Here is a 144,179-nt window from a genome sequence, read left to right as displayed (position 1 = left end):
TTCCAGAGGGACTAATGAATGGAGGGACGCAACAATTTTGGGATGTGCCAGCAAAGCTACTGGTAGGTTTAAATTTTGGTTGAATGATCAGGATGATGGCCATGAATCGAGGTTCATGGGCTGGCAGAATGGGGTAAAAGAGTGGAGAGTACGAAAGTGGAGTACAAGTAGTGATAGGGAGTCCGGAAGTGAATCTCACCTGAGAAAACAATTGCGAACAAGAAATGAAAGAGGGAGATCTCTTAGTAGTTGTCCCTACAGACATAGAAATGGAAGTAGAATATGTAGCTTGACCAGGTCAGACAATGAAACAAAGACTACAGAACAGTCACGTAACAGAACTAGAAGAAGAAGTCTTCATGATCGTGAAGTTTTGGGTGCTGCCAATAAACTTGAGGATGAACGAGTATGAGAGGCAAAATGAAGGGAGTGAGACAGTTGGAACAAATTTGGAGTTTATTCTGAGGTAACATAAGGGTCAACCAGCTTTGTCGCATTGGTGGGTTTGTACTGCAAAAGTCCTTGCAGATGGGACTTTTCAGCTAAAGTGAGGTTGGTAGCGAGGGGTTTTGAAGAGAAACTGGGTGATACAGATGTCCAAGTGGATTCTCACACTGCTGGAAAAGTAATCTTAAAAATCTTTTTGGCTCTATTGGCAACATGTTCATGAGAGTGCTACTCCCGTCCCGGTGAATCGTACTAGGTCATCTCAGAATGGTGATGTTATATCGAAAGAAGAGACGGAGCTATTACGAAGCTTGATTGGTCAGTTGAACTGTTTGTGCACTCAGACTAGACCAGATGCCAGTTTTGATGTATTGGAGTTAAGTGCTTCAACAAAACACCCCATAGCCGAGAATGCTTTACGGGCTAATAAAACATTACAAAAAATTAAATATAGACAAATGGGTACTTAAGTTTCCATCCTTAGGTGAGGCAAAGAAAATGAAGTTCGTTATTTTTAGTGATGCTTCACATGCTAATCTTCCTGATGGGTATTCTAGTGCAGCTGGTATCAGAGTGTTTCTTATGGGGAAGAATGGGAAATGTTGTCCTCCAGCTTGGGAAGCCAGGAAAATAAAAAGGGTTGTTAAAAGTACTCTGGCTGCTGAAACACTGGCTCTTGTCGACGCACTGGATATAGGATTCTATTTGGCAAATATCTTGAGTGACATCCTGTACAATGGGAGTACTGAAGATACTATACCCATTGAATGTTATGTAGAAATCATTCATTGTGGGTTAATGTACACTCTACAAAAAATGTGAGTGAAAAAGATTACGGATTGATCTTGCTGGCTTGAAACAAATGCTGGAGAGAAAGGAAATCTCTCAAATTAAATGGGTGGATTCAAGCTATCAACTGTTGGATTGTTTTACTAAAAGAAGTAGATGTATGAAGAAATTATTACGGGTCCTGGAGAAGGGTCGCCTCACAATGTAATGCTTTGAATAGTATAAGTTATACAGAGAATGGAAGTTTTTGAATTTTCAAATTTTTGTTTGTATTGTGTATATAAAGTTTATTTTTTTTATTTAAAGAGGGAGAAGAGAATCTGTTAATTGTATTCATGTGATTTATATCAACTGGAGTTAACTGTATTCAGGTACTGCATATGAATTGGGAACTCTCGTATCCATTTATAAGCGAGCTGATCTAGTGTTTGCTGTGGGTGTAATGTGGAGCTTTGTGAATAAAGGCGTGGAAGCAATGGAAGACTCAGCTCTAGTATTCTATCCTTCAACACCTGGCTATCCGATTTATAACACAGGACACCAGGTGAAGGGCCCTGAATGTTGAACAGAATGGTCTCCATGCTCTGTGTGAAGCCTTGACATAAGTTGGAACTGGACTCCTCCTTGCTCACTAGCAGGCTGCTTGATGTACTTAGTATTTCCCGGTATATGCCCATCAGCCTACTTTGGTAGCCTGGGCCCTTGAAGTCAACATCTGAGTCCTCTGCAGCAGAGCTAGAATGTTACTCAACCTCCGGTGAGCTGGCACCTGTGACATTCTATCCCCCTGTCCAAGCTCCTGCACACTTGTGCCTGGCCATTCACCGAGTGAAGACGCAACCCCTTCCTGAAGTGACGGAGGCATCACCACATTGTCAGCACCTGAAACGATAGACAGGGACCAGGGTTATACTTTAGTGTAAAGCGAGAGCAAAATAGTTGAGTGGTTGATAAAAGCAGCAGCAGTTTGTCTTGCAGAGTGGGTAGATCGAAATAGAAGTAAGAAGGGAATAAGGTGTGAGGAAACCCTGCACCATTGTCAGTCACCACGTCCATAACTCTCCCCCTGCCTGCGATGGCCAGCACATTTTGATCGACCAGGGACAGGGTGTGCACGCGGGCTCAGCCTCCTCAGGTGGCAGCGTCCTGTTTGGAGTTGTGCACAACCTTCTGCTGCAAGGAAGAAGGGAGTGTGTTAGTGAGAGTCTTGTGATGTGTTTAGAGAATGTATGTGTCGTGGTTGAATATTTCTTCTGCAGTATGTCAGATGTGAGGTGTTGGGAACTGAGGATTGGAATAGTGGTGAGTGTAGAAAGTGCAGAGTGAGTAGGAGGAGAAGGAAGTGAAGTGAAGTGTGGTGCAGTGGTTGTAGGAGAGTGAAGGGAAGTGGGAGATGGGAGTATTGTGAGTAGTGAGGCTGGAGATGGTGGAGGTGTGAGCAAAGAGTAAGAGAGCAGTATTTTTACTTTGACAACTCTGGTGAGGTCATTCAACTATTTCCGGCATTGCAACCATGTCCTGGGAGCTAAGCTCCTGACGTGAACCTCCTCTGCAACCTCTTCCCACTGGCGGCGGAGGTGTTTCCTGGAGAGCTTTCTGCCCCCTGGGTGGAGCAGGATCTCCCTGCGCCTGCCCACCATCTGGACCAGAGCCTCCAGAGCAGCATCGGAGAACCTGGAGGCCCAATGTGCAGGTCTTACAGCCATTTCTCTCCTTACAGCAGGCGCTTCCTGCTGTCTGCTGCCAGAGTGCACCTCCCCTTTAAGAGTTGCTGGCTGCCTTGAAGTGGTGTCAGAGACATCCGATATCCGGACCTGCCAAAGAGACATGCAGTGAATGAATAGCATGGGTCGCACTACCCGCACACCTGCATCAATTTAACGTGCAGCCTGGTATAACTTGAAAAGGCGCGTGCAGTGCACACCACTGTGTGCCCGTTTTTAGACGTGATTGAATTTCTTGGCCTGTTTGTGTGGCAACTGGGTGAGGACAGATTTGGGTTTGTCTGCTGGTACCCTGCCATCCAACACCATATAATACCCTGCCAGCACTTAATGTGGGATTCAAATTTGAAGAATGAATCCGTACCCTATCACGATTCACTACCATCAGGAGAGTACTGGATGCATTAATACAAGTGCAGCAAAGTCAGTTCATCACAGTGCTGTCACTACCGACAACACACTACTGATTTTGGAAAAATTCACAGTGTTATACTGCGAGTGTGTAAAAATCACACTGCCCAATTGCCGAACGCACTGTCCAGTTGAGCAACATTACCAACCCATGTTTCAGAAGCGTTAAACCACATGAAGCCATCTTGTTACCATTCTATGATTTCTGAAGGAAAAGCAAAATTAGCAAAGGATGTTGTGGTGGAAAGAGGACAGAAGAGCCACTTACCTCCTGTGAATGTGTGGCAGGAAGTTACCAACACTTTTTTTTGCAAGGCTTCAGAACTGTTGCAAATTAAGGAACAGACACAAATCCACTAAAATTAGCTTCTACAAAATAAAATTAATTCTCATCAGCAGGTTATATAGAGGTAGATAACCATCTCTGCTGAATAGTTTTTTGATTTCGGTAATGAAAACTTGACAGTGAGCATGGATTGCAAAATGTCCAACAAGTCAGATAAAAGGAACATTGCAGCATTTCCTCTTTGGGTGAATCCAGGAAGGCAAAATGAGTAGGACCATACAGTTTTATGTTATCATAAAATCTCCAGCCAAATTCAAAGGCTGATATATTTGCATAGGTTTGGTGTATAGTTTGAATGATTTATCTGTAAATGCATATTGAAGGTATTCTAGTAGAATTGCTGGCAGGTTTACGATATAACTCGATAAATAGTCTGTCTTTATTATAGCCCCACCCATGATCTATGATGTAAAGTGGAAGAATTCTATATAACGTTGTGCATCATTCAGTTAATTAACTCATTCCTGTGCCTGTGACTGAGTTTACTGTAATATTGCCTACAATGGCCAACGAGACCCAGCAATGTACTTCTGTTGAAGACATTAATTCGTCCTATAATCCACCAGTAATTATTATAACATTTATCCTTGGATTCATCGGAAATGTAATTGCTTTATGGATCTTTTGTTTTCATACAAAGTCCTTTAAACCAAATACTGTTTATTCACTGAATCTGGCGATTGCAGACACTCTGCTAATCTGCTGTTTACCATTTCGAGCAGATTACTTTGTACGGGAGAAGAACTGGATTTTTGGTGATGTTGCATGTCGTCTGAATCTATTCTTTATTTCCCTAAACCGGATGGGGAGCATCGTTTTCCTTACAGCTACGGCGATCGATCGTTATTTTAAGGTGGTCCACCCTCACCATCAAATGAACAAGATACCTGCAAGATGTGCAGTGAAGGTAGCAGGTGCTCTGTGGATTCTAGCAGTGACAATTTCTTTGCACATTTTAACAGAACCTCACGACTTCAAGCACAACAATCTGACATACTGTGAGCCCTTCAACATGTACAAGCCTCTAAATCCTCTGACAATTTGGACCGATATTGTTTTCATTCTTTTCAATTTTATTTTACCGGCTTCGATTATCCTGTACTCCACGTCCTTTATCATCTGGAAGTTAAAACAGATGGAAACTGAAATGAGGGGTAAATATAAACGAGCAGTAAAGCTTGTGATAGCTGTGGCAGCAGTTTTTATATTTTGTTTCTTGCCCACAAACATTGCTGTACTCGCTGTGGTAATTACAAAGCAAAGACGCAGAGAAGACTGCAAGTCATATGAAACAGCTGTTCAGGTATTTTATAATACACTATTTATGACATATCTGAACAGTGTGCTCGACCCAGTTATTTATCACTTTTCAAGTTCGACATTTAATGTTACTTTGAAGAAAGCTCTTGTTCCTCTTAATTTAAACCTTTTCACATCAGCAACGAGTGAAGGAATTCAACCAAGAGAGCCCAAAAGAGAACTAGTTGTGGATCAACATCTAAAAAACGTACCGGTCTGTAATACCTGTGATCAATACCAGACTGAGTCAACAATGAATGTATGAGCTATCTGCTAAATATCAGCTTGTTTAATTAAAGTATAGTCTGTGAATAAGTGGAAAGCCTTGGAATGATTTGAAGTTGAAACATTTTTTAATCAGGTAATGTGTTTCAAATGAATGTGTGCTGAAATAAACTGCAACTTTCAAAGTCAAGTGTTATGCACCTGCAAAATATTTATTTAAATTCTATAAAGTAAAGGAACAATTTCTACAGGGTTTTGAGATTGTGATGAGTCCTGGTGTATGTAAAATTCTCCCTTGCCAGCCGCATCCCACTCCACCCAACCACAATATATTTCTCTCGTACCATTGCTGGAAGTACTGAACCATTGTGGTATAATCTTGAGGTGGTTTACTGAGAAAATGTATTGCAAAACACCAACAAAGGCCACGAAAAATACAGCTAAATAGAAACAAGGAAGGTAATTTAAGGAGAAAAAGTTTGAAGTAGAATAATTACTTAATAATTAATAATTACTTTGTAAACATTTACATGGCATAGAGAAATAATGTTCTCCTCTGGCTGTTAATTATTATTTAGATCTTCCAATATTTTATTATTATGTAATTGCAATTGACCAATCAATGCTGAGACTTTTACTGTTTTGCAACTTGTGCCTCATTCTTGAGTGGAATCCAAAAACTACCCGAGGAATAAATGAACTACTGCCCTGGAGATGTTGCCTGGTTGCCATCATAGGAGTTGGATAATAGCTGATGTAAATATGAATTACATTAGAAATACTTGCTGTATCTTGATTCATCATTATGGAGGAGGGAAGAGAGGGAGCAGAGAGGAGGGGGTGAGAGGTCAAGGAGGAGGGGTAAAGGGAAATGGGGGATTGGGCTGGAGAAACAGAGGAGAGGGGTTATGATTGTGTGTCTGGAATGGTTATCCTGCTCTCTATGGGAGGGGGATATGTGCAAAGAGGAGATTCGTTGCAGGATGTTAATTATTTGTCAGTGGACAGTGATTATACTCTAGTAATCTAGTACGGCATTGTTAATCAGGATTGGTCTTGGGGAAGTAAAGTGGCAGAATTCGGAGGAGCACAGCTTACAGCACATAGCTGACTGGTCGATGAACAATGCGTTTGGTATCGCCAAGAGGACTTTTCAAGAGAACCAAAGGATTGGGCCACTGATGGGACAGGCCACAAGCTGGTTCATTAAAAGCAACTAATACAAGGAGATCAGAGGTTCACACACAGCTGGCAGAAGTGTGTTGTCCAAAACTTAACACTGTAATCCAGATTGGGACTGTCCAAGGCTCTGAACAACTGAAGCATAACTTCCTTTGCTTTGTATTCCAGCCCTGTTGCGATAAAGACCAACATTCCATTAGCCTTTTTGATTTCTTATGTCCTAGTTTTTAGTGATTTGTGTACCTGGACATCTAAATCCCTTTGCGCCTCCACAGTTCCAAGTTTCTCGCCATTTTGAAAATATTCTGATGTCTTTCTTGGTTCCGAAGTGGATGATCTCACACTTCCCACTTCCCCACAGTTTTGCCTACTCAGTGGACTCAAAGTATTACATCTAAAGGTGGTGCTATGGCATAACGTTACATGACAGGGCCACCTAAAGGGGGAAAATCACATCTTTAGAATGAGAAGGGACCAGAAAAAGATTGTCAAAAAATACAGGAGTTCTCCTCCCGGCTCCACAAAAGACATTTGGGCTGCTCCAGGGTGTCCACTTCTGTATGTGGAGAGAGGCCAGGTTGATCAGGCACCTTAGTGGCCCCAACCTGCTGATACCCACACCTAAAGATCCAGGCAGGTGTACTTCACCCTGAGCTCTCCACAATTTTTGAGAAGGCTACATTTAGCTCAGCTTCTTCCTTTTCACCGTCTATGCCTGGAAGGTGCAATCCCCTTGTAATGGCCACATTATGGAGGTTGCAGCAAGTCACTACAGTTCTACAAACCCTTGCTGGATGTTACTGCATGATTCTCCATGATCTGGAAATTGGACTTGAGAATACGATGGGTCTCGTTTACAATGATCCTGGTAGTGCCCAAGATTTGTCCTCAGATGCCAAAAATGTGGCATGAGCCAAGGCTGGGTCATGTACCCCAGTCTCCTATGAGCCACCCTGTCACATAGCTGAAGATGATCAGTCCAAGTATCCTGGATTGACTGAGAGTTAACTAATCAGGGCTACACCTTAGGTCGCATGAATTGACATGCATAATGAGATGGCTAGCATCACTCACTATTTGCACATTGAGAGAATGAGATCCCTTCCTGTTGATGAGGTTGGTGGGGTTTCCAGACAGGGCCTTCATTTCCACTGGGTGGTATCAATAACACCCTGCATTTTGTGGAATTCCAGCCAGTTGGAAGATGTTGATGGCTCTCTTTCTCTCTGCGTTGCTGGGTGCATGTGGGTCTGAATGAACTTAGAGTCTTGTCTGAAGCACCCATGACCTGTGTAATGCAGTGATGAACATCTGACTGACTGATATGATTAATGTTACCAGAGGCTGCGTGGAAGCATCTGGATGCATAAAAGTTAACTCCTGTGGTCACCTTCACAGCCACAGAGAAGGCAGTGCCCCCGGAGCTACAGAGGGTGGAAGATGCTCGACGATCTGAATGGCCCACTTCTGTTCTTATGTTCCGATGTGGAAGGAGGCGGCATGTCAAGTTCCAACACATATGACGGTCACAGTCTCAGCAGCTTCTCAAATACTTCCCATTGGAAAAATCCAGATCGGTCTTCTCTGGTCTGTAGACCCTGTGGTGTGGATACATGTGGGTCAGGTGTTGCCTGCAAAGATGCTGCTGCACTCTCCTGGCTTCCACCCTTTCCTCCTCCATGTCCTCATTATTGTTGTTAATGAAGGTGGTAGTCTTCCATGTTAACAAATACTTGTTGTAAGCAGAATATGGTAGGCTTAGAATCATAGAAAGTTACGGCACAGAAGGAGGCCATTCGACCCATCGTGTCTGTGCCGGCCGAAAAAGAGCTGTCTAGCTTAATCTCACTTTCCAGCACTTGGTCCGCAGCCCTGTAGGTTACAACACTTCAAATGCACATCCAAGTACTTTTTAAATGAGGTGAGAGTTTCTGCCTCTACCGCCCATTTTAGACAGTGAGTTCCAGACCCTCACCACACTCTGGGTGAGAAGAATTTTCTTCAGCTCCCGTCTAATCCTTCTACCAATTACTTTAAATCTATGCCCCCTGGTCACTGACCCCTCTGCTAAGGGAAATAGGTCCTAGAATCATAGAAAGGTTACAGCAGAGAAGAAGGTTATTCAGCCCATTGAGTCTGCGCCGGCTCTATGCAAGAGCAATCCAGCTGGTGCCACTCCCCTGCCTTATCCCCGTAGTCCTTCAAATTTTTTCCTTTCAAGTACTTACTCAGTTCCCTTTTGAAGTCCTCCCTATCCACTCTATCAAGTCCCGTCATAATTTTATATACCTCAATTAAATCTCCCCTCAGCATCCTTTGTTCCAAAGAAAACAACCCAGCCCATCCAATCATTTCTCATAGCTAAAATTCTCCAGCCCTGGCAACATCCTTGTAAATCCCTAAATGATGAAGGTTTTACCTTTCTAATAGAATTTCTGGATCAAATCTACCAGAAAGATGACCTGTTAAGTGCCAATGAAGCCTGGTCAGCATTTGATAGATTTCGGAAAACAGACGGTCATTCAATGGAAGTGTATATCATGGACTTTAACAAATTGTAGAAAAGGTTGACAAAGATCCAATTGGGAATTCCTGGATCGATATTACCATTTAAAGATTGTGCTAACGTGTCTTATATGGACAGACAACTGGTCCTAACTGGCGTCCAGTTCTTCGAAAAAGAGACTCTGTGGGATCAAATGTCTGCTGCCTTAAAAAAATTCCTGAGGAAACAGTCATTTCCATCAGCCTCCGTCGAACAAATGGGATCTTCCGCTGTGACACAAAGAATGGAAGATTCGATGGTTACCAGGTTTTGAAATGTTCCAGATACTAAACGCAGGCGCCAGACCAGGTTTCAAAATTTTCCGTCGATCTGACGGAAGGTTTAAAGACAGCCCAATTGGTGATGAAAGTAGGTACAACAAATCCAGTTATATCAACAGAAGACAAAATTGGGACAGTAATAATGAATGAATCTCAGGAATGCCTGAGGAAAAATTAATAGATGCTTTAGATGTGACTCCAAGTATCATTATGAGGCGAATTGCCCAGAGCAAAGACACAGTGTCTTTGAAATGATGCATGAAGAAAGTAGTTCTGAGGAAGAGGATAAAGAAAATGAGGAAGAGGTTGAAGATAATGAGGAATCTGAACAGATTATACTGGTCACAAGGACTTCTAATCCTGTGATGAATGTATTAGTCGCGGATTCCTTTAATTGTGCGGTGTTAGATAGTACATGTACTTCAACTGTATGTGGGGTAGATTGGTTAAAAATGTTATCTTGATTCACTAAGGAGTGAGGATCAATGCAAGGTTAAGGAATATAAAAGGTCTACATGTTTTATGTTTTGAGATGAGAACACTTTGAGGTCACCCAAGCGAGTGGTAATTCCATGTAAGATAGAATCACAGATAGAATCATAGAAGTTACAACATGGAAACAGGTTCTTCGGCCCAACATGTCCATGTCGCCCAGTTTATACCACTAAGCTAGTCCCAATTGCCTGCACTTGGCCCATATCCCTCTATACCCATCTTACCCATGTAACTGTCCAAATGCTTTTTAAAGACAAAATTGTACCCGCCTCTACTCCTGCCTCTGGCAGCTCGTTCCAGACACTCACCACCCTTTGAGTGAAAAAATTCCCCCTCTGGACCCTTTTGTATCTCTCCCCTCTCACCTTAAATCTATGCCCCCTCGTTATAGACTCCCCTACCTTTGGGAAAAGATTTTGACTATCTACCTTATCTATGCCCCTCATTATTTTATAGACTTCTATAAGATCACCCCTTAACCTCCTACTCTCCAGGGAAAAAAGTCCCAGTCTGTCTAACCCCTCCATATAAGTCAAACCATCAAGTCCCGGTAGCATCCTAGTAAATCTTTTCTGCACTCTTTCTAGTTTAATAATATCCTTTCTATAATAGGGTGACCAGAACTGTACACAGTACTCCAAGTGTAGCCTCACCAATGCCCTGTACAACTTCAACAAGACATCTCAACTCCTGCATTCAATGTTCTGACCAATGAAACCAAGCATGCCGAATGACTTCTTCACCACCCTATCCACCTGTGACTCCACTTTCAAGGAGCTATGAACCTGTACTCCTAGATCTCTTTGTTCTATAACTCTCCCCAACGCCCTACCATTAACGGAGTAGGTCCTGGCCCGATTCGATCTACCAAAATGCATCACCTCACATTTATCTAAATTAAACTCCATCTGCCATTCATCGGCCCACTGGCCCAATTTATCAAGATCCCGTTGCAATCCTAGATAACCTTCTTCACTGTCCACAATGCCACCAATCTTGGTGTCATCTGCAAACTTACTAACCATGCCTCCTAAATTCTCATCCAAATCATTAATATAAATAACAAATAACAGCGGACCCAGCACCGATCCCTGAGACACACTGCTGGATACAGGCATCCAGTTTGAAAAACAACCCTCTACAACCACCCTCTGTCTTCTGTCGTCAAGCTAATTTTGTATCCAATTGGCTACCTCACCTTGGATCCCATGAGATTTAACCTTATGTAACAACCTACCATGCGGTACCTTGTCAAAGGCTTTGCTGAAGTCTATGTCGACCACATCTACTGCACAGCCCTCATCTATCTTCTTGGTTACCCCTTCAAAAAAGCTCAATCAAATTCGTGAGACATGATTTTCCTCTCACAAAACCATGCTGACTGTTCCAAATCAGTCCCTGCCTCTCCAAATGCCTGTAGATCCTGTCCCTCAGAATACCCTCCAACAACTTACCCACTACAGATGTCAGGCTCACCGGTCTGTAGTTCCCAGGCTTTTCCCTGCCGCCCTTCTTAAACAAAGGCACAACATTTGCTACCCTCCAATCTTCAGGCACCTCACCTGTAGCGGTGGATGATTCAAATATCTCTGCTAGGGGACCCGCAATTTCCTCCCATAACGTCCTGGGATACATTTCATCAGGTCCCGGAGATTTATCTACCTTGATGCACGTTAAGACTTCCAGCACCTCCCTCTCTGTAATATGTACACTCCTCAAGACATCACTATTTATTTCCCCAAGTTCCCTAACATCCATGCCTTTCTCAACCGTAAATACCGATGTGAAATATTCATTCAGGATCTCACCCATCTCTTGTGGTTCCGCACATCGATGACCTTGTTGATCCTTAAGCTGGAGTAAGCCATTTTATAAATACGGGTGTAGTCTCTAGTGAGATACCAATGCTTTTGGGTGAACCTTCCATGAAAAAGGCAAAAATGAAACTTTACATGGAGCACGATGAGGCTATCATTTTTGGGAAACCGATTGATTTGCAGTTTACCCAGTCAGGGCATTATTGTAACCCCTTAATAAAATGTGATGTTTCTCATCATCGTGTTAGGCAACAACACTCGAAGCTCGATGCCATCCAGGACAAAGCAGCCTGATTGATTGGCACCCCATCCACCACCCTAAACATTCACTCCCTTCACCACTGGTGCACCGTGGCTGCAGTGTGTACCATCCACAGGATGCACTGCAGCAACTCACCAAGGCTTCTTCGACAGCATCTCCCAAACCTGCGAACTTTACCACCTAGAAGGACAAGGGCAGCAGGCACATGGGAACAACACCAACTGCACATTCCCGTCCAAGTCACACACCATCCCACTTGGAAATATATCACCGTTCCTTCATCGTCGCTGGGTCAAAATCCTGGAACTCCCTTCCTAACAGCACTGTGGGAGAACCTTCACCACACGGACTGCAACGGTTCAAGAAGGCGGCTCACCACCACCTTCTCAAGGGCAATTAGGGATGGGCAATAAATGCTGGCCTCACCAGCGATGCCCACATCCCATGAACGAATAAAAAAAAAGTATTAATAGCATCAGGCGATAAGGTTAAGAGTAGTTGCCATGGATCTAAAGGTATGGGGCAAAGACAGAAATGTTTTCATCTTACATTTCATTGAACTGGCTATGAGATTTAGTATTTCTACACTAATATATAGTAAGGAGAAGAAGGTTATTCTCGATAAAATTATGCAAAAATGGATAAGGACTGGGCTTGGGACACCAGCAAAGTTTTTGACCAATAATGGAAGTGAATTCGCTAAAGCGGAGTTCAGAGATATGTGCGAAAATATGAATATAATTGTCATGAATACAGCAGCTGACTGCCCTTTTAGCAATGGTCTATGTGAAAGGAATCATGCTGTGATTGATAGCATGGTGCATAAAATTTTGGCTGATCGCACAATGTGTAAATTGACAACTGTCTTGCATGGTCAGTTCATGCAAAGAATTCTCTTCAGTTGGTTGGAGGATATAATGCTTACCAACTAGTCTGTGGGCGCAATCCCAAATTACCTTGTGTTCTTTGTGATAATGCTCTTGCTCTAGAAGATACTACAATTAGTGCCATTTTTTTTGAGCATTTAAATGTTATGCATGCAGATAGACAGGCTTTTATCAAGGCAGAGGTATCAGAGGAAATTTGTAGAGCGCTGAGGCATCTTATTAGACCATCTGAAACAGAGTTCAATTCAGGAGATTTGGTATACTGTAGAAGAGAGGGCCATAGGGAATGGAAAGACCCTGGTGAGGTAATAGGTTGTGATGGTAAGACAGTAATTGTCCAACAAGGCAATCAAACTGTTAAAGTTCATTCCTCACGATGAATTGGAATTAATTATAAAATCTCAGACTCTGAGCAGATGTTTATGATTTTACTGATGAGGTTCCTGATGTACAAACTGAGGTCGATCAAGGACTGGACAGTGGGTAATGTCAGTGATGAAGCAACATCTGACACAGCTATCACATCCACAGAACAATTACCCAAAGTGGGTACACAGGTGACATATGTTCCAGAAGGGACTAATGAATGGAGGGACGCAAAAATTTTGGGATGTGCCAGCAAAGCTACTGGTAGGTTTAAATTTTGGTTGAATGATCAGGATGATGGCCATGAATCGAGGTTCATGGGCTGGCAGAATGGGGTAAAAGAGTGGAGAGTACGAAAGTGGAGTACAAGTAGTGATAGGGAGTCCGGAAGTGAATCTCACCTGAGAAAACAATTGCGAACAAGAAATGAAAGAGGGAGATCTCTTAGTAGTTGTCCCTACAGACATAGAAATGGAAGTAGAATATGTAGCTTGACCAGGTCAGACAATGAAACAAAGACTACAGAACAGTCACGTAACAGAACTAGAAGAAGAAATCTTCATGATCGTGAAGTTTTGGGTGCTGCCAATAAAGTTGAGGATAAACGAGTATGAGAGGCAAAATGAAGGGAGTGAGACAGTTGGAACAAATTTGGAGTTTATTCTGAGGTAACATAAGGGTCAACCAGCTTTGTCGCATTGGTGGGTTTGTACTGAAAAAGTCCTTATAAGCTAAAGCGAGGTTGGTAGCGAGGGGTTTTGAAGAGAAACTGGGTGATACAAATGTTCAAGTAGATTCTCCCACTGCTGGAAAGGTAATCTTAAAAATCTTTTTGGCTCTTTTTGCAACATGTTCATGAGAGTGCGACTCCCGTCCGGTTGAATCGTACTAGGTCATCACAGAATGGTGATGTTATATCTAAAGAAGAGACAGCTATTACGAAGCTTGATTGGTCAGTTGAACTGGTTGTGCACTCAGACTAGACCAGATGCCAGTTTTGATGTATTGGAGTTAAGTGCTTCAACGAAACACGCCATAGTCGAGAATGCTTTACGGGCTAATAAAACATTACAAAAAATTAAATATAGACAAATGGGTACTTAAGTTTCCATCCTTAGGTGAGGCAAAGAAAATGAAGTTCGTTATTTTTAGTGATGCTTCACATGCTAATCTTCCTGATGGGTATTCTAGTGCAGCTGGTATCAGAGTGTTTCTTATGGGGAAGAATGGGAAATGTTGTCCTCCAGCTTGGGAAGCTAGGAAAATAAAAAGGATTGTTAAAAGTACTCTGGCTGCTGAAACACTGGCTCTTATCGACACACTGGATACGGGATTCTATTTGGCAAATATTTTGAGTGACATCCTGTACAATGGGAGTACTGAAGATACTATACCCATTGAATGTTATGTAGAAATCATTCATTGTGGGTTAATGTACACTCTACGAAAAATATGAGTGAGAAAAGATTACGGATTGATCTTGCTGGCTTGAAACAAATGCTGGAGAGAAAGGAAATCTCTCAAATTAAATGGGTGGATTCAAGCTATCAACTGTTGGATTGTTTTACTAAAAGAAGTAGATGTATGAAGAAATTATTACAGGTCCTGGAGAAGGGTCGCCTCACAATGTAACGCTTTGAATAGTATAAGTTATACAGAGAATGGAAATTTTTGAATTTTCAAAATTTTGTTTGTATTGTATGTATAAAGTTTATTTTTTTTATTTAAAGAGGGAGAAGGGAATCTGTTAATTGTATTCATGTGATTTATATCAACTGGTGTTAACTGTATTCAGGTGCTGCATATCAATTGGGAACTCTCTTGTATCCATTTATAAGCGAGCTGATCTCTGGTTTGCTGTGGGTGTAATGTGGAGCTTTGTGAATAAAGGCGTGGAAGCAACGGAAGACTCGGCTCTAGTATTCTATCCTTCAACACCTGGCTATCCGATTTATAAACACAGGACACCAGGTGAAGGGCCCTGCATGTTGAACAGAACGGTCTCCATGCTCTGCATGAAGCCTTGACACAAGTTGGAACTGGACTCCTCCTTGCTCACTAGCAGGCTGCTTGATGTACTTAGTATTTCCTGGTATATGCCCATCAGCCTACTTTGGTAGCCTGGGCCCTCGAAGTCAACATCTGAGTCCTCTGCAGCAGAGCTAGAATGTTATTCAATCTCCGGTGAGCTGGCACCTGTGACATCCTATCCCCCTGTCCAAGCTCCTGCACACTTGTGCCTGGCCATTCACCGAGTGAAGACGTGACCTCTTCCTGAAGTGACGGAGGCATCACCACATTGTCAGCACCTGAAACGATAGAGAGGGACAAGGGTTATATTTTAGTGTAAATGGAGAGCAAAGAGAGATGAGTGGTTGATAAAAGCAGCAGCAGTTTGTCATGCAGAGTGGGTAGAGCGAAATAGAAGTAAGAAGGGAATAAGGTGTGAGGAAACCCTGCACCATTGTCAGTCACCACGGCTATAACTCTCCCCCTGCCTGTGATGGCCAGCACATTTCTTTCGACCAGGGACAGGGTGTGCAGGCGGGCTCAGCCTCCTCAGGTGGCAGCGTCCTGTTTGGAGTTGTGCACAACCTTCTGCTGCAAGGAAGAAGGGAGTGTGTTAGGGAGAGTCTTGTGATGTGTTTAGAGAATGTATGTGTCGTGGTTGAATATTTCTTCTGCAGTATGTCAGATGTGAGGTGTTGGGAACTGAGGATTGGAATAGTGGTGAGTGTAGAAAGTGCAGAGTTTGAGTAGGAGGAGAAGGAAGTGAAGTGAAGTGTGGTGCAGTGGTTGTAGGAGAGTGAAGGGAAGTGGGAGATGGGAGTATTGTGAGTAGTGAGGCTGGAGATGGTGGAGGTGTGAGCAAAGAGTAAGAGAGCAGTATTTTTACCTTGACAACTCTGGTGAGGTCATTCAACTATTTCCGGCATTGCAACCATGTCCTGGGAGCTAAGCTCCTAACATTGACCTCCTCTGCAATCTCTTCCCACTGGCGGCGGAGGTGTTTCCTGGAGAACTTTCTGCCCACTGGGTGGAGCAGGATCTCCCTGCGCCTGCCCACCACCTGGACCAGAGCCTCCAAAGCAGCATCGGAGAACCTGGAGGCCCAATGTGTAGGTCTTACAGCCATTTCTCTCCTTACAGCAGGCGCTTCCTGCTGTCTGCTGCCAGAGTGCACCTCCCCTTTAAGAGTTGCTGGCTGCCTTTAAGTGGTGTCAGAGACATCCGATATCCAGACCTGCCAAAGAGGCGTGCAGCAAATGAATAGCATAGGTCGCACTACCCGCACACCTGCATCAATTTAACGTGCAGCCTGGTATAACTTGAAAAGGCGCGTGCAGTGCACAACACTGTGTGCCCGTTTTTGGACGTGATTGAATTTCTAGGCCTGTTTGTGTGGCAACTGGGTGAGGACAGATTTGGGTTTGTCTGCTGGTACCCTGCCATCCAACACCATATAATATCCTGCCAGCACTTAATGTGGGATTCAAATTTGAAGAATGAATCCGTACCCTATCACGATTCACTACCATCAGGAGAGTACTGGATGCATTAATACAAGTGCAGCAAAGTCAGTTCATCACGGAGCTGTCACTACCGACAACACACCACTGATTTTGCAAAAATTCACAGTGTTATATTGCAAGTGTGCTAAAATCACACTGCCCAATTGCCGAACGCACTGTACAGTTGAGGCAACAGTACCAACCCATAGTCCTTTTCACTTATTTCAGAAGCGTTAAACCTCATGAAGCCATCTTGTTACCATTCTATGATTTCTGAAGGAAAAGAAAAATTAGCAAAAGATGTTGTGGTGGAGAGAGGACAGAAGAGCCACTTATCTCCTGTGAATGTGTGGCAGGAAGTTACCAACACTTTTTCTTGCAAGGCTTCAGAACTGTTGCAAATTAAGGACCAGACACAAATCCACTAAAAAGAGCTTCTACAAAATAAAATTCATTCTCATCAGCAGGTTATATCGAGGTAGATAACCATCTCAGCTGAATATTTTTTTGATTTCAGTAATGAAAACTTGACAGTGAGCATGGATTGCAAAATTTCTAAAAAGGCAGATAAAAGGAATATTACAGCATTTCCTCTTTGGGTGAATCTATGAAGGCAAAATGAGTAGGACCATACAGTTTTATGTTATCATAACGTCTCCAGCCAAATTCAAAGCCTGATATATTTGCATAGGTTTGGTGTATAGTTTGAATGATTTATCTGTAAATGCATATTGAAGGTATTCTAGTAGAATTGCTGGCAGGTTTACGATATAACTCGATAAATAGTCTGACTTTATTATAGCCCCACCCATGATCTATGATGTAAAGTGGAAGAATTCTATATAACGTTGTGCATCATTCAGTTAATTAACTCATTTCTGTGCCTGTGACTGAGTTTACTGTAATATTGCCGACAATGTCCAACGAGACCCAGCTATGTACTTCTGTTGAAGACATTAATTCGTCCTATAATCCACCAGTAATTATTATAACATTTATCCTTGGATTCATCGGAAATGTAATTGCTTTATGGATCTTTTGTTTTCATACAAAGTCCTTTAAACCAAATACTGTTTATTCACTGAATCTGGCGATTGCAGACACTCTGTTCATCTGCTGTTTACCATTTCGAGCAGATTACTTTGTACGGGAGAAGAACTGGATTTTTGGTGATGTTGCATGTCGTCTGAATGTATTCTTTATTTCCCTAAACCGGATGGGGAGCATTGTTTTCCTGACAGCTACCGCGATCGATCGTTATTTTAAGGTGGTCCACCCTCACCATCAAATGAACAAGATACCTGCAAGATGTGCAGTGAAGGTAGCAGGTGCTCTGTGGATTCTAGCAGTGACAATTTCTTTGCACATTTTAACAGAACCTCACGACTTCAAGCACAACAATCTGACATACTGTGAGCCCTTCAACATGTACAAGCCTCTAAATCCTCTGACAATTTGGACCGATATTGTTTTTATTCTTTTCAATTTTATTTTACCAGCTTCGATTATCCTGTACTCCACGTCCTGTATCATCTGGAAGTTAAAACAGATGGAAACTGAAATGAGGGGTAAATATAAACGAGCAGTAAAGCTTGTGATAGCTGTGGCAGCAGTTTTTATATTTTGTTTCTTGCCCACAAACATTGCTGTACTCGCTGTGGTAATTACAAAGCAAAGACGCAGAGAAGACTGCAAGTCATATGTAACAGCTGTTCAGGTATTTTATAATACACTATTTATGACATATCTGAACAGTGTGCTCGACCCAGTTATTTATCACTTTTCAAGTTCGACATTTAATGTTACTTTGAAGAAAGCTCTTGTTCCTCTTAATTTAAACCTTTTCACATCAGCAACGAGTGAAGGAATTCAACCAAGAGAGCAGAAAAGAGAACTAGTTGTGGATCAACATCTAAAAAACGTAAAAAACGTAATACCTGTGATCAATGCCAGACTGAGTCAACAATGAATGTATGAGCTTGTTTAATTAAAGTATAGTCTGTGAATAAGTGGAAAGCCTTGGAATGATTTGAAGTTGAAACATTTTTTAATCAGGTAATGTGTTTCGAAAGAATGTGTGCTGAAATATACTGCAACTTTCAAAGTCAAGTGTTATGCACCTGCAAAATATTTCTTTAAATTCTTTAAAGTGAAGGAACAATTTCTACAGGGTTTTGAGATTGTGATGAGTCCTGGTGTATGTAAAATTCTCCCTTGCCAGCCGCATCCCACTCCACCCAACCACAATATATTTCTCTCGTACCATTGCTGGAAGTACTGAACCATTGTGGTATAATCTTGAGGTGGTTTACTGAGAAAATGTATTGCAAAACACCAACAAAGGCCACGAAAAATACAGCTAAATAGAAACAAGGATGATAATTAAAAGAGAAAAAATTTGAAGTAGAATAATTACTTAATAATTAATAATTCCTTTGTATGCTTTTACATGGTATAGAGAAATAATGTTCTCCTCTGGCTGTTAATTATTATTTAGATCTTCCAATATTTTATTATTATGTAATTGCAATTGACCAATCAATGCTGAGACTTTTACTGTTTTGCAACTTGTGTCTCATTCTTGAGTAGAATCCAAAAACTACCCGAAGAATAAATGAACTACTGCCCTGGAGATGTTGCTCGGTTGCCATCATAGGGTTGGATAATAGCTGATGTAAATATGAATTACATTAGAAATACTTGCTGTATCTTGATTCATCATTATGGGGGAGGGAAGAGGGCGAGCGGAGAGGAGGGGGAGAGAGGTCCAGGAAGAGGGGTAAAGGGAAATGGGGGATTAGGCTAGAGAAACAGAGGAGAGGGGTTATGATTGTATGTCTGGAATGGTTATTCTGCTCTGTGTGGAAGTGGGATATGTGCAAAGAGGAGATTCGTTGCAGGATGTTAATTATTTGTCAGTGGACAGTGATTATACTCTAGTAATCTAGTACGGCATTGTTAATCAGGATTGGTCTTGGGGAAGTAAAGTGGCAGAATTCGGAGGAGCACAGCTTGCAGCACATAGCTGACTGGTCGATGAACAATGCGTTTGGTATCGCCAAGAGGACTTTTCAAGAGAACCAAAGGATTGGGCCACTAATGGGACAGGCCACAAGCTGGTGCATTAAAAGCAACTAATACAAGGAGATCAGAGGTTCACACACAGCTGGCAGACGTGCGTTGTCCAAAACTTAACACTGTAATTCAGATTGGGATTGACCAAGGCTCTGAACAACTGAAGCAAAACTTCCTTCGCTTTGTATTCCAGCCCTGTTGCGATAAAGACCAACATTCCATTAGCCTTTTTGATTTCCTATGTACTAGTTTTTAGTGATTTGTGTACCTGGACATCTAAATCCCTTTGCGCCTCCACAGTTCCTAGTTTCTCGCCATTTCGAAAATAATCTGATGTCTTTCTTGGTTCCGAAATGGATGACCTCACACTTCCCCACATTCAACTCCATCTTTCACAGTTTTGCCTACTCAGTGGTCTCAAAGTATTACACCTAAAGGTGGTGCTATGGCATAACGTTACATGACAGGGCCACCTAAAGGGGGAAAATCACATCTTTAGAATGAGAAGGGACCAGAAAAAGACTGTCAAAAAAGGATATTTGGGCTGCTCCAGGGGGTCCACTTCTATATGTGGAGAGAGGCCAGGTTGATCAGGCATCTTAGGCAGTTACTGGCCCCGACCTGCTGATACCCACACCTAAAGATCCAGGCAGGTGTACTTCACCCTGAGCTCTCCACAATTTTTGAGAAGGCTACATTTAGCTCAGCTTCTTCCTTTTCACCGTCCATGCCTGGAAGGTGCAATCCCCTTGTAATGGCCACATTATGGAGGTTGCAGCAAGTCACTACAGTTCTACAAACCCTTGCTAGATGTTACTGCATGATTCTCAATGATCTGGAAATTGGACTTGAGAATACGATGGGTCTCGTTTACAATGATCCTGGTAGTGCCCAAGTTTTGTCCTCAGATGCCAAAAATGTGGCATGAGCCAAGGCTGGGTCATGTACCCCAGTCTCCTATGAGCCACCCTGTCACATAGCTGAAGATGATCAGTCCAAGTATCCTAGTATCCTGGATTGACTGAGAGTAAACTAATCAGGGCTACACCCTAGGTCGCATGCATTGACATGCATAATGAGATGGCTAGCATCACTCACTATTTGCACATTGAGGGAATGAGATCCCTTCCTGTTGATGAGGTTGGTGGGGTTTCCAGACAGGGCCTTCATTTCCACTGGGTGGTATCAATAACACCCTGCATTTTGTGGAATTCCAGCCACTTGGAAGATGTTGATGGCTCTCTTTCTCTCTGCGTTGCTGGGTGCATGTGGGTCTGAATGAAGTTGGAGACATGTCTGAAGCACCCATGACCTGTGTAATGCAGTGATGAACATCTGACTGACTGATATGATTAATGTTACCAGAGGCTGCGTGGAAGCATCTGGATGCATAAAAGTTAACTCCTGTGGTCACCTTCACAGCCACAGAGAAGGCAGTGCCCCCGGAGCTACAGAGGGTGGAAGATGCTCGACGGGCTGAATGGCCCACTTCTGTTCTTATGTTCCGATGTGGAAGGAGGCTGCATGTCAAGTTCCAACACATATGACGGTCACAGTCTCAGCAGCTTCTCAGATACTTCCCATTGGAAAAATCCAGATCAGTCTTCTCTGGTCTGTAGACCCTGTGGTGTGGATACACGTGGGTCAGGTGTTGCCTGCAAAGATGCTGCTGCACTCTCCTGGCTTCCACCCTTTCCTCCTCCATGTCCTCATTATTGTTGTTAATGAAGGTGGTAGTCTTCTCTGTTAACAAATACTTGTCGTAAGCAGAATATGGTAGGCTTAGAATCATAGAAAGTTACGGCACAGAAGGAGGCCATTCGACCCATCGTGTCTGTGCTGGCCGAAAAAGAGCTATCTAGCTTAATCTCACTTTCCAGCACTTGGTCCGTAGCCCTGTTGGTTACGACACTTCAAGTGCACATCCAAGTACTTTTTAAATGAGGTGAGAGCTTCTGCCTCTACCGCCCATTTTAGACAGTGAGTTCCAGACCCTCACCACACTCTGGGTGAAAAGAATTTTCTTCAGCTCCCGTCTAATCCTTCTACCAATTACTTTAAATCTATGCCCCCTGGTCACTGACCCCTCTGCTAAGGGATATAGGTCCTAGAATCATAGAAAGGTTACAGCAGAGAAGAAGGTTATTCAGCCCATTGAGTCTGCGCCGGCTCTATGCAAGAGCAATCCAGCTGGTGCCACTCCCCTGCCTTATCCCCGTAGCCCTTCAAATATTTTCCTTTCAAGTACTTACTCAGTTCCCTTTTGAAGTCCTCCCTATCCACTCTATCAAGTCCCGTCATAATTTTATATACCTCAATTAAATCTCCCCTCAGCATCCTTTGTTCCAAAGAAAACAACCCAGCCTATCCAATCTTTTCTCATAGCTAAAATTCTCCAGCCCTGGCAACATCCTTGTAAATCCCTAAATGATGAAGGTTTTACCTTTCTAATAGAATTTCTGGATCAAATCTACCAGAAAGATGACCTGTTAAGTGCCAATGAAGCCTGGTCAGCATTTGATAGATTTCGGAAAACAGACAGTCATTCAATGGAAGTGTATATCATGGACTTTAACAAATTGTAGAAAAGGTTGACAAAGATCCAATTGGGAATTCTTGGATTGATATTACCATTTAAAGATTGTGCTAACGTGTCTTATATGGACAGACAACTGGTCCTAACTGGCGTCCAGTTCTTCGAAAAAGAGACTCTGTGGGATCAAATGTCTGCTGCCTTAAAAAAATTCCTGAGGAAACAGTCATTTCCATCAGCCTCCGTCGAACAAATGGGATCTTCCGCTGTGACACAAAGAATGGAAGATTCGATGGTTACCAGGTTTTGAAATGTTCCAGATACTAAACGCAGGCGCCAGACCAGGTTTCAAAATTTTCCGTCGATCTGACGGAAGGTTTAAAGACAGCCAGATTGGTGACGAAAGTAGGTACAACAAATCCAGTTATATCAACAGAAGACAAAATTGGGACAGTAATAATGAATGAATCTCAGGAATGCCCGAGGAAAAATTAATAGATGCTTTAGATGTGACTCTAAGTATCATTATTAGGCGAATTGCCCAGAGCAAAGTCACAGTGTCTTTGAAATGATGCATGAAGAAAGTAGTTCTGAGGAAGAGGATAAAGAAAATGAGGAAGAGGTTGAAGATAATGAGGAATCTGAACAGATTATACTGGTCACAAGGAGTTCTGATCCTGTGATGAATGTATTAGTCGCGGATTCCTTTAACTGTGCGGTGTTAGATAGTAAATATACTTCAACTGTATGTGGGGTAGATTGGTTAAAAATGTTATCTTGATTCAGGAAGCAGTGAGGATCAATGCAAGGTTAAGGAATATAAAAGGTCTACATGTTTTACGTTTTGAGATGAGAACACTTTGAGGTCACCCAAGCGAGTGGTAATTCCATGTAAGATAGCTGGAGTAAGCCATTTTATAAATATGGGTGTAGTCTCTAGTGAGATACCAATGCTTTTGGGTAAACCTTCCATGAAAAAGGCAAAAATGAAACTTGACATGGAACACGATGAGGCTATCATTTTTGGGAAACCGGTTGATTTGCAGTTTACCCAGTCAGGGCATTATTGTAACCCCTTAATAAAATGTGATGTTTCTCATCATCGTGTTAGGCAACAACACTCGAAGCTCGATGCCATCCAGGACAAAGCAGCCTGCTTGATTGGCACCCCATCCACCACCCTAAACATTCACTCCCTTCACCACTGGTGCACCGTGGCTGCAGTGTGTACCATCCTCAGGATGCACTGCAGCAACTCACCAAGGCTTCTTCGACAGCATCTCCCAAACCTGCGAACTTTACCACCTAGAAGGACAAGGGCAGCAGGCACATGGGAACAACACCAACTGCACATTCCCCTCCAAGTCACACACCATCCCACTTGGAAATATATCACCGTTCCTTCATCGTCGCTTGGTCAAAATCCTGGAACTCCCTTCCTAACAGCACTGTGGGAGAACCTTCACCACACGGACTGCAACGGTTCAAGAAGGCGGCTCACCACCACCTTCTCAAGGGCAATTAGGGATGGGCAATAAATGCTGGCCTCACCACTGATGTCCACATCCCATGAACGAATAAAAAAAAAGTATTAATAGCATCAGGCGATAAGGTTAAGAGTAGCTGCCATGGATCTAAAGGTATGGGGCAAAGACAGAAATGTTTTCATCTTACATTTCATTGAACTGGCTATGAGATTTAGTATTTCTACACTAATATATAGTAAGGAGAAGAAGGTTATTCTCGATAAAATTATGGAAAAATAGATAAGGACTGGACTTGGGACACCAGCAAAGTTTTTGACCAATAATGGAGGTGAATTTGCTAAAGCGGAGTTCAGAGATATGTGTGAAAATATGAATATAATTGTCATGAATACAGCAACTGACTGCCCTTTTAGCATTGGTCTATGTGAAAGGAATCATGCTGTGATTGATAGCATGGTGCATAAAATTTTGGCTGATCGCACAATGTGTAAATTGACAACTGTCCTCGCATGGTCAGTTCATGCAAAGAATTCTCTTCAGTTGGTTGGAGGATATAATGCTTACCAACTAGTCTGTGGGCGCAATCCCAAATTACCTTGTGTTCTTTGTGATAATGCTCTTGCTCTAGAAGATACTACAATTAGTGCCATTTTTTTTGAGCATTTAAATGTTATGCATGCAGAGAGACAGGCTTTTATCAAGGCAGAGGTATCAGAGGAAATTTGTAGAGCGCTGAGGCATCTTATTAGACCATCTGAAACAGAGTTCAATTCAGGAGATTTGGTATACTGTAGAAGAGAGGGCCATAGGGAATGGAAAGACCCTGGTGAGGTAATAGGTTGTGATGGTAAGACAGTAATTGTCCAACAAGGCAATCAAACTGTTAAAGTTCATTCCTCACGATGAATTGGAATTAATTATAAAATCTCAGACTCTGAGCAGATGTTTATGATTTTACTGATGAGGTTCCTGATGTACAGACTGAGGTCGATCAAGGACTGGACAATGGGTAATGTCAGTGATGAAGCAACATCTGACACAGCTATCACATCCACAGAACAATTACCCAAAGTGGGTACACAGGTGACATATGTTCCAGAAGGGACTAATGAATGGAGGGACGCAACAATTTTGGGATGTGCCAGCAAAGCTACTGGTAGGTTTAAATTTTGGTTGAATGATCAGGATGATGGCCATGAATCGAGGTTCATGGGCTGGCAGAATGGGGTAAAAGAGTGGAGAGTACGAAAGTGGAGTACAAGTAGTGATATGGAGTCCGGAAGTGAATCTCACCTGAGAAAACGATTGCGAACAAGAAATGAAAGAGGGAGATCTCTTTGTAGTTGTCCCTACAGACATAGAAATGGAAGTAGAATATGTAGCTTGACCAGGTCAGACAATGAAACAAAGACTACAGAACAGTCACGTAACAGAACTAGAAGAAGAAATCTTCATGATCGTGAAGTTTTGGGTGCTGCCAATAAAGTTGAGGATAAACGAGTATGAGAGGCAAAATGAAGGGAGTGAGACAGTTGGAACAAATTTGGAGTTTATTCTGAGGTAACATAAGGGTCAACCAGCTTTGTCGCATTGGTGGGTTTGTACTGAAAAAGTCCTTGCAGATGGGACTTTTCAGCTTAAGCGAGGTTGGTAGTGAGGGGTTTTGAAGAGAAACTGGGTGATACAAATGTTCAAGTGGATTCTCCCACTGCTGGAAAGGTAAACTTCAAAATCTTTTTGGCTCTTTTTGCAACATGTTCATGAGAGTGCTACTCCCGTCCGGTTGAATCGTACTAGGTCATCTCAGAATGGTGATGTTATATCTAAAGAAGAGACAGAGCTATTACGAAGCTTGATTGGTCAGTTGAACTGTTTGTGCACTCAGACTAGACCAGATGCCAGTTTTGATGTATTGGAGTTCAGTGCTTCAACAAAACACCCCATAGCCGAGAATGCTTTACGGGCTGATAAAACATTACAAAAAATTAAATATAGACAAATTGGTACTTAAGTTTCCATCCTTAGGTGAGGCAAAGAAAATGAAGTTCGTTATTTTTAGTGATGCTTCACATGCTAATCTTCCTGATGGGTATTCTAGTGCAGCTGGTATCAGAGTGTTTCTTATGGGGAAGAATGGGAAATGTTGTCCTCCAGCTTGGGAAGCTAGGAACATAAAAAGGATTGTTAAAAGTACTCTGGCTGCTGAAACACTGGCTCTTGTCGACGCACTGGATATGGGATTCTATTTGGCAAATATTTTGAGTGACATCCTGTACAATGGGAGTACTGAAGATACTATACCCATTGAATGTTATGTAGAAATCATTCATTGTGGGTTAATGTACACTCTACGAAAAATGTGAGTGAGAAAAGATTACGGATTGAACTTGCTGGCTTGAAACAAATGCTGGAGAGAAAGGAAATCTCTCAAATTAAATGGGTGGATTCAAGCTATCAACTGTTGGATTGTTTTACTAAAAGAAGTAGATGTATGAAGAAATTATTACGGGTCCTGGAGAAGGGTCGCCTCACAATGTAACGCTTTGAATAGTATAAGTTATACAGAGAATGGAAATTTTTGAATTTTCAAAATTTTGTTTGTATTGTATATATAACGTTTATTTTTGTAATTTAAAGAGGGAGAAGGGAATCTGTTAATTGTATTCATGTGATTTATATCAACTGGTGTTAACTGTATTCAGGTGCTGCATATCAATTGGGAACTCTCTTGTATCCATTTATAAGCGAGCTGATCTCTGGTTTGCTGTGGGTGTAATGTGGAGCTTTGTGAATAAAGGCGTGGAAGCAACGGAAGACTCGGCTCTAGTATTCTATCCTTCAACACCTGGCTATCCGATTTATAAACACAGGACACCAGGTGAAGGGCCCTGCATGTTGAACAGAACGGTCTCCATGCTCTGCATGAAGCCTTGACACAAGTTGGAACTGGACTCCTCCTTGCTCACTAGCAGGCTGCTTGATGTACTTAGTATTTCCTGGTATATGCCCATCAGCCTACTTTGGTAGCCTGGGCCCTCGAAGTCAACATCTGAGTCCTCTGCAGCAGAGCTAGAATGTTACTCAACCTCCGGTGAGCTGGCACCTGTGACATCCTGTCCCCCTGTCCAAGCTCCTGCACACTTGTGCCTGGCCATTCACTGAGTGAAGACGTGACCTCTTCCTGAAGTGACGGAGGCATCACCACATTGTCAGCACCTGAAACGATAGAGAGGGACAAGGGTTATATTTTAGTGTAAAGGGAGAGCAAGGAGAGATGAGTGGTTGATAAAAGCAGCAGCAGTTTGTCATGCAGAGTGGGTAGAGCGAAATAGAAGTAAGAAGGGAATAAGGTGTGAGGAAACCCTGCACCATTGTCAGTCACCACGTCCATAACTCTCCCCCTGCCTGTGATGGCCAGCACATTTTGTTCGACCAGGGACAGGGTGTGCAGGCGGGCTCAGCCTCCTCAGGTGGCAGCGTCCTGTTTGGAGTTGTGCACAACCTTCTGCTGCAAGGAAGAAGGGAGTGTGTTAGTGAGAGTCTTGTGATGTGTTTGGAGAATGTATGTGTCGTGGTTGAATATTTCTTCTGCAGTATGTCAGATGTGAGGTGTTGGGAACTGAGGATTGGAATAGTGGTGAGTGTAGAAAGTGCAGAGTTTGAGTAGGAGGAGAAGGAAGTGAAGTGAAGTGTGGTGCAGTGGTTGTAGGAGAGTGAAGGGAAGTGGGAGATGGGAGTTTTGTGAGTAGTGAGGCTGGAGATGGTGGAGGTGTGAGCAAAGAGTAAGAGAGCAGTATTTTTACCTTGACAACTCTGGTGAGGTCATTCAACTATTGCCGGCATTGCAACCATGTCCTGGGAATAAGCTCCTAACATTGACCTCCTCTGCAATCTCTTCCCACTGGCGGCGGAGGTGTTTCCTGGAGAGCTTTCTGCCCCCTGGGTGGAGCAGGATCTCCCTGCGCCTGCCCACCACCTGGACCAGAGCCTCCAAAGCAGCATCGCAGAACCTGGAGGCCCAATGTGCAGGTCTTACAGCCATTTCTCTCCTTTCAGCAGGCGCTTCCTGCTGTCTGCTGCCAGAGTGCACCTCCCCTTTAAGAGTTGCTGGCTGCCTTTAAGTGGTGGCAGAGACATCCGATATCCGGACCTGCCAAAGAGACATGCAGCAAATGAATAGCATAGGTCGCTCTACCCGCACACCTGCATCAATTTAACGTGCAGCCTGGTATAACTTGAAAAGGCGCGTGCAGTGCACACCACTGTGTGCCCTTTTTTGGACGTGATTGAATTTCTAGGCCTGTTTGTGTGGCAACTGGGTGAGGACAGATTTGGGTTTGTCTGCTGGTACCCTGCCATCCAACACCATATAATACCCTGCCAGCACTTAATGTGGGATTCAAATTTGAAGAATGAATCCGTACCCTATCACGATTCACTACCATCAGGAGAGTACTGGATGCATTAATACAAGTGCAGCAAAGTCAGTTCATCACGGAGCTGTCACTACCGAGAACACACTACTGATTTTGGAAAAATTCACAGTGTTATATTGCAAGTGCGCTAAAATCACACTGCCCAATTGCCGAACGCACTGTACAGTTGAGGCAACAGTACCAACCCATAGTCCTCTTCACCTATTTCAGAAGCGTTAAACCTCATGAAGCCATCTTGTTACCATTCTATGATTTCTGAAGGAAAAGAAAAATTAGCAAAGGATGTTGTGGTGGAGAGAGGACAGAAGAGCCACTTATCTCCTGTGAATGTGTGGCAGGAAGTTACCAACACTTTTTCTTGCAAGGCCACAGAACTGTTGCAAATTAAGGACCAGACACAAATCCATTAAAAAGAGCTTCTACAAAATAAAATTCATTCTCATCAGCAGGTAGCTAACCAACTCTGCTGAATAGTATTTTGATTTTGGGAATGAAAACTTGACAGTGAGCATGGATTGCAAATTTTCTAACAAGGCAGATAAAAGGAATATTACAGCATTTCCTCTTTGGGTGAATCTATGAAGGCAAAATGAGTAGAACCATACAGTTTTATGTTATCATAACGTCTCCAGCCAAATTCAAAGCCTGATATATTTGCATAGGTTTGGTGTATAGTTTGAATGATTTATCTGTAAATGCATATTGAAGGTGTTCCAGGAGAATTGCTGGCAGGTTTATGATATAACTCGATAAATAGTCTGACTTTATTATAGCCCCACCCATGATCTATGATGTAAAGTGGAAGAATTCTATATAACGTTGTGCATCATTCAGTTAATTAACTCATTTCTGTGCCTGTGACTGAGTTTACTGTAATATTGCCTACAATGGCCAACGAGACCCAGCAATGTACTTCTGTTGAAGACATTAATTCGTCCTATAATCCACCAGTAATTATTATAACATTTATCCTTGGATTCATCGGAAATGTAATTGCTTTATGGATCTTTTGTTTTCATACAAAGTCCTTTAAACCAAATACTGTTTATTCACTGAATCTGGCGATTGCAGACACTCTGCTCATCTGCTGTTTACCATTTCGAGCAGATTACTTTGTACGGGAGAAGAACTGGATTTTTGGTGATGCTGCATGTCGTGTGAATCAATTCTTTATTTCCCTAAACCGGATGGGGAGCATCGTTTTCCTTACAGCTACGGCGATCGATCGTTATTTTAAGGTGGTCCACCCTCACCATCAAATGAACAAGATACCTGCAAGATGTGCAGTGAAGGTAGCAGGTGCTCTGTGGATTCTAGCAGTGACAATTTCTTTGCACCTTTTAACAGAACATCACGACTTCAAGCACAACAATCTGACATACTGTGAGCCCTTCAACATGTACCAGCCTCTAAATCCTCTGACAATTTGGACCGATATTGTTTTTGGTCTTTTCAATTTTATTTTACCAGCTTCGATTATCCTGTACTCCACGTCCTGTATCATCTGGAAGTTAAAACAGATGGAAACTGAAATGAGGGGTAAACATAAACGAGCAGTAAAGCTTGTGATAGCTGTGGCAGCGGTTTTTATATTTTGTTTCTTGCCCACAAACATTGCTCTACTCGCTGTTGTAATTACAAAGCAAAGACGCAGAGAAGACTGCAAGTCATATGAAACAGCTGTTCAGGTATTTTATAATACACTATTTATGACATATCTGAACAGTGTGCTCGACCCAGTTATTTATCACTTCTCAAGTTCGACATTTAATGTTACTTTGAAGAAAGCTCTTGTTCCTCTTAATTTAAACCTTTTCACATCAGCAACGAGTGAAGGAATTCAACCAAGAGAGCCCAAAAGAGAACTAGTTTTGGATCAACATCTAAAAAACGTACCAGTCTGTAATACCTGTGATCAATCCCAGACTGAGTCAACAATGAATGTATGAGCTATCTGCTAAATATCAGCTTGTTTAATTAAAGTATAGCCTGTGAATAAGTGCAAAGCCTTGGAATGATTTGAAGTTGAAACATTTTTTAATCAGGTAATGTGTTTCTAATGAATGTGTGCTGAAATAAACTGCAATTTTCAAAGTCAAGTGTTATGCACCTGCAAAATATTTCTTTAAATTCTTTAAAGTAATGGAACAATTTTTTACAGGGTTTAGAGATTGTGATGTGTCCTGGTGTATGTAAAATTCTCCCTTGCCAGCCGCATCCCACTCCACCCAACCACAATATATTTCTCTCGTACCATTGCTGGAAGTACTGAACCATTGTGGTATAATCTTGAGGTGGTTTACTGAGAAAATGTGTTACAAAACACCAACAAAGGCCACGAAAAATACAGCTAAATAGAAACAAGGACGGTAACTAAAAGAGAAAAAATTTGAAGTAGAATAATTACTTAATAATTAATAATTACTTTGTAAACTTTTACATGGTATAGAGAAATAATGTTCTCCTCTGGCTGTTAATTATTATTTAGATCTTCCAATATTTTATTATTATGTAATTGCAATTGACCAATCAATGCTGAGACTTTTACTGTTTTGCAACTTGTGCCTCATTCTTGAGTGGAATCCAAAAACTACCAGAGGAATAAATGAACTACTGCCCTGGAGATGTTGCTCGGTTGCCATCATAGGAGTTGGATAATAGCTGATGTAAATATGAATTACATTAGAAATACTTGCTGTATCTTGATTCATCATTATAGGGGAGGGAAGAGGGGGCGCGGAGAGGAGGGGGAGAGAGGTCCAGGAAGAGGGGTAAAGGGAAATTGGGGATTGGGCTGGAGAAACAAGGGGTTATGATGGTGGAATGGTTATTCTGCTCTGTGTGGGAGGGGTATGTGCGCAAAGAGGAGATTCGTTGCAGGATGTTAATTATTTGTCAGTGGACAGTGATTATACTCTAGTAATCTAGTACGGCATTGTTAATCAGGATTGGACTTCGGGAAGCAAAGTGGCAAAATTCGGAGGAGCACAGCTTACAGCACATAGCTGACTGGTCGATGAACAATGCGTTTGGTATCGCCAAGAGGACTTTTCAAGAGAACCAAAGGATTGGGCCACTGATGGGACAGGCCACAAGCTGGTGCATTAAAAGCAACTAATACAAGGAGATCAGAGGTTCACACACAGCTGGCAGAAGTGCGTTGTCCAAAACTTAACGCTGTCATCCAGATTGGGACTGACCAAGGCTCTGAACAACTGAAGCAAAACTTCCTTCGCTTTGTGTTCCAGCCCTGTTGCGATAAAGACCAACATTCCATTCGCCTTTTTGATTTCCTATGTACTAGTTTTTAGTGATTTGTGTACCTGGACATCTAAATCCCTTTGCACCTCCACAGTTCCTAGTTTCTTGCCATTTAGAAAATATTCTGATGTCTCTCTTAGTTCCAAAGTGGGTGACCTCACACTTCCCCACATTCAACTCCATCTTTCACAGTTTTGCCTACTCAGTGGTCTCAAAGTATTACACCTAAAGGTGGTGCTATGGCATAACGTTACATGACAGGGCCACCTAAAGGGGGAAAATCACATCTTTAGAATGAGATGGGACCAGAAAAAGACTGTCAGAAAATACAGGAGTTCTCCTCCAGGCTCCACAAAGGACATTTGGGCTTCTCTTGGGGTCCACTTCTATTTGTGGAGAGAGGCCAGGTTGATCAGGCACCTTAGGCAGTTACTGGCCCCGACCTGCTGATACCCACACCTAAAGATCCAGGCAGGTGTACTTCACCCTGAGCTCTCCACAATTTTTGAGATGGCTTCATTTAGCTCAGCTTCTTCCTTTTCACCTTCTATGCCTGGAAGGTGCAATCCCCTTGTAATGGCCACATTATGGAGGTTGTAGCAAGTCACTACAGTTCTACAAACCCTTGCTGGATGTTACTCCATGAATCCCCAATACAGGGAAATTGGAATTGAGAATACGATGGGTGTTGTTTACAATGATCCTGGTAGTGCCCAGGTTTTGTCCTCAGATGCCAAAAATGTGGCATGAGCCAAGGCTGGGTCATGTACCCCAGTCTCCTATGAGCCACCCTGTCACATAGCTGAAGATGATCAGTCCAAGTATCCTGGATTGACTGAGAGTAAACTAATCAGGGCTACACACTAGGTCACACACATTATCATGCGTAATGAGATGGCTTGAGGGAATGAGATCCCTTCCTGTTGATGAGGTTGGTGGGGTTTCCAGACAGGACCTTCATTGCCACTGGGTGGTATCAATAACACCCTGCATCTTGTGGAATTACAGCCACTTGGGAAGAAGTTGATGGCTCTCTTTCTCTCTGCGTTGCTGTATCCACGTGGGTGTTAATGAACTCAGTGGCATATCTGGAGCACCCATGACCTGTGTAATGCAGCGATGAACATCCGACTGACTGATATGATTAATGTTACCAGAGGCTGCGTGGAAGCATCTGGATGCACAAAAGTTAAAGGCTGTTGTCACCTTCACAGCCACAGAGAAGGCAGTGCCCCCAGAGGTACAGATCAGCCATGATCTAATTGAATGGTGGAACAGGCTCGACGGGCTGAATGGCCCACTCCTGATCTTATGTTCATATGTGGAAGGAGGTTGCATGTCAAGTTCCAACACGTATGACAGTCACAGTTTCAGCCGTTTCTCAGATACTTCTCATGGCAAAAATCCAGATAGGTCTTCTCTGGTCTGTAGACCCTGTGGAGTGGACACATGTGGGTCAGGTGTTGCCTGCAAAGATGCTGCTGCACTCTCCTGGCTTCCATCCTTTCCTCCTCCATGTCCTCATTATTGTTGTTAACGAAGGTGGTAGTCTTCTATGTTAACGAATACTTGTCGTAAGCAGAATACAGTAGGCTTGGAATCATAGAAAGTTACGGCACAGAAGGAGGCCATTCAGCAGATTGTGTCCGTGCTGGCCAAGAAAGAGCTATCCAGCTTAATCCCACTTTTCAGCACTTGGTCCGTAGCTCCGTGGGTTACGGCACTTCAAGTGCACATCCAAGTACTTTTTAAATGTGTTGTGGGTTTCTGCCTCTACCGCCCTTTCAGGCAGTGAGTTCCAGACCCACACCACTCTCTGGGTGAAAAAATTTCTCCTCAGCTTCCGTCTAATCCTTCTAACAATTACTTTAAATCTATGCCCCCTGGTCACTGACCCCTCTGCTAAGGGAAATAAGTCCTTCCTTTCCACTCTATCTATTCGCATCATAATTTTATATACCTCAATTAAATTTCCCCTCAGCCTCCTTTGTTCCAAAGAAAACACCCCCAGCCTATCCGATCTTTTCTCATAGCTTAAATTCTCCAGCCCTGGCAGCATCCTTGTAAATCTCCTCTGTACCCTCTAGTGCATGCACATTTTTGCTGTAATGTGGTGACCAGAACGGTACGCAGTACTCAATCTGTGGCCTAACCTATGTTTTATGCAGTTCTAGCATAAACTCCCTGCTCTTATGCCTCGGCTTCTTCCAATTAAAGGAAAGTCTATCCTTTATTAAAAGCAGTTTGAACAAACAGGGTACAATCAAATGTAGATATACATTCTTTAATTCCAGCCTGCGTCTGGATACAGTACGGTAGAGACAGCAGCTTCAGTATTGTACACAACTAACAGCCAAAGCATGGTCCCTTTGTGCCACCTTTTCCTCATACTCTGGACACACCTACTGAAACCTATTTAATACACACTGATCGTCTCGGTCTGCCATTCAAACACCACTTAAAGACAACTGGCTTTGAAACGGCCATTTCCCCACAAAGATTGCTGTGTCTTTGTTCACTCAAACCATGTGACATTTCTCCCGTCAAAGTTTGATCTCACACAGATTACTGTGTCCTGTCTAGAGTGAAGTGTGACTTCCCTGTACTTACATAAGAACATACGAACATAAGAGATAGGAGCAGGAATGGACCATTTGAACCTTTGAGCCTGCTCCGCCATTTAATGAGATCATGGCTGATCTGATTCTGGCCTCAACTCCACTTTCTTGCCTGTTCCCCATATCCTTTTACTCCCTTGCCAATCAAAAATTTGTCTAACTCAGCCTTGAATATATTCAATGACTCAGCCTCCACTGTTCTTTGGGGCAAAGAATTCCAAAGGTTCACAGCCCTCTGAGAGAAGAAATTTCTCCTCATCTCCATCTTAAATGGGCAACCCCTTATTCTGAGAATATGCCCCCTAGTTCTAGATTCCCCTATGAGGGGAGACATCCTCTCCGCATTTACTTTGTCAAGCCCCCGCAGAATCTTATATGTTTCAATAAGATCTCTTCTCATTCTTCTAAACTCCAGTGAGTATAGGCTTAACCTGCTCCATCTTTCCTCATAAGAAAACCCTTCCATACCAGGAGTCAACCTAGTGAACCTTCTCTGAACCGTCTCCAATGCAAGTATATCCTTCCTTTAATAAGGGGACCAAAACTATACGCAGTACTCTAGGTGTGGTCTCACCAGCATCCTGTATATTTGTAGCAATGCTTCCCTGCTTTTGTATTCCATCCCTCTTGAAATAGAGGCCAATATTCCATTTGTCTTCCCAATTACCTGCTGCACCTGTATGCTAACCTTTTGTGTTTCATGTACCAGGACACCCAAATCCCTCTGTACCGCAGCATTCTGTAGTCTTTCTCCATTTATATAATATTTTGCTTTTTTATTCTTCCTGCCAAAATGGATGACTTCACATTTTCCCACATTATACTCCATCTGTCAATTTTTTGCCTATTTGCTTAACCTATCTATATCCCTTTGCAGACATTTTGTGTCCTCCTCACAACTTATACTTTACCAACTATCTTTGTATCATCAGCAAAATTGGCCACATTACACTCGCTTGCTTCATCCAAGTCATTGATATATATTGTAAATAGTTGAGGCCCCAGCACTGATCCCTGCGGCACCCCACTAGTTACAGATTGCCATCCTGAAAATGACCCCTTTATCCCGACTGTGTGTTTTCTGTTAGTTAGCCAATCCTCTATCCACGCTAATATATTACTCCCAACACCATGAGCTCTTACCTTGTGCAGTAACCTTTTATGTGGCACCTTATCGAATGCCTTTCGGAAATCCAAATACACTACATCTACTGATTCCCCTTTATCCACCCTGCTCGTTACTTCCTCAAAGGACTCTATAATAAATTTATCAAACACGATTTCCCTTTCATAAAACCATGTTGACTCTCCTTGATTTTATTTTGAGTCTCTAAATGTCCTGCTACTACTTCCTTAATAATTGATTCTAGCATTTTCCCAATGACAGATGTTAAGCTAACTGGTCTATAGTTACCTGCTTTCTGTCTCCCTCCTTTCTTGAAAAGGGGCGTTACATTTGAGGTTTTCCAATCTGCCGGGACCTTTCCAGACTCTGGTGAATTTTGGAAGATTACAACCAATTAATCTACTATCTCTGTAGCCACTTCTTTTAAAACCCTTGGGTGCAAGCCATCGGATCCAGGGGACTTGTTGGCCTGCAGACCCATTATTTTGCCTAGTACTTTTTCTCTAGTGATAGTTATTGTTTTTAGATCCTCCCTTCCCTTTGCCCCTTGATTATCTACTATTATTGGTATGCTTTTAGCATCTTCTACTGTGAAGACTGATACAAAATATCTGTTCAATGCCTCTGCCATTTCCTTGCTTTCCATTATTATTTCCCAGTCTCATCCTCTAAGGGACCTATACTTTCTTTAGCTACTGTCTTCCTTTTCATATACTTGTAACAGCTCTTACTGTCAGTTTTTATATTTCTTGCTAGTTTACTCTCATAATCTATTTTCTACCTCTTCGTTATTTTTTTAGTCCTCCTTTGCTGGTTTCTAAAGTTTTCCCAATCTTCGGGCTTACCACTAATCTTTGCCACGTTGTATGCCTTTTCTTTTAGCTTGATACCATCCTTAATTTCCTTAGTTAGCATGGTTGGTATACCTTCCCATGGAGTCTTTCCTCCTTACTGGGATATATTTTTGTTGAGAGTCATAAAATATCTTTTTAAATGTCTGCCAATCCTTCTAATCTGTTTTCCCAGTCCACTTTAGCCAACTCTGTCCTCATGCCATTGTAATTGCCCTTATTTAGGTTTATACAGTAGTTTCAGATCCAAGATCCTCATTCTCAAACTGGATGTGAAATTCTATCATATTATGATCACTGTTTCCTAAGGGCTCCTTTACCTTGAGGTCATGAATTAATTCTGTCTCATTACCCATTACCAGAACTAAAATGGCCTGTTCCCTGGTTGGTTCCACAACGTATTGTTCTAAGAAACAGTCCCGAATACACTCTATGAACTCATCCTCAGGGCTACTTTTGCCAATTTGATTTGTCCAATCCATATGAAAGTTAAAATCGCCCATGATTATTGCATTACCTTTTTTAAAAGCCCCCATTATTTCTTGATTTACATTTTACCCTACAGTGTAGCTACTCTTAGGGGGCCTATAGACTACTCCCACCAATGATTTCCTACCCTTGCTATTTCTTACCTCCACCCAAATTGATTCTACATCTTGATCTTCTGAGTCAAGATCATTTCTCACTTTTGTACCAATTTCATCCTTTATTAACAGAGCTACACCACCACCTTTTCCTTTCTTTCTATCCTTCAGAAAAGTCAGATACCCCTGAATGTTCAGTTCCCAACCTTGGTCACCTTGCAACCATGTCTCTGTAATGGCAACGAGATCATACCCATTTGTTTCTATTTGTGCCGTCAATTCATCTTATTACAAATGCTGCGTGCATTCAGATAAAGAACCTTTAATTTTGTCTTTTTACCATTTTTGTTGTTTTACTTGTTATCTTTCCCTAGATTGACTGTCTTTGTTGGTTGTTTATCAAGTAACAAGGTCAAAAGCTCCCAAAGTAATTCAAGAGTTAACGAGATTAGATGTGGCCTCGAGTGACACCATTTGCATCTACACAATAGGAAGTCAATTACTAGGCAAGGATATGTCTCAACTTGTTTGTTCCGAGGAACTTTCTATAATTTATATCAGTGTCGACTTCCCTTTAATTGTGTGGTTATTCAACCCTATCAGTCTTCACAGTGTTTCCTTTGTCCTCATCCATGTCTCAACAATTGTCCTCGTCAAAGTACAGGAAGAATGGAATCCCCAGGGAGAAATCCACTATTTCACTATGCAGGGGTCCCTTTAAACTCTCAGCAAGCTTCACAAAGTACCATTAAATGCTCAGATACTGCAGCTTCAAAGTAGCGGAAATGACTCCCAGCCAAAACAGTGTTGAAGAATCGCACGCCTGTGTGACCTTTCAGCTGCATGATCTCTTCGACCTGAGAGGTACCAAACGGACTCACCACTGCCACATTCATAGTGCTGGTGTTTTGCAGGGCAGTAAGTACGTGGAAATACAGGACAATCTCCAGGGGGTGGAGGGGGCACTTGGCCATGCACCTTGCAGTGCGATGCCTGTGGCAGCTGCAAAGGTCCATTTGACAGGTGTGGGGGGAGACCCTCACTCATTGCAGGAGGCCACTCTGTCACCTGGGACAAAGTTTGGCCTCCACCACCCTCCTCCTGATAATCAAAGTCACCAACTTGCACACTTACCCCGGGGTCCAGAGACATGTACCTACCTTGCAGACCCCCTCAGATGTACATCTTCCGGATGGGGGCCGCCGTAGCTGCAGTCATGACCTCCTTGGAGGGCGAACAGCATTACCAGCCTCACCAGCCTCGCCATCCACGCCGTCCACCTCTGACACGTGGAGCTCCACAACAGAGTGCTGTGACACATCCACCTGTACAGCAGGAGGGAAGGATACCACAGCGAGAGATGCATCGCAGAGGGCACTACCCTCGCCACAGGGTCCACAGACCGAGGCTCAGCTTCCTGGACCTCTCTGAGCAGCAGTGCACACGGAGGCTCAGAGTCACTCGACATGTAGTCGTGGACATCTGCAGCCTCCTTCATGCCAAGCTGCTCCTGGCTGGCCCGAGCATCATCTTCTTACCTGTCGCTGTCAAAGTCACCACTCCCTCAACAACTTCTCCTCCGCATCCTTCCAGGGTGCCACCGGGGACATCGCCGACGTCTCTCAGCCGTCTGCACAAAAGAGCCCTGCAAATACACCTACACCCACTCTGCAGTGACACAATGGGTGGCATCCGTTGTGGGTCTTCATAGTGATCCTCAGGAAAGGGCATTATTGCACAAACCAGACAAGATTCGCAAATACATGGCAGTAGTGGTGCCAATATAATATGTAATGTGAGTTGGTCAGAAATTCAATATAAGTAACAACCATGACAAACCCTCAAACACCCTTGTGCATCCCCTTCATGCTCACGACACGTTTGCCTTACGCTGCCTACTGCACATATGTGATGCGTGCTCTGTGGCTGCAGCACAGGTTCGGTGAGGCTGACCGTGAAAGAGATGCACGAGAGGGTGAGTATGAGATAGAGCCATGAGATTGTATGAGGATTGGGTTGAGTGGTAGTGGCGGGATGAGTACTGGCGAGGTGAGTAAGTGCAGGTAAGATGAGGATGAGGTTTGAGTGGGTATGAGGGGTGATGTGACAGAGTAGTGTTGGCAGTGCTGAAGGAGATGTGGGGTGGGGGCGGTGATGTGGCAGATGGAGTGTAGGGGAATGAATAAGTGTACTCACTTTGGCTGACCTACTGAGGTCATTGGAGCGCCTCCTGCATTGTATGCAGGTGGGCGATATGTTGGTGGTGCAGGTGACCTCCTCTGCCACCTCGAGCCAGGCCTTCCTGGTGGCAGAGGCAGGCCGCTTCCTCCCGCCTGCCGGGGGGAAGATCTCTGTCCTCCCCCTCCTCCTCAACCCATGTATTGATACCTGGAGTGAGGCATCATTAAACTGGGAGCAGCCTTCCCCCTGGGCTGCTCCATGCTGTAATTTTTTCTATTTGTTGCAGCATCTGTCAGTGGAGGACTGCCCCTTTTAACAGAGCTCCTCCAGCTGACAGATCTTACTGCGCATGCGCAGCCCGCTCGACGCACAGATCAGCAGTGGGGAACCCTGAAGACCAGGTAAGTGGATCTAATTGGGCTGCGATCGCGCGGGTGGCTGACTCATTTCACCGGGCGCGTTACCCACGCGCCCGATAGCCCCCCCGCCGCGAACCCGCAGCCCTGCTAACATCGAGCCCCAAGGATCTCCCTGGTCAAGCCCCCAGTGCCTGACTTTAATGCTCCCCTATCTATTCTGGTGCTCTTACGAGGTGCTACCCCAGTGGCTGCAGTGTGGGAGGTGGAAGGCTGCAGTGCTTCCAACGTGGGCGCTCAAGATGGCCACGGTCAGCGACCTCAAGCAGCTCATACCTGAGAAGGCCTGGCTGCAAATTGCAGCCTCTCGGCTACTGCCGGGATAGTCTGGCGCAGCTGGCTTCCTGGCACCAGGATGGACATTGGTTCAGGGGTTAGCGGGTGAATTGGCATGCTGTCATTGCCAAGAGAGGACAGAATATTCCTCTCCTCTGGTGTCATAGCCACTCGTATGGGGCTGCGCCTCTGCGTGCACACTGATTTGCGGGAGCAGACTGCAGGAGGGCTGTTACGGTACTGAAGCCTCTATCTATGCTATTAGGCAAACTTTGGACATTTTTCATTCAGCAACAGCACAGTGTGTCACCAAGGGCACTTCCCCTTTAAGAGGTACAGGCTGTCTTTAAATGTCAGGAGCCACCCCCAGTGGGCGAGCTGGCAATTACAAGCGCAAGTACCCTGCCTGGTGTGAGGGCCTCACATGCTGCATAAAATGCGCCAGTTAAAATGGCACGGGGCACGAGGTCGACAGGAAGTCGGTGAGTTGCACGCTGCTGCGATTGTAACCCCCTCACGTGAGCCGATCTCATCGGGTGATGGGGTTAAAATCAAGCATTATAATGAGAAATGCTACATAAGTTTGACTCAAACACCTTACACTACAGCCCTGAGAGTGTACCCAGATTTGTGGTCGTCTGCTACATGCTCCATAACAGAGTGCAGGAGTGATGTGACGCTCTAGAAGCCCATGACAGCACTGGCCCCCAGAGCAAAGATAGCAGCCATCTGAGCTTCCCTGTCAGCAGTGTTAGTTGCGATGGAAGCTGTCAGAGCTGTAAGCAGAGACTTCATCGTGGTTTACGCCATTGTCGTGTTCATAGGCCCAGTCCCACAGTGCAGGGCACCAGGTGAAGGGCCCAGTCCCACAGTGCAAGGCACCAGGTGAAGGGCCCAGTCCCAAAGTGCAGGATGTTAATTGTATCCATGTGATTTATATAAATTAGTGTTAATTGTATTCAGGTTGTGCGTATTAATTTGGAACTCTCTCGTATCCATTTATAAGAACGTTGATCTAGGGTGTAGTGTGGGTGTAATGTGGAGCTCCGTGAATAAAGGCATGGAAGCAACTGAAGATTAGGCTCTAGTATTTAATTCATCACCGCCTAGCTATCTAATTTATAACATGGTAGCAGAGGATGGTTGCCTAAAGGTGGGATTGGAAACTACGATTTTTTTATTGGACTTAAAACAAAACTTGAAAGTCTAGTGGCCATTGTGGAAAATGGCAGAAAGCATGTTTAAACCGTTGAGGTACGATTTCCCTCCGACGTTCTCAGAGTTTGAACCATGTGACCAGTGGAAGAATGAGGTTGATATGTGGGCAAGGGTTACTACCCCGCCAAAGAGAAAACAAGGCATGGCCTTGGCGTTGTCGCTTCTTGAACAAAGTAAAATCAGAAGTAAAGTATTTTCTGAGCTGGATGCAGATCTTTTGGAAAATGATGAAGGTTTTACCTTTCTAATAGAATTTCTGGATCAAATCTACAAGAAAGATGACCTGTTAAGTGCCTCTGAAGCCTGGTCAGTATTTGATAGATTTCGGAAAACAGACGGTCATTTAATGGAAGTGTATATCATGGACTTTAACAAATTGTAGAAAAGGTTGACAAAGATCCATTTGGGAATTCCTGGATCGATACTAGCATTTAAATTACTAGATTGTGCTAAGGTGTCTTATATGGACAGGCAACTGGTTCTAACTGGCGTCCAGTTCTCAGAAAAGGAGACTCCGTTGGATCAAATGTCTGCTGCCTTAAAAAAATTCCTGGGGCAGCATTCATTCCTGTTAGCCTCCATGGAACAAATGGGATCTTCCGCTGTGACACAAAGAATGGAAGATTTGATGGTTACCAGGTTTTGAAATGTTCCAGATACTAAACGCAGACGCCAGACCAGGTTTCAAAATTTTCCGTCGATCTGATGGAAGGTTTAAAGACAGCCAGATTGGTGATGAAAGCTGATAGAGCAAATGAAGTTATATCAACAGAACACAAAATTGGTACAGTAATAATGGGCAAAAGAATCCCAGGAATGCCCGAGAAAAAATTAATAGATGCTTTAGATGTGACTCTAAGTACCATTATGAGGCGAATTGCCCAGATCGAGACACAGTGTCTTTGAAATGATGCATGAAGAAAGTAGTTCTGAGGAAGAGGATAAAGAAAATGAGGAAGAGTTTGAAGATAATGATGAATCTGAACAGATTATACTGGTCACAAGAAGTTCTAATCCTGTGATGAATGTATTAGTCGTGGATTCCTTTAATTGTGCGGTGTTAGATAGTACATGTACTTCAACTGTATGTGGGGTAGATTGGTTAAAAATGTTATCTTGATTCACTAAGGAGTGAGGATCAATGCAAGGTTAAGGAATATAAAAGTTCTACATGTTTTACGTTTGGAGACGACAACACCTTGAAGTCACTCAAGAGAGTGGTAATTCCATGTAAGATAGCTGGAGTAAGCCATTTTATAAGTATGGATGTAGTCTCCAGTGCGATACCAATGCTTTTGGGTAAACCTTCCATGAAAAAGGCAAAAATGAAACTTGACATGGAACACGATGAGGCTATCATTTTTGGGAAACCAGTTGATTTGCAGTTTACCCAGTCAGGACATTATTGCAGCCCCTTAATAAAATCTGAAGTTTCCCATCATCGTGTTGGGCAAGTATTAATGGCATCAGGCGATAAGGATAAGAGTAGTTGCCATGGATCTAAAGGTATGGGACAAAGACAAAAATGTTTTCATCTTACATTTTATTGACCTGGTGACAAAATTTAATATTTCTACACTAATGTATAATAAGGAGAAAAAGGTTATTCTAGATAAAATTATGGAAAAATGGATAGGGACTGGACTTGGGACACCAGCAAAGTTTTGAATACAGCAGCTGACAGCCCTTTTAGCAATGGTCTTTGTGAAAGGAATCATGCTGTGATTGATAACATTATGCATAAAATTTTGACTGATCGCACAATGTGTAAATTGTCAACTGCCCTCGCATGGTCAGTTCATGCAAAGAATTCTCTTCAGATGGTTGAAGGATATAATGCTTACCAACTAGTCTATGGGCGCAATCCCAAATTACCTTGTGTTCTTTGTGATAATCCTCCTGCTCTAGAAGGTACTACAATTAGTGCCATTTTTTCTGAGCATTTAAATGCTATGCATGCAGGGAGACAGGCTTTTATCAAGTCAGAGGTATCAGAGGAAATTTGTCGAGCACTGAGGCATCGTATTAGACCATCTGAGACAGAGTTCAATTCAGGAGATTTGGTATACTACAAAAGAGAGGGCCATAGGGAATAGAAAGACCCTAGTAAGGTAATAGGTTGTGATGCTAAGACAGTAATTGTTCAACATGACAATCAAACTGTTAAAGTTCATTCCTCACGATTAATTGGAATTAATTATAAAATCTCGGACTCTGAGCAGTTGATGGAAGTAAACGAGGCACCTTGTGCCTCAGATGTTTATGATTTTTCTGATGAGGTTCCCGATGTACAGACTGAGGTAGATCAAGGGCTGCACAGTGGGTAATGTCAGTGATCAAAAAACACATGACACAGCTATCACATCCACAGAACAATTACCCCAAGTGGGTACACAGGTGACATATGTTCCAGAAGGGATTAAGGAATGGAGGGACGCAACAATTTTGTGAAGTGCTGGCAAAGCTACTGGTAGGTTTAAATTTTGGTTGAATGATCAGGATGATGGCCATGAAGCGAGGTTCATGGGCTGGCAGAATGGGGTAAAAGAGTGGAGAGTACGAAAGTGGAGTACAAGTAGTGGTAGGGAGTCCGGAAGTGAATCTCACCTCAGAAAACGATCGCGAACTAGAGATGAAAGATGTGGAGATGCCGGTGATGGACTGGGGTTGACAATTGTAAACAATTTTACAACACCAAGTTATAGTCCAGCAATTTTATTTTAAATTCACAAGCTTTCGGAGATTTTCTCCTTCCTCAGGCAAATGTTTCAAGATCTCCTTGAAGCCTACGCATTTATACATATTGAACAATAAAACATGGTGTTTACAGACTGCCCCTGCAACTGCCCGTTGCCAAGGCAATCACCGTGTTCAGACAGAGAGGTGTTACCTGCAGAACCTCCGAATACACATTCAACAAAAAAACAAACAGGGAAAAAAAACAGAGAAAAGAAAAACACAGAGAGAGGCAGAAACATCCGGAAGGCAGAGAGAGCCAGCAAATGACCCATTATATTAAAAACAGATAACATTTGTTCGCTGGTGGGGTAACGTGTAGCGTGACATGAACCCAAGATCCCGGTTGAGGCCGTCCTCATGGGTGCGGAACTTGGCTATCAATTTCTGCTCGACAATTTTGCGTTGTCGTGTGTCTCGAAGGCCGCCTTGGAGTACGCTTACCCGAAGGTCGGTGGATGAATGTCCATGACTGCTGAAGTGTTCCCCGACTGGGAGGGAACCCTCCTGTTTGGCGATTGTTGCGCGGTGTCCGTTCATCCGTTGTCGCAGCGTCTGCATGGTCTCGCCAATGTACCATGCTCTGGGGCATCCTTTCCTGCAACGTATGAGGTAGACAACGTTGGCTGAGTCACAGGAGTATGAACCATGCACCTGGTGGGTGGTGTCATCTCGTGTGATGGTGGTATCTGTGTCGATGATCTGGCATGTCTTGCAGAGGTTACCGTGGCAGGGTTGTGTGGCGTCGTGGACGCTGTTCTCTTGAAAGCTAGGTAGTTTGCTGCGAACGATGGTCTGTTTGAGGTTGGGTGGCTGTTTAAAGGCGAGTAGTGGAGGTGTGGGGATGGCCATAGCGAGGTGTTTGTCCTCATTGATGACATGTTGAAGGCTGCGGAGAACATGGCGTAGTTTCTCCGCTCCGGGGAAGTACTGGACGACAAAGGGTACTCTGTTGGTTGCGTCCCGTGTTAGTCTCCTGAGGAGGTCTATGCGATTTTTTGCTGTGGCCCGTCGGAACTGTCGATCGATGAGTCGAGCGTCATATCCCGTTCTTACTAGGGCGTCTTTCAGCGTCTGTAGGTGTCCATCGCGTTCCTCCTCGTCTGAGCAGACCCTGTGTATTCGCAGGGCCTGTCCATAGGGGATGGCCTCTTTGACGTGGTTAGGGTGGAAGCTGGAAAAGTGGAGCATCGTGAGGTTGTCCGTGGGCTTGCGGTAGAGTGAGGTGCTGAGGTGCCCGTCTTTGATGGAGATTCGTGTGTCCAAGAAAGAAACTGATTCTGAGGAGTAGTCCATGGTGAGCTTGATGGTGGGATGGAACTTGTTGATGTTATCGTGTAGTCTCTTTAGTGATTCCTTGCCGTGGGTCCATAGAAAGAAAATGTCGTCGATGTATCTGGTGTATAGTGTTGGTTGGAGGTCTTGTGCAGTGAAGAAGTCCTGCTCGAACTTGTGCATGAAAATGTTGGCGTATTGGGGTGCGAATTTGGTCCCCATGGCTGTTCCGTGTGTTTGGGTAAAGAACTGGTTATCGAAGGTGAAGACATTGTGATCCAGGATGAAGCGGATGAGTTGTAGGATGGCTTCCGGAGATTGGCTGTTGTTGGTGTTGAGTATTGATGCTGTCGCAGCGATGCCGTCATCGTGGGGGATACTGGTGTATAGTGCCGAGACAGCCAATCTCCGGAAGCCATCCTACAACTCATCCGCTTCATCCTGGATCACAATGTCTTCACCTTCGATAACCAGTTCTTTACCCAAACACACGGAACAGCCATGGGGACCAAATTCGCACCCCAATACGCCAACATTTTCATGCACAAGTTCGAGCAGGACTTCTTCACTGCACAAGACCTCCAACCAACACTATACACCAGATACATCGACGACATTTTCTTTCTATGGACCCACGGCAAGGAATCACTAAAGAGACTACACGATAACATCAACAAGTTCCATCCCACCATCAAGCTCACCATGGACTACTCCTCAGAATCAGTTTCTTTCTTGGACACACGAATCTCCATCAAAGACGGGCACCTCAGCACCTCACTCTACCGCAAGCCCACGGACAACCTCACGATGCTCCACTTTTCCAGCTTCCACCCTAACCACGTCAAAGAGGCCATCCCCTATGGACAGGCCCTGCGAATACACAGGGTCTGCTCAGACGAGGAGGAACGCGATGGACACCTACAGACGCTGAAAGACGCCCTAGTAAGAACGGGATATGACGCTCGACTCATCGATCGACAGTTCCGACGGGCCACAGCAAAAAATCGCATAGACCTCCTCAGGAGACTAACACGGGACGCAACCAACAGAGTACCCTTTGTCGTCCAGTACTTCCCCGGAGCGGAGAAACTACGCCATGTTCTCCGCAGCCTTCAACATGTCATCAATGAGGACAAACACCTCGCTATGGCCATCCCCACACCTCCACTACTCGCCTTTAAACAGCCACCCAACCTCAAACAGACCATCGTTCGCAGCAAACTACCTAGCTTTCAAGAGAACAGCGTCCACGACGCCACACAACCCTGCCACGGTAACCTCTGCAAGACATGCCAGATCATCGACACAGATACCACCATCACACGAGATGACACCACCCACCAGGTGCATGGTTCATACTCCTGTGACTCAGCCAACGTTGTCTACCTCATACGTTGCAGGAAAGGATGCCCCAGAGCATGGTACATTGGCGAGACCATGCAGACGCTGCGACAACGGATGAACGGACACCGCGCAACAATCGCCAAACAGGAGGGTTCCCTCCCAGTCGGGGAACACTTCAGCAGTCATGGACATTCATCCACCGACCTTCGGGTAAGCGTACTCCAAGGCGGCCTTCGAGACACACGACAACGCAAAATTGTCGAGCAGAAATTGATAGCCAAGTTCCGCACCCATGAGGACGGCCTCAACCGGGATCTTGGGTTCATGTCACGCTACACGTTACCCCACCAGCGAACAAATGTTATCTGTTTTTAATATAATGGGTCATTTGCTGGCTCTCTCTGCCTTCCGGATGTTTCTGCCTCTCTCTGTGTTTTTCTTTTCTCTGTTTTTTTTCCCTGTTTGTTTTTTTGTTGAATGTGTATTCGGAGGTTCTGCAGGTAACACCTCTCTGTCTGAACACGGTGATTGCCTTGGCAACGGGCAGTTGCAGGGGCAGTCTGTAAACACCATGTTTTATTGTTCAATATGTATAAATGCGTAGGCTTCAAGGAGATCTTGAAACATTTGCCTGAGGAAGGAGAAAATCTCCGAAAGCTTGTGAATTTAAAATAAAATTGCTGGACTATAACTTGGTGTTGTAAAATTGTTTACAATTAGAGATGAAAGAGGGAGACCTCTTAGTAGTTGTCCCTACAGACATAGAAGTGGAAGTAGAATATGTAGTTTGACCAGGTCAGACAATGAAACAAAGACTACAGAACAGTCACGTAACAGAACTAGAAGCAGAAGTCTTCGTGATCGTCAAGTTTTGGTGGCTGCCATTTAACTTGAGGATAAATGAGTAAGAAAGGCTAAACAAAGGGAGTTAGACAGTTAGGCTGGCGACCTCTTCCTGAAGTGACAGAGGCATCACCACATTGTCAGCACCTGAAATGATAGAGAGGGACAAGGATTACTTTTTGTGTAAAGGAAGAGCAAGGCGAGATGAGTTGTTGATAAAAGGAGCAGCAGTTTGTCATGCAGAGTGAGTAGTGCAAAATAGAAGTAAGAAGGGAATAAGGTGTGAGGAAACCCTGCACGGGGTCTCTTCCAGCGTTGTCAATCACCACGGCCATAACTCTCCCCCTGCTTGTGATGGCCAGCACATTTTTATCGACCGGGGATAGGGAGTGCAGGCTGGCTCAGCCTCCTCAGGTGGCAGCGTCCTGTTTGGAGTTGTGCACAACCTTGTCCTGCAAGAAAGAAGGGAGTGAGTCAGTGAGAGTCTTGTGACGTGTTTAGAGAATGTACGTGTCGTGGTTGAATATTTCTTCTGCAGTATGTCAGATGTGAGGTGTTGGGAACTGAGGATTGGAATAGTGGTGAGTGTAGATAGTGCTGATTGTGAGCAGGAGGAGAAGGAGATGGAGTGATGTGTGGTGCAGTGGTTGTAGGAGAGTGAAGGGAAGTGGGAAATGGGAGAATTGTGAGTAGTGAGGCTGGAGATGGTGGAGGTGTGAGCAAAGAGTAAGAGAGCAGTATTTTTACCTTGACCTCTGGTGAGGTCATTCAACTATTTCCGGCATTGCAACCATGTCCTGGGAGCTAAGCTCCTGACATTGACCTCCTCTGCAACTTCTCCCCACTGGCGGCAGAGGTGTTTCCTGGAGGACTTCCTGCCCCTGGATAGAGCAGGATTTCCCTCCTCCTTTGCATCGCCTGGACCAGAGCCTCCAAAGCAGCATTGGAGGAACTAGGGCCCGATAAGCAGGACTTACAGCCATTTCTCTCCTTACAGGCGCTTCCTCCGGTCTGTTGCCAGATTGCACCTCCCCTTTAAGAGTTGCAGGCTGCGTTTAAGTGGTGTCAGAAACACCCGATTTCCAATCCTGCCAAAGAGGTGTGCAGCGAATGAATAGCATGGGTCGCACCAGCTGCACACCTGCATCAATTTAACGTGCAGCCTGGTATAACTTGAAAAGGCGCGTGCAGTGCACACCACTGTGTGCCCGTTTTTGGACATGATTGAATTTCTAGGCCTGTTTGTGTGGCAACTGGGTGAGGACAGATTTGGGTTTGTCTGCTGGTACCCTGCCATCCAACACCATATAATACCCTGCCAGCACTTAATGTGGGATTCAAATTTGAAGAATGAATCCGTACCCTATCACGATTCACTACCATCAGGAGAGTACTGGATGCATTAATACAAGTGCAGCAAAGTCAGTTCATCACGGAGCTGTCACTACCGACAACACACTACTGATTTTGGAAAAATTCACAGTGTTATACTGCGAGTGTGCTAAAATCACACTGCCCAATTGCCGAACACACTGTCCAGTTGAGCAACATTACCAACCCATAGTCCTCTTCACCTGTTTCAGAAGCGTTAAACCTCATGAAGCCATCTTGTTACCATTCTATGATTTCTGAAGGAAAAGAAAAATTAGCAAAGGATGTTGTGGTGGAGAGAGGACAGAAGAGCCACTTATCTCCTGTGAATGTGTGGCAGGAAGTTACCAACACTTTTTCTTGCAAGGCTTCAGAACTGTTGCAAATTAAGGACCAGAAAGAAATCCACTAAAAAGAGCTTCTACAAAATAAAATTCAGTCTCATCAGCAGGTTATATGGAGGTAGATAACCAACTCTGCTGAATAGTATTTTAATTTCGGTAATGAAAACTTGACAGTGAGCATGGATTGCAAAATTTCTAACAAGGCAGATAAAAGGAATATTACAGCATTTCCTCTTGGGGTGAATCTATGAAGGCAAAATGAGTAGAACCATACAGTTTTATGATCTGCGAACAACTCCAGCCAAATTCAAAGCCTGATATATTTTAATAGGTTTGGTGTCTAGTTTGAATGATTTAGCTGTAAATACATATTTAAGGTATTTAGGAGAATATCTGGTAGGTTTATAATACAACTTGTGAAATAGTCTGACTTTATTATAACCCCACCCATGATCTATGATGTAAAGTGGAAGAGTACTACATAAGGTTGTGCATCATTCAATTAATTTCTGTGCCTGTGTGACTGAATTTACTGCAATATTGCCTATAATGGACAACAGGACCCAGCTATGTGCTTCCGTTGAAGACATTAATTCGTCTTCAATCCACCTGTAATTATTATAACATTTATCCTTGGATTCGTTGGAAATGTAGTTTGCTTTATTGGATCTTTTGTTTTCGTACAAAATCCTTTAAACCAAATGTAATGGTGGCCATGAAACTACCGGATTGTCATAAAAACCCATCTGGTTCACTAATGTCCTTTCGGGAAGGAAACCTGCTTCCTTACCTGGTCTGACCTATATGTGACTCCAGACCCACAGCCATGTGGTTGATTCTTAATCGTCCTCTGAAATGGCCTAGCAAACCACTCAGTTATAAAATCTCGCTACGAAAAGTCATAATAAGAATAAAACCGGACGGACCACCTGGCATCGGACCACTAGGCACCGGACACGACAAAGGCAAACCAATCCCAGTGGACCCTGCAAAGTCCTCCTCACTAGCATCTGGGGACTTGTGCCAAAATTGGGAGAGCTGTCCCACAGACTAGTCAAGCAACAGCCTGACATAGCCATACTCACAGAATCATACCTATCAGCCAATGTCCCAGACTCTTCCATCACCATCCGTGGGTATGTCCTGTCCCACCGGCAGGACAGATCCACCAGAGGTGGCGGTACAGTGATGTACAGTCAGGAGGGAGTGACCCTGGGAGTCCTCAACATTGACTCTGGACCCCATTAAATCTCATGGCATCAGGTCAAACATGGGCAAGGAAACCTCCTGCTGATTACCACCTACCGCCCTCTCTCAGCTGATGAATCAGTCCTCCTCCATGTAGAACACCACTTGGAGGAAGCACTGAGGGTAGCAAGGGCACAGAATGTACTCTGGGTGGGGGACTTCAATGTCCATCACCAAGAGTGGCTTGATAGCACCACTACTGACCGAGTTGGCCGAGTCCTGAAGGACATAGCTGCCATACTGGGCCTGTGGCAGGTGGTGAGTGAACCAACATGAGGGAAAAACCTACTTGACCTCGTCCTCACCAATCTACCTGTCGCAGATGCATCTGTCCATGACAGTATTGGTAGGAGTGACCACCGCACAGTCTTTGTGGAGACGAAGACCCGTCTTCACATTGAGGACAACATCCAACGTGTTGTGTGGCACTACCACCGTGCTAAATGGGATAGATTCAGAACAGACCTAGCAGCTCAAAACTGGGCATCCTTGAGGCGCTGTGGGCCATCAGCAGCAGCAGAATTGTATTCCAGCACAATCTGTAACCTCATGGCCCGGCATATCCACTTTACCATTACCAATAAGCTAGGGGATCAACCCTGGTTCAATGAGGAGTGTAGAAGAGCACGCCAGGAGCAGCACCAGGCGTACCTAAAAATGAGGTGCCAACCTGGTGAAGCTACAACACAGGACTACATGCATGCTAAACAGTGGAAGCAACATGCCATAGGCAGAGCTAAGCGATTCCACAACCAACGGATCAGATCAAAGCTCTGCAGTCCTGCTACATCCAGTCGTGAATGGTGGTGGACAATTAAACAACTAACGGGAGGAGGGGGCTCTGTAAACATCCCCATCCTCAATGATTGCAGAGTCCAGCACGTGAGTGCAAAAGACAAGGCTGAAGCATTTGCAATCATCTTCAGCCAGAAGTGCTGAGTAGATTATCCATCTCGGCCTCCTCCCGATATCCCCACCATCACAGAAGCCAGTCTTCAGCCAACTCGATTCACTCCACGTGATATCAAGAAACGGCTGAGTGCACTGGACACAACAAAGGCTATGGGCCCCGACAACATCCTGGCTGTAATGCCGAGGTCTTGTGATCCAGAACTCGCGGCGCCTCTAGCCAAACTGTTCCAGTACAGCTACAACACTGGCATCTACCCGACAATGTGGAAAATTGCCCAGGTATGTCAATTACCGCCCCATCAGTCTACTCTCAATCATCAGCAAAGTGATGGAAGGTGTCGTCGACAGTGCTATCAAGCGGCACTTACTCACCAATAACCTGCTTACCGATGTTCAATTTGGGTTCTGCCAGGACCGCTCGGCTCCAGACCTCATTACAGTCTTGGTCCAAACATGGACAAAATAGCTGAATTCCAGAGGTGAGGTGAGAGTGACTGCCCTTGACATCAAGGCAGCATTTGACCGAGTGTGGCACCAAGGAGTCCTAGTAAATTTGAAGTCAATGGGAATCAGGGGGAAAACTCTCCAGTGGCTGGAGTGGTACCTAGCACAAAGGAAGATGGCAGTGGTTGTTGGAGGTCAATCATCTCAGCCTCAGGACATTGCTGCAGGAGTTCCTCAGAGCAGTGTCCTTGGCCCAACCATCTTCAGCTGCTTCATCAATGACCTTCCCTCCATCATAAGGTCAGAAATAGGGATGTTCACTGACGATTGCGAAGTGTTCATTTCCATTCGCAACCCCTCAGATAATGAAGCAGTCCGTGCCCCCATGCAGCAAGACCTGGACAATATCCAGGCTTGGGCTCATAAGTGGCAAGTAACATTCACGCCAGACAAGTGCCAGGCAATGACTATCTCCAACAAGAGAGAGTCAAACCACCTCCGCTTGACGTTCAACGGCATTACCATCGCCAAATCCCCCACCATCATCATCCTGGGGGTCACCATTGACCAGAAACTTAACTGAACCAGCCACATAAATACAGTGGCTACAAGAGCAGGTCAGAGGCTGGGTATTCTGCGGCGAGACTCCCCAAAGCTTTTCCACCATCTACAAGGCACAAGTCAGGAGTGTGATGGAATACTCCGCACTTGCCTGGATGAGTGCAGTTCTGAGAACACTTAAGAAGCTTGACACCATCCAGTACAAAGCAGCCTGCTTGATTCGCACCCAATCCACCACCCTAAACATTCACTCCCTTCACCACCAGCGCACCGTCGCTGCAGTGTGTACCATCCACAGGATGCACTGCAGCAACTCGCCAAGGCTTCTTCGACAGCATCTCCCAAACCTGCGACCTCTACCACCTAGAAGGACAAGGGCAGCAGGCACATGGAAACAACACCACCTGCACGTTCCTCTCCAAGTCACACACCATCCCAACTTGGAAATATATTGCCGTTCCATCATCGTCGCTGGGTCAAAATCCTGGAACTCCCTTCCTAACAGCACTGTGGGAGAACCTTCACCACATGGACTGCAGCGGTTCAAAAAGGTGGCTCACCATCACCTTCTCAAGGGCAATTAGGGATGGGCAATAAATGCCGGCCTCGCCAGTGATGCCCACATCCCATGAACGAATAAAAAAAGTGCTGTTTATTCACTGAATCTGGCGATTAGAGACACGCTGTTAATCTGCTCTTTACCATTTCGAGTAGATTACTTTGTATGTGGGAAGGAGTGGATTTTTGGTGATGTTGCATGTTGTCTGAAGGTATTTTTGAGTTCCCTAAACTGGATGGGGAGCATTGTTTTCCTTACAGTTACGGCGATTGATTGCTATTTTAAGGTGGTCCACCCTCACCATCAAGTGAACAAGACATCTATAAGATGTGCAGTGAAGGTAGCAGGCACTCTGTGGATTCTAGCAGTGGCAATTTCTTTGCCCTTTTTAATGGAACCTCACACCTTCAATCACAAACAATTTTACAACACCAAGTTATAGTCCAACAAATTTATTTTAAATTTCACAAGCTTTCGGAGGCTTCCTCCTTCCTCAGGTGAATGTTGTCCTTCCTGAGGAAGGAGGAAGCCTCCGAAAGCTTGTGAAATTTAAAATAAATTTGTTGGACTATAACTTGGTGTTGTAAAATTGTTTACAATTGTCAACCCCAGTCCATCACCGGCATCTCCACATCACACCTTCAATCACAACAGTACTGTGAACCTATCAATGTATATCTAAGTCCTGCAACAATTTGGACTGACACTTTTCATTCTTTTCAAGTTTGTTTCACCAGCTTCGATTATCCTGTTCTCCATGCCCTGCATCATCTGGAAGTTAAAACAGATGGAAACTGAAATGAAGCATAAATATAAACGAGCAGTAAAGCTTGTGATAGCTGTGGCAGCAGTTTTCATGTTTTGTTTCTTGCTCACAAACATTGCTCTACTTGCTGTTTTAATTACAATGCAAAGCAGCACAGAAGACTGCAAGCCATATGAAATTGCCATTCAGATATTTTCCAATACACTATGTATAACATATCTGAACAGTGTGCCAGACCCAATTATTTACTACTTTTCTCGTTCAACATTTAAAGATGCTTTGAAGAAATCTGTTGTTCCTCTTAATTTAAACCTTTTCAGGTCGAAAGAAGCCACGCAATCCACCCAAGACAGGTAAAAAGAGAACTAGTTGTAGTTGAACATCTAAAATTGTAATCAGTCTGCAATACCTGTGATCAATCCCAGTCTGAGTCTATAGAGAATATATGAACTACCTGCCAATTGGGTCTGGGAAAAACTGTCGTCATGTACAATATGAAACATTTTTAAATCAGATCATCTGCTCTCCAGTGAGTATGTGCTGAAGCAGCCTACAGGTTTCAATGACAAGGGTCAAGTTACCCACCTCCAAAATACTTCTTTTCTTTAAATTATTTAAAGTGAAGGAAAAGTTTCTACAGGGTTTGCAGATCACACTGAGCCATAGATATTAGCCAGATATTGCCCCCTCTAAAGAGGGTATACCCAGGTTATATGAGGTAGTCCTGCATAAGAGTGTGGTTCTCCAAAGATGCAATCGGCCATCTCTGTGACCTGCTGCAGGAAGACCTGAAGCTGCGCACATCTACCTGCACTGCTTTCTCAGTGGCTACGCGGATCATCACTTTCAGATAGCCATGGGGGATGTCTGCAACATCAGCCAGGAAGCAGTCCAGGCATCCATCAAGTCAGTGACTCCATTTACAGCAGAGCAGCCAAATTCATGTTTTGGAAATACAGAAAGTCAGCTGAGAGATAGGAACAACATAGGAACATAGGAACAGGAGTAGGCCATTCAGCCCCTCGAGCCCACTCCGCCATTTGATAAAATCATGGCTGACCTGTGATCTAACTCCATATACCTGCCTTTGGCCCATATCCCTTAATACCTTTGGTTGGCAAAAAGCTATCTATCTCAGATTTAAAATTAGCAATTGAGCTAGCATCAATTGCCGTTTGCGGAAGAGAGTTCCAAACTTCTACCACCCTTTTTGTGTAGAAGTGTTTTCTAATCTCACTCCTGAAAGGTCTGGCTCTAATTTTTAGACTGTGCCCCCTAGTCCTAGAATCCCCAACCAGCAGAAATAGTTTCTCTCTATCCACCCTATCTGTTCCCCTTAATACCTTATAAACTTTGATCAGATCACCCCTTAACCTTCGAAACTCTAGAGAATACAACCCCAATTTGTGTAATCTCTCCTCGTAACTTAACCCTTGAAGTCCAGGTATCATTCTAGTAAACCTACGCTGCACTTCCTCCAAGGCCAATATGTCCTTCCGAAGGTGCGGTGCCCAGAACTGCTCACAGTACTCCAGGTGCAGTCTAACCAGGATTTTGTATAGCTGCAGCATAACTTCCGACCCCTTGTACTCTAGTCCTCTAGATATAAAGGCCAGCAATCCATTAGCCTTATTGATTATTTTCTGCACCTGTTCATGACACTTCAATGATTTATGAACCTGAAACCCTAAGTCCCTTTGGACATCCACTGTTTTTAACTTTTTACCGTTTAGAAAGTACCCTGTTCTATCCTTTTTTGGTCCAAGTGGGGTTCAGTTTTATCGGCTGGCTTCCCCAAGGTCCAGAGTCCAATCGATGGCACCAACGTTGCATTGAGGATGACCACAGAACACCTAGACAACTATTTGAACAGGAAGCAATTCTACTGCCTCAATCTCCAGATAGTGTGTGACAGCAATCAGAGGATCTCCTGTGTCATGCCCAATATGCAGTAAGTCACCATGATGCCTTCATCCTTTGGCATTCATCCCTCTATGACCTCCTCAGGGAAGAGAATCAGATCCACGGATGGCTTCTGGGTGACAAAGCACACCCCCTGCTCCCATGGCTGATGTCCCCAATTGGAATGCCTCGACCAGCAGAAGAGGAGGACTACAATGAGGCACATCCAGCTACCAGGCTGGTAATAGAGAGAACCATTAGGGTGTTGAATGTGTGCTTTTGTTGCCTGGACAGGCCAGGAGGGGATCTGCAGTCCTGCTCTTCCTGGCTCCCTAGCAATGCTTTTGGGGAAAAAAACATAACATTTTGTATCTGGCCACTGCTTCGGCCACAGCGGCTGCTGAGAAACTCTGAACGGGGCAAGCCCGACAAGGGTCCTGCTCATCGAAGAACAATTTTATAAGGGGGCCTAAAACAGGCATTAGGCCCCTCATTTGCATATATAAGGGACCTAATACCTGTTTTAGGTGAATGTCAGGGATGCCTGAAAAATGGCCCGCCCCAATTTTGGGTCGGACATCTTTTAGATGTCCTTGGGGCACAGGACATTGGTCCCTGAAAACGGGTGCAATGAAGTCCAATTTCTACCCCTGTGAGTCATATGGAATTGCTATACGAGCATTCTACAACACACCTAAACCTACCTTTATAACCTACCTAAACAGCGTGCTTTGCCCAGTAATTTACTACTTTTCAAGCTCAGTATATAAAGAAGCTTTGAGTAAACTTCTATTCCACTCAATTTAAACAAGTTCATATCAATAGTAAGTTCAGAAACACAGCCAGAGACTCTGAGGAGAAGCAGTCACAAACAAAGGTCCAACTAGGGTAATATACCCTAGTCATACTGAATCTATGGATAAGATGTGAACCACCTACAAACACCAGCATCTTAAATTTAAATATAACTTCGCAGAAAATGCAAAATAGCAGTGTTGCAGAGAATTTGACATTTCTTTTAATTTGCTGTTCTGTTTACAGTGAGAATGTTGTGAAAGTACATGTAGATTTCAAAATGTGAGGTTTAAATCATACTCACTAATACCAGATATGGTTTGCTTCTCCCAAAAGCAATTTCTAAGACTACTTCTGGATTTGATTTCACTAAAAAGTGCTGGCTTATCAAAAAGATTTGCTTTTCACGGAGAGCGAGGAGATAAGCAAAGAGATAGGGCTATAAATTCGGCTGTGTAGTGCCGTTGTTTTGGCGCTGCGTGACCTCCCAAAGTTTCAAAATGGCCTCCGGGATGCACATGCACGCTTCTAGCATGACATGGGCCGGACGCCATCTTGGTAAAGGGTTTCACGTACGCGCAGATAACGATTGCCGGCAGCATGTAAAGTAGGGAGAATATGCATTAAAAATGATTTAAGTGATAGACACCATTTTGGCACTTAACACTTCACTCAACGCATTGTCTTAACCACCAACACCTGAACATGTCTAAGACGGCCTGGAGGACCCCCTCCCCAGCAGTGCTATTTAAAGGGACCAGGCAGGATTTAAGGTTAGTTGATGGATTATTGATTATTGATTCGTACCTGTTTTTGGAGGTCTCCTATACTTGAATACTAGGATGAGGGGACATAGTAATAAATTGGAAAAAAGCTGATTTTCAGGGGATGAGAATGGAACTAGGGAAAATAAACTGGAAAAATTTACTGATATAGCCTAACATTTAGAGCCAGGACTTGCAGGCGTGAAGTTAGGAAACGTTTTCACATGCAAAAGGTGGTAGAAGTTTGGAACACTCTTTTGCAAATGTAATAGTGCCTCTGCTATTTTGCAAATGTAATAGTGCCTCTGCTATCTCTTCCCAACTTCTTTTAATATGCGTGGATGCAATCCATCTGGACCAGGGGTTTTATTCTCTCTAAATTTGATTAGTTTATCAATTATCTTGTCCCTTTCTATCTTAAATGTCTTTATATCTTTTTTGATCTCTTCTTCTAATGTCATACTCACCATGTTAGTTTCCCTGGTAAATACTGAGGCAAAGTAATTATTTAATATTTCTGCCATTTCGCTGTCATTACCTGTAAGTTTATCATGTGTATCCCTTAATGGCATTATCCCTATCCTGATTTTTCTTCTGTTATTTATATGTCTGTACTATTTCTTTTTATATTCCTTGATAATTTAATTTTGAAGTTTCTCTTAACCTTCCTAATTGTTTTTTTTAACTTCTTTCGTAACCTTTTCGTATTCCCTGTTGTCAACCTCTGCCTTGTTGTCTAATTACTTTATCTTTAGTTTCAATTTTGCCCTTATTTCTTTATTCATTCATGGTGTATCATTAATGGCTAGTTTGTTCTTGCTTTTTAGTGGGATATATTTCTCTTGGACTCTGTTGATCACCGTTTTAAATGTTTTCCACCGCTGTTCTATGTCTTCATTTATCAGTAAATTTTTCCAGTTTATTTTCCCTAGTTCCATTCTCATCCCCTGAAAATCAGCTTTTTTCCAATTTATTACTTTGGTCTTTGTCTTACTTATATCCTTCTCAATCTTTATCTTAAACCTTATTATGTTGTGGTCACTATTGCCTAGATGTTCGCCTACGCTTACTTCTCTTATATGTTCTTGTTCATTTCCCATTGCTAGATCCAGCAGTGCTTCCTCTCTTGTTGGGCTTTTTACATACTGGGTGGGAAATGATCCCTGCACACATTGTAAAAACTCTATTCCCTATACCCCTTTACCTACCTCTTCTTGTCAGTTTATTTGGGGATAGTTAAAATCTCTCATGATTATTATTCTATGTCTATTACTCATTTCATGTATTTGCTTACATATTTCTTACTCCACCTCCTTTCCACTATTAGATGGTATGTAGTATACCCCTATTAGCGTGATCGATCCCTTTTTATTTTTTATTTCAATCCATATGGATTCTGTTTCTATCCTTCTGTTAGTTATGTCCCTTTTTTCTACTGCCATGTCTAATTAGTACAGCTACTTCTGCACATGGACACCCAAATCTCTTTGCTCCTCCACACTTCCTAGTTTCTCACCATTTAGAAAGTACTCCGATTTGTCTTTCTTGGATCCAAAGTGGATGACCTCACACTTCCCCATATTGAACTCCATTTGCCACAGTTTTGCCTACTCACTTATTCTGTCTTTGTAACTTCCTGCTTCTATCTACAGTACTTACCGTGCCTCCCAACTTAGTGTCATCTGCAAACTTGGATGTACAACTCTCTATTCCTTCATCCAAGTCATTGATAAATATGGTGAAAAGCTGAGGTCCCAGAAATCTCTGTCTCCTACCTCCCAACCAATTTCCAACCCATGTCACGAGGGTGCTTCCAGTGCCATGCGCTTTGATTTTTGCTGTTAGTCTATTGTGCGGAACCTATCAAATGCCTTCTGGAAGTCCATATAGACAATATGCATAGACATTCCCTTATTCATTATGTTAGTGACCTCCTCAGATAATTCACTAGATTAGTCAGATATGACTTACCATTGACAAATCCATTCTGACTCTCTCTGATCAGCTCAAAATTGTCCAGGTGCTCAATATTCTGACCCTATCGACAGATTCTAGTAACTTCCCCACAACTGACATTAGACTGATAGGTCTGTAGTTACCTCATTTTTCTCTCCAACCCTTCTTAAATAATTGCGTGATGATGGTAATTTTCCAATCCAACAGCACAATTCCCGAATCAAGAGAGCTTTGGAAGATTATGACTAATGCATCTGCAATTTCCTCACCTTCTTTTAATACCCTGGGGTAGAAACCATCCGGTCCTGGAGATTTGTCTATCTCAAGTCTCATTATTTTCTCCAATACCATTTTTTAAAATTTGTTCATGGGATGTGGGCGTCGCTGGCAAGGCCAGCATTTATTGCCCATCCCTAATTGCCCTTGAGAAGGTGGTGGTGAGCCGCCTTCTTGAATCGCAGTCCGTGTGGTGAAGGTTCTCCCACAGTGCTGTTAGGTAGGGAGTTCCTGGATTTTGACCCTGCGACGATGAAGGAACGGCGATATATTTCCAAGTCGGGATGGTGTGTGACTTGGAGGAGAATGTGCAGTTGGTGTTGTTCCCATGTGCCTGCTGTCCTTGTCCTTCTAGGTGGTAGAGATCGCGGGTTTGTGAGGTGCTGTTGAAGAAGCCTTAGCGAGTTGCTGCAGTGCATCCTGAGGATGGTACACACTGCACATTTTGTTACTTATATTAAATCTAATAAGTTTCTTTCCAATATTCTGTGTCTAAAATGCAGCTGTTTGTCTATTTAAGGTTCTACTTTCTTGAAATCAATACCTGAGTCCGTTATAGGTCAGACTGTCTTTATTCCCTTTTTTACTGTTTATTTAATGTCACAAAGTCTAATTGTTAAATAAATAGAGGCGGAGGTTTACTGTTTTTTCCTTGTACAAGACCTTGGTCAGGCCTCAGTTAGAATATTGTGTCCGGTGTTGGTCTCCTCACATGGTGAGTGATATTGAGGCTTTGGAAAGGATGCAGGGGAGGGCCACTAGATTAATTCCCAGTGTGAAGCATCTTAGTTATCAAGATAGGCTAAAGTGCTGGGACTCTACACTTTAGAGAAGCGTCGACTTAGGGGTAATTTGATTGAGGTTTATAAGATGATGAAGGGAATAGATTATGTTCGAGTGGACAGTTAATTCCAATTAAATAGGTCAGGGAGGACCAGCGGCCACAATTTTAAATTGTACAGGCCAGATTGAGGTTAGATGTCGGGAGGTGGTTCTTTTCCAAGAGAATAGTGGACCTCTGGAACAGGCTGCCAGCTCGTGCGGTGGACGCCGATACGCTGAATTCCTTCAAGCGAGAGCTGGATCTGTTTCTGGCTGGGGCAGAGATCACCTCATATAAAAGGTAGGTACTGCATAGAATTATCAGGGCCGGAGTGATCTGCTGGACTCATTTCAATTGCCTAAGGTGGTGGTGGGGGAGGGGGGGGGTCAGAGAGGAATTTCCCAGATTTTTTTCCCCCAAATTGGACTGGGTTTTTATCTGTTTTTTTGCCTCTCCTAGAAGATCACATGGTTTCAGGTGGGGTGGGGAGTGCATATATTGTGATACACAAGGCATCACAATTGCGTGGGGCAGGCTGGATGGACCAAAGGGTCTTTTCCTGTCCATCATTGTTCATATATTCATAGAATATGTTCATGGTCTTTTACCAGAATCTACAGACTACATTAGATGGATCAGAAGAGGTCTGCTTAAGGAGGCCACAGTTCATCATGGAGGCATTGCACTGTATCCTGTTACAACCACATCTCCAAACCTCCTCTCGAGTACACATTGCACTCTCCATTCAGGTAAAATTTACCACAACCCTCAGTCCCTATGTGATAGGTTTGTTTTTGGATGCAAAAAGCATGTAAAAAGGAAGAGAGTAGCAAAAGTAAACATTTGTCCCTTAGAGGCTGCGACAGGAGAAATTATAATGGGGAATAACAAATGGCAGAGACGTTAAACAAACATTTTCATACAATCATAGAAAGGTTACAGCATGGAAGGAGGCCATTCAGCCCATCGAGTCTGTGCCGGTTCTATGCAAAAGCGATCCAGCTAATCCCACTCCCCAGCCCTATCCCCGTAGCCCTGTAAATTTTTTCTTTTCAAGTACTTATCCAGTTCCCTTTTGAAAGCCACAATTGAATTTGCCTCCACCATCCCCCTGGCAGTGCATTCTGGATCCTAACCACTCACGGCATAAAAAGGTTTTTCCACATGTCACCTTTGGTTCTTTTGCCAATCACCTAAAATCTATGTCCTCTGGTTCTTGACCCTTCCACACATGGGAATAGTTTCTCCCTATCTCTATCTAGACCTGTCATAATTTTAAATACCTCTATCAAATCTCCTCTCAACCTTTTCTGTTCCAAGGAGAACAACCCCAGCTTCCCCAGTCTATCCACGTAACTAAAGTCCCTCATCCCTGGAATCATTCTAGTACATCTTTTCTGCACCCTCTCTTAGGCCTTCACATCTTTCCTAAATGTTGCTGCCCAGAACTGGACACAATGCTCCAGTTGTGGTCAAACCAGTGTTTTATAAAGGTTCATCATGACTTTGTATCTGCCTTCACAGTAGAAGAAACAAAAAGCATACCAGAAATAGTGGGGAGCCAAGGGGCTAATGAGAGTGAGGAACATAAAGTAAATTAATATGAGTAGAAAAAAAGTTCTGGAGAAGCTAATGGGACTAAAAACTGTCCAGAGTTTTGGTCTCCTTATCTAAGGAAGGATACTTGCCTTAGAGGCGGTGCAACGAAAGTTCACTAGATTGATTCCTGGGATGAGAGGGTTGTCCTATGATGAGAGATTGAGTAAAATGAGCCTATATTCTCTGGAGTTTAGAAGAATGAGAGGTGATCTCATTGAAACAAATAAGATTCTGAGGGGGCTTGACAGGGTAGACGCTGAGAGGTTGTTTCCCCTGGCCAGAAAGTCTAGAAATAGGGGGCATAGTCTCAGGATGAGGGTTCGGCCATTTAAGACTGAGATGAGGAGGAATTTCTTCACTCAGAGGGTTGTGAATCTTTGGAATTCTCTACCCTGGAGGGCTGTGCATGCTGAGTCGTTGAGTATATTCAAGGCTGAGTTAGATACATTTTTGGACTGTAGGGGAGTCAAAGTGTATGGGGATCGGGCGGGAAAGTGGAGTTGGGACCAAAGATCAGCCATGATCTTATTGAATGGCGGAGAAGGCTCGAGGGGCCATATGACATACTCCTGCTCCTATTTCTTATGTTCTTATGTTCTTAAGTAAAAGCCGATAAATCCCCTGAACCTGATGGTCTACATCCTACGGTTCTAAAAGAGGTGGCTGCAGAGATAGTGGATGATTGGTTATGATCTTCCAAAATTCCCTAGATTCTAGACATGGTCCCAGCGGATTGGAAGGTAGCAAATATAACCCCGCTATTCAAGAAAGGAGGGAGAGAGAAAACAGGGAACTACAGGCCAGTTAGCCTGACATCAGTCGTTGGAAAAATGCTGCAATCCATTATTAAGGAAGTGGTAACAGGGCACTTGGGAAATCTTAATATGACTAGGCAGAGTCAACATGGGTTTACGAAAGGGAAATCGCATTTGACAAATTTATTAGAGTTTTTTGAGGAAGTAACTAGCAGGGTAAATAAAGGGAAACCAGTGGATGTAATATATTTAGATTTTCAAAAGCCAATCGATAAGGTGCCACATAAAAGGTTGTTACGCAAGATAAGGGCTCATGAGGTTGGGGGTAATATATTAGCATGGATAGAGGATTGATTAACGGACAGAAAACAGAGAGTAGGGATAAACGGGTAATTTTCAGATTGGCACTCTGTGACTACTGGGGTGCCGCAAGGATCAGTGCTTGGGCCTCAGCTATTTACAATCTATATTAATGACTAAGCTGAAGGGACCGAGTGTAATGTATCCAAGATTGCTGATGATACAAAGCTAGGTGGGAAAGTAATCTGTGAGGAGGACACAAAGATGCAAAGGGATAGAGACAGGTTAAGTGAGTGGGCAAGAAGATGGCAAATGGAGTATAATGTGGGGAAATGTGAGGTTATTCACTTTGGTAGGAAGAATAGAAAAACAGAATATTTTTTAAATGGTGAGAAACTATTAAATGTTGGTGTTCAGAGAGATTTGGGTGTCCTCGTACAAGAAACACAAAAAGTTAGCATGCAGATACAGCAAGCAATTAGGAAGTCAAATTGCATGTTGGCCTTTATTGCAAGGGGATTGGAATACAAGAGCAAGGAAGTCTTACTACAATTGTACAGGGCTTTAGTGGGACCTCATCTGGAGTACTGCGTACAGTTTTGGTCTCCTTATCTAAGGAAGGATATACTTGCCTTAGAGACAGTGCAACCAAGGTTCACTAGATTGATTCCTGGGATTAGAGGGTTGTCCTATGAGGAGAGATTGAGTAGAATGGGCCTATGCTCTCTGGAGTTTAGAAGAATGAGAGGTGATCTCATTGAAACATATAAGATTCTGAGGGCTTGACAGGGTAGATGCAGAGAGGTTGTTTCCCCCTACTGGAGAGTCTAGAACTAGGGGGCATTGCCTCAGGGTAAGGGGTCGGCCATTTAAGACTGAGATGAGGAGGATTTCTTTCACTCAGAGAGTTATAAATCTTTGGAATTCCCTATCCCAGAAGGCTGTGGATGCTGAGTCGTTGAGCATGTTCAAGGCTGAGAAAGATAGATTTTTGGACTCTAGGGGAATCCAGGGATATGGGGATCGGGTGGGAAAGTGGAGTTGAGGTCGAAGATCAGCCATGATCTTATTGAATGGCAGAGCAGGCTCGAGGGATCATATTGCCTACTCCTGCTCCTATTTCTTATGTTCTTAATTGCTGACTCTGCAACATTACTCAATTTGCACTCCATTGCTTTATATGTCAGGTTACTTATGCTCTTTTCAACAGTACACCCCAATTTATAACCTATTGAATTTCATCCAGAAATGACATCAGTGGGTTTTAAACTTTTATCATGTAGCAGTATTCTTCAGAGTGCTAATTGCTATAGACAACATCCATTCACAATACAGGGCCCACCTCAGAACCTCTTGAACTTTTTATGCAAGGGATTCCACTCCCTCAATGTACGAGTGCTTTACGACCAGCAGCATAAGTTATTAAATGTGAATGCCAAATTTGCAGGAAACTGCCAGGACACCTTTATCCTGGTAAACTCTAGCAAACTTGCTCTGTTCTAGGGAAATGGAGAAGGGTCTGGCTGTCTGCAAGATGTTGAGGGTTATTCCCCGCTGCTCTGGCAAATGACGCCTCCTTTTTCCTCTCCATTGTTGCAGATCGGGCCCATGCCAGATCTATCATAATTACAGAGCAGACCATAGGCATTCAAAGGCACACTTTGGCTGTCTCCATTATTTGGGAGAACATTGCAGTACAAACAAGCCAGCATATCCAGAGCTGTTCTGCATACCTTTGCCCTGATGGTGCCTTCAAATGGAGATTTCTGAAAGGCAAAAACAATGAAAGCTGAGCAGCCATCTGACCACCAGCAGCAGAAGGAAATAGGCCCTGGGAACTGGAGGGAGACAGACTAGACAACATCTGATGAACACCATCTTCTCCAACCAATAAAGAAGTGGCTCTCTCTTACAACCTATATAGTGACCCAATCACCCTTGTCCTTAATTGCATATCACTATTTCCCAACCAGTTCTGCTCATTTCTCCTTGTCAGTTCTCCCTAAATGAAATCTTCCAAATACACTGAAACACAAAACCCAACCATGGATCAGGCATACTTCTGCACATTGATAGCAGTCTTTACCCTCATCGGAACCATTTAGATCCCCCCAGGTGGATTTCTCTGGGCTGGTAAGAAAGGATGAATAACATTGTGGATAATTATGATGTTGAAGGGCACTACCCACTTTCAACTTCCTCATCAACCTTTTCCTCCTGCTCTGTGGCATCTTATGATTCATGTAGAGGGGAAACAAAGGAAAACATTTTAAAACCACACGCTGGTTATTGGATATCTCATCAGCTGTAGTTAAGGGAGGCTGATCAAGTTTCTTGCAATGGGTGCACATGTCCACAAATCATCATATTGGCAAGGTCCTGACAATTCTCTGTAGCTGCCACTGGTAAATTCTTTATCTCCAGCAGAGTTTGCTGTCTGCCTCCCAAAAATCTGCAATGCTTCCTCTTTTTACAGCATGGTCTAATATCTGGGGGTTCTCTGCCTGCAGCCTGCAATTCCCTACCGTTGTGAGCAATCTTCTCCTGTGGTTGATTGTTAAAGAGAACAGGATACGAGTTCAACATTGATAGTGGAGCAGTGTGTCTTATTCTGAAAGCTCCACTCATCAGCTTCTGCCATGGGCTGAGATCTGTACAGCTGAAATGTTGGTATTGGGAAGACATGCTCAAGCATGTCACTCCAAAAGGGAGAGTTAATTATAATGTTGCAATTTCTGCAGGGTGCTGATGATAGCTAACATTTGAGCAATATCAGTGAGGGTGATTATTTAGGGTGTTACTGGCATAATTCACTCAAACGCACAGATGCACGCACATTCGCACACACTCAGAAGAACAGTGCACATAAATGTAGGAGGAAGTTATGTCACAGGTGCTTTAACTTTGCTGCTCTGGGGAGATTGTTAATACATAGGACTCCTGGGTGTTATGAATGAGGCACCTGTTATCTCCTTCACTTTGCTTTTACTATCTGCTTCACAAATCTCCTGCTTCTTTGGCAGCAGATCATTTGTGTCAGGCTCCCTGAAATAGAACTTTTCTTTCTGTCCTCTCTGCCATTACCTCTGATGTGAAGTGTGTTCCTTCCTCCTGTGATGCCATCGCCCCTTTAAGCAGCAAGTTTTATATCCTGGGACCCTGCTACTGCATCATGTTTCCCCTTCTCAGTCATAATTTTCCTACCTCCCACCCCTCCCCACCGCCACAAGTGGCTTCCAGTCAGGATGCTTCTGGGACTGAATTACCGCATCCCTAAGATCTGGTTTCCCCTCTCAATGTATGTGTGGTGTGGCAGGCTAGATTTGCATAGCCTGCTACCTCTAAACATTTAAATGAGCTGACTGCAATTCAGTGGGATCAGCACCTCTTCAACACAGCAGCTGAACATCCTGCCCTGGAATTCTAGGGTATTGTCTTTTATATGTTTTCTAGAAAACTTTAGGTCTCCTTTGAGCTGCCTTCAGTGTAAACATTCCTAGCTTCCTTAGTTTCTCCTCACTGTATTTTACAGTTTCTATCATCCACTGACAGTGGACTTGTTCAACTTAATAAATTTCATGATGTGGAGATGCCGGTGATGGACTGGGGTTGACAATTGTAAACAATTTTACAACACCAAGTTATAGTCCAGCAATTTTATTTTAAATTCACAAGCTTTCGGAGGCTACCTCCTTCCGCATCGTTCACCTGAGGAAGGAGGTAGCCTCCGAAAGCTTGTGAATTTAAAATAAAATTGCTGGACTATAACTTGGTGTTGTAAAATTGTTTACAATAATAAATTTCATGCAGCATCACATGCAACCAATACTTTATTTTTAAAAAAGTTCTGTCCTGGCAAGTGATGTGGCTTCTCATTCATTGTTAAATTTCACTAGCCTCTCATTGCACTTAACTATTTCTTTTTGGTTATTTAATAGCAAAACCATGCAGGTTCAAATTGTCCTTTCACTTGGGTATAATTGAAACATTGTGTAAGTCACAAATGTCTTACATTTGTGGACTTGCTTTTATACTAACTTAATTTTTGTATACTACCTTGATGTCTCTGCAGTTGTTTGGATGTAACCCATTGTCTAAATTTCATCTTTCACATATTGATGGGTGTGGTTTCCAGTATTTTCTATTTTTATTTCACATTTTCAGCATTTCTTACTTCACATTTAAGATTACTCGTGTTTTACCTGAACATAAGCAATTAGACATGATTTGCTGTATTGCTGTCCACTGCTTTATCTCTGTTTTATCTTGTGTTCTGCTTCTCTTCATTTTATTTCTTTTTAGGCTGTTTTGTCTTCTTGCATTTTAAGTATTGTTTTACTTTTCCTCTTGGAACTGTTAATTTATAAACTGTTCTCTTTCTTCAGTGGAGTTACATCCACATATTCTGACTCTGGCTGCATCCCCTTGTGCTAAATAAATCTTTATTTCCTCATGATTGTGCCCAATCAGCATATTCTATGCATAACTTATTAATTTGGAAAAAGACACATTGGAGATGGTAATTTTCAACTTACTGCCTGACCATTAAACCAGTGTTACAGGTTGGGCGGCCATTTTTGCCATTCCCTCAATTTGATTCTTTAGCTGCTTTGTTAACATTTTTCAAGAATATTTGTTTTGTGTTAATGAATTTGATCGTCCTCAAGTAATTCCAATCACCAGCTCACTCTTCTGTGAGTAGTTCTCCTGCAATGGTGTACAGTAGCCTAGAAATTTCAGGAGACATGATGACATCAACTAAACCTTTACTAGAACACCTTTTGAGGACTATATTTAGGCTATCAGATAGGGAGGGGGCTTGTCGTTTAATTTTCCTCTGCTTCATTTGAATCCACTCATAAGAATCAGTGAGAACAATTACTTAACCCCCAGAGTGCAAGAATTCTACAGGAAGGGTTAATGCAATTGCATTTATGGACAAAATTCACATCCTTGTGCTGTCTGCTACGTGTTACAGAACCACAATGTGTTGAAGTAATAATGTAAATAATGTAAAAACTCAGGTGAAAACAAATCACAAATATAATGATCTACAAGAGATCAAAACAGATATTTTATTAAACTAAGGATCTCTTTAGTGCACACAATGTTTTTTAAAACATAATCCAGAAATTTCACAGGAGCTTTGGCAACCAAAGTACAAGAAAATAGCCTCAAATCCATTGAGGATATTTGACTAGAGGATGTCTGTAATAAAAAGCCTTTTTATTGTTTGGCCAAATTTATTTTGCCTGTTGAATTAAACAATAAAAGTAGTCTACTAGGTCACTTCTTCACTTCTCCAAGATCTTCAATGGAGTCATCATCCACCTGCAAGAATAATCTACAGTAACTAGAAAGTTGAAGCTGTTTAAAATACAAAATAATTGATGGAGTAACAGCTCTGTAGTCAGTTTTGCTTTATGTAAGGCAGCCAAATGTTAACAATCATATGTTCTGCAAGCTTATTGGGTAGTCCTTAACTACTGCTATACATTCAATTGATGAAATAGCTGTTGAGGCATCAAACTTGTTCTCAGCCATAAGACAACAGATCACTTCCAAACTTTACACCAGCAGATCTTCTGTGGTGCTTCTTGTGTTAGGTCTAAGGATACACAGTTTTAATATGGCAGGCACGTTATAGCATGTAAAACACTACATATTATTCCACTGCTGAAGTACAGCAATGTATACTTAAATATGTCTCTTTAAAGGCCACAAGGTATAATTGCTAGGCCGGCTTTCGTTGAATAATATGACTCCTAGTATCAACTGGAAAGAATTTAATGGTGCGGAGATGTTTACCTGTACTTAGGAATAATTAGCTTTTTTTAAAAAAAATACTTTTAAAAAAAAAGTGCAAAACAGAAATTTGCTTGCAACACCTGAAATATGACATTCACATATCAAAATTATACATATTAGCAGATCTTCTGTGGCATTTATTACAATGAGTTGCAGGATACAGTAGTACTGGTGAGGGGAGATCTTGCTATTTGGCAGCACTGGGATAGAAAAATGTATTGTTTGACAGCAATGTGGAGGGGGCAATGTTGGGATTTTGGAGGGCTGGAGAGGGCAAGAGCTTAGTGTTTGCTGTGGTGAAATAGCTAGCAGAGGTGCAAAGTTAAATCTTTGCATCAATCATAATTGTTTGGAATTCTTAGTATATACAAAAGAAAACACAGGTCCTGTAAATCATCCTCCTTTGTCTTTCTCTGAGCTAGATTCTCTGAAGTAAAAAACACATTGAAAATAGTTTACTCAAAAATATTTCTTAAATTCACCTTTCAGTTTTTCATTTGGAAAAACAAATTTGACAATTTGTACCAAGAAAAATAAATACATCTTCCATAAATAATTGTTAACAATCTCAGCATAAACCAAAAAAAAGTGGTGTAATCCCCTCCGTCTCTGCAGTAGACTTTTATCACTAATGTAAAATTAAGTATCTGATCATTGTTTGAATTTGAAATTCTATTGTAAACATTTGAAATTCCTTCTCCACCTGCTTTTCAAGTCATTTGGACAAACAAAAACTCAAATCCCGTTACAGCATGGAGAAAGATACTCTTCCAAGTTGTACACCGAAAAGAACCGGACTGAGACCTGCTGAGAAATTCTTTGCACTGCAGACATTCAGATTTTGCCATCCTGGGAATTGCAGGCATGGAACACCTGTGGTAACTTCCTTCAGCTGGTAGTGACAGCTCTCGGAAAATTTATCAACTTCAAACCCAGGCATCTGAATGATGCTTAGGTCTCCAAATAAAAATCTTAATGAAGGTATTCAAAAACATAAATTGATGTGTTTCAGGGAAGGTGGATAGTCTTACCTCTGGCCATTTCTCTTGAATAACATCCATAATATCATCTGTAACGTCACCCTGAATTGTGATTTCATCTTCTCCTGTAACTGATGCTCCACAGGAGAACTTCTGAGCAAAGAATCTCTGTGCTTCTTTTAGCTCTATCTCTGTTTTATACAAAAAAGATCCGTTACCAAGTACATCAATCAAGTCTTTGTGTTGAATTAACTAGATTCCGGGTTCAGAACAACACTGCCAGGAATAAAGGGCATCCATTTAATCTAAGAGTTTAACTTAGCTCTGAATCAGTTTGTTCTCTCCATATTAAATTATTACATGATGCCTTGTTCAACTGCTATGAATTTTAGACCGGGGAAAAACAACCTATAGTAAATAGGAAAGAGTACAACTTGTGGAATATCCCAATTCATATTTTTCATGCTCTCCATAATACAAGAAAAAGCAAAATGACAGTAAAACAAAGTAACATAAAATACTTGCCAAAAGTTGCAAGGCCACAGACTCTGGTTACATATTTCTTTTTTGCTCTTGGAATTTTGGCTATTGTAACCTTTTGGGGTGCTGTCTTCTTTTTCTGTTTAATTATACCTCTGCCACCTTAAAAATAATATTTTAAGATTTATTTAGGACATGTTTGTCAAAATAGGACACGATCCCTAGGGCTATGCTTATTTTCTATTGAGATAGACCACACATGGTAATTTAACAAGCATACAAAGAAAGTCTGAGAGGTTTTTCAGATGGTCACAAACAGCTATGGAATTATGTTCTCCATCTCTATTTGACATTTAAAGTTATATATCTTGCCACTCAAGAAGTCTACTTCCATGTGTAAACCACATTATGTACATCATGTTAAAAAAGCAATAAACATATTAGGGCCAGGTGTATGACTCATCAGTGATCTTTGTTGACTTTCTAAACTACATATTTCTAAAATGGAGATAAATGAAGAATATTTCAAGTGCAAAATTTCTTTTGAAGGTGTCAACATATCCAAGATTTCTATAATGCTGTAAAAATAATAATTCATTGTGCATTCACATGATTTGTTGTGCAGTCCCAAATGTGTTACAAAGCGATATCTGCATACTTGTCCCTTGGGCTTGCATTATAACTTTAAAACTATTGACCATAGGTAGCCTGAGAATAGATATTTAATGCAGAGCTTGTTTGAAAGCCTCCCTGATGCCTCACTTTAACCAGTGGACAGTTAGTCCATGCAAGACCAGGAAGGCCCCAGGATCAATTCAGTTTGCAGTAGGTTTGCTGATCGCAACTCAGGAAATGGTAGCGGTGCTACAAATGGCCTCAGTGCCTTAAACTGAGAGGGGGGTCGGGGGGAGAAAGTGAATATGGTGCAGATTCTCCTCTTCTGGTAATGATCCACTGAGTCTGTGGAAGTACACAAGTGTGGATGTTAGGTGACAACAGGATCGGGCTTCACCTCAATGCCCCTCTCTACATTCGAATATCCAATATTCACTATTTAGGCTCACATATGAATAATGGTCACTTGGGCAATGGACTGAAAATTGCCTATTCATGGAAACACATCCCAGCGAGGAGTCAACACTTTCAGGAGAAAAATGGTAAGGAGCAAAAGAAGTTAAGCTGCAGCAACATGAAATTCAGATATAGTAACACATCCCCATTTGTGTTGCCATTGGATTTTGTGACAATTGGATAAAACTCTTCTTCAATCATGACAACAATCAAGTGTAAACCTGGAACATTTCATTCAGAATTTTTGAGTTTTGTTTTGCAGAAATGTTGCTGCTGTCTTCAAAGGGTTAACACATATCAGTGATATTTAACAGGAAACCAAAGTAGCTGCAGAACAGAAGATTGAGTCAGAACACAGCTGTCTTAAGTTTTATTTGGATATGGTCAACTTAAGGAAATATGTAGTTTTGACGCTAAGGCAAGAATGTTTAATTTGTAGGTTATCAGCTGGTTGCTCATAATTGTACCAGTTACTGGATGGTTTTCTGGACGCCAATACTCCCACAGCCTCTGGTACCTACATTTTGCTCAGTTAGATCTGTGTTCGAGATGGAAGACGACTTCGAAAAAGTCTGGAATGCAGGAAGTAGGGCATGAGAGCACTTGGAAGCTGCAAATAAAGTTTAATTTAAGAGCATGGAATGTGCACTTGGAGTGTGTTAGTTAATCTGCATACATGGAGGGGTGGGGGTGGGGGGGAATATATTTGAAAAATATTTTTGGGTGGACAATTACAATTAAATTCAATGAATGTTTCAAATGACTCACAAATTCAAGAAAGTGATCTGTTATTACAGGAACTGTTAAAATGTCTCTCTCACTCAGTATGATTCTTATCCCTGTCAATTACTGTCACATTCCTTGCAAAAATCCAAGCTAATGAGACAGGTACTTAGATAAATTAGACTTGCAGAATTGCTTAAAAGGCAAGTTTATTTTTAAAATTCAGCTTCAATGGCCAACTAAGATAGTAAAGTGTTAATTGCAGTGGGGTCCCACAGATCAGGCTATTTTAAAAAAAAATATGAAAATTTAAAATAAAGACACAGTCACCTCGTCTTTGTTTCTTTTTTTCTTCTTCCTCTCCTACTGGCGGCTCTCCCCCTCCTGCATCTTGCTGTGGGCATTGATCTGTTTTTTAAAAAAAGATTTAAGTAACCTGTTCAATTCCCATTGAAAATTAGAAATAACAGCTAACCACAATGAAAGCAGATGAGAGATAAAAATATCTGCTACAGAGCCCCGATTTTCAGTAGTGCACCTTGTGACATGGCCTAACTGGCCAAGACTGCTCATATAACTGGCTGTAAACAAAAACAAACGTTAAATAACTATTTTCATCAGAGGAATGTGAAAGTAGAACTATAGGAGTTTCTGAAGATTGGGAATGGGAATTATGCCAAAAGTTTCAAAAATACACTTACAAAAGTTACTGTGCTATAAATGGAAAAGTCACCAGGCCCAGATGGTATACATCCCAGAACAGCGAAGGAAGTGAAAAAGAATAAACCAGGGAATTCTAGGCCAATTAGTCTTGCCTCTGTTGTGGATAAATTTCTAGAGTTACAATATGAGATGAATTAGTGCACACTTAGAAAGGCATGGGCTAATCAGGAACAGTCAACATGGATCTGAAAAGATCAGGTTGTGTTTGACTAAGTTATTAGAATTTTTTGAGACAATCATGGAGTGTATAAATAAGGAAATCTGATGGATGTTGCATGTATTTTCAGAAAGTGTTTGATAAGGTGCAATATAAAAAATGAAAATGAAGACACTATTAAGTGAATAAAGGGATGGGTAGAGGACAGAAAGCCAAGAGGATTAAATACATGTTTTTCAGATTGGCAGGATGTGGCTAGTGGTGTTACCCAGGGATCTGTGCTGTGTCTTTTGTTTTCCTTTTATATGAATGATTTGGCCAGAGACACAAGGGGAATCATAATGAAGTTTGCTGAAGATACCAAGTTAGGGAACATGGCAAATGGTGAGGAAGAATATAGGAGGAGACCATAGACAGGTTAGCAGAGCGGACAGATAGGTGGCAGATGCAGTTCAATGTAGAGAAATGTGAAGTAACACATTTTTGGAATATGAACAGTGAAAGGAAGTATATCATAAGCCTTAAGACATAACACAGTGTAGAGGAATGGAAAGATCTAGCAGGGACCGGCTACAGCCCACACTATTTTTGTAGTGCCAGGAGAAGCACTGCTGCTACTCCTGGATCCTCAGAAATGCAACTTTTAAAAAATGTTGTCGCCATTTCTTGAGCGGCCCCCAGCGTACCTTTAAGGATCGCTGCTTAGGCCATTCAAGACCTGGTAAACATGGCTTAAGTTCCGCCCACTTACACCTGAATTTTGCACTGGTGTTAGGACCCCGATTTGCATTTGCGAGACGCGTGTTTCAGGTGGGCATCTTGAACACTGAAAAGGCACCTGCTTCCAATATGGTGACCAGCTCACTTGCAGGACAGATCAGGCGCGGAAGGTCGCAACCTGAAATTTATAGGCCCAGCAACCATTTTATGCCAGAGAAACAGATGAAGGCAAGTTGAATTTATACCCACAGAATACAACAATCAAGATGTAATTATGAATCTATATAAAATCTTAGTAAGGCCACTGTTTGAAGACTGTGTGCAGTTTTGAGCTCCACATACAGAAAGGATGTTGAGGCATCATGGAGGATGAAAACCAACACGAACTGGTCGGGAGAAACAACTTATTTCTATGTTCCAATTTCTATGTAATCTATGTAGTTGATCTGTGATGAACATCCTATATACCTGCACTACGTATTTATTTTGGGTACCAATACCGATCAAACTGAAGATTCAGATAAAATAAAACAAACAATCAAATCAAGAATTGCTGTGGGTTATTTGTTACAATGGAGTTAGACATTATTTATAAGGCTAAATACTATTTAGCTACAAAACATGCACCAGCAGAGCTCCCATCTCGTAATGGTATTACAGATACCAAGTCACAGTTTATTCCGTTAAACAACATTTGAATAAACTTTCCATGGCATCACTTGTCAAAGTGAACAGCTATTTTCTGAACACTTAAAATCAGGTTTCATATAATGTATAGAGCAAAGAATAGTTATTTTGGACTGGAAGCACAATATTCTCCATAAGTAATGCAGGCATTCTCCGTTGAAATGCTTAATTTTATACTCGTCATTTCATACTTGATACAATATTATGTGAAAATGGAGTTTGAAAAAGGAAATTAAATTTTAAAATATTTATTTTAAAACAAATTCGTAGCAGTAAAAAAAAATTACCAGGTTTTGCCTCTGCCAGGAGATTACATGGCTGTCGGTGGGGGGCATTGGGGTTCACAATGCTCAGTTGCACCATGATAGTGTGGGACGGGCTCGATGGATGAGCTGGTCTTTTCCTGTTATTTTTGTATGTTCGTATTATTAATTATAAAAATAAGTTAAATAGTTCATGGGTGTTAAATATGTGTAACCATATTATAGGTTTCCCATACGCTTGAGGCAATACATCAGCACTTTACTGGGGTGTAGAAATGAAACAACCTCAAATAGTCCAGTAAAAATAATGATGGCAGAATAAATATGATGTGATAAAACATGGAGCCAAGGCTATTGAAAACCCCTGGGTTTTTTTTTTAAAGCTCATAGGTAGAGTAACATATTATTGTGACTAGAGGTAGCAACACTAGGGCACGCCTTAAAATGTATTAAAACTGCAGGAGAATGCAGTGCTGTATTCATACTACCTCCTTTGCAGATGCTGTTCACATCACATACACCACGAATAGGATGGTAGGAAAATAATGTTCTGGTGCAAAATATAGCGTGAACTTAACTCTGCAGCTTCCTAGAAGACTCAGCATTCACACCCTGAAGCATTGCTGCTGTGTACTGAAAAATATTAGACGAGAAATGTTTTTTCTTTTGTTACCTATACTGAGTTTTGCAAATTCCTCTGGGCAATTCTTTTCCAGCCACTGTCTGCACTTGGTATACTGGGGCATGTATTCACAATACTGTAAAAAAGCACATGTACGTAATCATTACATGATTGAGCTGACGAATGTTTCCATTTCAGGAGGTCTTCCTTTCTGTCTGCCATTGCAAGTCCTGAAGAAAAAGTTATGTAGACACATAATCCTGTTGATTGAGTGACTGGAAATATACTACCAAAAGTTGGTCTGCCATCAATGTAGTACATTAGATAGAGTACCATATAACCCTGGGAAGAACCATTGGATGCTACAACTCATCATGAAGGTCAGAGTAGCAGATTATGCCAAACTCAAATATGTAACAAATGAGGTGCTTGGGCTAATACCCTGCTACAGCATCACCAGTTTGGTTCAAGTGTGGCTAAAGGGATTAAGAATGTATTGCACTTAACACCCCGAGTACCATTTACGTTTAGTTGATTTTCATTTTTGATTACATTTAGTTTTGCAAAGGACTCTTCTGAACATTAGCTATTAGTTTCCTCATTAAGCCAGATCAGAAGTAGTGATGAAAAAAGAAAGAGAGCAGCAAACAGCACAATAAACCATCACTTAATAAAATGCAATGAAAAGTCACAATCTAATTGGGAATCCTGCTATAAAATTATTGCATTAGCATTTATGGGTGTTGAAGGTTTAGGTAACCCTGGCCCCCCCTTCCCTCTGCTTAAGTCAATACAACTGTTCCAAATTTTGGAAATCTGCATCTCTTGAAACAAATATCTGCTATCACAGATTCAGTAGAGTGGAGGTATCGATGTTCTAAACAGTTTTCAAGGTCCCATTTCACCAGTTTACTACTCAAATGGTGCAAGATTTAAAAGGCACACTGCTGACCCCTAGTGACAGAAAATAGGCAATGTAGCTTTTTGAAAAAAGTGACCACAAGAAATCCATCAGTGTAAATTAACATTCTAAGAATGAGTTGAGAATTTAATGCAAATATAATTGGAAAATTACAACAGTTGAATTTCATGTATCGTAAAAGATATGAACACACATGAATACATAAATTTGTCCTCATCAAATAGATAAAACAGAAGGTAAAAAGGAAATAATGAAAATAAAGTACTTTGTGGATGACTGAGAAGTTGAGTTAAACTGACTTCTCAATATAAGTAAATGTGAATGTATAACTACTGAACTATTTTATCTAGAACGAAAGAAATTTAATATAACAGTAATAAAATCGGAATTTAAGACTTTTTTTTTTTAGGAACAGGGAAAGGCCATTAAGCCCAACAAACTGTCCCTTTTTAAGAGATCAAGACCAGCTACTCCTCCTCTCACCATATTCATCAATTCCTTCTGTCCAGAAACATCCAACTGCCTCTTGGACCCATTTCTGCTGTCCACTTCAATGCTCTTCAGATGTGATTTACTGCACAAACCTACTAGCTTTTCAGTCAAAAAGTCCTTACTCCTGACTTCCTACATATATATTTTTTAAAAACTTGTATTCCTAGAAATCATCTAGATATTCACAGAATGGAGTGATGTAAATACTGGGATTCAACACTACTACAGTTGCACAAATAAAGTAGAGTGGGGATGAACAATACATATATTCGAAGCCTCCTCTTTTGGGGTACTCATCATATGCCTTACTGTGTAGCTTTGAATAAATGACCGCATGTGGAATCTGTAAAACCAGGAGACATATGCAGCTTGTTAATGAGAATGCACAAGCAATTTGTTAATGGGGCACCTATACATACAAAATTAAGTAAAAGAGCAAAGAATTATTTTTAGAACTGCTGTTCTCACTGCTTTATTGAAGTAAGCATCTTGGTTAATTACAATAGCAATTTCTAGTTTTCTCTGAAAACTAGGACATAGAATGAGGCGTGAAGCAGGACATCAGGAAATGTAAGTAATATATGGATTTTATGATACACCTTTGTATACATTATTGTTGCTAGTAAGTTTGGAGGCACAATTTTATACTTAAAACCAATTGGGACAAGAAGGCTTTGAAGATCTGAATTGCATGCTGGCTAGAGTTTTGATTTTGTACACAAGGCTGGCTTTTGGGAAGAGGTGGTGGAGGAAGAAGTAGGAAGAAGAGGCAGAGCAATAAGGACACCTACATATCAAGGAGATTATGTATTAACACTTCACTAATAAGACATCACATTCTAATTACTGGAGCTACCTTTTCTTTGATAAATTTGAAGATAACGTTCAAGGTATGTTAAATCCACTGTTCTATATCTTTACTTTTAAGATAAGGTATAAACAGAATATATGATGCATATCCTACTCATGGCATTGACCATGACCTGTGAACATGAAGTCGTGAGCATGAAGTCATTAGTAATTTATCACATCAGTCTCTGTGATTGGGATATAAATCATGTCTAATGGATTGCCTTAAAGTACCATCTATATATACTGAATCTTAGTTTGTTAAGACTGAACATTTGCAAAGCTTAAAAAGGAACTAAATGTAGATAAGAGCACTTTAAATGATAAGCAGCCTCTCCCCAAAATCTTGTCAAATAAAAATAAAGGCCAACATGCCATTTGCCTTCCTAACTGATGGCTGTACCTGCATGCTAACTTTTTGTGTTTCTTGTATGAGGACACCCAAATCTCTCTGAACATCAACATTTAATAGTTTCTCACCATTTAAAAAATATTCTGTTTTTCTATTCTTCCTACCAAAGTGAATAACCTCACATTTCCCCACATTATACTCCATTTGCCACCTTCTTGCCCACTCACTTAACCTGTCTCTATCCCTTTGCATACTCTGTGTCCTCCTCACAGATTACTTTCCCACCTAGCTTTGTATCATCAGCAATCTTGGATACATTACACTCGGTCCCTTCAGCTAAGTCATTAATATAGATTGGAAATAGCTGAGGCTCCAGACCTCATTGCATCCTTGGTCCAAACATGGACAAAAGAGCTGAATTCCAGAGGTGAGGTGAGAGTGACTGCCCTTGACATCAAGGCAGCATTTGACCAAGTGTGGCACCAAGGAGCCCTAGTAAAATTGAAGTCAATGGGAATCAGGGGGAAAACTCTCCAGTGGCTGGAGTCATACGTAGCACAAAGGAAGATGGTAGTGGTTGTTGGAGGCCAATCATCTCAGCCCCAGGGCATTGCTGCAGGAGTTCTTCAGGGCAGTGTCCTAGGCCCAACCATCTTCAGCTGCTTCATCAATGACCTTCCCTCCATCATAAGGTCAGAAATGGGGATGTTCGCTGATGATTGCACTGTGTTCAGTTCCATTCGCAACCCCTCAAATAATGAAGCAGTCTGAGCCCGCATGCAGCAAGACCTGGACAACATCCTGGCTTGGGCTCATAAGTGGCAAGTAACATTCGTGCCAGACAAGTGCCAGACAATGACCATCTCCAACAAGAGAGAGTCTAACCACCTCCCCATGACATTCAACGGCATTACCATCGCCGAATCCCCCACCATCAACATCCTGGGGGTCACCATTGACTAGAAACTAAACTGGACCAGCCATATAAATACTGTGGCTACAAGAGCAGGTCAGAGGCTGGGTATTCTGCGGCGAGTGACTCACCTCCTGAATCCCCAAAGCCTTTCCACCATCTACAAGGCACAAGTCAGGAGTGTGATGGAATATTCTCCACTTGCCTGGATGAGTGCAGCTCCAACAACACTCAAGAAGCTCGACACCATCCAGGACAAAGCAGCCCGCTTGATTGGCACCCTATCCACCACCCTAAACATTCACTCCCTTCACCACCGGCGCACAGTGGCTGCAGTGTGTACCATCCACAGGATGTATTGCAACAACTCGCCAAGGCTTCTTCGACAGCACCTCCCAAACCCGCGACCTCTACCACCTAGAAGGACAAGAGCAGCAGGTACATGGGAACAATACCACCTGCACGTTCCCCTCCAAGTCACACACCATCCCGACTTGGAAATATATCGCCGTTCCTTCATCGTCGCTGGGTCAAAATCCTGGAACTCCCTTCCTAACAGCACTGTGGGAGAACCTTCAACACACTGACTGCAGCGATTCAAGAAGGTGGCTCACCACCACCTTCTCAAGGGCAATTAGGGATGGGCAATAAATGCCGGCTTCGCCAGCGACGCCCACATCCTGTGAACGAATAAAAAAAAAATCCCAGTCTTCATATTTCTGTACTGGCTGAGTACACTACTGCTCAGTTGGCACTAAATCTTACTGGCAAAGACATTTTCAGCACCGTAAAGCGCTTTGGGACGTCTGAGGTCACGAAAGGCGCTACATAAATGCAAGTTCTTTCTTTCTTTCCAGTGAAACCTGTAAATTATGGACACCTAAGGGACTGGCATCAGGTGTCCTTATTTTCAAAATGGTCATTGTACGTACATTAAACTGGATGAGTCAAATATCCCGGGATTGGCTGTATCACCTGCAGTGTTCCTTTTTTCTCACCCTCACCTGGGATTGTGCCTAATTCTGGAGCCCTGTCAGCAGAATGTGATTTACCATTGAAGGAGGGATATCGTGATCCTGGCAACAGCTAAGTTGGCAGCCTGCACAGGGTGAGGTGGCTGCTTTAGGACCAGTGTGCCTGGGAGATCCCAGACAAATTACTGGGGGGGGTGGGGGGGGGGGTGGTGCACAAAATTAATGTCCTGCAGATCCCTGTCCGGGACCTACTCCCTCCGTGCGCTGCAGCTGCTAATGTTTGATGTGCTGGGGGGTTGGGTAGGCAGCTGCTTGCAGCTCATCAATACCTGATGTACCGGTGGAGTGAGATGTGGTGTTGCCCTGCTTTTATCAAATGGGGAGTTCTTTACCCAGCATCCATCGCAGCAGAGAAATTGCTCTAGCCCTGGGATGGAGCCGTGCAAGAACTCAATTCCAGAGATAGAGTGGTTTCTCTGCTGCTATGGAGGTTGGGTAAAGAACTCCCCATTCCACAAAAGCTGTTTCATTCACCCTCTGCCATCTCACGCTGACCTGCATGTCCCATGTTTTAAGTTACATATGGACTTGGTCCATTGAAGGCTGTCCTTAGTTCGTAATTTGCCGATGTCCATGGTTTCAAGGTGTAACTTGTATCTATTACAATGCAAGTTGTTTGGGACCGTCAACGTGTGTCTGTTTTTTTAGGGGGGGTCCGTTTGTACAGGTTTCACTGTATGTTCAAGCCCGAGGAGGAGATTGCGGGGGCTCTGACACATATATTCAGAACCTCTCTGGCCACAGGGGATGTGCCAGAGGACTGGAGAACCGCTAATGTAATACCATTATTCAAGAAGGGGAGTAGGGAAAAACCGGGGAACTACAGGCCAGTGAGCCTAACATCAGTGGTAGGAAAATTATTGGAAAAAATTCTGAAGGACAAAATTAGTCTCCACTTGGAGAAGCAAGGATTAATCAGGGATAGTCAACATGGCTTTGTCAAGGGAAGATCGTGTCTGACTAATTTGATTGAATTTTTTGAGGGGGTGACTAGACGTGTGGATGAGGGTAACGCAGTGGATGTGGTATACATGGATTTCAGTAAGGCCTTCGATAAAGTCCCCACAGGAGACTGGTCAAGAAGGTACGAGCCCATGGAATCCAGGGTGCCTTGGCACTTTGGATACAAAACTGGCTTAGTGGCAGAAGGCAGAGGGTGATGGTTGAAGGTTGTTTTTGTGACTGGAAGCCTGTGGCCAGTGGGGTACCACAGGGATCGGTGCTGGGTCCCTTGCTGTTTGTGGTCTACATTAATGACTTGGATATGAATGTAAAAGGTATGATCAGTAAGTTCGCTGATGATACAAAAATTGGTAGGGTGGTAAATAGCGAGGAGGATAGCCTCAGTCTGCAGGACGATATAGATGGGTTGGTCAGATGGGCGGAACAGTAGCAAATGGAATTTAACCCGGAAAAGTGCGAGGTGATGCACTTTGGAGGGACTAACAAGGAAAGGGAATACACAATGAATGGGAGGACCCTAGGCAAGACAGAGGGTCAGAGGGATCTTGGTGTGCAAGTTCACAGATCCCTGAAGGCGGCGGAACAGGTAGATAAGGTGGTAAAGAAGGCATATGGGATACTTGCCTTTATTAGCCGAGGCATAGAATATAAGAGCAAGGAGGTTATGATGGAGCTGTATAAAACACTGGTTAGGCCACAGCTGGAGTACTGTGTGCAGTTCTGGTCGCCACACTACAGGAAGGATGTGATCGCTTTGGAGAGGGTGCAGAGGAGATTCACCAGGATGTTACCAGGGCTGGAGCGCTTCAGCTATGAAGAGAGACTGGGAAGATTGGGTTTGTTTTCCTTGGAGCAGAGGAGGCTGAGGGGGGACATGATTGAGGTGTACAAAATTATGAGGGGCACAGATAGGAAGGATACTAAGGAGCTTTTTCCCTTCGTTGAGGGTTCTATAACAAGGGGACATAGATTCAAGGTAAAAGGCGGGAGGTTTAGAGGGGATTTGAGAAAGAACTTTTTCACCCAGAGGGTGGTTGGAGTCTGGAACTCACTGCCCGAAAGGGTTGTGGAGGCAGGAACCCTCACAACATTCAAGCAGCATTTGGATGAGCACTTGAAATGCCATAGCATACAAGGCTACGGACCAAATGCTGGAATATGGGATTAGAGTAGACAGGGCTGATGGCCGGCGCGGACACGATGGGCCGAAGGGCCTCTATCCGTGCTGTATAACTCTATGACTCTATTACTCACTATCGAGTCATTCACTGATTGGTCTGATAACTGATGCCAGCTGAATGTACCTAGTGAATATGAGACTGAAAATAAGTCACTTCTATAAAGGATAGGAAATTACAATAAGCATTAAATATCCCCAAGATAGTAATGTTTTTTTTAAATGTAACTTGTTAAGATGTGGGTGAATACTTTACTTCAAAAGTACTCCTTTCTATACTTACCTTTTCCTCCAAGTACTGCAGCTGTAAAATATATGAACTGTAGAATCCTGTATACTGATACCACCTAGATCAGGAGAAGCTCATATATAACTGCATAAAAAGGTAAGTACATAGTATTTGAATCAAAATAGATGGAAAGAGAATAGGGATAAATTAAAGGGGAAAACAAAAAGGGGAGAAAGTCACCAGAAGATGTAAATACATTTGATGTAATTAATTGCACTTACCTCTGTTGGCAATGAACAGACTAGAAAACAGGAAAAAAAATACAATAGTAACTTTTCAGAATAACTAACAAAAATATAAGCAATTTTTCAGCCAGAAACTTCCATTTTATGAAATTTCAGCACAAGTAAAATACAAAGATCTTAAAAGTCCTTGCAAACAATTAACTGAAATGATTAAAAAAAACTGCAAAAGCTGGGCATATTAAATAAAACCAGAAAATGCTGTAAATATACAACAGCTCTATCAGCAATGTCATTTAAAAAAAGCCCTCAACTCAAGGTTTAATTCAGATTTTAATTCACACGTGGAGCAAATGATTTTAATAAGTCATTTTCCTGGTTACTTTAATTTTCATAAAAAGATGGCTTTTAAATTTATTTTCAGAACTGGTGCAACTCGAAACTGCAAAAAGAATTACTCCCTAACAGTGAAAACAGTCAATTTTGTGATCACTATGGGCGAGATATGGGGAAAATGCTGAGTTAGACGATCAGCCAGGATCATTTTGAATGGCGGAGCAGGCCCGAAGGGCCGAATGGCCTACTCTTGCTCCTATTTTCTATGTTTCTATGATTTTTTTTAATCTCTTGACTATAAATGAGCAGAAAATCTAGATTACATATTATGCTGTTAACAAGCTATTTTAGCCTAACATCTGTGGTGGGTAAAATTTTGGAGTCTATTATTATCATAGAATCATAGAAGTTACAACATGGAAACAGGCTCTTCGGCCCAACATGTCCATGTCGCCCAGTTTATACCACTAAGCTAGTCCCAATTGCCTGCACTTGGCCCATATCCCTCTATACCCTTCTTACCCATGTAACTGTCCAAATGCTTTTTAAAAGACAAAATTGTACCCGCCTCTACTACTGCCTCTGGCAGCTCGTTCCAGACACTCACCACCCTTTGAGTGAAAAAATTGCCCCTCTGGACCCTTTTGTATCTCTCCCCTCTCACCTTAAATCTATGTCCCCTCGTTATAGACTCCCCTACCTTTGGGAAAAGATTTTGACTATCTACCTTATCTATGCCTCTCATTATTTTATAGACTTCTATAAGATCACCCCTTAACCTCCTACTCTCCAGGGAAAAAAGTCCCAGTCTATCTAACCTCTCCCTATAAGTCAAACCATCAAGTCCCGGTAGCATTCCAGTAAATCTTTTCTGCACTCTTTCTAGTTTAATAATATCCTTTCTATAATAGGGTGACCAGAACTGTACACAGTATTCCAAGTGTGGCCTTACTAATGTCTTGTACAACTTCAACAAGACATCCCAACTCCTGCATTCAATGTTCTGACCAATGAAACCAAGCATGCCGAATGCCTTCTTCACCACCCTATCCACCTGTGACTCCACTTTCAAGGAGCTATGAACCTGTACTCCTAGATCTCTTTGTTCTATAACTCTCCCCAACGCACTACCATTAACGGAGTAGGTCCTGGCCCGATTCGATCTACCAAAATGCATCACCTCACATTTATCTAAATTAAACTCCATCTGCCATTCGTCGGCCCACTGGCCCAATTTATCAAGATCCCGTTGCAATCCTAGATAACTTTCTTCACTGTCCACAATGCCACCAATCTTGGTGTCATCTGCAAACTTACTAACCATGCCTCCTAAATTCTCATCCAAATCATTAATATAAATAACAAATAACAGCGGACCCAGCACCGATCCCTGAGGCACACTGCTGGACACAGGCCTCCAGTTTGAAAAACAACCCTCTACAACCACCCTCTGTCTTCTGTCGTCAAGCCAATTTTGTATCCAATTGGCTACCTCACCTTGGATCCCATGAGATTTAACCTTATGTAACAACCTACCATGCGGTACCTTGTCAAAGGCTTTGCTGAAGTCCATGTAGACCACGTCTACTGCACAGCCCTCATCTATCTTCTTGGTTACCCCTTCAAAAAACTCAATCAAATTCGTGAGACATGATTTTCCTCTCACAAAACCATGCTGACTGTTCCTAATCAGTCCCCGCCTCTCCAAATGCCTGTAGATCCTGTCCCTCAGAATACCCTCTAACAACTTACCCACTACAGATGTCAGGCTCACCGGTCTGTAGTTCCCAGGCTTTTCCCTGCCGCCCTTCTTAAACAAAGGCACAACATTTGCTACCCTCCAATCTTCAGGCACCTCACCTGTGGCTGTCGATGATTCAAATATCTCTGCTAGGGGACCCGCAATTTCCTCCCTAACCTCCCATAACGTCCTGGGATACATTTCATCAGGTCCCGGAGATTTATCTACCTTGATGCGCGTTAAGACTTCCAGCACCTCCCTCTCTGTAATATGTACACTCCTCAAGACATCACTATTTATTTCCCCAAGTTCCCTAACATCCATGCCTTTCTCAACCGTAAATACCGATGTGAAATATTCATTCAGGATCTCACCCATCTCTTTATGGTTCCGCACATAGATGACCTTGTTGATCCTTAGGAGGCCCTACTCTCTCCCTAGTTACTCTTTTGCCCTTTATGTATTTGTGGAAGCGGAACATTTGGATAAACATAATTTAATAGGACAAAGTCAGCATGGCTTTATGAAGGGGAAGTCATGTCTGACAAATTTGCTTGAGTTCTTTGAGGACATAACGTACAGGGTGGATAAAGGGGAACCAGTGGACGTAGTGTATTTCGACTTCCAGAGGCATTCGACAAGGTGCCACATAAAAGATTATTGCTCAAGATAAAGAATCACTGGATTGGGAGTAATATTCTGGCATGGGTGGAGGATTGGTTATCTAACAGGAAGCAGAGAGTTGGGATAAATGGTTCATTCTCGGACTGGCAACCAGTAGCCAGTGGTGTTCCGCAGGGGTCGGTGCTGGGTCCCGGTCCCCAACTCTTTACAATCTATATTAACGATTTGGAGGAGGGGACCGGGTGTAACATATCAAAGTTTGCAGATGATACAAAGATGGGAGGGAAGGTAGAGAGTGAGGAGGACATAAAAAACCTACAAGGGGATATAGACAGGCTGGGTGAGTGGGCGGAGATTTGGCAGATGCAATACAATATTGGAAAATGTGAGGTTATGCACTTTGGCAGGAAAAATCAGAGAGCAAGTTATTTTCTTAATGGCGAGAAACTGGAAAGTACTGCAGAACAAAGGGATCTGGGGGTCCTAGTGCAAGAAAATCAAAAAGTTAATATGCAGGTGCAGGAGGTGATCAAGAAGGCCAATGAAATGTTGGCTTTTATTGCTAGGGGGATAGAATATAAAAACAGGGAGGTATTGCTGCAGTTATATAAGGTATTGGTGAGACCGCACCTGGAATACTGCATACAGTTTTGGTGTCCATACTTAAGAAAAGACATACTTGCTCTCGAGGAAGTACAAAGAAGGTTCACTCAGTTAATCCCGGGGATGAGGGGGTGGACATATGAGGAGAGGTTGAGTAGATTGGGACTCTACTCATTGGAGTTCAGAAGAATGAGAGGTGATCTTATTGAAACATATAAGATTATGAAGGGGCTTGATCGGGTGGATGTGGTAAGGATGTTCCCAAGGATGGGTGAAACTAGAACTAGGGGGCATAATCTTAGAATAAGGGGCTGCTCTTTCAAAACTGAGATGAGGAGAAACTTCTTCACTCAGAGGGTAGTAGGTCTGTGGAATTTGCTGCTCCAGGAAGCTGTGGAAGCTACATCATTAAATAAATTTAAAACAGAAATAGACAGTTTCCTAGAAGTAAAGGGAATTAGGGGTTACGGGGAGCGGGCAGGAAATTGGACATGAATTTAAATTTGAGGTTAGGATCAGATCAGCCATGATCTTATTGAATGGCGGAGCAGGCTCGAGGGGCCGATTGGCCTACTCCTGCTCCTATTTCTTATGTTCTTATGTTATCTGCACTGATCAACTTTGACTACACTTTTTTTGACTCAAGCATTAAGCTGCTTGCATTAAGTACTTTTAAAAAAAACATAAAAACATTAACTTCCTATTTAGAGCATCATCACATTCAATTTAACTGCTGGCATTTGATTCTAGTCAGAGTTAAACCGTTGCCTACAACTTATTACTAGTGCAACTTTGCTTTAAGTTTTGGTCTCTAAGGCATTCAACATTTTTTCTATTTTGCTCCTCTTCCCTTATCCACACATCTTCCTCCAGCCAAAACAGTCTAAGCTATGAACTCTACCATGAATCCTGTTCTGTGAGCGTACCATAAATGATGCAAGTTGGAATTAGGTCACATTTTCATCTCCTGCCCCCTGAAGCGAACCTTTGCACTTCCACATACTATCCAGCAACCTGACTAAATTCACTTATAAAAACCCACTTTCATGACAAAATGAAAATCGCCATCCATCTGCCATCCAGAATCACCTTTTAGAAAGGGAGCAAATTTCTGTGATTAAATAGTTCATTAAGTATCTTCATCCATCTATTCAACCAACCCACATACTTTTATCTGAGAGGTGGAAATCTGGGATGTTCCCTTTGGTGAGTGGAATGACTGGTAAATTTAAGGCTCAAGTCTGCAATCTTGAGGCTTGCTGGCAAACTATTGAACTATGTCGGACACTAGTTCCCATCAGATGTAAAGAAAAATGGGACTAATGTATTAGCAGAAGTGCAACTATTTAAAAAAGGTACTGGTAATATCAATAAAACCCAGAATATTTTATCCTGCAGTAATTTGTCACATCAAAATAACAAGTTTTCACTAACTACATCTGTACTATAGAGCAACCAGTACAAGTTCTTTCTTTCAGACATACTTACTTCCACAGTAGAGTACTTTTAATGGACATTGCGTCTTATTGCTGGCTGGTTTTGCTTCTCCTTTGCTTTCCGAGTCTGCATTTTCAGTATTGGCCATCTTATAAATCTAAAGACCAGGTGCAAGCAAAAGAATAAATAGGATTATTTCGTCTGCACAAAAGAGCCCTGCAAATACACCAACACCCACTCTGCAGTGACACAATGGGTGGCATCAGTTGTGGGTCTTCATAGTGATCCTCAGGAAAGGTCATTATTGCACAAACCAGACGAGATTCGCAAAGACGTGGCAGCAGTGGTGACAATATAATATGTAATGTGAGTTGATCAGAAATTAAATACAAGTAAAAACCATGACAAACCCTCAAACACCCTTGTGAATCCCCTTCATGGTCACGACACGTTTGCCTTACGCTTCTTACTGCATATATGTGATGCATGCCCTGTGGCTGCAGCACAGGTTGGGTGAGGCTGACCATGATAAAGATGCATGAAAGGATGAGTATGAGATAGAGCCATGAGATTGTATGAGGATTGGGTTGAGTGGTAGTGGCGGGATGAGTACTGGCGAGGTGAGTAAGTGCAGGTAAGATGAGGATGAGCTTTGAGTGGGTGTGAGGAGTGATGTGATAGAGTACTGTTGGCAGTGCAGAAGGAGATGTGGGGTGGGGGCGGTGATGTGGCAGACGGAATGTAGGGGAATGAGTAAGTGTACTCACTTTGGCTGACCTACTTAGGTCATTGAAGCACCTCCTGCACTGTATGCAGGTGCACAATATGTTGGTGGTGCAGGTGACCTCCTCTGCCACCTCGAGCCAGGCCTTCTTGGTGGCAGAGGCAGGCCACTTCCTCCCACCCGCCAGGGGGAAGATCTCCGTCCTCCACCTTACCCCATCCAATAAGACCTGGAGTGAGGCATCATTAAACCTTGGAGCAGCCTTCCCCCTGGGCTGTTCCATGCTGTAATTTTTCCTATTTTCTGCAGCATCAGTCAGTGGAGGACTGCCCCTTTAAATAGGGCTCCTCCAGCTGACAGCCTATGCTGCGCATGCGCAGTTCGCCCGCTGCGCAGCTTTCCAGCGCGAAACCCAGAAGCAAAGGTAAGTACCTTCAATCAAGCTGCAATCACGGGCACAGCACCCCGATTTCACTGGGCGTATTACCCACGCACCCAGTTGACCGCACGCTGCCAACCCGCCTCCCTCCTAATATCGGGCCCCGAGACTCAATTTCTTGAACGGTCTCCGTAAACTCCAACTTTTCAAAACATAGTGCCTGTATCTGTACTGCACTAAGTCCCTCTTGCCCAAAACCATGTCCTCACTGACCTACATTGACTTCCTGTCCCCCATCCTGGTCCTCTTCAGTTTCCCCCATGACCATGCTCCACCCTACTGTTGCAATCTTCTCAAGCCTTACATTCTCACCTATGCCCTTCAGTCCTCCAACTCTGGCTTTTTTGTGCTCTTTTCCCCCTCCCCAGCATTGGTGGTAGGGTCATTAGATGCTCCCATCCTCCTCTCAAACTCCCTGCCTAACCCCTGTGCCTCTCTGTTTCTACCTCCACCTTTACAAACCTTCTCAAAACCCATCTTTTCAATGAAGCTTTCGATTACCTCTCCTAACTCACACCATGGCTCTGCATCCATTCTGTTATTCCTTTTATCTATTTTTTCTTCTCCCCTAGGTTAGCACTGTATAATGTTTTCTACATTACAGGCACTATATAAATGCCAGTTCCTGTTGCAAAAAGGGATTTCATCAAGTATACAAAACATCAGAGTATAATGTAAACCAGATTATCACCATGAAAACATGTGGCAAACTATTTTGTTTGAGGAAGCGCTGCATGTCATGATATAGTGGCATCATCTGCAAGTGACATAATTGTGTATTAATGCTATTATGGTGACACAGTAAATAGCGTACGTGGGAGCAGAAAGTTGCAAAGATTAAGTGAGTGGGCAAAACTGTGGCAGATGGAGTTCAATGTGGGGAAGTGTGAGGTCATCCACTTTGGACCCAAGAAAAATAGATCAGAGTATTTTCTAAATGGCGAGAAGCAAGATATTGGGGATGAGCAGAGAGATTTAGGGGTCCAAGTACAGAAATCACTAAAAGTTAGTGGACAGGTACAAAAAATAATTAAAAAACCAATGGAATGTTGGCTTTTATCTCAAAATAACGGAGGAACCAGTAGATGTGGTGTATTTGGATTTTCAGAAGGCTTTCGATAAGGTCCCACACAGGAGATTGGTGAACAAAGTTAGAGCACATGGAATTGGGGGTAATATACTGGCATGGATTGAGAATTGGGTTAACAGGCAGAAAACAGAGAGTAGGAATAAATGGGTCTTTTTCAGGTTGGCAGACTGTAACTAGTGGGGTACCGCAGGGATCGGTGCTTGGGCCCCAGCTATTCACAATCTATTTCAATGATTTGGATGAGGGGACAAGTGTAATATTTCCAAGTTTGCTGATGACAAAACTAGGTGGGAATGTGAGTTATGAGGAGGATGCAAAGAGGCTTCAAGGGGATATAGACAGGCTGAGTGAGTGGGCAAGAACATGGCAGATGGAATATAATGTGGAAAAATGTGAAGTTATCCACTTTGGTAGGAAACACAGAAATGCAGAGTATTTTTTAAATGGTGAGAGATTGGGAAATGTTGATGTTTAAAGGGACCTGGGTGTCCTTGTACATGAGTCACTGAAAGCTAACATGGAGGTGCAGCAAGCAATTAGGAAGGCAAATGGTATGTTGGCGTATAGTACAAGAGGATTTGAGTACAGGAGTAAAGATGTCTTATTGCAATTATATAGGGCCTTGGTGAGGCAGCTGGAGTACTGTGTACAATTTTGGTCCCCTTACCTAAGAAAGGATATACTTGCCATAGAGGGATTGCAACGAAAGTTCACTAGACTGATTCCTGGGATGGCGGGATTGTTGTATGAGGAGAGATTGAGAAGACTAGGCCTGTATTCTCTAGAGTTTAGAAGAATGAGAGGTGATCTCATTGAAACATACAAAATTCTTACAGTGCTCGACAGATGCAGGGAGGATGTTTCCCCTGGCTGGGGAGTCTATAATCAGGGGTCAGTGTCTCAGAATAAGGGGTAAGCCATTTAGGACTGAGATGAGGAGAAATTTCTTCACTCAGAGGGTGGTGAATGTTTGGAATTCTCTAGCCCAGAGGGCTGTGGAGGCTTATTGAGTACATTCAAAACTGAGATCGATAGATTTCTAGATATTAAAGGCATCATGGGATATGGGGATACTGTGGGAAAATGGCGTAGAGGTAGAAGATCAACCATGATCTTGTTGAATGGCGGAGCAGGCTCGAGGGGCCGGATGGCCTACTCCTGCTCCTATTTCTTATGTTCAAGGGGGCTGGAAGTTATGTTACAACTGTAGAGTTCTAGGCATCGCATTTCAGGAAGGATATATTGGCCTTGGAGGGGGTGCAGCACAGATTCACCAGAACGATACCTGCACTAAAATGTTAAATTAGGACAGGTTGCATAGACTAGGCTCGCATTCCCTTGAATATAGAAGATTAAGGGGTGATTTAATTACGGTATTTAAGATGATTAAAGGATTGGATAGGGCAGATAGAGAGAAACTATTTCCGCTGCGACTATTGCCAGGGACTAGCGCATGCGTACTTGGGCCTGAGCCGTGTATGCACATCTTGCGTATGGGCTGTGCATGGGCATTGTAGGTCACCAACTGCCCATTCACTAAAAGCACGGACCGGAAGGCGAGCACCAAAAATGCAGACGATGCAGGTAGTCACGAGGGGGGAGACCAAAGCCCAGAGGAAGGGGAGATGTTGGGGGGGGGGGGTGGGGTTGCAGGGGAGGAGCAGAGGAAGGGGAGAAGTGGGGGGGGGGTGGTCAGAAGCAACGGGGGAAGCAGAGGAAGTGGGTAGCAGGGGATCAGCAGAAGCAGTGGGGAAGTAGAAAGAATGTGATCCAGGTCTGGGTTGCGGGGGGGGGGGGGATGGTAAGGGAGGGAGAATCTCTGCAATTTCTACCCTTACTTCCCTCAGCAACCTAGGATGCATCCCATCCGGACCGGGTGACTTATCTACTTTAAGTACAACCAGCCTTTCTAGTACCTCCTCCTCATCAATTTTTAGCCCATCCAGTATCTCAACTATCTTCTCTTTTACTGTAACTTTGGCAGCATCTTCTTCCTTGGTAAAGACAGATGCAAAGTACTCATTTAGTACCTCAGCCTCCATGCATAGATCTCCTTTTTGGTCCCTAATCGGCCCGACCCCTCCTCTTACTACCCATTTACTATTTATATGCTTATAAAAGACTTTAGGATTCCCTTTTATGTTAGCTGTCAGTCTATTCTCAGACTCTCTCTTTGCTCCTCTTATTTCCTTTTTCACTTCTCCTCTGTACTTTCTACATTCAGTCCGGTTCTCACTTGTATTAATCAACCTGAAATTTGTCATACGACTTTTTCTGCAACACCTTACTCTATCTCTTTCATCATCCAGGGAGCTCTGGCTTTGGTTGCCCTACCTTTCCCCCTTGTGAGAATGTACCTAGGCTGTACCTGAACCATCTCCTCTTTAAAGACCGCCCATTTTTCGATTACAGTTTTGCCTGGCAATCTTTGATTCCAATTTACCCGGGCCAGATCGGTTCTCGACCCACTGGAATTGGCTCCTCTCCAATTAAGTATTTTTACTCGAGATTGCTCATTGTCCTTTTCCATAACTAATCTAAACCTTAAGATACTAAGATCACTGTTCCCTAAACGTTCCCCCACTGATACTTGTTCCACTTGACCCACTTCATTACCCAGAACCAGTTCCAGCAATGCCTCTTTCCTCGTTGGGCTAGAAACATACTGATCAAGAAAGTTCTCTTGAGCACACTTCAGAAATTCCTCCCCCTCTTTGCCCTTTACACTATTACTATCCCAGTTTATATTAGGATAGTAGAAGTCCCCCATTATCACTACTCTACAGTTCTTGCACCTCTTTAATTTCCCTGCAAATTTGCTCCTCTATATCCTTCCTACTAGATGGTGGCTTATAGGATACACCCAGCAGTGTAATGGTGCCTTTATTGTTTCTTAACTCTAACCAGATAGATTCTGTCTTTGACTCCTCTCTCCAGCAGTGCCATATTCTCCTTACATCAATACTGCCACCCTCCTCCTTTTTTTCCTATCTTTCCTAAACTGTATTCAGGAATATTTAGTACCCAATCCTGCCCTTTTTTGAGCCAGGTCTCCATTATCACACCTACATCATATTCCCATATGGCTATTTGTGCCTGCAGCTCACCTAACTTACTTACCACGCTTCGTGCGTTTACACACATGCACTCTAAACCTATCTTAGACCTTCTCGTATTCACTTAGTCTGATCCCACCTAATACTGTACTATTTCTTACTCTAGTGCGGTTTGTCTCTCTCAATCCTTTGTGCACCTTGTTTCTCCTTTCTAATGCTACATCCTGGCGCCCATCCCATTGCTAAATTAGTTTAAACCCTCCCCCTCAGCACTAGTGAATCTCCCCGCGAGGACATTGGTCCCAGCTCTGTTGAGGTGCAACCCGTCTGTCTTGAACGGGTCCCTCCTGCCCCAGAACTAGTTGCAATGCCCCAAGAATCTGAAGCCCTCCCTCTTGCACCATGCCTCTAGCCACGCATTAGCCTGCCATATCTTCCTATTTCTATACTCACTAGCAATGGCACTGGGAGTAATCCTGAAATTACTATCTTTGAGGTCCTGCTTTTTAATTCCCTCCCTAGCTCCTGAAACTCTGACCGCAGGACTTCATACCTTTTCTTTCCTATGTCGTTGGTACTCACATGGACCATGACTTCTGGCTGTTCCCCTTCCCCCGCAGGATGTTCTGCACCCTCTCCATGATGTCCTTTACCCTGGCACCAGGGAGACAATACATCATGTGGGGCTCACGTCGGCGGTCACAGAAATGCCTGTCTGTCCCCCTCACTATTGAATCCCCTATGACTACTTCATTTCTACACTCCAGTGTGCCCCCCTGTGGAATCCTTTGCCCCATGGTGCCATGCTCAGGACTGCACTCCTTTGAGATGCTGTCACCCTCACTGGCATTCAATGCTGAATACTGCTGTTTGAGAGTGCCACACATCCAGAAGATTCCTGCACTTCCTACCTCTTCTTACCTTTTCGGATGGCTACCCACTGGCCTCCTCCTGGAACGTACGATCCAGGAAACCTTCAGCCTCCCTCAACCTCAGAAACCCTCAGTTTGAGTTTAAGCAACTGGAGGCATTTCCTGCACATGTGGCCCTCCAGGATGCATGAAGCGTCCTGAACTTCTCGGTGCAGGAATTGCAGGCAATGGGTATCAGCTCCCCATCCATTTTATCACCTTGGTGAGCATCTCACCTTGTTCCACCCCCTCACCTCTCCTTTAAAATCCTTGTATTCTGCCACCCACCCAAGTACCAAGCCAAGTTTCTCACCGAAATGTCTTCACTGCTTTCCTCTCTCAGCCTCTGCACCAAGTGACTTCTCATCCTCGGTGACTTCAACCTCCATCTCAGCTCATCATGCTCTCCCTCCTGAGTTGACTGTCCTCCTATCCTCCCTTAATCTCTCCCTCCATATAAACTCCCCTACCCAAATTCACGGCCACCCCCTCGACCTTGCCGTCTCACGTGGCCTCTCTACTCCCATCATGTCAATCGCGGATAATTCCATCTCTGATCACTTCCTTATATGCCTCTCCACCCACACCCCTTCCCCCTCCCAACCCCACTTGCTTCTGTGTCTGCCCCTGGGAAAAAACTCTCCCAAGTCACTTACAACAACACTTTCAAATTCCCAACTGTCTAGCCTTTGGCCCTCCATTCACCACAACATTTCTGCAACTACCAATCACACCCTCATCTCCACCTTTGTTGCCCTTGTCCCCCTTAAAACCATTACTCTCTCCCATCCTGGTTGTTCCCCCTGGTACGACCCTCATCTCCGCAGGACGCAGACTTGAACGTTTATGGCGGACAAGTGGTTTAGCCATTCATCGCCAGATCTGGCTGGTTCACATAAAGCGTTATCGGGTCCTGCTCTCCTCTGCCAAAACTGCTCACCTGGAATGCAAAGATAACCCCCAGCTTCTCTTTACTACAAACAGTCTTCTTAAACCCCTTACCCCTGCTTCCTCCATCCTTACCTCCAACAAGTGCGAGGAGCTCATTGACTACTTTGTCACTAAGATTGAGACCATCCATTCAGCTGCCTCTGCCGCTTCCCTCCCTTTCCCCAGCCCACCAACCCAAATTTCCCCTATGGTTCCCCCCCCGCCCTAGCATTTTTCTCTAGTTTCCATCTCCCCTCATGCCCTCTCTGAGCTCATTTTGACCATGAGACCATCCTCCAGCTCCCTCAACCCTATTCCCACCAAACCGCTGACCACCCAACTTCCCTTCCAGGCCCTCATGTTAGCTAATACTTTTAACAGTTCCCTCTCCTCAGCTACCGTCCCCCTCCCCTTTAAATCTGCCGTCAGCACACCCCTCCTCAAAAAACCCACCCTTGATCCCTCTGTCGTTGCAAACTACTGCCCCATCTCCAACACCCTTTCCTCTCTAAAATCCTTGAACGTGTTGTCACCTCCCAAATCCGTGCCTATCTTTCCTGCATGTTTGAATCCCTCCAATCAGGTTTCTGCCCCTGCCACAGTACTGAACCAGCCCTTATCAAAGTCACAAATGCCATCCCATGCAACTGACCATGATAAACTATCCTTCCTCATCCTTCTCGACCTGTCTGCAGCCTTTGACACACCATCCTCCTCCAATGCCTCTCCTCTGTCATCCAGCTGGGTGGGACTGCCCTCGCCCGGTTCCATTCTTATCTATCCTGTCATGACCAGAGAATCACCTGCAATTGCTTCTCTTCCAACTCCCGCACTGTCCCCCAAGGAGCCATCCTTAGCACCCAACTATTTCTCATCTACATGCTGCCCCTCAGCGACATCATCTGAAAACACGTCAGATTCCACGTGTACATTGACGAATCCGAGCTCTACTTCACAACCACCTCCCTCAACTCTTCCACTGTCTCTCATCTGTCACGCTGCTTGTCCGACATCCAGTACTGGATGAGCAAAAATTTCCTCCAACTAAATAATGGGAAGATCAAAGCCATTGTCTTCGGTCCGCGCCACAAACTCCGTGCCCTAGCCACCGATTCCATCCCTCCCACTGGCTGAGGCTGAACCAGACCGTTCGCAACCTTGGCGTCCAATTTGACCCCGAGATGAGCTTCCGACCACATATCCACTCCATCACCAAGACCGCCTACTTTCACCTCCGTAACATCGCGCGTCTCCGTCCCTGCCTCAGCTCATCTGCTGATGAAACCCTCATCCATGCCTTTGTTACCTCTAGACTTGACTATTCCAATGCTCTCCTGGCCAGCCTCCCATCTTCCATCCTCAATATACTTGAGCTTATCCAAAGCTCTGCTGCCCGTATCCTAACTCGCAGCAAGTCTTGTTCACCCATCGCCACTGTGTTCGCTGACCTACATTGGCTCCCAGTCCACCAACACCTTGATTTTAAAATTCTCATGTTGAAATCTCTCCATGGCCTCACACCTTCCTGTCTGAACTCTATATTAGCGAATGCCTTCTCTGAACTCGGTAGCGTCAGCACCCTTCCCTCGTCTTCACCTGGTCCATCTCCGACTCTTTCTTCCCTCCCTTGACGTCTCTATCTCCATTTCTGGGGATAGGCTGTCAATCAATATGTATTATAAGCCCACTGACTCCCACAGCTACCTTGACTACACTTCCTCCCACCCCGCTTCCTGTAAGGACTCTATTCCCTTCTCCCAGTTTCTCAGTCTCCGTCACATCCGTTCCGACGATGCCACCTTCCACACCAGTGCTTACAATATGTCTTCCTTTTTCCTCAACTGAGGATTCCCCTCCACTGTAGTTGACAGGGCCCTCGACCGTGTCCGTCCTATTTTCCGCACTTCTGCTCTCACCCCTTCCCTTCTCTTCCCCCCCAGAACCATGATAGAGTCCCCCTTGTCCTCACCTTCCACTCCACCAGCCTCCACATTCAACGTATCATCCTCGACCATTTCCGCCACCTCCACGCGATCCCACCACGAAACACGTCTTCCCCTCCCCTTTCAACATTCCGAAGGGACCACTCCCTCCGTGACACCCTAGTCTACTCTTCGATCACTCCAAACACCTGCTCTCCTCCCCACAGCACCTTCCCGTGCGAGCGCAGGAGAAGCAACACCTGCCCCTTCACCTCCTCCCTTCCCACCATACAGGGCTCCAAACACTCCTTCCAGGTGAAACAGCAATTTACTTGTACTTCTTTCAATTTAATATACTGTATTCGCTGCTCACAATGCGTTCTCCTCTACATTGGGGAAACCAGACGCAGATTGGGTGATCGCTTTGCTGAACACCTCCGCTCTATCTGCAAGCGTGACCCTGACCTGGCAGTCGCTTGCCATTTTAATTTCCCGTCCCACTCTGACCTCAGCCTCTTACACTGTTCCAATAAAGCTCAATGTAAGCTTGAGGAACAGCACCTCATCTTTCGTTTAGGCACCTTACAACCTTCCAGATTCAATGCTGATTTCAATAACTTCAGATCATGACCACTGTTGCCATTTTTTCAGACAGCAAGTGCTGGTAATGGTTCTGCTGTTGCCATTTACAGCTACTCCTGATCAATCTTTTGTTTCTTAACTTGTCCCATTTCCACCTTCCTTGCCTTGCAGCATCATCCCATTTGTCATTTAATCACTCTTGCCCTATCACAGACCTTCCCTTTTGTTCTTTCCTTCCCTCCCTCCCCCTTTTCCTAGCTTTGTACTTGCTTAAAAACTTTAATGTCTTCCAGTTCTGACGAAAGGTCTTCGACCTAAAACGTTAACTCTGTTTTCTTCTCCACAGAAGCTGCCTGACTTGCTGAGCTTTTCCTGTTTTTATTTCAGATTTCCAGCATCCGCAGTATTTTGCTTTTGTTTCAGTGTGAGCACTGTGCCTGTCTGACAATGACTGGATCAAATTTCACATTCCAGAGAACTTGAATTACTCTGCAGCAGACTGGATCAAATTACCCAGACAAAGGGTTGGGTGAGTACTCTCCTCCCACATCCTGTCGGTGGCAATACCTGAATGTGCTTCTGCCACCATAGCAGTGGCAGTAGACGCAGCCAACTATTTCCTCTGGTGGGGGAGTCCAAAACAAGGGGGCATAACCTTAAAATTAGAGCTAGGCCATTCAGGGGTGATATCAGAAAGCACTTCTTCTCACAAAGGGTAGTGGAAATCTGGAACTCCCCCCTCCAAAAAGCTGTTGAGGCTAGGTCAATTGAAAATTTCAAAACTGAGATTGGTAAGATTTTTGTTAGACAAAGGGATTAAGGGTTACGGAACCAAGGCAGGTAGATGGAGTTAAGATACAGATCAGCCATGATCTAAGTGAATGGTGGAACAGGCTCAAGGGGCTGAATGGCCTTCATTCCAATTTGCATCACGGTTGTATCTCAAATTATTACCAAATACTTTTTCTTGGGAATAGAATAGTTTGACCCCTGCAATCCCCATCAGGATTTACACCATTAATATCTGCTACCTGGATATCCCTGCCTTCTAATATATTTGGATAGCACCAAGTATTGAAGGATACTATATTGACACTTGGAAAAAAATGAGTTGCATTGATGTAGCACCTTTCGAGTCCTCAGGACATCCCAAAGCACATCACAGCCAATGAAGTACTTTTGAAGTGTAGTCACCGTTATACGGCAGCCAAATTTTACAAAGTAAGGGCCCACAAACAGCAAATGAGATGACTGACCAGTTAATCTGGTTTTGGTAGTGTTGATTAGGAGGGATTATTGTTGCTCAAGAACATCAGTAGAATTCCACTACACTTCTTCAAACAGTGCCATGAGAGTCCACCTGAACACTAACATCTCATCCTAAAGATGGTATCTCTGACAATGCAGCACTTCCTCATTACTGTACTTAAGTGTCAACCTAGATTATGTTTACAAATCCATACTATGACTTGAACCCACAATCTTTGAACTCACAAGAGGGTGTACTACTATTGAACCAAGCTGACACCATATGATGCCTATAGATGTATTAAACTTGGCTCAGTTGGTAGCATTCAGAATCATAAAATCACAGGTTTAAGCCCCACTACAGACTTGAGCACATGATCTAGGCTAACACTCCAGTGCAGTAATGAGGGAGTGCTGCATCGTCAGATGTTAAACCAATGCCCCATCAGCTTGCTTACATAGATGTAAAAGATCCCATGGCACTATAAGAAGAGTAGAGAGTTCTCCCCGTATCCCAGCCAATATTTCTCCCTCAACCAACACCACCAAAAACAGATTATCCAGACATTCATTCATTTGCTGTTTGTGAGATCTTGCTGAGTACAATTTGGCTACTGCATTTGCCTACAAAATAACAATGACTACACAAAGTAATTAATTAGTTGTAAAACCCTTTGTGACATCCTGAGGATGTGATAAGGTGCTATATAAATGCAACTCTTTATTTCCTGCCTGTGCTGAAGACCACACCCCAAATATGAGCTCTCTACCCACCAGGGAAAAAAACTGATCTATAATTCATACTCACAAATTAAACAAATACTGTTGTTTTTTTTAAAAATGCAGCCTACATGCAAGTTAATACAGTACCACAATCTGCTCTGATTTGCACAGCTGCTTTGCTGTATCAGACGTTTAGCTGATTTGCCACCTGCTATGACGCATCAAGACTGCTGAGAGAACACATTACGTGACTAGTCTAGTGGAATTCCAAAATAACCCGACATTCACATGGTAGCGAAGCCAGTAGGGGGTAATAGGGGGTAATGATTCCCCCCAGTGACTGAGGTTAGTCAACGTGGCTTTGGAGGACCATCTCCATTTCGCTGTCAGGAACCTTCATCACCCGTCTCCGATCTCTAGGCTCAGCCTCCAAATCTGTGTGGTTCCTGGCCCAGCCTTCAGACTAGACATGTCGGCATTCCCCAGTTCCTAGCTCGGTCCTTTTCCTGCCAAGTCGGCCAAATCTAGCTCTGCCACTGCATCTGCACACACACATATTTCAGCAAGGCTCACTGGACAGTGATCACGAGCAGGAATGCAAACTTATTTTCCTCCCATCCCCTCACTAGGCCCGAGATCTGCTGGTTCAGCACAGATCAGGAGTCAAACATGGGATCTTCTGGTCTGTATAGGATTGTACCACAACATGGGAGGTAGAAACAATAGTTAAGATTTCCAATAAATTGATCAGCAAAAATGTCAGAACTCCAGCCACAATCTTCAACCTCTGCCTTATCCTTATCCTGTCCCTGTTCAGCTTTGCACTCAGCAAAAAAGTGGCAAAACTAAATGCCCTAGTTAAACTAGGGTGGGGTGTGCTGACACAGCCAGGTACAAGTCAGTATGCACCCGATTTTATGGTTTTAGGAGATAATTTAGCATATAGGAAAGGTTTATTTAAAATTTGATTGGGTTATTACAATCTGTTTTGCATAACAAGAGTCAGAAATGGAATAGCTGATCTGTGCACAAACCTGTGTTATGGAACAAGTATACCGCTAATTAGAGCGAGCAAAACCTAAAATGAACCAAGTGAATAATGTCCAACAACAAATCAACAAAATGTTTTTTTAAAAAGGGGAAAGAGAGGAGAAATAAAATAACTAATTTCAGGAATGGATGGTCTGATTAACACCTGGAAACCACCTTTTGCCCCCACTCGAGTGCCGGAATTAACACCTGTACAGCCCAGTCGTCCCCGCTTTCACAGTAAACCACACGAGCTCCATACCTTTCCGACTGTCACCAATTTCCAGTGTAATCATGTAACGCCGGTAATATGTTATTCATAGAGTGAACCGAATCGCCTCAATGAACCGCTCAGCCACAGCGAACCCTGCGCACGTCTTGAGGGGCCTCCCCTTCCGCTGCCGCTAAGATACTACGAAATGGGCAGCCTAATGCATTGCCGGAACTAATTTCTATAATAGTGAAGAAAAATCTGTATCTGTGATTATATGTTCTTGATGACATAATGTAGTATTTGTATAAATAAATAGTGAATTGTCACAAGGATTTCCGTTGACATTTCTTGTGCAGACACCTATGTCCGTGGCAAGCCAGGCCCTTCTGCGCCGGTCGCGCTGACGGTGGCCGCCACAAACAGAGCGGGGTTCGAGTTACCGAGAGACGGATGAAGTAGAGCCGGCGGAGCGGGGTTCGAGTTACCGAGAGACGGATGAAGTAGAGCCGGCGGAGCGGGGTTCGGGTTACCGAGAGACGGATGAAGCGGAGCGGGGTTCGGGTTACCGAGAGACGGATGAAGCGGAGCGGGGTGCCGCTGCGATTCAGGGTGTGAGATCTTTCTGGTTTGTCACTGATGTCGCGCTGATATTTTCAGGCCAAACATTGCGCTGAATTACATATGATCACAATGGCTCCTTCAGCGAACTCCGGCAAACGCTCCATTTAAGGGGAGGGGGGCGGGATCACAAAAAAACACTTGAGGATGAGGAAGGCCAGATGGCTCGTCTTAATTCATCCGTCCAGGATATCCCGACATTACCCCCGTTGCTGCATATAGTGGTTTCTTAAAATGATTTCAGGGTTTTCGCCTCCACCACTTTGCCCGGAAAGTCCATTCCGAGTGTTGATCATTCTCTGTCTTCTGATACCAGTCCTAAAGTTATCTTTTACTGTGTCCCATTGTTCTAAAGTAGTATCTTTAGATCAATCTTTTCCATTCCATTTACTATCAAAGTACCTCTAAGACTCCTATGTTCTACGCTGAAAAGTGCTCTTTCCTAGAGTCCAGACACTGGAAATCAGTATTTATTTTCCAGTTGTGACTAAAATTGTCCTTTTTCAATTCCCTAAATAAAGCCTCTGACATACTTCCCTTCTGGTGTGTTGAATCTTTCATGCTGTTTAAATGAAAGCCCAGTTACTGACCATGGCTGAAATAATCAGTGTGTACAGTACTTACAACCCTTAATATAAAGACAGTGGCTATTCTCTTGGTCCAGAATTGGACCAAAGTCCATTATTTGTAAACCCTTTATTATACTGGTGATGATTACAAATAAATTAATTAATTTGGGTGGAGAGCCAGTGAAGTGATGATACAATAAGAACCAATCTCAGGCTTGAGTTAAATATTTCAGGTTTGAGAGCATACTTGTGTAATTAATGCTGTGCAGTGCTTAGGTGGAGGTGTTGGTAGTTACATCTATCACAAAGGTTAATAGTGAGTGGTTGCTAGCCAGAAAAGGAGATGGCCAGTGGCAGCCTGAGTCCAGCATGATAGCTGTGAGCTGATTGGCTGGCTGGTACTACTGTGGCATCATAACTGAAGTGATAACACATCATTTTATCATTATTTGTAAAATGTCCCCATATCATTCAGTCAAATAAACTATCACTGCAGTTCAAACTATATTGCATGCTTACAGGCATATTTATAAGTTAACCTCTACCCAGTTTTTCACTTTTGGGAATTTACTACTAAATTCCACAGCCTTCAACTTTTGTAAAATGGTGAGTATGTATTGCTATTTTTATATTGATTATCTTTTCTGTTTATGATGTGGAGATGCCGGTGATGGACTGGGGTTGACAAATGTAAACAATCTTACAACACCAAGTTATAGTCCAACAATTTTATTTGAAAATCACAAGCTTTCGGAGGCTTCCTCCTTCGTCAGGTGAATGTCACATTCACATTCACATTCACCTGACGAAGGAGGAAGCCTCCGAAAGCTTGTGATTTTCAAATAAAATTGTTGGACTATAACTTGGTGTTGTAAGATTGTTTACATTTCTGTTTATGGACAGTAATCTATCCCTGGGTTAATATGACACTGATAATCTGTTTGATCATGAGGGTCCGTTTGATGAGTGACTGCCTTGTAACATGGTACTATCTATTAATAACATGGGCTAGTTGTACAATTTCCCTGTAATCAGCTGCAGATTATATCCCTGTATGGATGCATGTATTTTTAAGATTGAAGCCAGGTAACCAGAAGGGAAGAGATCAGGCAAAATTGGAATGAACCATACTGCATGATGTAATTTTAAATTGAATTTGGACACATGTTATTTTCAAGTGAATACAATGGTGTGCATGATTTTATATGTTTAATTTTTTTTTTTAAATTCCCACCTCTTCTCCCAAGGTTACTTTTCCTCCTGGTTTTCCCTCATTTGCCCTCTTTTCTCCTCTTACTTCCTCCACTGTCCCCACAGACTTTTTTTTGGTCATTCCTAGTTCATCCCCAAAATTGCTGCATTATTTGTTCCCTTTTTCCCATCTGAAAGATTTTTGATCCACTTGTTTCCTTTTTCTCTCCCTTCACATTGATGCCTCAGAAGTGAGAGAAATAGTATTTCTTAATTATTCATACCTTTGTTGAAAATTCATAACAATATTTTAAATGAAGTACAATTACGATGCATTTTTGTTTTGATATTTTTCAAATCTGCCTGTTTTTTCTTTTGTTTAAGTTCTGTTAATAGTTGTGCCCCTTTTAAAAAGGGGGCACATTTATTTATTTGGTTTTCAGTTGATGTCACTGGGGCAACCCAGTGCATCCTTATTGGTTAATTATAAAAGGTAATTTGTGAACACAGCTCCCCATCACCTAGAGATGCCTGCCCTGGAGTCCACAACAGATGCTAATCACAAACCCAGGGCCATCGGCCCGGTCCAACCGAATCCAAACAGATCCAGTCGCTGCCGATCCGCCACGTCCCCTGCTTAAATTTGCCTGTTCTTTCCCCTTCTAGCTTGCTAGTTCTCCTCTGAATCTTGTACGGTTTATTTTGGTTTTTAAGAAAAATACCGTTGCAACAATTACATTGAGAAACTGGGTTTGAAAATGGTGCACACATGCAAAACTATAGCACTATGTGAGGTCTAATGCACTGCTCTGGACTCTGGTTTTGAATTGCATACTTATACTGATGAAATAAGAACTGATGCTTAGCTGTCAATCACCTTATTTAAAAAAAATGCATCCAATTTTAAATTTCTTGTATTTCATTGAATGTAGGTACCGGGTGTTGAAATGGAAGGGGACCTCCCTTCTGGAGACTCAGCTCTTATTAACCCCAGGAATCCAGTAAATGCATCAAGTTCTGCCTCAGGTATTGTGCATGCATTTTAAGATGGATCCTTAACCTGAAAAGTCATGCATACTTGTTTCCATAGCACTGATTGGATTTTACCAAGCAATAATTTCTGCAGGTATTAATGGATTGTGTTTTTACCCTCTTCTAGAAAGTCACCTTGAACAGTGGCTTAGCACTCCAAAACCTACGGTAAGGAAGATAATTAAAAGAAACTTTAAAAGTATTATTTATGTACTATTTATTTATTTACAATTGAGTGCAAGGCCTTTCCTTTGAGGTTTTGTCTGCTGATAAGAGTCGAAAAACAACTGGCTTACACTAGTGTTCTCTGAAACAGCTGGTAGTGGCCTCTGGTGACTTTACCTGTAGTTTCCCCACCTCCCTCTTCGGCTTCAACTCAGTAGCCTCGATTTTAACCCCCACCCAGCAAGAACGGCGTATGAGAGGGGTTAAGATTAGACCTGAGGTCGCTCCGTTCCTGCCTGGTGCCATTTCATTATCGCTGACTTTAAAGTCGGCCGAGGCTCCGGCTACAGGCAGGCGGGGGTCTACCTGAAATGCAAAATCATGTCATCGGTGCCATGATAATGATTTAAATGTGTCAGGGGGAGTCCCGCACTGCATGCAACCTGACAGCCGAAGCACAGGTACCAAATGACCAGAAGAGACCAAGCTGCGTGTTTAAAAAATGACTTCAGATGAGAACTCCTTGTGGGCCAGGAGGAACAGGAGTGCTGCTCCCAGGCTCGGCGAGGAGTCCTTGGGCCTCCTCAGCCCCGGCCTCCGCCGGATCGTTTACATCTACAAGACCCCCCCCCCCTTACAATCCCATCTGACCCCCCCAGTCGCGGTGCAACCTCACTCCACCCCTCCCCTTATTTACTGCCGGCGACCGTTCCCACGAGGCCCTGGCTACGGTCTCTCCCTGCCGTCAAATTCACGCTCCCGCCCACCGGCCAGGTGGTAGATCAGGCCGGGATTATGCGGGACTCCCAAGAATATTTATCCAAATGAGGCCCGACTGTTAAGATTGGCTGGGCCTCCACATCCCCGGACTCTTCAGGTGTGCCACCCACTTTGAGACTTGCCCCCCCCCCCCCCCCCCCCCCCCAAATTAAAATCGGGGCCGGTATCTCTCCCCAGCAGCATAGCTGAGATTGGGAGTTATGTACAGATTTTAGATGTGTGTCCAATTGCTGGATTTTTTTTGTCTTATCTTTTAATGCTTCATTTACATTAATACTGCAGATCTAGTAAATAACATATGATGCTTGTTACAATTTTTTAATATCCTGTCTGCACTATTTTCTAAAGAGAAAACTCTCAGTGCCCATTAATTCCTTGTGACTTTTACCATGGACCTCTAGTGAACACAATAATGCTACAGCCCCTTATATTCTTTAGACTTTAAAACATTTTTATAGTAATTTTAGTCTTGATACACTTATTACGAATTTTGTAAAAGTAACATTTGATTTTTGATTGCCTCCTCAGCCTTCATTAGAGAATGTTAGCTGTTCAAAATCTATTGGGGATTCAAAGATGAACTTTGGGAAAATGCAAGATTTTGCTCTGGCAAATGCAGCAAGATATAAAACCTGCCCTACAAAAGCCATCCACCCAGTTCCAGTATTGAATGGCTGTACAAGAAACGTGAGTAATATCTAATGGGGTTTGAGTGGAGCCAAGCCAGGCTACCAAATATTTTTCTCTTCCTTCTTCTGTGCCTGGTGGCACATGAGGAAACCCATTTCTTCCACTGCTTTACATCGTGCTCTGGATTGTTTCCATAACAAAGTCCCTTTTTACGTGGGCAGGCCGTTAGCCTGACTCACAACTCCCTACCAGGAGAACTGGCTGGATGAGATGGAGTCGCCACTCCATTCCCACCGGATGCGAATACCCTGCTAGATGTCAACTCAGCATTCAGAGGCCAGAGCTCTGGTCTTCTGCTCGCCGGGGGACCAAATAGTTTGAGACTGGAAATGGGCCCAAATACTGAAATGGTGATTAAAACCATCTTTACCCACCTCTAGGACTTGTCCTTAATATTTTCTAATGTAATAGTGTAATGTAAAGTAATAGTTTAATTCAACTGGAAACCTGAATGGTCAGTAGAGATGCTGGAATACTTCCTCTTTATGTCCTCAAAGGTCTTCTACTGGTTGGGAGTCAGATGACTTGACCATAACCAATTGGTTGTTAGGTAGCACACAAAAGTATCCGTTAGTGACCATCATCTAATTATTTATCTTTTCTTCCTCCCTCTTTGTAGAAAAATTATAGCCTGAGATTTGTGGTTTCCCTCTTTGGCTCTGCTCAGGTTGAGGTCTGCTGCCGTACATAGTTATGCACCATCTAGTTCTAAATTAGTACCATTGACATTAAAACAAAAAGGAATATCTGCAAATGCAGGAAATCTGATATTAAAAACTGAACATGTTGGAAATAAACAGGCCAGTATGTAAAGAGAAAAGGCAAGTTTTGACACTTTGGGTGTGTACCTGTCAACCACGTATATGAAAAGCATGAGAAAGAAAGAGGGGAAAAAAATAGTAAAGTTGTGGATGCAGCAGAAATGAAATGAAAACTGAAAATGCAAGCAAAGCAAGGTGGATCCTTCAGACGTGAGGAGAGAAAAAGAACTGGTCCATACCAAGGATCCAGACCCCCATCACTGCCTGACGGAGGGTTTCCAAACCAAACACAAACCTGTCTTCCCCATCTCTCAGACATTGACAGACACTCCCCACATTGCAAGCACCCTATGCTGTGAAGAGGGTGGAGCTAAGGTCTGAAGTTACTAAAGACCAGAGGGCTGCAGTGTGCCCAGCTGAAAGATGAGGTGCTGTTCTTTAATCTTACATTACAACAGTGTAATTCAACATCCAGTACCTACATTCCATGAAGTTGGAATATAGTTAGGATCTGTAAATTTAGAGACTGCTTTCCCCGGGAAATGATCAAGTAGGGAAACTGTGTCTAAAATTCTTTCTTTCTGCTCTTGAGCTATGCTCATACATTGGAAAGAGTGTCATGTTGGACTGGGCTTAGTTTACGACCATTGTGTTGGCTCAGTTCTATTTACATAGATTGCATAGAATGTATAACGCAGAAAAAGGCCGAGTGCAGTAGGAACTTGGGAATAGGCTGAGGTTTCTGGGAGTCTTCCCTAACACTCAGATTTGCTGAATAGGACACAGCAAACTCTGTCACCATCATTTAGGATTATTAGCAGGTGAATCAGCCACTGTCTTTTCATAGTACAAGCCCCAATCCATTACTGGATTGTTTTTCCCATCCACCCACCAAAAATGAAAAAGAACCTACAAGTGAAGAGCAGTAGTGGCAAGAAAGAACTAAATATTTTTTTAAGAAATTATTCATCTGAACTCTTAATTTATAGTTTTCACTATACAATAGCTTCCAGGGGTATGACAAAGCAACTTTCGAAACATATTAAGTAAAAATAATAACTTGGAGTGAGTAGATAGAATAAATTCAATAAACAATAACTTAACAAATCTGGATTAAATATCTGTTAGGTTAAACATATAAATATTTATGGCAGGATTAGAGTCTGGAGTGATGTGGGCGGCATGCATGGTGTGGACCTGTCTGGACTCGCATACCATGCAGGGTGAATACATATGTATGAAGTGTACGACGGTTGCATTCCTTGAGCAGAAAGTTGCACAACTTGAGTCAACTGGACTGACTGCAACATTCGGGAGGGAGAGAGTTTTCTGGAGCAGACGTTCCAGAGGGTGGTCACCGCACAGGAATAGAGAAACTGGTAAGGGGGACTGGGTGACCATCGACAGACAAGGCAGGAAGGTGAGAGTAGAATGGGGCTCTCATCTGTAGAACTTGATTTGCCTAATAGGTATTTAGGTACCAGTGATGTGGCCAAAAACGGTTACATAGAGGAGAATAACCATGAGCGACTACAAGGCACTGGGCGGAGAGGGGTTACCCTGGCAGAAACAGTATGGGTAGTAAAACTAGGCGAGTGGTGATTGTGGGGGATTTTATAGTCGGGATAGATAGTTTCCTTTTGTAGATGTGTTGAAGAGTATATTGCTTTCCAGATGCCAGGGTTTGGCACATGGCAGAGCGAATTCAAAAGGTTCTGGAATAAGAGGGTGAGCAGCCAGAAGTCGTGGTTCATGTGGGAACCAATGACATAGATTGGAGTAGGTTCAAAGTTCTACAAAGATATTTCGAGGAGCTAAGTTGTACATTAAGAAGCCGAACCTCTAGGTAGTAATCTCTGGATTACTCCCAGTGCCACATGCTGGACCAGATAGGGAGAGAAAGATTAAGATTGTCAACCTGTGACTGGAAGGATGGTGTAGAAGGGGGGGGTTCAGATTCTTGGGACACTGGAATCATATTTGGGGCCAAAGAACGCCTTCTTTGAAGGCCCACAGATGGGTTGGCCTTCACCTAAACCGGGGAGGCACCCATGGCCTTGTGGAAAGGATAAATACGGCAGTAGCAGAAGATTTAAACCAGTTAGCAGGGGGGTTGGTGGGAAATAGCCACATTTACATTTTTAAAAAAAGTTATGAGACAAAGACCAGCAGAATATATGGGCAGCGTGGGGACAGTCTCCCAGATAAGAGTTATGTACACGATTGCACGAAATTAAACAAATGAGTTAGAAGCATAAATTCAGTTAAGGGGTATAATGTAGTATCTGCTGCAGACACCTGGCTACAACCTGAGCATGATTGGGAGCTAAATATTCCAGGCTATGGGATCTTTAGAAGGGACAGGGAAATTGGGAAAGGAGGGGGAGTGAGTAGTAATACTGATTTTAAAAATACACAATTACCGCAGATTTCGGTAAGGGTGATCAGGCAGTGGAAACACGATGGGTAGATTTAAGGAACAGCAAAGGATGCAAGAATCTGGTAGGAGTTGTCTACAGACCTCCTGATTGTTGTGAGGGGCTGTATAAATACAGAGATTAGAGAGTCGTGTAGCAAAAAATAACGTGGTTTAAAATGATAAAGGGATAGGGTAGATGCAGAGAGACTATTTCCTCTGTTGGGGGAATCCAGAACAAGGGGACATAATAAAATTAGAGCTAGGCTATTTAGGAGGCAGTTTTTCACACAAAAGCTGGAACTTGACATTTTAAAGACTGAGACCGACAGATTTTTATTAGGTAGCGGTATCAAGTGAAATGGAGTTGAGGTACAGATCAACCCTAATGTAAATGAATGGCAGAACAGACTCCATGGGCTGAAAGGCCTACTCATGCTCCACTTCATGTTATCCAGTTAGAATGAAGACCTCTGTGGGCAGGCTGACTTTGAAATATTATGAACATAGACAGTATCCTGTGACATCAGAATCTGTCTCCTTTTCTGTGACTACTGCCAGTTCACTAATGGATTAATTTGGAGTAAAAGCTGATCAATAAGTAACAGGAGGAAGACTGAAATGTGTTTTAGAAGAAAATTAAATCTCTATCAGAAAATTACATAATTTCCATTCATAAGGTAGTTTTATCAACAATTTTGAAAATTCAATTAAATATTTTAGATTCATCAGAATAACCATAACTGGTTTTGAACCATAACTGATTAAGTGATCCACATTTCATATATTCTTTGTAGATTGGTGAGTAGAGCTGTCCTGATTGATAGGGGAAATTATGTATTCAGTTGTCATTTTTATGGAGTATAAATAAATCCTATTCATTCAGATTTTTACTAATATATAACTCAACTTTTTATCAAGGTATAGGATTATGATAAACCCACTGGTGATCAGTGATATCCTGTTTTATAAAGTAATCTAACAATAGTGTTTCAAGTACAAGAAACAAAAACCGGGACAAAAATTCTTATGACATTACCTTTTTATCCCCAGAATGCAAATGCCGATCTGGAGAATGGCACCATTCAGAAACAACGCAATGAGTTACAGCTGCTTGTTGCAGAATTAAAAGATCGGGACAAAGAGTTAAATGAAATGGTGGCTGCACACCAGAAGCAGCTTCTAGCATGGGAGGAGGATCGCCTGCGCATACTCGGCCTAGAAGAGAGATGTGCCAAAGTGGAACGTTAGTACCGTTTCATAAAAGATTATAACATATCCAGGCGGGTCATCCACGAAAGCTAAGTGCCAACAGTTTATCATCTCAGTCTTGAGATGTGTTACCGCCTTGGAGCACCCTATAGACTTAATGTGCTGTTCTGGATAAATTAGCAGAATTCTTTTCTTGAAATCACTTTTTTTGCCAGTGGGGGTGTTGTAAATCACTGCTCCCCACAATCCAGTGGCATGATTTCATAAACAATATCAGGATTCATTGTACTGTCTAGTACAAGGGAACATCTGACACCCGTGGAACTATAAACCCAGTGTTAGTCCCTGCTTTCATGAAGGAAGAGAGGAAAAAATAATTTCCCATAATAAGGCCTTGCTGCGGCCCTAGCCTTGAGTATTTGTCTGAAAAAAGACAGCCTTGCGTATAATTTATTCTGATTAATTCATCACAAATTGGCACAAATTGAGAGACCATTTCTGAGGCGAGGTGCAGAAACATATTTTGTCACCTAGCATTGGATTACTAACCAACCCAGCACAGGTTGCTGCCTTTAAGAGACAAAGCGGTGAAGATGCCTAGTGTACTCATTATAAATCATTCTTTTTAAAACACATCAATTTTGTTGGATTAAAAGGAAAACATTCTCTCCAGATCAGGAATGTGCAAAGGGTGAATGGATAAATGCATAATCCAGTTTTTAAAAAGTTACTATATAAACAGTCAGTAACATTGTGTTTTAATAGATGAACTGCGGAACAGAAATGAGATCATTAGAACATTAAATGTGCAACAAAAAATTTTGGAATCTCAGCAAGCTGATTGTCTAAAATCACTCGCCTGTACCCAGCAACGGCTGCAAGAAATGTCTGAAAAAGCAGCAGAGGCTGCTAGCAATTGTGAAGAGCTAGAGGTAGGACTGTCAGTAATAAAACCATAGTTAGTATTAACAATTCTGCCTCGTAAATGACCATTTAAATTGTATTGATGGATTCTGCTTGCCTCAACCAGGACAGGAACAAAAGTCTAAATTCCTCCATGCTGGAGCTTTCTGCCCAGGTGGGACAGTTACAGGCACGGGAACAGGAACTCACTACCATGCTGGAATTAAAGGTACTAAAATTATGCTGTAAAAGCTGAGCAAATGCTCAGTCAATATTCAGTAAATGTCCTCTGATCTCAACTATAAGCAGATCTTAAAACCTATGTTCCCATATACACCTGAATTTTATAATGAATGGAATGAATAGTATGTCATGGTTAGATCATTATACAGCACCTATGCTATTAAAGCCAGTAGTTTTTGAAGGAAGGATATTAAAGTTTTCTATGTCTGGCATAATAATGTTTTTGGTAATTGACCTTAGATTTCAGATAACTTCAGTGGATACAGCATTCAACACCTCTTGCCTCTTGCCTCTAATCTCATTTTATGAAGTGCCTTGGGACTTTTTTATGTTAAAGGCACTATATAAATACACGCTGTTGTTGTTATCCACCCAGATGTGGCTTGTGATTCTGGCCCTGGTGTATTGCTGTTCAATCTAAATTGTACTGCCATATTAGAGGACATAAAAGTCCACTTGAAGATGTGGCTTATATCAGAATTTAGGTTTGGATTCTGAGAATCACTTTGTATGCTGCAATAATGTTTGTTTTGTTACTTTTTGTATAGGACAAAGATATGGTTGAAGCTACCAATCACATCATGGATCTTACAGCTAGGTTTAAAACCTTAGAGGGTGCACTACGAGAAGCCAGGCTAAATGAAACAAACACCAGAAAAGAGGTGCATGATTGCAAACAACATTCAAAGAGACTAAGACATGAAATCTGCAAACTTAAAGGTAGGTTATGGGTTACCGTTGAAATATTAAAGTGTTATTAATCTATGTTTGATATGGGGGATAACAATTTGGTTATTATAGATAATTAAATGATACATTATGTAATCATAAGCCAGTCACAATGCAATAATGATACCAAGTGATTACTTATTCACCAGTGTTCATCATTGCACAGTCAGGATCTGATGTGCAATATAGCTACATGGTAGTACCATTGAAATCATTGGGGCAAATTTTCATATTCCTGTGCCTGGGGATATTGGATGGCCTGGGTGCAGCAAATACAAGAAAAATCAGGGGGAGAGGAGCGCACATCCATAATTGCTTGCCCCACTTTTCAGTCCTTCTAAATGAATGGGCGGGAAGTTGTGAGGGCTTCATTAGGAGCATGTGCTTCTTCCCATCAATTTTCCTGTATTTGCTGCGACCGGGCACAGGAACAGGAAAATCCAGCCCATTGAGTAGACATATGCTAGCTCTCTCAACTTTTAGGAGTAAAAAGTAAACTCGAAACAATAAACTAAAACAAATTGGGTAAAGAAAGAGCTTACATTTATATATTGCCTTCAATATCTCAGGTCCTTCTAAAGTACTTCACAGTCAGTAAAGTATAATCACTGTTTTGTGGGCAAATGTGGCAGCCAGTGTGTGCATAAGAACTCCCACAGACTTCATTGCAATGAACGATCAGTTAATCTGTTTTGATGGTGTTGGTTGAGGGGTGAATGTTGGTCAGGGCATTGGGAGACCTCCCTGGTCTTGTTCGAAAATGTGCCATAGGATCTTTTATATACACTTGAAAGGCAGATGCAACCTTGGTTTAATGCCTTGCAAAATATGGCATGTCTGACAAAGCAACACACTCTCAGTCCTGACATTGAAGTACTTAGGACCTGGAGTGCATCTTGCCCCATAAAACTTTTGACTCAGAGGCGAGAACACTACCACTGAGTTAAGCTAACACCCAAATTAAAGCAGCTTTATTTTCTCAAAGGTTGCAGTAATGTTTTAGCACTGCAAACCTGTTTAAATTATTCCTGATTAAGCAGATGGGCAGGTGACTATGCTTCTCTCAAAATTTATTTTGAACCAGCCACTTGTAGATGTGCTGGAATGGTTGATTTATTTTCCAATTTTCCTTTTCCTAATTCCAATTCGGAGAATCCTACAAGGGTTTTCTCTGATGTACCAAGATTTGAACCTAATATTTTATTTGGTTAAGGCTGTTGGAGGTTTTGTGCTTTATGGAATTCTTCTGGTTGACAACTTTGGGAATTTTCAGATGTAATTTTTGTGGATGTTAGAAAATATGGTTCTTATATCTTTATAATATTTATTGTGTTTATGATCATTGACTCCATTCTGACCATCAAGTTTGTCAATTTATTCTTCCTTCATTAGATAAATCATTTTTCTTCTTAAATTTTATTTTCTATTTTTTTTCTCCTCCTCTTGTGAAGGTGCTGGCTCATCCTTGTGGCCATCGGTGATCCTAGATAGCATTGGCAGGCTATGTGACTGGGGGCATCACAGCTGAGCCTTGCTCAATATCCACACACACATACTTACCAGCAGGGGTTGCTAGATAGTGAAGGTGTGTATTGCTGATTTGGAAAAGAGTGAAGGAGGAGGGAGAGAGGGAGGTGGAGTGGGGAAGAGGTGACCCAGAGAGAAGTGGAAGGGGGAAAAGAGAGCGAGAGAGAAGCAGAGGAGGGGAAAAGAGAGGAAGAAGTATGGTAGGGAGCGAGAAAGACAGAAGGGAAAGTGATCGTGAGACTGCTTGGTGGAGTCTGGCCTGAGAAAAGTATGGAATGATAAGATACCAACCAAAAAAAGTTACATAACTACTGAAAGGACCAACGATCAGCCAATGCATACATTTTTTTTATTCGTTCATGGGATGTGGGCGTCGCTGGCGAGGCCGGCATTTATTGGCCATCCCTAATTGCCCTTGAGAAGGTGGTGGTGAGCCGCCTTCTTGAACCGCTGCAGTCCGTGTGGTGAAGGTTCTCCCACAGTGCTGTTAGGAAGGGAGTTCCAGGATTTTGACCCAGCGACGATGAAGGAACGGGATGGTGTGTGACTTGGAGGTGGTGTTGTTCCCATGTACCTGCTGCTCTTGTCCTTTAGGTAGTAGAGGTCGTGGGTTTGGGAGGTGCTGTTGAAGAAGCCTTGGCGAGTTGCTGCAGTGCATCCTGTGGATGGCACACACTGCAGCCACAGTGCGCCGCTGGTGAAGGGAGTGAATGTTTAGGGTGGTGGATGGGGTGCCAATCAAGCGGGCTGCTTTGTCCTGGATGGTGTCGAGGTTCTGGAGTATTTTCGGAGCTGCACTCATCCAGGCAAGTGGAGAGTATTCCATCACACTCCTGACTTGTGCCTTGTAGATGGTGGAAAGGCTTTGGGGAGTCTGGAGGTGAGTCACTTGCCGCAGAATACCCAGCCTCTGGCCTGCTCTTGTAGCCACAGTTTTTATATGGCTGGTCCGGTTAAGTTTCCGGTCAATGGTGACTCCCAGGATGTTGATGGTGGGGGATTCGGCAATGGTAATGCCGTTGAATGTCAAGGGGAGGTGGTTAGACTCTTTCTTGTTGGAGATGGTCATTGTCTGGCGCGAATGTTACTTGCCGCTTATCAGCCCAAGCCAGGATGTTGTCCAGGTCTTGCTGCATGCAGGCTCGGACTGCTTCATTATCTGAGGGGTTGCGAATGGAACTGAACACAGTGCAATCATCAGCGAACATCCCCATTTCTGACCTTATGATGGAGGGAAGGTCATTGATGAAGCAGCTGAAGATGGTTGGGCCTAGGACACTGTCTTGAGGAACTCCTGCAGCAATGTCCTGAAGCTGAGTTGATTGGCCACCAAAAACCACTACCATCTCCCTTTGTAAGGAGTCGCACAACACCAGGTTATAGTCCAACAGCTTTATTTGAAATCACAAGCTTTCGGAGCTTTGCTCCTTCGTCAGGTGAGTGAAGGGTTACATAAAGGCACAGCATATATAGTCAGAGAACAATGCCTGGCGATTACAGATAATCTTTCTAACTGCCCTTTATCACACCTCGGCAGAGAGATAATCACAGCAATTAAAGGAGTGAATGGTGTTCAGACAGGTTGGTCAGGGAAACATTACATCCAAGAATACTGAAATCACAAAGACAGGCAGAGAGAGAGAGCGACCAGAAAGGCAGAGAGAGAGAGCGACCAGAAAGGCAGAGAGAGAGAGCGACCAGAAAGGCAGAGAGAGAGAGCGACCAGAAAGGCAGAGAGAGAGAGCGACCAGAAAGGCAGAGAGAGAGAGCGACCAGAAAGGCAGAGAGAGAGAGCGACCAGAAAGGCAGAGAGAGAGAGCGACCAGAAAGGCAGAGAGAGAGAGCGACCAGAAAGGCAGAGAGAGAGAGCGACCAGAAAGGCAGAGAGAGAGAGCGACCAGAAAGGCAGAGAGAGAGAGCGACCAGAAAGGCAGAGAGAGAGAGCGACCAGAAAGGCAGAGAGAGAGAGCGACCAGAAAGGCAGAGAGAGAGAGCGACCAGAAAGGCAGAGAGAGAGAGCGACCAGAAAGGCAGAGAGAGAGAGCGACCAGAAAGGCAGAGAGAGAGAGCGACCAGAAAGGCAGAGAGAGAGAGCGACCAGAAAGGCAGAGAGAGAGAGCGACCAGAAAGGCAGAGAGAGAGAGCGACCAGAAAGGCAGAGAGAGAGAGCGACCAGAAAGGCAGAGAGAGAGAGCGACCAGAAAGGCAGAGAGAGAGAGCGACCAGAAAGGCAGAGAGAGAGAGCGACCAGAAAGGCAGAGAGAGAGAGCGACCAGAAAGGCCGAGAGAGAGAGCGACCAGAAAGGCCGAGAGAGAGAGCGACCAGAAAGGCCGAGAGAGAGAGCGACCAGAAAGGCCGAGAGAGAGAGCGACCAGAAAGGCCGAGAGAGAGAGCGACCAGAAAGGCCGAGAGAGAGAGCGACCAGAAAGGCCGAGAGAGAGAGCGACCAGAAAGGCCGAGAGAGAGAGCGACCAGAAAGGCCGAGAGAGAGAGCGACCAGAAAGGCCGAGAGAGAGAGCGACCAGAAAGGCCGAGAGAGAGAGCGACCAGAAAGGCCGAGAGAGAGAGCGACCAGAAAGGCCGAGAGAGAGAGCGACCAGAAAGGCCGAGAGAGAGAGCGACCAGAAAGGCCGAGAGAGAGAGCGACCAGAAAGGCCGAGAGAGAGAGCGACCAGAAAGGCCGAGAGAGAGAGCGACCAGAAAGGCCGAGAGAGAGAGCGACCAGAAAGGCCGAGAGAGAGAGAGCGACCAGAAAGGCCGAGAGAGAGAGAGCGACCAGAAAGGCCGAGAGAGAGAGAGCGACCAGAAAGGCCGAGAGAGAGAGAGCGACCAGAAAGGCCGAGAGAGAGAGAGCGACCAGAAAGGCCGAGAGAGAGAGAGCGACCAGAAAGGCCGAGAGAGAGAGAGCGACCAGAAAGGCCGAGAGAGAGAGAGCGACCAGAAAGGCCGAGAGAGAGAGAGCGACCAGAAAGGCCGAGAGAGAGAGAGCGACCAGAAAGGCCGAGAGAGAGAGAGCGACCAGAAAGGCCGAGAGAGAGAGAGCGACCAGAAAGGCCGAGAGAGAGAGAGCGACCAGAAAGGCCGAGAGAGAGAGAGCGACCAGAAAGGCCGAGAGAGAGAGAGCGACCAGAAAGGCCGAGAGAGAGAGAGCGACCAGAAAGGCCGAGAGAGAGAGAGAGCGACCAGAAAGGCCGAGAGAGAGAGAGCGACCAGAAAGGCCGAGAGAGAGAGAGCGACCAGAAAGGCCGAGAGAGAGAGAGCGACCAGAAAGGCCGAGAGAGAGAGAGCGACCAGAAAGGCCGAGAGAGAGAGAGCGACCAGAAAGGCCGAGAGAGAGAGAGCGACCAGAAAGGCCGAGAGAGAGAGAGCGACCAGAAAGGCCGAGAGAGAGAGAGCGACCAGAAAGGCCGAGAGAGAGAGAGCGACCAGAAAGGCCGAGAGAGAGAGAGCGACCAGAAAGGCCGAGAGAGAGAGAGAGAGAGAGAGAGAATGACCAGTTGTATTAAAAACAGATAACTTTTTTTCGCTGTGTATGGAGAACAAGCCAACCACGACTTGAGTCTGGATGACTCTACGTCAGGTGGGGTTACATGTAGCGTGACATGAACCTAAAGAGTCAAATTGGACCCCTCCGGAGGGTTGATGTCCTAAGCTTGACATGTATGCTCAAGCTGTCAGGAGATGCGTCAACGCCAGATTCATCAGCTGCACTCAGAAGACAGTCCAGAATGTCACCCGAGCACAACGCAACGCCATCGACGCTCTCAAGACCAACCGCAACATCGTCATCAAACCAGCGGACAAAGGAGGAGCCATCGTCATACAGAACAGAATGGACGATTGCAAAGAAGCATACCGACAACTGGACAACCAGGAACACTACAGACGGTTACCCGCAGATCCGACCAAAGAACACACCCACCAGCTCAACAAACTGATCAAGACCTTCGATCCAGACCTTCAAAGCATCCTACGCACTCTCATCCCACGTACTCCCCGAGTGGGAGACTTCTACTGCCTCCCAAAGATACACAAAGCCAACACACCCGGACGTCCTATCGTATCAGGCAACGGAACCCTGTGTGAGAACCTCTCTGGATACGTCGAGGGCATCCTGAAACCCATCGTACAGGGAACCCCCAGCTTCTGTCGCGACACTACAGACTTCCTACAAAAACTCAGCACCCACGGACCAGTTGAACCAGGAACACTTCTCACCACGCTGGACGTCTCGGCACTCTACACCAGTATCCCCCACGATGACGGCATCGCTGCGACAGCCTCAGCACTCAAGACCAACAACAGCCAATCTCCAGACGCCATCCTACAACTCATCCGCTTCATCCTGGATCACAATGTCAACCAGTTCTTTACCCAAACACACGGAACAGCCATGGGGACCAAATTCGCACCCCAATACGCCAACATTTTCATGCACAATTTCGAGCCGGACTTCTTCACTGCACAGGACCTCCAACCAATGCTATACACCAGATACATCGACGATATTTTCTTCCTATGGACCCACGGCGAAGAATCACTGAAGAGACTATACGATAACATCAACAAGTTCCATCAAACTCACCATGGACTACTCCTCAGAATTGGTTTCATTCTTGGACACACAAATCTCCATCAAAGACGGGCACCTCAGCACCTCACTCTACCGCAAGCCCACGGACAACCTCACGATGCTCCACTTCTCCAGCTTCCATCCTAACCACGTCAAAGAGGCCATCCCCTATGGACAGGCCCTGCGAATACACAGGATTTGCTCAGACGAGGAGGAACGCGATGGACACCTACAGACGCTGAAAGACGCCCTCGTAAGAACAGGATATGACGCTCGACTCGTCGATCGACAGTTCTGACGGGCCACAGCGAAAAATCGCATAGACCTCCTCAGAAGACACAACCAACAGAGTACCCCTCGTCGTCCAGTACTTCCCCGGAGCGGAGAAACTACGCCATGTTCTTCGCAGCCTTCAACATGTTATCGATGACGATGAACACCTCGCTAAGGCCATCCCCACGCCTCCACTACTTGCCTTCAAACAGCCACCTAACCTCAAACAGACCATCGTTCGCAGCAAATTACTCAGCTTTCAGGAGAACAGCGTCCACGACACCACACAACCCTGCCACAGCAACCTCTGCAAGACATGCCAGATCATCGACACAGATACCACCATCACACGAGAGGATACCACCCACCAGGTACATGGTTCAAACTCCTGTGACTCGGCCAACGTTGTCTACCTCGTACGTTGCAGGAAAGGATGCCCCGTAACATGGTACATCAGCGAGACCATGCAGACACTGCGACAACGGATGAACGGACACCGCGCAACAATCGCCAGACAGGAGGGTTCCCTCCCAGTCGGGGAACACTTCAGCAGTCAAGGACATTCAGCCTCCGATCTTCGGGTAAGCGTTCTCCAAGGCGGCCTTCGAGACACACGACAACGCAAAATCGTCGAGCAGAAATTGATAGCCAAGTTCCACACCCATGAGGACGGCCTCAACCGGGATCTTGGGTTCACGTCACGCTACACGTAACCCCACCTGACGTAGAGTCATCCAGACTCAAGTCGTAGTTGGCTTGTTCTCTCTCTGTGTGTCTTTGTGATTTGACCCCTTGTGTATTCAGTATTCTTGGATGTAATGTTTCCATCACCAACCTGACTGAACACCATTCACTCCTTTGCTGTGATTATCTCTCTGCTGAGGTGTGATAAAGGGCAGTTAGAAAGATTATCTGTAATCACCAGGCATTGTTCTCTGACTATATATGCTGTGCCTTTATGTAACCCTTCACTCACCTGACGAAGGAGCAAAGCTCCGAAAGCTTGTGATTTCAAATAAAGCTGTTGGACGATAACCTGGTGCTGTGCGACTCCTTACATTTGTCCACCCCAGTCTATCACCGGCATCTCCACATCACCTCTTCCTTTGTGCTAGGTATGACTCCAGCCACTGGAGAGTTTTCCCCCTGATTCCCATTGACTTCAATTTTACTAGGACTCCTTGGTGCCACACTCAGTCAAATGCTGCCTTGATGTCAAGGGCAGTCACTCTCACCTCACCTGTGGAATTCAGCTCTTTTGTCCATGTTTCGACCATGGCTGTAATAAGGTCTGGAGCCGAGTGGTCCTAGTGGAACCCAAACTTAGCATCGTTGAGCAGGTTATTGGTGAGTAAGCGCCGCTAGATAGCACTGTTGATGACACCTTCCATCACTTTGCTGATGATTGAGAGTAGACCGATGGGGCGGTAATTGGCCGGATTGGATTTGTCCTGCTTTTTGTGGACAGAACATACCTGGGCGATTTTCCACATTGTCTGGTAGATGCCAGTGTTGTAGCTGTACTGGAACAGCTTGGCTAGAGGCGCAGCTAGTTCTGGAGCACAAGTCTTCAGCACTACAGCCGGGATGTTATCGTGGCCCATAGCCTTTGCTGTATCCAGTGCACTCAGCCGTTTCTTGATATCACGTGGAGTGAATCGAATTGGCTGAAGACTGGCTTCTGTGTTGGTGGGAATATCAGGAGGAGGCAGAGATGGATCATCCACTTGGCACTTCTGGCTGAAGATGGTTGCAAACGCTTCAGCCTTGTCTTTTGCACTCACGTGCTGGACTCCGCCATCATTGAGGATGTGGATGTTTACAGAGCCTCCTCCTCCTATTAGTTGTTTAATTGTCCACCACCATTCACGACTGGATGTGGCTGGACTGCAGAGCTTTGATCTGATCCGTTGGTTGTGGAATCGCTTAGCTCTGTCTATAGCATGTTGCTTCCGCTGTTTAGCATGCATGTAGTCCTGAGTTGTAGCTTCACCAGGTTGGCACCTCATTTTTAGGTACACCTGGTGCTGTTCCTGGCATGCTCTTCTACACTCCTCATTGAGCCAGGGTTGATCCCCTGGCTTGTTGGTAATGGTAGAGTGAGGAATATGCCGAGCCATGAGGTTACAGATTGTGCTGAAATACAATTCTGCTGCTGCTGATGGCCCACAGCACCTCATGGATGCCCAGTTTTGAGCTGCTAGATCTGTACTGAATCTAGCCCATTTAGCACGGTGGTAGTGCCACACAGTACGTTGGATGGTGTCCTCAGTGCGAAGACGGGACTTTATCTCCTCAAGAACTGTGCGGTGGTCACTCCTACCAATACTGTCATGGACAGATGCATCTGCGACAGGTAGATTGGTGAGCACAAGGTCAAGTAAGTTTTTCCCTCGTGTTGGTTCGCTCACCACCTGCCGCAGGCCCAGTCTGGCAGCTCAGGACTTCAGGACTCGGCCAGCTCGGTCAGTAGTGGTGCTACCGATCCACTCTTGGTGATCGACATTGAAGTACCCCACCCAGAGTACATTTTGTGCCCTTGCTACCCTCAGTGCTTCCTCCAAGTGGTGCTCAACATGGAGGAGGACTGATTCATCAGCTGAGGGAGGGCGGCAGGTGATAATCAGCAGGAGGTTTCCTTGCCCATGTTTGACCTGATGCCATGAGATTTCATGGGGTCCGGAGTCAATGTTGAGGACTCCCAGGGCCACTCCCTCCTGACTGTATACCACTGTACCGCCACCTCTGGTGGGTCTGTCTTGCCGGTGGGACAGGACATACCCAGGGATGGTGATGGAAGAGTCTGGGACGTTGGCTGAAAGGTATGATTCTGAGAGTATGGCTATGTCAGGCTGTTGCTTGACTAGTCTGTGGGACAGCTCTCCCAATTTTGGCACAAGTCCCCATATGCTAGTGAGGAGGACTTTGCAGGGCCGACTGGGCTTGGTTTGCCTTTATCGTGTCCGGTGCCGGGTGGTCCATCAGGTTTTATTCTTCTTGTGACTTTTTTTTAGCGAGATTTTTCCTAAATTTGACCGCACATAACTTTATTTCAGTATTGCTGTAGGCATTGATACTTTTGGTGATAGGGGTGAGATTAACCAAACTCTGGGGCAGGGGAAGGTGACAGAATGTCCCTTGGAGAACCTGTTTACAGTCAGTAGAAGAGCTGGTGAGAGAAAGAGAGACCTTAATGGAGGGAAGGGAGGACTCCCTTTTGAATGGGAGGCAAGAAGCAAGAGGGTGGAGATACCTTTGGTCTGAAAGAATCTGTTTTAGAGGAAGATTTGGAGAGTAGAGAGGAATAAAGAGTGAAAACTGTCTGGTATTGGAGTATAATTGTTATAGCTGGGGATCTTGCAGGGTTATTATTTTGAGGTGGGGAGAAACAAACAGACATCATGTTTAATGTGGAGAAAAAAGATAGCAGCTTAAGCTCTGTTGATGCGAAGGGTGGGATGGCATCCGTGACTCTGCCAGAAGTGGGAGGGTTACTCTCTGGGCTTAATGGAATATAAAAGTAGGAGATCCACTAAAATCGCAATGACAATTCAGTACTTGGAAGAATAAAAGTTTATAAGTTAAAAATATTTTGCCTTTTTTTTTAAAAAAACAATTTCATACAGTAATTTTTGACATAACCAGTGATTTGGGATGGCCTCACAGACTCCCAGCGGTCATAAAAAGCACTACATTTTAAAATGTGCACTTGATTTTATTATCGTATCATCGTCGGTACAGCACAGGAGGAGGCCATTCGGCCCATCATGTTTGTGCCGGCTCTTTGCAAGAGCTATCCAATTAGTCCCAATTGCCTGCTCTTTCCCCATAGCCCTGTTATTTTTTTCCCTTGAAGTATTTATCCAATTACCTTTTGAAAGTTACTATTGAATCTGCTTCCACCACCCTTTCAGGCAGTGCATTCCAGATCATTATAACTCACTGCGTTTTAAAAAAAAATGTTTCCTCGTTGCCACTGGCTCTTTTGCCGATCACCTTAAATCTGTGCCCTTTAGTTACCGACCCTTCTGCCACTGGAAACATTTTCTCCTTATTTACTCTGTCAAAACCGTTAATGATTTTGAACACCTCTATCAAATCTCCCCATAACCACCTCTGAGCAACCCAGTTTCTCCAGTCTCTCCAGATAACTGAAGTCCCTCATCCTTGGCACCATTCTAGTAAATCTCGTCTGTACCCTCTCGAAGGGCGTTGACATCCTTCCTAGAGTGTGGTGCCCAGAATTGAACACAATACTCCAGCTGAGGCCTAACCAGCATCTTATAAAGGTTTAGTATAACTTCCTTGCTTTTGTACTCCATGCCTCCATTAATAAAGCCCAGGATCCCATAATGCTTTTTTAACTGCCTTCTCAACTTGTCCTGCCACCTTCAAAGATTCATGAAATTACTCACACTATACTTACACTTTCAAGTAGTAGTGGTATCCAAACTATCTCTCATAGCATGATGGTATCACAGAACAACCGTGGATGCTGATATGATGACATAAGTGTAGCGGGCTGTTTGCTCTTTATTTTCTCAGGAGAATGACGGCAGTTAGGATTTAAATGTTCAACCCAGTTGAAATGTGCTTGTGCAGGCAATGTTCCAATATACTGTTCTTAACAGCTCTCCTGGTGATTTGGATAAATGTACTGCAGTGTATGATATTGCACCATACAGACTAGGAAGGTTCCAGTTTTGATCCTTGGTCTGGGCTGCATTAGCTGATTTCAGCTAGATGGTGGTTAGGGCTGTTATAGCTGACCCCCTGCACTCTAGGTTAGAGAGAATGAAAATCAGACAGGGTTCGAGTTCCTGATTGCTATCCAGTGATTCTTGTTTGACAGTGGTTTGGGCTCAGCTGTGAGGCCCTCCAGTCAAATATGACTTGCCACTGTCTGGATTCACAAATGAAGAATAACTATTTGGGTGAAGTATAGAGCAGCTTCTGGTGTTTGTGGGATCATAACGTTATGATATGGTAATATTAGGAGAGAGGGACAAAATGGGAGAAATTGGAAATTGCTTTTTAAAAAAAAATACCCTTCAGACAACGGTCCTAATTGTTGTAAAGTACAAAAATACCCATAATTCAGTGCTGACGAACAACCTCTTGAGCAAGTTGAAAATGTTGTAAATGTATTTATCTCTGATCTTGCCCTGGGTTGAGAATCCCAATATATTAAAAGTTGGACCATGTTACGAACATCATGCTGTAAGATTCTTTACCACTTTGAACTTGTAAAACTTTGCTGTCCATTGTGCAAGGAGAAGAATCGTGTTTTCTGGTTGTCTCAGCAGTGAGAAGCCATTAAAGTCCATCAATTGAGACTTTTTCTCCTTTTTTGTTTAGATGAGTTAGATGAAAAGACAGTGGAAAATAATGAACAAAGGGAAGAAATTATTCGCCTTAAACAAGAAAGGCAGTATCTAGGAAATGAACTCACTTTAGCCGGTAAGTGAAGAATCCTAAAATACCTTGAGGGAGCTCCTACCTGGCTAAGTCACCACATGTGTGAACCAGTAGTATTTCAGGTCAGTCCCTGGTCTATGCAAAGTTAGTTGATCCCAGCTGGGGTAGCAGTAATGTGCTACAAATGGCCTTGTATCCTGGAGCTATGGAAGAGAGAAAAACAGTTCTGCACTTGATTTCTTATCCAGTGACCACAGGACTAAACTGTGATGCTCCCCTCTCCCTTTCATAGGAAGGATGAGCTTTTACGGGAGGTATTGGAGGGCTTCTGTTGTCCATGGAACTATGCTGTACTGTGTGTCATTGGTTTCAGGATCAGAGGTTAAGGGGAAAAAAACATAAGAAGACCTTTCAATGTCCTTCCTCAGAAATAGTTTCCAAAGTAGTGATTTCCCTCCCCCTGAATGATCTTGAAGTCTATTCCATTGAATCTCATGGGTGCAGATCTTTGTAACATCTTGTGGTCTGCTCTCCATTTACTTGTTTAAAAACTGCTTCAAATTTTTTTTTAAATTGAAACAGCCATTCTAGTAAATAATATTAAGTAAAGACCAACCTGACAGAACATGTTGTCTTCTGAAGTGTTCAGGATGTGTTTTTGCTTCTTTTTCCCCCCCCCCTTTTTTTTGTCCAGTTATAAGAAATCATAATTTAATGCATATATTGCAACCTGATAATTTATATAAAATCCAAAAAACTTTAATATTAGCTGGTAATGTTGTACGGTACTGTACATTTTCCAATTTTTTTTTAGTGATTTTTTTTACAGCCACAGTAAGTCCTAGGTCCTCTATATACAAAATGCTTGTGATGCAATAAAGACAAATTCAGTGTCTTTTATGATTCCATATCAGTTGAACGTGAGAAGAGGAAAGATCAGATACTGGAGTTGGCAAAATCAAAACAGGAGCGAGCAGACACTGAACTGCATGGTCTTCGGCAGGTAAGACCATTTGAAGTCTGTTAATGCAATGCAATCATTAATTAAGTATTGAAGGACAAAGTTGCTTTGAAGTAGTCAGGTGTAGACAAACAGGAAGAAAGTTGTACTCAGTCATTTACATAAGAATAGTTAGTTCCCAAGTTCAGTGGAACATTTAGTAATTTGATTCAATGTGTAAAAGAAATGACTATTGGATAGTGAAGGTTGAACCATACAAACCAGGATGCTCCCAAAATGAATGGAAGTATGTGATTAATATAGGGTCAGGAGTAGACCATTCAGCCCTTCGATCCCGTTCCAACATTCAATTAGATCATGGCTGATTTATACCTCAAATCCATGTACCCACCTTTGATCCATATTTCTTGATATCGTTACCTAATAAAAACCTGTCGATCTCAGTCTTGAAAATTTCAATTGACCCAGGAGGGAATTCCAGATTTTCACTACCCTTTGTTGTGGAAAAAGTGCTTCATGATTTCACTCTTAAATGGCCTAGCTCTAATTTTAAGATTGTGCCCCCACTTGAGGAAAGTTTCTCTACCATATCAAATCCCTTTGTTGTTTTAAATATCTCAATTAGATCACCCCCTAAACTTTTAAACTTGAGGGAATACAAGCCATATTTATGCAGCCTGACCACATAGTTTAACCCTTTAAGCCCAGGGATCATTCTGACTGATATAAAACTGACAGGTCTGTAGTTTTCTGGTTTCTCCTTTCCTCCTTTCTTAAATAATGGGAGTGATATTTGCAGTAGTAAGTTAGCTGATCTCAGCTGGGGTATTACTGTGGGTAGTACAATTTGCCTCAATGCTCTTGGGTTGGGGAGGTGAAAATTGGCCAGCGCTCCTGTTTTTGATTGCTATCTAGGGACCCCTGGAAGGCTGCGTGTGTGAACGTTCAGCGATGTTGGGAATAAGACCATTTTGAAGCCCTTTTATAGCAGTGATGATAGCACTCAAAAGTTTACATCATGTAAACTATTAACATTGATTTGCTTTAGGATAGATTTGAATGTTAAATATTTTGAACTACATAATTTTGTACTTTTTTTCATTGATGTGTAACATTACTGGATGTTAATATCACTGCTATGTAATTTTGTTTGTTCATAAAATTTCCCCATTGTCTTCTGTGGACACACAATGCCTGCTGCCAGTTAACCTGTTCCAAGGTCTCCAGTAATACTGCCCTGAGTTGATAGCCAGCAGGTGAGCAAGAATAGTCTAAAGATGACGACACTTTTTTTTCTATTTCCCCTTAATCCACCCAGTACCGTTCTGCAAGCACTGGCTGAGAGTGGGAACTTGTTAGTGAGAAGAATCATGCCACTGTGCGTTGACTATTTTAAGATATATTATGAGAGAGAAAACAGTGTTCGTAGAAAGTTATGGCACAGAAGGAGGCCATTTGGCCCATTGTGTCTGTGATGGCCGAAAAAGAGCTAACTAGCTTAATCCCACTTTCCAGCACTTGGTCCATAGCCCTGTAGGTTACGGTACTTCAGGTGCACATCCAAGTACTTTTTAAATGAGTTGAGGGTTTCTGCCTCTACCACCCTTTCAGGTAGTGAGTTCCAGACCCCCACCACCCTCTGGGTGAAAAAAATTCTCCTCAACTCTCCTCTAATCCTTCTACCAATTACTTTAAATCTATGCCCCCTGGTCACTGACCCCTCTGCTAAGGGAAATAGGACATCGCTATCCACTCTATCTAGGCCCCTCATAATTTTATACTTCTCAGTGTTCTTTTACGAATAGAGCTAATTACAATAAAATACTTTTTACAACTTCAAAATGTGGAAATAGCATACATTTTAATTACATGGCACTTACATCGTGCTAGATAGATGCCATATTTCTGTACTGATTAGTTCGTCATGGTTCACTGACGTGGAAATATGTTTTGTTGCATGTAAGTGCAAAGGTCATGATACTAAACACCTTTTTATACCATGTATAAAGTAAGTCATTGTATGTGAAGCATTCTCAGACATTTATTAGGTCTTGAGTCACATATATAAATGCAAGTCTCAGTTTCCAGAGGCGTGGCAAAATCTTCCAATTGAAGCTATGGCATAACCTTGTTTGTGCACAAGTGCTGTTACATGGCACACAGGCTATGGAATCAGTCTCCAAAAGACCAGAAAACAGTTGTCCTTAAAGCTTTCTTTAGGAAAGGAAACCCATGAGTACAGGGCCACTGAAGGGCACATTATTTTTTTTCCGGCCCTAGAACCTGTCCTTCACCTGAGGATAGTGCTCGCAGTAATAAGTGGGATAGATTCTAAAGGACTGTGACCCAAAATTTGGAAAGAACCTTCTATGCGAATGTCACACAGGCCAAATAAGTGGGTACTGACCTGCATCATAAAGAAACTGTTGTAGTTGGCCCCTGCAAAAATTTCAGTATTTTTAACATTTGGATTTTTAGAGTTAGCAAGGTGGCCTATATACCAATGTACTACGCTACAAACTTAGGTTTGTGCCCCAGAATTACTGCACTGCAAGTTCCCGATCGTAGTCATGTCACCGGCTGCGGGGTGGAGAAACCAAGTTGGAAGGAGGCAGGCACTTTCCACTTTTAGGCCCAGCGCTTTTGTGCCATTCGTTGCAGCCAGCTTGAGATTGATTCGAACAGAGATCTTAAAGCAGGTCATCTGTTTAGCCATTGTATTTTTGCAAATGATATTGGGCCGGAAATTGCTGGGAAGTCGCGTCATTAGAAATACGCATTAACGTTGCTCGCTATTATTAATTCATAAAAAATCCAGCAATTTGCAGAGTAAAGGAGATACACCACGCGTTCCAGTTCTCCGCAAATTGCTGGACGTTTGTGCAGCTCCGCCATTAGCGTCGCCAAAGCTGATAAAAGGCCATCCTCGCTGTGACTCTTCTCATCGAACTTAATGACTATCGTGTCATTGCAGGTTTTACATTACGATGAGTTATTCCAGCCGCAGCCATTTGCGCTGGTAATTAATGTGGTAGTGGACCCTATAAATTATGTGATTTATGGTCCTCACATGACACTCAACCTTGGAGGCCCAAGTTGTGGAGTCTCACTCCAGCAAGTGTTCCTAGAGGTTTTTCATTTTAATCTTCCTTGGCAGTCCTTTTGTGCCAATCTTGCCATCCACACTCCTGTTAATGTTGGATGGCAATAATTTTCAAAACAAAGATGTTTCGACACTCAAGAGGGTTACTCATTCAACTGCAAATTGGATTTCTTTCAGAAACTAACATTTTGGGATATAGTATATGAGTAACTTGAGACATGACATGTAGTAAGTGTAGCATGCTTGGGAGGAAAACAGTGACTTTGGACCTATAATTCCCAAAGCTTTCCACCACTGGGGCTCTTCTCATGTCATTTCTGGGTCTGTTGTGTACCGTGCGACTACCTGGATGGTAAAAGGCAAACTATAGATGGACCTTGGTCTTTTTTCATCTAGCAATTTCTTTCCACTATTCCTGATCATGATGGCCATTGCCGCTGGTTCTATACTTAATGGATTAAGAATGTTTGTGCATTTTGCACATCTACCCTCCCATTGACTCATTAACTTCTCAAGGACCAATACAGCAATTCCCAAACACAACTGGGTTACAATGTCCTTTTCTTCTTGTTCTTTTACATTTTTTCTTTCTTTTCCCATGTCTCCCTTTTCTCTCTCTCAATCCACTCTGTTACCCTCTCTTTATTCCTGTTTCTGTCTCTGTTTTGTTTTACTCTAATTCACCCTGTTTCCTTCTCCATCTTTCATTCTGTTTCTTTTTCTATCCTTTCCTTTCATTGGTGGAAGGGAGAAGTCAGCGTCACAGTCTTTTTACCAAAGACCCTCACATAAAAAACCTGGATTTAAACTGTTTATGATGATTGAGTTTGGTACATGGCACTGAACTTGGATGTCTAGAACATCAAAATGCCCTGTCTAGGTCCTTTCACCATACTGAAGGCAGATTTCCTTCCTTTAGGTGAGAGGAGACTCTGAGACTTGCAACTGCTGCTGGTAGGTGTTACCCAGAGGCCAGCTATGAGAACACACTTTATCCAGGGCTACCATGATTGGGTTGTAGACAGTTAAACAGAGCTACTGCTGTGTGTTTTGATGCTCTGTTCAGTAGGATGGTGGCGATGTAATTGCACATTTTATGATGTGTTCTGCTTATGAGGAGATCCTGACACCTGCTAGTGATAACGTAAATCTGCACTTGTTATTTGTCTACCAACTAGTGACTGTTGTCTTTTGGGAGGGATGGTAGAGGGTTAAGCTAGATCTCTTTGGGGTTTAGGTGGTTCTGAGATGATATGCCAGTGATGGAAGTTTAAACCAAGTCAACCTTCTTTGACGATTGCGTAAGCAGGCAGTTCTGCAGTACTCCAGAGCACTGTTAATGGATTGACCAGCCAGTCTGGCTCACTAATTGAACCTGGAGGCGTAGACCTGTTACTGGGGGCTGGGATTCTTCCAACTCAGCTCCAGAAAACCCTGCAAGTCTGTGCAATAACAGGTAAGTTGTACTACCTGAGCAAGTAACAAGAAGCTTACCAGTGCTTTGTTGTGCAGTTTTAGCTTGTTAATCTCCAGCAGTACCCATGTGTACATTTGGTGATCCTACAAACATTTGGCTTTGCCAACCTGTGTCTAAGGTCTCTTACCTTGGGTAAAGAGTATCTCTCTATGGGGGAGGAGTATGCACTCTGTCGGGCACATAGAGATTCTGCAATTATTTATTTCTCAATAGCTTAACTACTTTTTAAAAGAAAATATTGCAATTGTTTTTGTTTACAGTGCAGCCATATATTTATACACCACTGGCATAGTGTATAGAAAGTGAGGTTCAGTGTACAAATCCATCATTTTATATAATAAACTGTTGTTAGTTATTAAGATGAAATTAGCCATAGGTTTTTTTTCTTAACTTAATCTCGCACATACTATCTTACAAGTCTTCTCGGATGTTTGTGTGGAAATTAATGTACATTTGTCTATCTAATCTTTATCATGTTTGACATGTGCTGCTTCTATATCTTGTGATCAGGTAAATGAAAAGCAACAACATGACTTGCAGCTCCTGCATCTGAATCTTGAAAGTTCTCAGGAGTTGATCCAAAAGCAGGAGGAGAAAATTCTTGAAATTAGGTAGGCAGGAAGATTTGATTATGCAGTTTAAAAATCATCACTTGAAAAGCAGCCAACATGGGTGAAGAAGGCTTCTGCCAACGGTGTCCTACAGTAAACTGCTAGGAGATTTGTAAGCGTGATCTAGTATGACTGCAATATTTCCCTCCTCTCTGTGTGGAAAGCATATGGTTTCCTCTCTGCCTAAGGTGGAAGCTCACAATATGGGCATCTTAGATGACAACCTAAGTCCTAGCACAGTGTTTCAGTGTATAAGTGCAGGTGCTTCTCTACCAGTCTCATTGGTGTACCATTTATGTGTTGGTATTGGCTAGATCTTTAGAGTTACCACCTTTTAGCTGTGATAAGAATTGTTCACAAGAATGGACACATTATTAGTCATCTGAAGGACAATGGTTACTAATATCACACTAGAGTAGAAGTGAGATGAGTTTCAATTTGTTCCAAGTGAGCTCAATCTACAGTGGTGCAGTTTGGAGGGGAGACTGGAACTACTTGAGCCAATGGACACGTTCTTTTATGCCATCCATAAAAGGTTATTGCCATTTCCTGAATGGCCTAAGGAGTTTATCCAATTAGCTGAGCTACATTAGCCAGGAACATACGAATTAAGAGTAGGAGTGGGCCATTCGGCCCCTCAAGCCTGCTCTGCCATTTGATAAGATCATGGCTGATCTAATTGTGACCTCAACCCTACTTTCCCATTTACCTATTATAACCTTTGACTCCCCTGTTAATCAGGAATCTATCTAACTCAGCCTTAAAAATATTCAATGACCCTGCCTCCACCGCTCTCTGGGGAAGGGAGTTCCACAGACTCACGACCCTCTGAGAGAAAAAAATTCTCCTCATCTCCGTCTTAAATGGGAGACACCTTATTTTTAAACTGTGGCCCTAGTTCTAGTCTCTCCCACAAGGGGAAACATCCCCTCAGCATCTACCTCTTCTAGTCCCCTCAGGATCTTATGTTTCAATAAGATCACCTCATTCTTCTAAACTCCAGTGTATACAGGCACAACTTGTCCAACCTTTCCTCATAAGATAATCCCCTCATCCCAGGAACATCCCAGGTTCCCTGATCTGTGCTAAAAGTAAATCTCAGTCAGCACTGGGATGCTACAATTTGACATCGCTTGTGGATTATAGAGCAGAAAAATGTCCAGAATTTCTTTGGAGCAGTCGTTATATCTGAGCCTAGACAGTGATTGACAGCAGGATAACTGACCTGTTGGGCATCACGACCAGGGGTGGACTGGCACCGTGGGAAATCAGGAGAATTCCTGCATGCTCCTGTGAATAGTTCCATGTTTAGGAGGTTGATGGGTGATCCAAGTGAGGTGTTTAAAATGATAAAGGGATAGTAGATACAGATAGAATATCACATTTGGTGTGGGAATCCAGAACAAGGGGACATAACCTTAAAATTAGAGTTAGGCCAGTTAGGAGTAAAATCAGGAAGCATTTTTTCACACAAAGGTGTAGTGGAAATCTGGAACTCTTCCCAAAAAGCTGTGGTTGATGCTGAGTGAATTGAAATTTTCAAGACCGATCAATAGATTTTTGTTAGGTAAGGGTATCAAGGGATATGGAGAAAAGGTGGGTAAATGGAGTTGAAGTACATATTAGTCATGATCTAATAGAATGACGGAAAGGCTCGTAGGGCTTAATGGCCAACTCCTGTTCTTGTGTTCTCTGGCACTGCATTATCGACGCCTCCCCCTTTTTTCCATGAGAATCCTGAAGAATCCTGTGCCTTTTTGGTGGAGCCAGTCTGATCATGGCCAAGCACACTTCTGTCCTCAGCTGATATCCACATGTGCACGTTCTAGCAGCAATCACTGGACAGCAATTGGGAATGGGAATCCTGACAATTTTCTTCTTGGGTCTAGGGATATTGAAGCCACTTAGAATCATAGATTCATAGAAAGGTTACAGCACGAAAGGAGGCCATTCGGCCCATCAAGTCCGTGCCGGCTCTATGCAAGAGCAATCCAGCTAGTCTCACTATCCCTATCCCTGTAGCCCTACAACTTGTCCATTAAATTTTTAGCAATTGTAATTGTAATTTAAACTGTTAACATTAGCTGGTAGAAAATGTCTCTCAAAAAAGAAACAGTACATTTGGGAATGATTCTAGTTTACTTTTTTAGGGATACATATATGGTATATATTTGAATATATTACATTTGGAAAGTGGAGAATTGGTTTAATATGTGGCGGATATTGAATATTGGGCTGCAAAGAGCAAATTGGAGACTTGACATCAAGACACTGGCAAAATTGCACTTGTATCCAGCTTTGACTCTTCCATTTTATGTTCCCGTGTGTAATGTTCCTGAAGCTTATTTTTTTTAATATAGAATGTAAAGCTAAAAACTTACCCTGAATTGATAGTATAATCACACACACGGATTTGCTAATTATAGTGACATTTTTATGTTTATCTGTCTAGTTCTTTCAGTGCCAGTTGACTTTTAAAATTTGTTCTTGGTGCTTTTAAGAGTTGTGCAGTATTAACATTTGAAAACTTCAATAAAGGGACTATGAAAACTATCACAAGTTCTTGCCATTGATCCTGTTTGTATTTTTTTTCTTTTTTCTCTCTAAGTTCAAGTAGACTTCTCTCCGACCCCAACTGTACGACACAAAGTAGGGATGGACAGAATGAGATAAAGGGACAAGAACACATAAATGACATGGTCATTAAAAAATGGAAAAAGGAGACAAGCAAAGAACATAAAAAAGATTGTATGATTAATAGACACAAAGAAGAAACAGTCAAGCCAATGCCAGTAATGCAGAACCAGAATGGTGAATTAATTCTAAATAATACCAAAGAGCAGGGCCACTTATTGGTCACTGAAGTGGGCAACACTATCAATTGCAGAAATTATACCTCATCTGAATGTGTAAATGCACAAACTATCTTTCCTATCGACTTTGATCAATCTGCTAATGGAAATCTGTCATTCAAGACCTATACTCTTCAGACTAATGCTAATGATTCTAATAAAAAACCCTCAAAATATGTTATGCCAAAACAAAGTTGCAAATTTACAACAGCAAACAATTGTAGCTCACCTCAGGGAAGAGATGACAATTTACAGCAAGTGTCAAGGAAACAAAAATTGAGATTTGACGGATCGTCTGATGTCAATGCCATAGAATGTATGGAGCAACATAATATAGCTTATACAAACACTGATCATCACAGTCCTAGCTGCAGCAACTCTTGCCATTGCAAAGTCAGCTTAACGACCATTTCAGTAGACAACCATCACTCTCTTTGTTCAAAGTCAAGTGCAACTTCTATTGTGTCATCCAAAGAAACAGCAAAGACTTCAGAGAATCATAAAATAGAAGAAAAATACAGTAATGAGCTGAATGAATGTGGAATGAATGAAGAAATCATTCGGTCTCATACAAGGAATGAAGCAGACCTGGAACCTCCAGTCTCAGAACAAGATTGGATGAAGCTTTTTCAGCCAGCTGTAGATGTAAAGGACTTGTGGTGGCTGTACCTAAACGATGGTTCGGGATCCTCACATGGGTTAGACAGTCCTACTAGTGTGGGAAAAAAGAGGTGCGATAACTTCAGTTGTACAAAAAATTGCATAAGGATTAAAAGAGCAACCATTGATAGCAGAGTAATTTGGGATGAGTTTCATTTTAAATCTCAGGAAAACCACAGTAATATTCTGAACTTCACAGGGAGGAATTTCCAGTCTAAATGTTGCAAATGCATATGGGTTAAGTGCTGTATGCACCACTTAATTGGAAGTACCTATATTTACTGATGCACTAAATTCTCTGTACATTAATTGGGATGGGGATTTGTTGAGTTATGTGAATTTTTTGACTGATCTCTATTTTAGGTATCAGACATGGCTCAGTATAACACTCTCACCTCTTGAGTTAGAAGCTTGTGAGTTGAAGCTTCACTTTAGAGACTTGAGCACATAATCTTTATTGCTACGTGTGCATTTTGGAAGTATTGGGTGAGGACACATTTGGGTTTGAAAATCTTTCCCTCTATGTTTGAATAGCCTACTGATGTTCACACACCAAGAATGGCCACTTAGGTATTCAAGTGCTACCAGGTACCTGCAGAATTGTACTCTATAATTTGTCACCACTCTCTGCAGACAATAAGAATATTGGAGAGAGAGAAAACTGAAGCCAATGCATCGTTAGAAATTAGCTAGGAGACCTGACCATGCACAATTTGTCTCTTATGGACTTTTCTAGCTAGATTTCATCCTGCATTACTTCTCATGCTGTTGCATTTTATGACTTGAGTCAATGTATGGGAAATAGCAAGAACTTAGTTTAAATCTGTTTCAAAGTTACTATCAAAATTTCCCTTTTCATTTTATTCTTCCTATACCAATAACAGTGAGGAAAGGCTGGAACTGAACACATTTGGTCTGGAGTCACCACTACGTTCCATGAATTCCTCACCAGTCAGAGAAAGGCCGAGGGGAAAAAGCAGCCTCCATGGTGACCTTTGCATGAATGACTCTGTTTCACCAGTGAGGCTGAACACTAATGAGGACAGTGGAAGGATGTCTGCTAATAATGTAAGTTTTTACAATCATTAAACATCATCTTACAAAGATTTATCACTAGGGAAGGAAGCAGATATCAGTAAGAGCCTTTGCCAGCACTGGTATCCTTTTTAAAAAGATCTACCAGTACTGGTAATTTTCAAGTGTTATACAAATTCCAGTGTGCTAACTACAGTACATAGCCCAATGGCAATCTTAAAAGACCTATATGGATAATATTTGCAAAACAGTACATTCTGAATTTTTTATTATACAACCAAGAAAACCAACCAAAAAGGATCAGTTAATAAAAAGCAAAGAAAACTGCATCTGCTAGAAATCTGAACAAAAACAGAAATTGTTGGAAACACTCAGCAGGTAAAGCAGCATGTGTGGAGAGAACAGGTGAGTTAATGTTTCAGGTGTAGACCTTTTGTCAGAATATATAAGCAGTTAATGTTCTGCTATATGACCGTCTATTTGAAAAGACCTTGTACCCTGTTGAATTTTGACTTGCATGTACACATACTACATGCTAATACAGTATAACTGCTGAAAAATGGCTTCTGGAAGCCAAAGCTTGCATTATTTATGACTATGTGTTAAATGGGGGAGGGGGGTCCCCCAGATGTTTAACTTATTTTTGTTTAATCAAAACTTTGTGATCAACTTAGATCTGAGTTTATATTAGAATCCTTGAATTTCAGAAACTTAACTGCTACTTGCCAAGCTAGCAAGATATATACACTTGCATGTTAAGTGAAAAAAAAATGTTGTTACAACTAACAGTAGGGGTTATCGCAAATTGACTTACATTCATTATGCAAGATGTCTTTTGCGAACAAAAACTACTAAATAATGTTTTTGTGTTAACCCAAATTAATGAGGCTTGTCAAATTCTCTCAAGACTTATCGAGATGACTGTTCACCAACTACTAAACTGCAACGTCTGCTGGCTGAATCTCGACAGATGGTCGCTAGCCTGGAGCGCAGCACTCAGCTTCCTCTCGGCTTGTCATCCTGTGCTAGCAGCAATAGCAATGCAAGGGTAAGTGAGGTTCCACTAATTATTTCTGTACTTAGAAGGTAAAGAATGATAATATGTAAATGATGTGGCGATGCCGGTGATGGACTGGGGTTGACAATTGTAAACAATTTTACAACACCAAGTTATAGTCCAACAAATTTATTTTAAATTCCACAAGCTTTCGGAGGCTTCCTCCTTCCTCAGGTGAACGGTGTGGAAATGAAATTTTCGAATCCTTCACGTTTGAAAATCACAGAACAATGCCTGGTGATTACTGCCCGTTGCCAAGGCAATCACAGTGAGCAGACAGAAAGGTGTCACCTAAAAGGCCACCGAATATAGAAACCCACAAAAAAAGTGAGAGAGAGAGAAGGAAGACAGTCAATGACCCGTTATATTAAAAACAGATAACATTTGTTCGCTGGTGGTGTTACGTGTAGTGTGACATGAACCCAAGATCCCGGTTGAGGCCGTCCTCGTGGGTGCGGAACTTGGCTATCAATTTGTGCTCGACGATTTTGCGTTGTCGTGTGTCTCGAAGGCCGCCTTGGAGTATGCTTACCCGAAGGTCGGTGGCTGAATGTCCATGACTGCTGAAATGTTCCCCGACAGGGAGAGAACCCTCCTGTTTGGTGATTGTTGCGCGGTGTCCGTTCATCCGTTGTCGCAGCGTCTGCATGGTCTCGCCAATGTACCATGCTCTGGGGCATCCTTTCCTGCAATGTATGAGGTAGACAACGTTGGCCGAGTCACAGGAGTATGAACCGTGCACCTGGTGGGTGGTGTCCTCTCGTGTGATGGTGGTATCTGTGTCGATGATCTGGCATGTCTTGCAGAGGTTACCGTGGCAGGGTTGTGTGGTGTCGTGGACGCTGTTCTCCTGAAAGCTGGGTAATTTGCTGCGAACAATGGTTTGTTTGAGGTTGGGTGGCTGTTTAAAGGCGAGTAGTGGAAGTGTGGGGATGGCCATAGCGAGGTGTTCGTCATCATTGATGACATGTTGAAGGCTGCGGAGAACATGGCGTAGTTTCTCCGCTCCGGGGAAGTACTGGACTACGAAGGGTACTCTGTTGGTTGCGTCCCGTGTTAGTCTTCTGAGGAGGTCTACGCGATATTTCGCTGTGGCCCGTCGGAACTGTCGATCGATGAGTCGAGCATCATATCCCGTTCTTACTAGGACGTCTTTCAGCGTCTGTAGGTGTCCATCGTGTTCCTCCTCGTCTGAGCAGACCCTGTGTATTCGCAGGGCCTGTCCATAGGGGATGGCCTCTTTGACGTGGTTAGGGTGGAAGCTGGAAAAGTGGAGCATCGTGAGGTTGTCCGTGGGCTTGCGGTAGAGTGAGGTGCTGAGGTGCCCGTCTTTGATGGAGATTCGTGTGTCCAAGAAAGAAACTGATTTTGAGGAGTAGTCCATGGTGAGCTTGATGGTGGGATGGAACTTGTTGATGTTATTGTGTAGTCTCTTCAGTGATTCCTCACCGTGGGTCCGTAGAAAGAAAATGTCGTCGATGTATCTGGTGTATAGTGTTGGTTGGAGGTCCTGTGCAGTGAAGAAGTCCCGCTCGAACTTGTGCATGAAAATGTTGGCGTATTGGGGTGCGAATTTGGTCCTCATGGCTGTTCCGTGTGTTGGGGTAAAGAACTGGTTATTGAAGGTGAAGACATTGTGATCCAGGATGAAGCGGATGAGTTGTAGGATGGCGTCTGGAGATTGGCTGTTGTTGGTGTTGAGTATTGATGCTGTCGCAGCGATGCCGTCATCGTGGGGGATACTGGTGTAGAGTGCCGAGACGTCCATCGTGGTGAGAAGTGTTCCTGGTTCAACAGGTCCGTTGGTACTGAGTTTTTGTAGAAAGTCTGTCGTGTCGCGACAGAAGCTGGGGGTTCCCTGCACGATGGGTTTCAGGATGCCCTCGATGTATCCAGAGAGGTTCTCACACAGGGTTCCGTTGCCTGATACGATAGGACGTCCGGGTGTGTTGGCTTTGTGTATCTTTGGGAGGCAGTAGAAGTCTCCCATGCGGGGAGTGCGTGTGATGTTTTGAAGGTCTGGATCGAAGGTCTTGATCAGTTTGTTGAGCTGATGGGTGTGTTCTTTGGTCGGGTCTGTGGGTAACCATCTGTAGTGTTCCTGGTTGTCCAGTTGTCGGTATGCTTCTTTGCAATAGTCCGTTCTGTTCTGTATGACGATGGCTTCTCCTTTGTCCGCTGGTTTGATGACGATATTGCACTCGGAAGACAGTCCAGAATGTCACCCGAGCACAACGCAACGTCTTCAAAGCTCTCCAGACCAACCGCAACATCGTCATCAAACCAGCGGACAAAGGAGGAGCCATCGTCATACAGAACGGACTATTGCAAAGAAGCATACCGACAACTGGACAACCAGGAACACTACAGACAGTTACCCACAGACCCGACCAAAGAACACACCCATCAGCTCAACAAACTGATCAAGACCTTCGATCCAGACCTTCAAAACATCCTACGCACTCTCATCCCACGTACTCCCCGCATGGGAGACTTCTACTGCCTCCCAAAGATACACAAAGCCAACACACCCGGACGTCCTATCGTATCAGGCAACGGAACCCTGTGTGAGAACCTCTCTGGATACATCGAGGGCATCCTGAAATCCATCGTGCAGGGAACCCCCAGCTTCTGTCGCGACACTACAGACTTTCTACAAAAACTCAGTACCCACGGACCTGTTGAACCAGGAACACTTCTCACCACGATGGACGTCTCGGCACTCTACACCAGTATCCCCCACGATGACGGCATCGCTGCGACAGCATCAATACTCAACACCAACAACAGCCAATCTCCAGACGCCATCCTACAACTCATCCGCTTCATCCTGGATCACAATGTCTTCACCTTCAATAACCAGTTCTTTACCCCAACACACGGAACAGCCATGGGGACCAAATTCGCATCCCAATACGCCAACATTTTCATGCACAAGTTCGAGCGGGACTTCTTCACTGCACAGGACCTCCAACCAACACTATACACCAGATACATCGACGACATTTTCTTTCTATGGACCCACGGTGAGGAATCACTAAAGAGACTACACGATAACATCAACAAGTTCCATCCCACCATCAAGCTCACCATGGACTACTCCTCAGAATCAGTTTCTTTCTTGGACACACAAATCTCCTTCAAAGACGGGCACCTCAGCACCTCACTCTACCGCAAGCCCACGGACAACCTCACGATGCTCCACTTTTCCAGCTTCCACCCTAACCACGTCAAAGAGGCCATCCCCTATGGACAGGCTCTGCGAATACACAGGATCTTCTCAGACGAGGAGGAACGCGATGGACACCTACAGACGCTGAAAGACGCCCTCGTAAGAACGGGATATGATGCTCGACTCATCGATCGACAGTTCCGACGGGCCACAGCGAAAAATCGCATAGACCTCCTCAGAAGACTTAACACGGGACGCAACCAACAGAGTACCCTTCGTCGTCCAGTACTTCCCCGGAGCGGAGAAACTACGCCATGTTCTCCGCAGCCTTCAACATGTCATCAATGATGACGAACACCTCGCTATGGCCATCCCCACACCTCCACTACTCGCCTTTAAACAGCCACCCAACCTCAAACAAACCATCGTTCGCAGCAAATTACCCAGCTTTCAGGAGAACAGCGTCCACGACACCACACAACCCTGCCACGGTAAACTCTGCAAGACATGCCAGATCATCGACACAGATACCACCATCACACGAGAGGACACCACCCACCAGGTGCACGGTTCATACTCCTGTGACTCGGCCAACGTTGTCTACCTCATACGTTGCAGGAAAGGATGCCCCAGAGCATGGTACATTGGCGAGACCATGCAGACGCTGCGACAACGGATGAACGGACACCGCGCAACAATCGCCAAACAGGAGGGTTCTCTCCCTGTCGGGGAACACTTCAGCAGTCATGGACATTCAGCCACCGACCTTCGGGTAAGCATACTCCAAGGCGGCCTTCGAGACACACGACAACGCAAAATCGTCGAGCAGAAATTGATAGCCAAGTTCCGCACCCATGAGGACGGCCTCAACCGGGATCTTGGATTCATTTCACACTACACGTAACCCCACCAGCGAACAAATGTTATCTGTTTTTAATATAACTGGTCATTGACTGTCTTCCTTCTCTCTCTCTCTCTCTCTCTCTCGCTTTTTTTGTGGGTTTGTATATTCGGTGGCCTTTTCGGTGACACCTTTCTGTCTGCTCACTGTGATTGCCTTGGCAACGGGCAGTAATCACCAGGCATTGTTCTGTGATTTTCAAATGCGAAGGATTCGAAAATTTCATTTCCACACCGTTCACCTGAGGAAGGAGGAAGCCTCTGAAAGCTTGTGGAATTTACAATAAATTTGTTGGACTATAACTTGATGTTGTAAAATTGTTTACAATATGTAAATGGAGAAACCTACCTCATATAAAATGTATTTCTGAACAAAAAAAACTGCCATCACAGTAATTAGCATATAAACTGCAGAAATTAATTAACTTCCCACTATTTTATTTCTCTTCTCTTTACTTCCCCCAACAGCTCTTTATCATGATTTGTAGTATAAAAGTTAATGTACGTTGAAAATTTAGTTGCTGATGTATCTCCACTATAACTAAAATATTGTGTCAATCTCCTTCATGGATCTGATTTGGGCCCTAATAATACGTGACCATAAATGTATTATTGCTCATATGGAATCGCGAAACCAATCAGATGTCATAGCGTGCACGGATGGTGATGAGGGACTTTACATCGGGCTGTCAAACTCTCGGCACTTTAATTTCCCTGGACAGAGGACAGGCCTGTTCTAGGGAAAGTGCGTTTGCAAGGCATCTCTTCCCATCACAATACAGCAGATTAGCCACCAAACCATGTGTCAAACCAGGGAAAGGGAGTTGCTGATCCACATTTGAATGCCATGGTTTCAGTCACCATCTTGAAAAGGAAACAAAATCTGGAGGTAAATATTTAAACCCTCAGCCTCCTGACTTGGAAGGACCTCAGCCCCATCACCGAGCACGCTAACATACACAAGTATAACTATATATGAACCTCAAATGTCTCAACTTGCAAGTTTTTATGTGGTTGTAATATAACATTAACTTTGTATCAATCCATGCCCTGAAAGGTTGTGTAAATTCCTTGCACAAAGAAAGGAAATTGTCAAGCACTAGATCACCTGCTTGTTTTATTTTTTAAAAAATGAAGAAGCAGAAATGTTCACGAGAAAGTTGGTCAAAAAATTAAGCCTCGAGAATTCGACTGTCTGTCCGAAGTCAACCTGTGCACCCACTTAAGACTTGCTCCCACTCTTCACTGGCCGCTGATGAATATAGAACAGATGCCAACACCACCCAACCAACCAGTTTCCTGCTGACTCCTGAGAATTGCTCAATGCCACCCACTCACCAGCCCAAACAACCCCCGCAGAAAGCGAGATCCTTCTTCTCCTCTTTCCCCCACCCCTCTCTGACTTACGAGTGTTGGTGTGAGAGATCGACTGGGACACTTATGGATTTTAGAGAGAGGGGTACAAATATGGTAACTTTTTTTATATTGTGTGTAGTATGCCTGGAAAATGCAATACTTTTACATTTTCTGCTTTTGTTTCATTCAATAACAACTGGGGAGGTGTCATGGTTTTTTTTTTAAGTGGGAGGGGGAGGCGTTTTTTCTAAGTTTCAGAGCCACTGCTTACCATGGATTTTATCCGAAGAAAGACTGCCTGGATCCCCATGTTTCATCACATCACAATACAGTGAGGAGATATAGTATAACACAATGTATTTTTGCAAATTTATTTTAATTTTTATCTGAACTTTAACACAGGTAATGAGCTAGTAGCTTATAAAAAGAGATACTATATATTAGAAGTTTATATGGAAGAAAATGTTTAAATATAGGTGTAATATTAGATTTTTATACATTTATTTGTAGGTGATTAAAGGATTTTAGCTATTCAGTGTTTCATGTAAATAAACTTTATGAATGGTTCCCAAAATATAGATGCTTAGTAAATGACTTGTTAGCTACTGTTTTGGCCCTGCACTTTAAAATAGGAAACCAGAGTTTACATAGTTGTACCTAGTATTTACAGCACAGAAAGAGGCCACTCGGCTCAACAGGTCTATCTATACTGGTGTTTATGCTCCACATGAGCCTCCTCTCAATATATCCTTCAATTCCATGTTTCCTCATGTAATTATCTAGCTTCCCCTTAGATGCATCGGGTTAAGATCCTGGTATTGACTGACATTTACAGCTGGGTTTTCTCCTAAGAAGCAAGTTTACGAAACTCATGGCGGGAGAGCGGTCCCTTCCACATCACTGGAGTGTATTCTGACAGGTTAACTAAGGAAGAAAAATTATACTTTCTGGAGAAATTCATAGGTTGGACAATTCTAAACCCTTAACCAAGGAATAGATCATGATGACTCTAGGAGTTAATTTTGAGGGGGAGATTGGAGACAAGGAGAGTGAACAGTGATGGCGAGAGATACGTAAACTGCTCAGTTATTGACATAATTTACCATACAACTCAAGTTTGTTTCATTTTCAGAGTCCCCTTACAAGACAATAGACTGTTGTTTGAAGAAAATGGATACTTAAAACCACATTGATCTAGTTTTCTTATTGTATTCCCTCTCTTAGCTTCCTAAACAAAATCTGATGGGTAAATCTTTGTACGCTGCTCTTAGTCTGACTTTTAATCTGCTTTAGAAAGATTTGTATTTGATAAATGAAAATGATTTCACCTTTTTTGCTTCTTTGTCTTTCTCCATTCACTGTAAGGCTGATTTCTTTTTTCACCCATGGGATTTATGATAACATATGGTTTCTATGGTTTAAAATTTCTTGATTCTAAAGCTTTAGTTAGATGAGGAGTTGTAGGAGTGGTAAACATTGAACAATAATCTAGTTAAAGCACAGTTGTGCCAATTAATGGAATCTGAAATCAGTAATTTTAATAGTGAACGAATGAATTTAACAGTACGAACAACCTCTAAACCATAACCATTTGGTGCAAATTCAAAGGGAACAAAATCTTAAAGTTGTTACAAAAGCAATACAATATCCATTTCCTGTCTGCTACCAGAAGGAAAAAGTTGAGACTATATTGTAAAAAAAATAGTATGTTTGGCTGCCTAAATTTATTTCCATTCAATTGGAGCTTTGCTCATGTTCAAATTCCACTCAAGCTTCAATTTTGTGGTTTATAACTTTAAAAAAATTGCTCAATTTTTAAAATATTTGTTCTCAGGAAATGGGTGACACAGTTAAGGCCGCAATTATTGCCCATTTCTACTTGCCCTGGCATCTAAGTGGTTTGCTAGTTCACTTCAGAGAGCATTAAGTCAACCACATTGTGTTGGGCTAGAGTTACATTAAGGCCAGACTGGGTTGGCAGATTCCCTTCCCCGAAGAAGCGAACCAATTGGATTTTTAAGATAATCTGGCAGCTTTCATGGTAATTTTTTCTGGTGCTAGCCCACAAATTACTCAGTTGAATTTTTGATTGTAACTTACTGCTGGCAACTATTTTCAAATAGAAGCCATTTAATTCCCCTCAAAGTGTGATGGATGGATTTTTTTTGTGCTTTGGATATTAATTTATTGCCTCATGATAACATAACCATATGTTATCATAAATCCCATGGGTGAAAAAAGAAATCAGCCTTACAGTGAATGGAGAAAGACAAAGAAGCAAAAAAGGTGAAATCATTTTCATTTATCAAATACAAATCTTTCTAAAGCAGATTAAGAATGCATGCCCAGATTAAAATGGCCTTTATTTTAAACATGGGTGTACTCAAAACCATCCACCTCTTCTACTTCTGTGCCTGTAAGAAACCATTTGTCACTTGAATAACTTAAAACATACTGCATTGCCTTCACTGGAGGGGAGGGTGTAATTACAGCCTGATAAGTTTTACATACAGTTTCCAGAAAAGTTGACAGGAAGTACGGGCAGACCTAAGATTTTTAATATATTATAGATTTTGAGTGATTTGATCAGTTCAGGTTCTGCTTTGTTTTATTGATAGATTTTGGTTGCTGCTTATGGTTGATTTTTTGGTAGTTTGCTTGTTTTCCTGGGAGTTTTGATTTGTCGATTTTAAGAAATTTGAGCCAAAGTGTGATGTGACAGATAGGAAATGTCTACTATGTAACTGTATTTATAGTAGCATAGAAATTGCCTAAAGCTGGTTTAATGCAGTTATCTGTACAATAATTTTATAAAACCTCCAAGTTTTGAATTATACGGGAATGTTTATTTTCCAGTTATGCTAATTGTTTTGCCCTGGTTTCATAAAGGCTGAAATTAGTTTGGTTGGAGTTAATGAAACTGAAATTTACATCTTGAGTCAGACAAAAGTGTTTTCCATTTAAACAATTGGAAAGCAATAGGAATAAAAGTAATTTCCAAACAAATTACTTTTGTAATATCATCGTATGTGGGATGTGAAATATGAATCAAATATTGTTTAAACAATGGCATTAGTCCTGGTCTCCCTGTAATATTATTTCCAAAATGGAAAGCAAAGAAATGCACAGTAAAACTGAGCTGTTTGCTAAAGCATCTTATTTAGCACAAAAAAGTTACAGAACTGTCACATATATATGTTCCATGCCATTGCAGATAAGTTTTGACATCTCTTATATTGGAAGTTGGATTGTTCAATAAATATAATCATGACATTTTATGCTTTTTTTCTAAAAAAAAGTTATTGATGGAATACTTCTGTTGTGATGAAAACATCGCCACCCCATTTAAAATGATTTAATATAATACACTGATCAGCAGCTGTTGGTAAATGTTCACTAATTGGTAATCAGCAATGGGCCTATGTTAGCAGAGCAGCTAGTTTAGAGGCTGCTATCATTGATTTAATGAGCACATATTCCATAGCAGTAGTTAGCATAGATTTAGAAGTCACATGTCATACTTCAACAACCTACTAGAATTCTCTGAGGAGTTAACAAAACTAGTAGACAAGCAGTCCCATGGACTTAGCCTTGCATTCTGAAAAAGCATTTGACAAGTTCCATATGTGAGACTTGTAAAGAAGACAAAGTCCAAAGTATCAATGCTGTTTATTGCTGGTTCAGACTCCAATAATTGGTTCAGGCTGATTTTTTTTACAGCCACCTTTCTCTTCTTTGAGACCAAACCCTCACTCTATACTTGTGCATCACAATAGCTGAGATGAGAAACTTAGCTGAGTGGGGAATGAAACCTGTTACCACCATTTGTGATGCTATGCCCTGACTTTATTTCATTATTTAGTTTGGCGAGACTAAGTTAAGAGCTTTGGCATATTTTAGGTCAGGTTGTATCATTGAATGTGTTGTAAATTTGGGCATTCTGGGATCTATATTTAAATCTTTTTCAACTGAATTGTTATGATACAATCTTGTTTTTGCAGGATGGTGGTTCGCTCTAATATAGGAGACAATTCATTCAGTAAATGATACTCCTGCTTGACAAGGTAAAATGACAGAAAATTGCAAAGTGGAGTAAATGCTGTAACAAGATCCTTTGACTGCAATGGAAAGGACATTACGCTGCCAGTTTCGGTGACAGTTACACTTAATATTTACCAATGGACCAGATTCTGATGTGTTTTAGGATGCAGATATGAAAGTTGCAAATAAATACATGGAAACAACTGGTATTTGTGTGCAATGATAACAAACTAATGGTATTTCAAGCTGCAGACACTTCATTTTCATGTGAATATCACAGCACTGATCAGATTAACAGTAGCATTTATAGTGAAACTAGACGTGGGGAAAAATCATGTTGAAAGTGTTACATTAAGAACAAAATCACAACATTTCTACAAAGGTTGCTGTTTACTAGCTAGGAAATACAATTTTTACTTTTGTTTGTATAATCTGTTTCAATCAATACTTGATTATAAGAAGATTTGGGGTACTAAAAAATACCCAAATTAAGAACTGACCATGCTAAAGTATGGAATTATTGCTGTTGAGGAGCTTCCAGTTTTTTTAAATGATGGAGTCAGTATTTCTTTGACAGTGCAGGTTCAACCCCAATAAGAAGAGTCAATATGAAG

General features: G+C 43.1%; 5 protein-coding genes and 1 pseudogene across 8 annotated transcripts; 5 read left to right on the top strand and 1 right to left on the bottom strand.

Annotated features, from left to right (window-relative positions):
* Positions 1–4,219: 4,219 nt before the first annotated feature.
* Positions 4,220–5,398, top strand: LOC137342381 (hydroxycarboxylic acid receptor 1-like). The gene has a single exon (XM_068006307.1). It carries the CDS (start codon positions 4,220–4,222, stop codon positions 5,279–5,281), a length of 1,062 nt encoding a protein of 353 aa, XP_067862408.1. The 3' UTR covers positions 5,282–5,398.
* Positions 5,399–17,450: 12,052 nt separating this feature from the next.
* Positions 17,451–18,588, top strand: LOC137342380 (hydroxycarboxylic acid receptor 2-like). Its single transcript, XM_068006306.1, has one exon. It carries the CDS (start codon positions 17,505–17,507, stop codon positions 18,555–18,557), a length of 1,053 nt encoding a protein of 350 aa, XP_067862407.1. The 5' UTR covers positions 17,451–17,504; the 3' UTR covers positions 18,558–18,588.
* Positions 18,589–28,982: 10,394 nt separating this feature from the next.
* LOC137342378 (hydroxycarboxylic acid receptor 1-like) lies at positions 28,983–30,184 on the top strand. Its single transcript, XM_068006305.1, has one exon. The coding sequence runs from the start codon at positions 29,007–29,009 to the stop codon at positions 30,066–30,068; it is 1,062 nt and encodes a 353-aa protein (XP_067862406.1). The 5' UTR covers positions 28,983–29,006; the 3' UTR covers positions 30,069–30,184.
* Positions 30,185–49,112: 18,928 nt separating this feature from the next.
* LOC137342438 (hydroxycarboxylic acid receptor 3-like) lies at positions 49,113–53,410 on the top strand (annotated as a pseudogene).
* A 13,865-nt stretch (positions 53,411–67,275) lies between these two features.
* denr (density-regulated protein) lies at positions 67,276–99,444 on the bottom strand. Its single transcript, XM_068005763.1, has 8 exons — positions 99,288–99,444; positions 86,423–86,528; positions 81,670–81,689; positions 74,509–74,593; positions 71,616–71,693; positions 69,537–69,653; positions 69,063–69,202; positions 67,276–67,554 (listed from the first exon to the last, which is right to left on the bottom strand). Exons 2-8 carry the CDS (start codon positions 86,517–86,519, stop codon positions 67,510–67,512), a joined length of 582 nt encoding a protein of 193 aa, XP_067861864.1. The 5' UTR covers positions 86,520–86,528; positions 99,288–99,444; the 3' UTR covers positions 67,276–67,509.
* A 174-nt stretch (positions 99,445–99,618) lies between these two features.
* Positions 99,619–143,768, top strand: LOC137342105 (coiled-coil domain-containing protein 62-like). Of its 4 annotated transcripts, XR_010967203.1 has the most exons (16): positions 99,619–99,848; positions 102,550–102,643; positions 102,777–102,817; positions 104,123–104,281; positions 108,515–108,707; positions 109,439–109,605; positions 109,704–109,805; positions 110,368–110,539; positions 122,281–122,382; positions 123,255–123,343; positions 128,392–128,492; positions 131,101–132,075; positions 132,889–133,072; positions 133,947–134,087; positions 139,306–139,638; positions 143,526–143,768. XR_010967203.1 is itself a non-coding variant. In XM_068005761.1 (15 exons), exons 1-15 carry the CDS (start codon positions 99,780–99,782, stop codon positions 143,541–143,543), a joined length of 2,607 nt encoding a protein of 868 aa, XP_067861862.1. In that variant the 5' UTR covers positions 99,619–99,779; the 3' UTR covers positions 143,544–143,768. The 4 variants fall into 4 exon arrangements, 2 of the variants coding, with proteins under 2 accessions (XP_067861862.1, XP_067861863.1); XM_068005761.1 differs by lacking the exon at positions 139,306–139,638; XM_068005762.1 differs by lacking the exons at positions 133,947–134,087; positions 139,306–139,638.
* The last annotated feature ends 411 nt before the right edge of the window (positions 143,769–144,179 follow it).

This window comes from Heptranchias perlo, chromosome 25 (genome assembly GCF_035084215.1).
Source record: "Heptranchias perlo isolate sHepPer1 chromosome 25, sHepPer1.hap1, whole genome shotgun sequence".
Lineage (NCBI taxonomy): Eukaryota > Metazoa > Chordata > Chondrichthyes > Hexanchiformes > Hexanchidae > Heptranchias > Heptranchias perlo.
Note: the sequence above shows the minus strand (reverse complement) of the source record. Positions and strands in the feature narration are given on the sequence as shown.

What these genes read in the sequence shown, in the direction of transcription:
- LOC137342381 (XM_068006307.1), top strand. Translation starts at nt 4,220, where the DNA reads ATGGCCAACGAGACCCAGCAATGTACTTCTGTTGAAGACATTAATTCG.
- LOC137342380 (XM_068006306.1), top strand. Translation starts at nt 17,505, where the DNA reads ATGTCCAACGAGACCCAGCTATGTACTTCTGTTGAAGACATTAATTCG.
- LOC137342378 (XM_068006305.1), top strand. Translation starts at nt 29,007, where the DNA reads ATGGCCAACGAGACCCAGCAATGTACTTCTGTTGAAGACATTAATTCG.
- denr (XM_068005763.1), bottom strand. Translation starts at nt 86,519, where the DNA reads ATGGCCAATACTGAAAATGCAGACTCGGAAAGCAAAGGAGAAGCAAAA. An exon ending in TCTGTTCATTGCCAACAGAG is followed by an intron (nt 74,594 to 81,669) that starts GTAAGTGCAATT and finishes GCTTTTTTACAG; the next exon opens with TATTGTGAATACATGCCCCA. An exon ending in AAAAAAGAAACAAAGACGAG is followed by an intron (nt 69,654 to 71,615) that starts GTGACTGTGTCT and finishes ATTATTTTTAAG; the next exon opens with GTGGCAGAGGTATAATTAAA.
- LOC137342105 (XM_068005761.1), top strand. Translation starts at nt 99,780, where the DNA reads ATGAAGCGGAGCGGGGTTCGGGTTACCGAGAGACGGATGAAGCGGAGC. An exon ending in TGCATCAAGTTCTGCCTCAG is followed by an intron (nt 102,644 to 102,776) that starts GTATTGTGCATG and finishes ACCCTCTTCTAG; the next exon opens with AAAGTCACCTTGAACAGTGG. An exon ending in TGAATGGCTGTACAAGAAAC is followed by an intron (nt 104,282 to 108,514) that starts GTGAGTAATATC and finishes TTTTATCCCCAG; the next exon opens with AATGCAAATGCCGATCTGGA.